Here is a 144179-nt window from a genome sequence, read left to right as displayed (position 1 = left end):
TGTTTTGAAATTTGAAAAAGTTGTATTATTTTTTGTATTTTGTTTTGAAATTTGGAAACGTTGTGATGGTTAGATAATAATTAGATGAAAAATTTAAAGACTTTAAATTGAAAAGTATTTTGTGTTTGATTAGTATTTGAGAATGAAATTATATACGAAAAGTTTTGACTATATTTAAGTGCCCAAACATAGCCTTAGATTCCTTAAATATATATATATATATATATATATATATATATATATATCTATAACTAGCTAGTAATGTGGAATTTATAGGATAAAAGACTCTAAATTGCAAGTAACAGAGTACTAGTCTGACAAGTAACTCAAGATCGCTAGATAAATTTATGGGTATATACTAATTCGAGATATTTAAGCCTTCTAACAAAGAAATTTAACAAGACCAATTTCCATATATAACATAAATTCCAACTTCCATAAATCTTCCTTTTATCAACTTAATTCTCGTAACAGTACTCCCATTTGATCAACTTCAAATTATGTCGACAGATCAACTCTTACTTCCTTTCTTAGTCGCACGATCGTTTGGATCAGTCCCCACATGATCATCAGTTTCTCCTTTATGATCTCATTAACCCCTTCATCCGTTTCTTCTAACTTCTTGAGTATTCTTCCCTTTCCACCTGTTTTTTTAGATCCAAACACTTCTCCCCCACTTTTTTCCCAATGCCATGGCCCAAGTGATGCACCATGCATGTTGTAGTTTCAAAAATATTTTCATTAAGACATTATATAAATTGAGCAAATCGTGCACCCTTAAGGCCGGTCCACGAGAAAGGCATGTATATCATGTTCAATATTACTAGGGAGTGTGTGTGTGTAGTATCCAGTCAAGCATGTAATATTTTCTAAGGCCACTCACAGGCACAGATTCTCTAAACAAAATCACGACATAGTTTGGTATGTACCTGATGTCGGACAGAATAGCGATTATTCTGCAAGTTAGTTTTAACAGATAATTCACAGGAAAAAAGACAAGAGAGTCGCCTAAAAACATAAAGAAAACAACTCTGATATTCAATTCAAAATTATCGATATTCAAGAATGATCCAAATCAACCCACAAGCCGGGTTGTAATAGCTGATAATCGGCTGTATTAGAATTTTACCAAAAATAGAAAAATTTCAATAATCATGCCAAAATTAAATGAGTAATAAAAGAAGTAATCTATCAAAAATCTACCCAAATCAAGTTCATAATCACTTCCAAAACAGTAAATGAAATATTACCATAAAAAGTAAAAAATAACTAAAAGTAGGAAATCAGAGGGAAAAACAGTAGAATTTGGCCTCGAAAATTATGCACATCGAGCATAGCTGGTTGCCCACGACATGCGCGCCAAAAAGAGCTTTCCGAATTGGGGTTATATGCGTGATTCTGATACCCGTAACCAAAGTTATGGCCAAAATACCGTAACGTGCCTAAAACTGCTCCAATCAATGAAAGATCACGATTTTCTGCGCTCTTTGTGCTTATCTACCACCTCAAAATATTTCAGCGTAATTAACGTTACAGTCTGACAACTCAGCATCATCTAACTCGAATCCTCCTGCAACCAGAAGGATCGATCTAAATTATATATAATAAGCTGTACGTTCATATATAGAGGCCACACTTGATCATCTCTAGATTTCTTGTCTGCTTGGCTTTTAGGGCACAATTCAAGGCACGCTGCACGCCTTCACTAATATGCCGATGTCACTTTGCTGCTGCATGCAGCAATATATATCATGTCAAGCTTTATCTCCGGGACCAGTTGCAGGGATCGAGCAGGGAGACCACATGCAATTTCATGACAAAGCGACACTGCTATATATCCTAGTCTAGCTAGGCCACGAGCTAGAGATAGCTAGAACAAGCTAGCTAGGGCTCCATGTACACTGCGTGCGTGCGTAATACTATTCCATGTCTTTCTTAATTTGGTTCAAAAGACCCTAAAGATTTTATTGAATGACGCAGTATTGCTACTCATGAAAGGGCCGAAATTGCCTTTCTAACATCGATCAGACAAGGATCGCACGCACAGGACTAGTACTCCACAAATGGCTCCAGACAGTGTGGCAAAGTGGAGCACCAGTAACCAAATGGGCATCTAATCACCCTCCAATCATTACAACTTTGTCGCTTCGTGCCAACCACAATTAATGCCAAAACAATTTTTCCTTTGAGCAACTAAGAAGAGAATGGTCTGATCAAATTTTCAGTACCCAAAAAAATGATTGAGATTTTTTTTTAGCCTGCTCAGATAAGTTATATGCAATTATAGCACTACAAACAAATTGTATAAGGAGGACGGACAAGTTGTGTTAATGGGGCTCTTTAGAGGGGTCTATATATAACAATTTGTTTTGAAAGTAATTAGATCACTAGCTGGAAAGAATGGAGTAGGAGAGAGTACTGCTAGGGCTCGCTAGCTACTCTCAATATGCAGCTAGCATGGGTCCTCTCAGGTTGTGAGTCATCATGTTGAAATCTTTTTGTGGTAATTCCGAGAGATATCATGATGAAACAATGATGATCTTTTGTTTTTCTTTTCATCTGTCTCCAACTCCACGGGGTTCAAGAGTACTAGGGTTCTTGCGTAAGATTCCACTTGAAAGCTAGGGTTCCAAGTTGCATGTTGGGGGTGATCATGGTAATGGAGACGAGGTTTCGCATGCAAATTGCCCTCACGAATTTTTTCACTTTACTCTGATATTTTGTCTTGCGTCTTTGTCGGTTTCTCTCTGAGGAAGTTGGGGATTGATTAATAAGGAGTGTTAAGGATGAATGAGAGGTAGCAAAGAAGATACACATTAAAGTCGTCCCTCCCAGCTTGATCTCCCGAGTGGTTGAAGACATGATGCAGCTCTATTAATATTCCCTATGATACAACTGATTACCGGCTGGCACTTAATTAGCTTTAATTAGAAATTAATGGTGTCATGATCTACCACACAATGTGTATATTATATTTCGAGTCACACGTAAACTTCAACATTATATTCATCCACGTACGGCATGTGATTTTAGAGCCTATTGATGGTCCGTCGATCGATGGTTTAATTAGTGAGTTAAGCATCATGACCAATCTGCGCCTCTACTACAAACTACTTACGTACCTATATACGGCGTTTTTATCAGTTTCAAACATTTAATTGATTTAAATATTAGAAGTTTTGACTTTCATTGGCCAAGTTGAAAAGAGATTAGATGATGAAAAAACTAAAACGAATTCGCGATAATGCACTAGCTGTTTATGTTTGCAAGGAATATTGTGATATATATAGGAATTTATTATGCATCATTCACTATATATTTACTCACACCTCACACGGCCTATAATTTTTTCATAAGGTGTTGAGGTATTTTTCATAGAATGTGGGATGTGAGATGTGGGTGGTGAATAGTAGTTGATGCAGATGAGAATAATTTTTCCTATATATAATGCCATTTTTCTTTCTATATGTGTTCTTCGAAACTATTTCATACAAAAGACTGATCTAGCTAGCTAGTAAATTAAAGGGTGGAAATTTCCCCGGCCTCCAAATTATAGTCGGCTTACACTTTGTTCTTATATATATATATATATATATATATATAATTTGGGTGTACAGTGCGTCTTTGTAATTAATTCCGGATTCAAGATATATATGCAAAATGTTAATTTGTTGAATAAAAAGTAGATCAATTTTTTCCATTCGTTAAAAAAAAAAAAAAAAAAAAATAAAAAAATTCATTCGTTAAATTATGAAATATTAAATACGTACGCTAATTTGCAATTATATATATATATATATAGATATATACCAACCATGCAGTACTTCTTGTTTTTTGAGCATCCAAACATGACTTCCAATAATCGATCGGTCTTTAAAAGACAAAAACAGGACCAGTAGTACTTACGATCGACCACTCCATCAACAAATTAAAGAAGCAATCTACTTTCTGAAATATGCCCACTTGCACTCGTGCATTCAAACAGTACTCAAACTTTGTACTCTTCTTCCCTTTTAGAAATTGTGAATTAAGCTAGCTCGGTGAGTTTCGTTCGTTCTTTCTATATATTCAGATTTATGTACTTAATTGGAAGCCGATCATCGAAGTCATGTTTTCTCAATTCTTTTTGGCAAACTTTGAAGTCCACGAATTTTGCACGTGATATATATATATATATATATATATATATATATATATATAATTTGTTAAAAACTCAATATCTATGCAGCATGCACTTTGTACGTTAATGTCTTGAAAGATAAAAATAAAAAAAAAAAATAATAAAAAAAAAAAAAAAAAAAAAAGAAATCTCTCCTTTTTATCTATCCAGGACTCTTTTTCCACCTGTACACGATCTTTAATTTACGACGTACGTCCTTGACTGAATGTCTCAATTTAATAGGAGAGATTCGACAAATGGTGTTAGCCATATGTACGTGTCGGTACCTAGCTTGAAGCAAACCTGTCCATCGGTCGGCAGAACATCGCGAACTTTCAACATGCAAAAAACACCTGTTAATTCTTTAACAAAAGGCCGTCTATCTGATCAATTATTGAAATCAAGTGAAACCAGACGTTGCTCCTGGAAGTGCAAGCTGGTCAAAAGTTCATTATTCCTCCAATTAATCTATACGATCGATGAACCAGCTTTGTCATGAACAATCAAAAACCAATCAAAGTCGTGCTTTAAGCCTTTTTTCTAGTCATCCTTGAGCTAATTAAATACGGAATCGGGCACTGCATGCTTACCCTTTAGAAAAAATGTATCTCGCACTGGCTTTTCTTCGAAAGCAACGAATCAACGTGAAAAGTTAATCAACCACGCACAGAATTAGAAGCTGATTGATCATAAATGTAGATCGAATATAGTCAATATTGTACATGCATATATATAAATATATATATATATATATGTTTGAGTGACGATCCAACCAAGAGCTATCAAGCTTTATCACTCAAAGAAGATCGAGTCGCACGGTCTACACTCATCAAAAAGCTATGATCAGGTCTTTTTGTTGATGTCGAAATCGTTAAGGAACGTACTTTATGTGGAGAACTGATTTATTAATGGTCTAGTACGCCACTACAAGAAAAGTGGTTAGTAACAAGATATTATTGATGATCACAATCAACTTTAATTTCTTACGTGCTACACCATACCAATCTCGTTCGTTAATTATATAAGATCTTTTTCCTGTAGATGAAGAGAGGCGAAAGTTTGATCACCAAAAATAGTATAATTTCTGAGGATTGCTAGGTCACTGTATCTTATCTGGATTTAATCTTGTAGATCGATCGTACGTACGTACGTATGCATGCTATATATAATTTGAGTCCTAATTAAGATAGCAATTTGATCCTCCTGCATGCATACATGCTGTACGTACAATTCCAATTCGAACTTCAGTTTTGCCTGAAAACCTCTGATCTGGCCAAAACATTTGGCTTGTAACAAATAACAAGCATGACACACTTGATAAATAAAGATAAAATTTTTACTATTTATAATATATAATGGTTTTGTTTAGTTAGAAGTTTTAACTTTGATATAAAATAGTACTTTTTTAGTGTGTATATATATATATATATATATATGTATGTATATAGGTCTAAGAAAGATCATAAGCTTTGACAGTTTCGACTTTGAGTACTGATCATGCAATATGATATAGTACTAGAAAAGGCATTCACGTCATTTTTGCTGATAAAGGTTTGATCATGACCACGCACGGATAAGGATGAGTCTTCTTTAAGTTTCTAACTCTAGTTAAGTTGTTCGTGTTGATCTGGAATATCATGACGTACTACGCCTGATTATGACCAATTAAGCCCATGCATGCATATAAGATCATCATGAGGTTTATTAGTTCTTTTCTTGATCGATCATCAACAATACTACTTTAACACGGATCAAACTTTGGTTTATCATTATGCATGGTACGTAATGCATGCGAAAATGCCAGCTGATCTATTTATGGACGTTGATTCGATCATGTTCATGCATGCACGCACAGCTAGCTGCTGCATACATCATGTCGATTGTAACGTCTTCTGATCTCTTTCTTAATTTGTTTTTTTTTTTCTTTTTCGTAATTATATATATGCTACATGATAGTCATAAAGTTTTCCAAAAAATTCACTCGAGGGTTCCAAAAAGGTGCATGGGGGAGGGAGGCTTAGATATTATATGCATATGCGCTCTAAGCTGTCTACCCTTGCAAAGAAAACTGTAAGAATCATATGTACATACGTAAGTCCTTAATTATAAATGTCCAATCTGGAAAATCAGGACTTGAATTCCTTGATTACTAAATCATGCATATTCAAGATGATCTTCAGCTAAAAATTATAGATTTGCTAATTCTAATTTGTTTCGTTGACTACGAGTACTCTAGTTGCATGCAACTTGCATTGCATTTTATAATATTAAATAAATGATTTAAATGTCAACTAGTTACAATCATTTCAGCCACCAAATTAACTACCATGCATGAGTACCATGGATGCAATTTGCAGTTTATATATATATATATATATATATATATATATATGATCATCACATGAACTTTTGGAATTAATGTTTGAAAGATTAATATTTAGACCAACATGCATTAATTAATTAATTATATATATATATAGTACATGGTAATGAAGTAGTAGTACGTATGATCGACAATTGAAGGAGATACCAAAGTGACAATATTTAATAATGCTAATTCTGTCACATTGCACTGATCATGACAAAGCATGCAGCTATCTCCCCCCCCCCCCCCCCCCCCCCCCCCCCCCCCCCCCCCCCCCCCCACATATATCCAATAAGACTCAGTTGCATCAATTTCATGATGCGTGCAGCATGCAGCTAGCTCATCATGTGTTGATGAACCGACAATTGTGCGCAGTTCCTTCCAACAAAGAAACAAGAACACGGCTACAACAAAAGCATAATATAGTGGAATCCACATAGTTATCGTGCACCATCCAAATCAAATATCGCTAGCTAGCTATTAGGTACGTCTTTAATTAGCTGCTTCCACGAGAGAGATTACAGAAATCAGATTGTGCTGGTGCGTACTGTTATTATAAGTCACAGCTACTAGTGCATGCATGCCGGCCAATTTGATTCACGATCAATTAATTATATATTCGTGATGCATGCATGGTCATTAATTACGTACGGCCACCTAGCTAGCCAGCCTGCTAATTATTTATATTCTTATAATTGACCCAATTCAATTCTGAATTATATTTAAACACATGATACATAATATGTTTTATAAACCATTGTAAACACAGATTGTTTTGACCTCATTCAATTCTGACCGTTCTTTATTTATATATTTATTTTATAATCAACCAAATCTTACGCAGTGATTAGTCATTTAACCCATGGCTGACATAGAGCTGGGCTTGGCCCAACTAACAGAATACCCAATAACCGCCGCTTCTACCTTTTGGGATTTGCGATCCACGACATTATTAGAGCTTCAATATCTAATTTAGGATTGGGCCTACACTAAGTACTAAACTCAATGGTTATCTTGACCGAGTTTAGCCCAATTCACCAGCACGCAAAATTGTGTGGGCTCAATGTAAGTGAGCTTTCATTTCAAAACTCAGTAATGGGCTGGTCACCAATCCCAGAGATAGATAATCCTTATAGATGCCATAGTATCTGGCCATGATGCCATCGTTCGGTATCTTTCTTCTTGAATGACTTCTTATATTTGCATACTGCGGTATACTTTTTTAATTATTCTTTTTCTAGCTGAAGAATCATTAAATGACCCTCTTTTCCAATTTTTCTTTTGGTTTGATATACGAAGCTTGCACTAAAAATTGGTGGGAAAATATGCAAGTTCGGTGTTATTTACGTTGTGATGAACGTGTTTTTCTTATAGTAGATTCCGCCCTCTAGATTTTAACAGACATTAGACTTTTTGACAGTCTATTTCTAATATACAACATCAATTTCCATTAATCTCTTTTCCAGTAGACACAAAAGAATATATTCGAACTCAATATAAAGTAACTAAGGCCTCGTTTATTTTTGTATAAGAGATATGATAATATAAGATTTTTTTAGATGTGTGAATAGTATTGAAATATGTGAGTTGAAATGAGATGAGATGATTTTGTTAAAATATATGTGTTTGTTTATCGAAATGAGATGAGAAGGTTTTGACTTTTTTTGTACTATTTGCTAAAGAAGAAAAATTGAGACCTACCACAGCTGTAAATGAAAAATTACATCTCAACATAGCAATTTATTCATAGGCTTCTGAATGGATAAGCAATATCTCTCAACTACATGGCCCCCACTGGCCGATGTACATCATCCATGGCCAGAAATCCTCGTTGAACTATGGGATCCAGGAAGCAGTCGAATTCACAGGATAAAATCTCGTTCGGCAATAGAGGCTGAAATGCCTATAACAATGTCACCCAGTGAGCGAACGGATCTCAACCGTCATCGTTGTCCATGGTGGGTCTCGATTCTCTGCTATGCTTTCTCCCTGATGCTTCAACTCTACCCTCATAGCACTTTCGGCGTGCCTTATAGGAACATGTGATCGCTGCGAGACAATGAGATATGTCCTCATCCACCTGGTTGCTTGCCCCCCCCTTTTGACTATCTACTCGATGGTCTCGATAAAGGTGTCCCCATGTCCATGGGGAACTGCGTCATGCCAAGTACATGAAAATCTGCACTGGCTCGTGTGCCCAGTGCTGGGCCCCGATGCCGCATCTTTGAATTAAGATGTTGCTCATCGTCCAACGTTGGTGGTGGTTCGGTGGACGCATGGTGGAGTGTACCAGTGGCGATTGAAGCGCCAAAAATCATGCAAAGCTCCGCATACTTTGGGCAACCCGAGGTACGGAACCTCTTCACTTGTAGTTTGGCCTAGTCCAAACATTTCAATATCTATATATTAGATAGTTGTTAAGACGACAATAAATATAAAAACACGTGGAACAGTAGCGCAATTATGGCATAATATTATAAAAACCATGGTTGCAGCTTCCTTACCCTAACGACATTTGCCCAATATTCGTCACTTCCTATAACCATTTTTGTATCGGAATCTCATCCCATACCAATTTGGCTCATTAGGTCGGTGTAAAACCGTTACATCATCTTTAGCCTATATATTATACCATTCACTTGGTTGGCATCATACGCCCTTATGCCTAGAGTCGTAACATGTTTAGCATACAAAGCTTGATCCCTACTTGTTATCTTCTCAACCTTTAGTGCACCAGTAAGGGCATCAGAGTACAACATCTCAATGAAAATTTCCTCCATCCCATCCACCCATAACTCACGATCAGTGTGTGAAATTTTCGAATCAGAATCCATGATCAAAAGCTAATATATGACAATCAAAGATGTATGCATTTGGCGTGTATAACATAAGTCAAAATTTCAACGCATTAGTGATAGGTGAGTGTACACGATCCATGGACTATATAGAAAATTCCAACAAGTAATATGCATGAACAATATGCAAAACATCAATGTAAATGAAATATAAACTACGAGGAAAGTGAGCCATACCTGCCAACGGTGAGATAGGCTAGAGGAGAGTAGGTAGTAACGCTAACAAAACAAAAGATTGTTAAAAATTTCAGAACACAGGAAGTGGCCATTTTTCAAATAAAATGGATGTACCATATATATTGCAAATTCAGAATATTTTACGCAACAATTAAATTGGTCCAAATAAAATCTGCATGCTAGCCTACCAAAAGAGTGTGACTATATAGCTGTAGCCAAAAGAATGTTCAGCGATGCTGATGGAAGAACTTTCAGTTCATCTTCGAGGTCCACAAGGACCTTAATGTCCAGTGGCCTCAATGGGAAAGGATCTTTGTGAGAATTTGTTTGGTTGTAGTCTCATCTTATACATATATATATATATATATATATATATATATATAATATATGAATACTAGTTCTGATATGTAGGATGGTCTTTTGAGAAGTGTAACCAGCAGAATTTATGTATATTAATTGTTGTTTCAGCCTTTAGAATCTAGGTATTTTTTTCCCATGTCACAAAGTGCTTTTTGATCTATTGATTATTAAATCCAAGTGCTCAGTTGGCAGTCATGGACGGATTATTAGTATTAATCAAAGTAGTGTTAAAGATCATGTGTGTAGCCTATGGCTTGGATGACTGCAGGATGTTGGCAAAAAGGGGAAGGGGGTTTGTTCTGTATATGTAATAGACATGCAACGAAAAATTGGGCCAAACCCTTTTCTGTTTTGCGAAAAAAATAGAAATCAATTCAGATGGAACTTTTAACCACCCAATATATAAATTCTAACCCATGTTTCGTAGTAATTGCAGATTATAGGTGGCCCATCTATTTGAGCAGAAGTTGTCTAAAGGATCTAGACCATCAAAATAAATGATGAATAATCAATGTTAGGTCAACCTACACGTCTATTAATTGACAGTTTAAAAAGGTAATAATGTTGAGATCAGTTGGCTAATATTGATAAGGAAGCTGTGTGTTCATAACAATCAGAAAAAAGTACCAAAAAAGGAGTTCTTGAAGCTTCTTGTAGTAAAAAACCATTCAAATGGTCAATTGATGCTAATAAAACACATACATGGTAATAGACCATGTGTCCCAATCCAAAAAGCCTCATGCCAAACCAACACGACCAGATATGCATGGCTAAACCAACTATAAAATAAAGAGAATTACTACAGACACAAAGAGATTACACAAAATTAAACTCACAAACTGACATGATTTTATGTGATCCGTCAGATCTACTTTACACTAAAAGTAATTTTACAATTTGACGCGCTGTATTAAGCCATTTCGGTTTGTAGATTTACTTTTATGTAATCCCTTTGTGGCTAAAGCATTTCTCCAAAATAAAAGAAAATTGGAAAATTTCATTCCCTTGGCTTTTTTCCATATACTTTCATTGTTTGGTTTAATTAAGGAGAGTCTGACATAGTAAAAAATGGGTTTTAAATTTTCTGAATATCAAGTCATCTAAAGTTTCTGTTTCTTGAAAACCCTTGCAGATTTTTTAAACATACGTATCTGATGAACATCAATTTGATGTTCGGTTGATATATTTTTTTCTCTAGCTCACTGTCAAATGAAAGCTATATACAACTCCAAACCTTCTTGTATTTATAGCAGGAGTGACATTCTGGTATATGTATTTGTCCTAGCTTTGAATAGGCTGACAAATATGGTTTTCGAAATAACCCCACAAAGTTCACCCCAAATATCCGTTGCTTCATCAACATTTCTATATCCGCTCTATTATCATTTGCTAGTTTTATTGGCATATTTCTATACCACAAGAGACATAGGGGCAGGTGGATGGGTGTATAAGGTGGGGTTTCCCCTTGAAACATGTGACTGTTCCAATATCATAGCATTTAATTGATGGTGATGCACATTTCTGCAGAAATAGTGGACACTCTTTTCTGCAGAAAGTGGTCCTGGCCAGGTATGACACAGAAAATGGGGAGCTAAGCAGCGGGATACTGTTACAGCTCCCAAAAAATAAAAATACAATTTCTATAGACAAAAGTCAAAGCAATAATCAACAAAAATTTAAAAAAATAATAATAATGTTTTATTATGTTGTTGTGTACCCATTGTGTCCCTATCAATTTTTTGACCGCTTAACCCTCCCCTGCCAAAAGCTAACTTGGTGGTGTCTGTTGAAGTGTCTTACATCCATAGTGCACCTACAGCAAAGAAAATTCTTCGTTCTCCACTTACTTATACCATTCCTAGGGCTAGCTTGAAGCTCTAAAACCGGCATCTTAATGAACTAGTAAATTTTTTTTTATTTAAAGTTGTTTACAACTTTGTTTTTTCTATTTCTTTTAAGGATTGAAAGAGTTCTCCTAAAAGCAGCAGTTAGCTAAACCAAAAGGTATCAGCACCGACTTGCTAATGGAGCCAAATCAAACACTCCAAACTTTAACATCCTGTACAGGGGGCGCCATGTCTGTGGTAGTAGGCACAAGAGCAGTGGTACAAGCTGCTTTAGGTTGTGTTTTCAAGCTCGTTGAGATAAATACGTACTGAACCACGCAATAAACTTTCTGAAGATGTTTCAAAGGTTTGATCATGCTGTCACGAAATCTCAACTATCTCATTTTCTATTCATCTCCTAGTGTTTTTCCTTTATTTCTAGGTCTCTATTCCATGTAAAAAACGGTGTTACATAACCATTCCAAAATCAGATCATAACTATTCCACCTCCACTCCTAATAAAAAGACACCAAATCATTCAACACGCATCATAGATAAACAAAGTCCAACCAAAAATTATCTAAAAGGACAAATATTGGAGAGTATTTTCGGGTTACTTGGTACGACCTAGTTCTCGGACCCGTGCTGCCCGTCGAATGTGTTGAATGCCGTTTATGGCACCACTTATAGAGAGAGGGTCGACGGTGACAGATCTTGTTTTTCTATGGTGGGGGTGCTTTTCCTGGATTTGGGCATGTTCTGAGGATTTTAAATTTGGTCTTAAACACAGTGGGAGCTGGAGATTGGGGAAAACATTCAAGCACCCATGTGAGAACACTGTTCTCGCAGAGGCCGGACAATGGTGCCTTGCAAAATCCCACAAGACGCAGCTGTTCTCTAGTGCAGGGGAGAAGACCATTGGTTGGTACAGTGTCTTCTTATTCTGCAGGGGAGTAATGGAGATTCGCACGGATGAGGTCTCTTAAATCGCACTTCACTTTCGCAGAGATGGGCACGCAGCTTTCTCAGAGATGGGAACGATGGTTTCTGCAGGGCACCAATGGAGATTCGCATTACGTATCGGCAGGCTTTGCTGCCGAAAGGGCAACGAGAGAGAGAGAGAGAACGGAGAGGGTCGGACCCAGATTTCCGTGTAGGGTACAGTAAACAGTGATAAAATAAAGAGAGAGGAATTGAGATTAAAAAATAAATAAAAAATGAGTGTTTATTTTTAAAAAGTATCTGACCGTACAAAATTTGAGAAAAATTTTTAAAATTTTGTATTTTATGAAAGTAAACAAAGTCTAAAATTCAAAAAAAAATAAAGATAAAATAAAGAAATAAGTGTTTCTCTTAATTTTTAGAGAATTTAGACTGTTTAAATTGTAAGTGTGTTTTCTAATTATAAAAAATGAAATGATATTCGTAAAATGTCACAATTTTTTAATTCACCATGAACGCATTTAACATATGTCAATTATAACCACAGGTGCCGAACCACAGAACATGACACCGTGCACATATTAATACTAAATATGGTTAAAAATATTTTAATCAACTAATTTAAAACCAACAAGAATGTGATATTCGGAATTGTTACGGGGGAAGTTATAGCCTTTGTTTTTAGAAAACATCTTATCTCATTTTATTGCAATTTTTTCAACTTTCAATATAAAATAAGATAAATAATTTAACTTTTTCAAATTTTAAAATAAAAATAATATTAAAAAATATATTCTAACAATATTTTATTCAACTTTTTAACTTCAATCTCAACTCATCTCATTTCATTTATAAAAACAAACGAGATATAAGTCTCATATTGAACGAAAATATTACAGTGATATTGTATGAAAACAAATGTTTTAGCTATTATAAGATTTTATAAAATGATATTGTATGAAGATAAATGTTTTAGCCATAATAAAATTTTATAAAATGATATTGTATGAAAGATAAATGTTTTAGTCACAATGAGATTTTATAAAATGAAACTTACAAATTGATATATCTTGATATGGTACATCATATTGTAAAATAAATCTAACATATTATATGAAGTCACATCAATTAATAAATTTACTTTTATAAGATTTATTTATAGTTGTAACAGCTCCCTTCCTTGTATGAATGTTAAGTCCCGCACAAACTATTGATCTATTAGGTGAATTGGCAATATAACATTGGCAAACCTCGATTGTAACTTTAATTAATCAGTTTGGAGGGTATCACAATATATATAAATATATATATATATATATGTGTGTGTGTGTGTGTGTGTGTGTGAGATCATTAGTGTGTCCAAAGATCATGACAGCAAACGTGGATTGAATTATAGATAATTGCATTACATATATTTTTGTCACAGTAAAATAAGAGAAGTGATATTTGCAATCGTAAAGTATATAAACGCTACGCAAATTTTTTAAAAAAATTGAGTAAATACGAATTTACATGAAATAATAATAATAATAATAATTTTTTAATAGTAGACTCTACTCTTTTTCAAAAAAATTATACAGCACTTAAACATTCTGCGATTATACGATGCATTACTTCAATAATAATTAATTGAGTTCCTATCGACATTAAAGCGATTCTCGTTATCACGATTCATACCGCCACATCATATATAGACGTTAAGCATTATAATTTTCAACTCTGGTTGATTAGAGACATACCCATAATTATATAATTGACCCAGATTCCCAAATATGTACAATTCATCCGATCATATCATAAATTTGTGTCTCTAGGTAAGGAAAAATAGCTAATTGCCAATAGGATTGTTCATCCGGACCAAATATTTTTTCACCCTGATCCGAAATTCGGGAAACCAAATTCTAGTTTCGAATGTCAGGCCGAAATCCCGATTGCAAAACTCAGATATATCTGGTACCCAATTTGTCTGTTTTCTGTTATTGTTGTTGGTTTTTTTTTTTTTTTTTTTTTTTTTCAACATGCTTGAGTGCTGCAAAATTAAAAACCCATTAAAATGGCTCCCAAATATATAAGGGCTAAGGGCCTTGGGTGCATTATCGATACGTTTGCCCATTGGCCTGCGTCTAGAGCGTCGTGTGTTTGCAAAATTCAAGCCACTTTCACCCAAAATTTGAGAACTTGCACACAAGGCAGATCACTCATACTATGTTATATTTTCATTATTTATTTTTACAGTATACACTGCAAGTTCAAAGTGAAGTTTGAAGCATGCTACACTCAAACATGCAAAAAAAAGGTTAAATCTGAAATTCAGGTTTTTAAAAAACCTTCCAGCCTAAGTTTAACTTGAGCTAACTCAGTCAAGATTTCAGTCCGAATTTGAAGCTCAGATTTCGATCCAAATATATTTGGATTCTTGAGTTAGAATCCGGATAAACAGTCTTAAAACTTGTCAATACCTCGTATACTTCACGTGTTGTGTTGAATGTGGGGGCCATGCAATACTTTTTTAAAAAATTAAAAAAAAAAATCTTTATATCTCATCTTTAATTATAAGGTGCCGCCCGGAACACGTGAAGAGTCTCGCGACCTCTTTCGGGACCAGTAAAGGACACTCGAATAAAAACAAATAGGTCTTCTTCATTACGTGATCAATTTGCTTTATTTGTATTTTTCTTTTTTTTAAAAAAAATTAAGGAAATATCGTCGAACTTTCGAGAGATTAATTAGGATTTTATTCTATCACACCGAGTACTAATAAAAAGAAAATAAAATATCGTGTAGGAACTCATCTAATTGGTGTTATGTTTCCTTTGTAACATAAATTCATCTCAACTCATCATTACAATTTTTTCAAATTCTAATACAAAATATAATAAATAATTCAATATTTTAAAATTTTAAAATAATAATAATATTAAAAAATAATATTTTAACAATATTTTATCATCTCAATTCAACTTAATTTAACATTCAAACGCAGTTGCAAAAGAAAAATTCTCCTAATCATTTTTATACCACACGCTATACATAATTTTTAAATTTATTTATTTATTTTTTTTTATCAAATATGTAGTATATAGATAATAAATAGAATAACTTAATTAGTTAAAAAGAATAAAATAATAAAATTTAAAATAATAAAAATAAATATGGTGTAGGGTTTGTGGAGACGATAATATTTTATTTCGCACGGTTTTTCAACAGTCTTTCTACGTAACACTATTTAATTAACAACTATATATACATATTTAACAGTCATCAACAATTTTTATTTAGTTTTTGGAATCTTCTTAAATTAAAATGAGTTTTCATTTAAAGTTCAAAGTTTTAAAGTTTAAAAATAAATTTTATTGATAATTTCCGTTTTTTCCCCGGAGGACAAGTTTGCAACGAGTACTTTTTTTTCTCTTTTATTTTCTTTATCTTAGATAAGCACGCATCTATTTATTGAATAATAATGAGTTAAGTAATGAAATAAATTATATAGAATCTATCTAAATTGAATTTAAAGTATGCTTAAATGTTAAGATAAATTTAATATTTTTTACGAAAAGTTAAAAAATATTGTAGATTTACGTATAAATATATGTTAAGTTGAAAAAAATTGTGGATCCCATAATTTTGAGTTGAGATGAATTTAATAATTTAAGATTTAAGTGTTTGAATATTAGACTTGACTTAAAATTAGACTGAACGCAACTGAGTGTTGCAACCAAACGAAGCCTTAGTCACGCCAATGGCTATAAATCTATTCATAGACTATTTTTGCATGATCCGAAAATAGTGTCAAGGATATAATATTTAACTTCCAAGGGTTGTAATTTGGTTTCCACTTAATGTAGTTTATAGATGTCATTACTATGCCGTCCAGCGTCTATCGTTGAGCTTGTTTTATTGTGCATTTACACTTATAAATTACCACTATTATGAACTTTGGAAAAAGCTATGTAATCAATTTGGAGCGTTATTACATCACAAAACATGACGAGTGACGAGTCATGTATCCCAAGATCCAAAGTATATATAATTACGTTTTACTCATGAATAAATATTAACAGGCTCTCTCATATGCGTTTTCTTTTTATTTCATTTCATCTAATTAATATAATTTTTTTAAATTTTTAAATAAAATATAATAAATAATTTAATTTTTTTAAATTTTAAAATAAAAATTATATTCTAATAATATTTTTTTTAATTTTTAATTTTTATCTCAACTTAACTCATTATGCAAACCAGGCCTAAAACGTTTCTTACCAAGACATCGTAGCCAAATTAATGAGTTGACCTGGATTATTAAACTCATCCAATCAAACCATTAAATTGTGTTTTAGGTAAGTAACCATAGCTTGCCACGTATACTTCATAATAATAATAATAATATTATTATTATTATTATTATTATGAGTAACTATATGTACTACAGATTTTATTATATAAGATTTTTTTTTTTTAAATAAACCTTATATAGTATCTTTAGCATTTTCTAATTATTATTTTATAAATGTTTCTTTCTTTTCCGAGGGAGTAGACGAAGAGTTTCGCGAAGAGAAAATGGGTTGCGAGTATTTCTCTCCACAGTTTTTTTTATTTATTTATTTAATGATTAAGAAAATATTTTTTAATAATATTATGATTTTTTAAAAAAAAAATATTTAAGAATACCAAAAACTTGAATGAAAAAAAAAATCAGAAAAAATATATTCTCGGGATGGGTCTCGTGCTCATGCTTGAAACTCTTACACCGGCCAGCAAATAAAGGACAATACTCAAAAGGGTGGAGCTACTATGCCGCCCTATCTTTATCGCCTGGCGTATCGTTCAGGAGTTTTTTTTTTTTTTACATTTTTAATATATTTAAATATTTTTAAAAAATAAAAAAATACATCAATACATTTAAAATCACTTCTTTAATTATTAAATAAATAAAAAAATTTGACCAATAGTCAAACTAAGTGGACAAAGTAGTGTTTTCCCATATACATATATGGGAGATTCTTCGATATTTGTTACGTGGTGATCAATTTTCTTTATTTCCTTCTTTCTTTTTTTAAATGAATTTTCTCTCTTTCTTAATATGTCTTTTCTTTCTTTGAAACAATAAAATTAAGGAAAGTATATTTGCATCATTATATAATGTGTAATTATTTACATCAGTTTGTAGTCGTAGCACACCTCATGTGCTGAGTTTAAAAAAAAAAAAATCAATGAGGTTTGCGAAGAGTGTGGCTGATGTAACTCTTATATAATACGGTGTACAAATTCATATCATTGGTACTGTTACTTTCGTGTTATGTATTTTATTCCTCACAACTTTGAAAAATTTTAATTTTAATAGCTATGAATATAAGTTTTATTCCATTTTTTCATACATTTTGATTTTTTTATTAAAGGACATTTCATATTTAAAAAATTGAATTTAAATATATGTATATTAATATATATATATACTATATTATAATAAGTGACTATCTAACTATGAATAATAATTTTTATTATTTTTTCCGTTAATTTTTCTTATTTTTCCGTTGAGTCCGTTAAGTCTTGTTTTACCAAAAGGCATTAAAAATCCTTAATTTTTTGACGTGTAGCTCCCTTATAGAATTTAATGAAGAATCCTATCTTATCAAAAGGTACTTAATAGTCTCGTGGCATACATGAATTGATGTCTTTTTTTCATGTCTTTTTTGTTTTGACAGTGATTTTCCTTTCTTTTTGTTTCAATTTTCTATATAAAAAATTAATAATATTTTATTATTATATAGAAAGTAAATAGATAATACAATATAGATGCAGACTAATACTCATATTTTGCTAAAGTTTTGAGTTTTTTTAATCTTATTTTTAACCTTATTTTATTCTTATATTTTCTTTTTTTAGATAAATAAGTTACTAATTTTTTATTCTTATTTTTATTTAAATTATTATGTGATCAGGTACATTCCGAGGCTAATGTACTTGAGATCGTTTTCTAGCGTGTGTATATATATATATCTGTTAATTAAATATGATTGATCTTTTCCCAAAAGTCGGACTCTCCCGACAAGATTGATGCGTGCCCAACCTCCTACTGCTTGTTGGTCCCATACATATTTCAATGAGAGCTCAAGCGCCTAGCTAGGTCAATAAGATATATTACAAAACTATATTTATATGTTGGGGTGGTTTAATAATATATAATTTCTATTTTATAATAAACAATATTTTAAGATCAAACTAGTTGTGTTTGGGTACTATTTAATATTTTATTATTATTTTTTACTTATTTTTTACTATTTTTTACTACTATTTACTAATATTCAATATTTTATTTTTATTTTTTACAATTTTTTTATTATTATTTACAAATTATCTGAAATAACCTTACTTAACTTTATTTCTCTATATATATATATATATATATATATATATATTTGTAGATTAAACATTTGTAGGTCGATCTGCTTCAACTTTCCATGCAAGGGCACAAGTGTTGCTACTATTATCGACTTTTAATATATGTACTTCTTGTGTTCCAAATCATAAATTGCCTAAAAAAGATTTTATTACTCGTCAAAATTTTAAGGTTTGAAATAAAAATATATACATATATATATATATATAAACACAATCTTATAATATCTACTATTATTTGTATGAATTTCTTAAATGATATTAAATATTTAATAAATATTATAAAGCAAGATTATATAATTATCTGTCCCATTTGAGATCTTAAACTCAGTAATTAACTGCCTTCACCCAGAAAACAAAAAAACAAAAAAACTTATATATATATATATCTTGTCCACTATAAAGCCATTATATATACATGGGAAGCCCTAGCTCACTGCGGACGTTTCCCCGTCATTTTCTTTGATCCTACCATTCCGTTCATCTCTCTCTCTCTCTCTCTTCCCCCCGACTATGGAGGTCTTCTCTGCCCAATCCTTCCTCCTCTTCTTCCTTCTTTCTCTTTACGTCTATCTCCTCTTTAACAGTACTTCCAAAAAGAAATCCATCAACAAAGGTTTTAAGTCGTACCCCATACTCGGAACGCTGCCTGAATTTTTGCAAAACCGACACCGTTTTCTTGATTGGACAACAGAAACTCTCAGTAGCTGCCCCACAAACACAGCTATATTTCGACGTCCCGGCAGGATTCACGGTGTCATCACCGCAAACCCATCCAACATTGAGCGCATGCTCAAGACCAACTTCGAGAACTATCCCAAAGGCGACCGCGTCATCACTCTTCTCCAAGACTTTCTTGGCCGAGGAATCTTCAACTCCGACGGAAAACTCTGGAAGGTCCAGAGAAAAACCGCTAGCTATGAATTCAACACCAAATCGCTGCGCAACTTTGTCATGGAAAACGTAACCGTGGAGACCAATACGAGACTTATTCCGATTCTGACAAGAGCCTCAGAAACAGCACGCGTCTTGGATTTGCAGGACATTTTGGAGCGCTTCGCATTCGACAACGTTTGCAAACTGGCGTTTAACGTCGACCCAGGCTGTCTTGGCGGTGATGGAACCTCCGGAGCGGGGTTCATGCGGGCTTTCGAGGACGCTGCATCGCTTAGCTCCGGAAGGTTCATGTATGTCATCCCAGTTATGGCAAAGATTAACAAGTTTCTCAACATAGGACCAGAGCGAAGGCTAAGAAACGCAATTAAGATTGTCCATGAATTTGCGGATGATATTATTCAGTCGAGAGCGGAACAGAAGGTTGAAAAAGAAGCAGACCTATTGTCCCGTTTCATGGCAAACGAAGAAAACTCGCCCGAATTTCTCCGGGATATCGTCATAAGCTTCATTCTTGCAGGACGGGACACGACCTCTTCGGCTTTGAGCTGGTTCTTTTGGCTCCTGTCGTCGAGACCCGAAGCGGAGCGAAACATATTGCAGGAGCTGGAAAAAATACGAGTTCAGAATGGAAAAGATATAGGCGATTCGTACAGCTTTGACGAGCTCCGGGAGATGCATTATCTGCATGCGGCAATCACTGAAGCCATGAGACTGTACCCCCCCGTACCGGTAGATAGCAAAGCTTGTCTAAACGACGATATCATGCCGGACGGCACGTTTGTGAAGAAGGGATGGTTTGTGACGTACCACACGTACGCGATGGGGAGGATGGAGAGCATATGGGGAGAAAATTGCCGTGAGTTTTTGCCGGAAAGATGGCTAGAAAATGGAGTGTGTCGGCAAGAGAGCCCGTTTAGGTTTCCAGTTTTCCATGCCGGACCGAGAATGTGTCTGGGAAAAGACATGGCGTATATTCAGATGAAATCGATTGCGGCATCAGTGATGGAGAGATTTGAGATCGAAGCGACGGATAAGGACAAAGATCTGGAGCCTTTGTTGTCATTGACTCTGAGGATCAAAGGTGGCTTACCCGTGAATGTGAGGAAGAGATCAGCCTGTGTGGATGCCGACAATTGATGATCATCTCCACATGAATTATATGGTCCAGATTATACAAAACTGATCAGATTTCCTCCCATTATCGATATGAATGCATGAACTATATATTTTCTATAATATTTTTGTTAGGAATCTTAGACCTAAAAGGCAGCGATAATAAATATACGTAGAGTCTTATAATATTTATTATAATTTATGCAAATGTTTTTAAATATATATATATATATATTCAATAAATACTATAACATTCCTTTTATATATATGTTTTTATCTATACCAAAAGACGTAGAATTTGTAATTAGGCTTGAGGAAATACAAATCCTTTACTTTAAAGAATTATATTATCATGTCGTTGGCGTTAGTTAATTTTGAACATGATCAGCTTAATGTAAACAGTGTTTTTTGTATTCAACTTGATCATGATTTACCACCTGCTCGATCGACGATGATCTCTTACATATATATATATATTGTTATTCATGACCTAACCCCAAAATGATTTGTCATGACCGGCCATATTCAGCTTCTTCAGTACTCTCACAAACATGACCACATGAGAATTTCCACGTCTCACTTTTGGATACTGGTCTTTTAATTAATGCATAAAATTAACCCATTTTAAAAATCATGCTACGGCGCTTCAGTGGATCCATGTCCATTAATCTTCATATATATCATAATGATCAAGTAGTACTTCGACCCGCAAAGTAATTCCAGTTCAACGGTATTAATTAATTTCTAACATTTCCATAAAGTTGATGACCATGGATCGGATTTGCAAATAAATAAAAATAAAGGGATATATCTCAATCTCACCTTCTAGTTTCCATGACCCAATTAACCGAGAGTATGTGTATGTATATATAGAGTATGAGACAGTGTGTGTGTGTATACAAACACATATATGATCCTGATTTAATCAATCAATCAGGACCATATATCTGGTGGTATACTAGAGGTTGGATCAGTATCTTCTGAAATAACTTACAATATTCTCCTGCTATGAAATAACTTACAAAATATATATAAACACATACACGATAAGGTATGTTATATACAAAGTAAACAGTATTTATAAGATTTGTATCCCGGAAATCAAAAGTACTACTGCAAACCTATTCTTCATCGAAGGAACAAAAAACTATTTATTTACAAATAATGCTGGATATAAGTCTTAAATAGACAAGTTTCATGCAGTTCTTTTATAAAAAAAGAATAGAATTTTTTGTACTTTTTAAGATGGGGTCTACTCTCTTACAAACAGGACTTGTCTATTTAAAATTTGTGCAAATCATTCCTTTTTTGTTTAGAGTTTAGACCATTCAAGACTGTTTTTTATTTATATATTTATTTTATAATCCACGACATTATTAGAGCTTCAATATCTAATTTAGAATTGGGCCTACCCTAAGTAGACTCAATGGTTATCTAGGCCGTGTTAAGCCCAATTCACCAGCACCCAAAACTCAATGGTGTGGGCTCAATGTAGGTGGGCTTTCGTGAAAATTCAATAATGGGCTGGTGGTCACCAAACCCAGAGATAAATGATCTGCCATTGTATCAGGCCATCGTTTCTTCTTGAATGATTTCTTATATTTGGCATTTTCCCAATTTTTGTTTTGGTATGAAATATGGAGCTTGCACTAAAAACGTGATACTTGGAGTTGTTATTAAGTCCCATATCGAATAAAAGTATTACGACGATATTGTATGAATGTTAATTAGTCCCCCACAAACTATTTTAACAAGTGAATTGGCTATATATATATATATATATATATATATATATATGTATGTATGCATGTATGTATGTATCATTGGTAAATTTCGATCGTAATTTTTTTTAAGTTGTCAGTTTGGCATACCGCATCACAAAAATATATATAAGCAGGCTTGTTTGAGAAGTGTTATGATCTCATCTTATCTCAAAATTTCTCTTAATTTCTTTTATGGTCATCACTTAAATATAAATACTTTCAATTTCAAGTATTTAACTTTTTTATCTAATCATTACATAACAATTACAATTTTTTTAAACTTCTAAACAAAACATGCACAAAAAACAAATACTAATTATTCAAATTTTAAAATAAAAAATATATTAACAAATTATATTTTAATAATACTTTAACTTTTATAATATTTTTATTCAATTTTTTCTCTCTCACTTTTCAAAATTTAATAAAATATCTTAATTTAAATTATTTTATTATTATTTATAGAATTCTTATCTCATTTTACTTTTTAAACGAGGGATCCACGTCAAATCAAACGTTCCTGGTTTGGGTTGTGTCACCCTTACCACCACAACATGGTCAAATGGATTGACCTAAATTATTAAACGTGTCCAATCAGACCAATGGTCATGTTAAGTAGTGTCCTTTATTTGTTGGCTGGGGCGAGAGATCGGGAAACTCTTCATGTGGTCCGTCGGGCAGCACCTCACGAACAATTGGCTGCCTCAAGTACTCACTCGGAAATTGACGAAAAAAACACTGAAATAATAATAATAATAAATAAATAATGTAAAGTATACGTGGCAAGCTATTAACGTTGCTTACTTAAATTAGTTACGTTAAAATATTGAGGTTATTTTAAATGATTTGTAAATAGTAAGGCTGTACAAAAATCGATAGCACTGGCTGCCACTGACGCGAACCGACCGGCCGCATCAGGAATCGGTAGAGAACCGGTCGGCATGCAGTAGAAATTTCAAGAAACTGACGTTCAGCAATTCGGTCACGGTTTGAAGCTGGACCGGACCGTTGAACCGACCGATATAATAAAATCTTTTTTTTAATATACCTTTATCGAAACGACGCCGTTCCACTTAAACTTAAGTGGAACGGCGTCGTTTTAGTTAATAAGTATTATAACAGATGCTAGAAACGACGCCGTTTGGCATTAAATCAAACGGTGTCGTATTATTAAGGACGTACAAAATAATAATAAGTCTGAAACGACGCCGTTTCACTTAAACTTAAGTGGAACGGCGTCGTTTCGATAAGAGTCTTCTTCTTCTTCCCGAATCTCTTTCTTCCCGAATTTGCTCCTGCAACTCTCTCTCTCTCCTCTGTAACTCTCTCTCTCTCTCTCCTATGCATCTCCTTCTCTCTCAGTCTCTCTCATTATTCTCTTAGTAGAACTGCCGAGAAACGACGCCGACCGAGAACCGTCAGAGAACCGCCTCGATCGGTGTCCTCCTCCCCATTGACCGGTTACGGTCGGTGCCTCTCCCATTTTTCCAAACGTCGGTCGGCGTCGCTTTTGCCCAAAAATAGCGCCGACGACGTCAGTTTTCACCCCTAGTAAATAGTAATAAAAAAATAATAAATAAAAAATAATCATAAAAAATAATAATAAATAATAATGAAAAAATAATAAATAGTAATAAACTGTTTGTAAATAGTAATAAAATAGTTTGAAATTACTTCACTTTCCAAACACATATTAGTTAGTGTGGTGATATGAGATCACCTCAGACTAAGATTACCTCAAGTGGTCCTCAACATTTAAATATAGCTTAAATGTCTTCTACGAAATTCGTTACGTGATGATCAATTTTCTTCCTTTCTTTCTTAAAATGTCTCTTCCTTCTTTGAAAAATAAAATTAGGAAAAGCATATTTGCATAAATATATATATATATATATATATATAATATGGTGTACGAATCATTGGTGTTACCTTCGTGTTATGGTATATATTATGTGTCCTGTTTAAGATCTTAAATTCAGTAATTAACTGCCAGCTTCTACTAGCCCAAAAAAGAAAGAAAAGAAACTTATTCTATCTTCTCCACTGTAAAGCCATGCATTATACATGGAAAAGCCCTCACCGCCGACGCCGCGTATGTATATGGTACTAGGACTACAATCCGACCAACCCGATCCATGTTTAGGTCCGATCCGACTTTAAAACAGGTCAAACCACTATGGGCCAACCCGACCCGACATTGGAAGCAGGAAATGGGAGCTCGAATCGTGTACAAACAAATCAAAAAAACCTTACAAATTCCTATACAATCCCTTTCTTGAATTTTCAAATTTAACCAACGCCCACTATTACAAACAACTTGAAAGCATTCTCACCCCATCACCTCAAATTTTCTACAGAAAATAAAGGAAAATCAAAGTTGGGAAAGCAAGCTAAAATTCTCAAAACAAGCAACGTGCAAGATCTGCACCTTCATACCAAAAAACCAAACCCATTAGCACCATAAATCAAAGAACTTACAAAGCAGTCGTCGTCAATTCTAAAAATATACTTCTTCTTAGACACCCAAAGCAGCGGCAAGCAGAGTCCTTGAAGGAAATGCAGGAGTCTTTGGGACTCAGAATCATGTTGATGTCGTTGCGGTTATAGAGCTCGTAATCGAAGCCATCAGGGACGTTGATGGTCTTCGAAGGATCACCATCTTGGACGATGATGAGGTTGTAAGGCTCAAAGCTCATCTTTCAGCAACGGCGTTGGGGCATGCGAAGAAGCTTCAACGGTAGCCATGGCAGAGAAACAGAGAGCGTGATGGAAGCCGTGTCTGGATTTGGAAGGTTTTGGGACTTTTTCAAAGGCTGCCGTTGTCTGAACTAAGCTGGGTTGCGATTTTACGTTGATGGAAGCTGCAGAGGCTGGAGATGGCAACGTCGTTCTTGATAGACGTTAGGGTTTCTGAACTTTTGTTTGAAGAGAGTGAACTTCAAGTGTCAACCCGCCCCTTTTTTTTTTCTTTATAGCGGTTTCAGCGGGTTCGACCCACACGTTACTTCAACCCGCTATTTTGGTCGAGTCGGGCCACACGGACGGGCCGGGTCCTAATGTTTTCTGCACACCCCTATCCAATATCCCTTCCCTGTCCTTTTTCCTTATATCCAGAAATTTCGTTCATCTCTCTCTTTCTCTCTCTCTCGACTATGGAGCTCTTCTCTGCCCAATCCTTCCTCTTCCTTCTTTCTCTAATTTACGTCTATCTCCTCTTTAACAGTATTTCAAAAAAGAAAGCCATCAACACAGGTTTTAAGTCGTACCCCATTCTCGGAACGCTGCCTGAATTTTTGCAAAACCGACACCGTTTTCTTGACTGGACAGCAGAAACTCTCAATAGCTGCCCCACAAACATAGTTATATTTCGACGTCCCGGCACGATCCACGGTATCTTCACCGCAAACCCATCCAACATTGAGCACATGCTCAAGACCAACTTCGACAACTATCCAAAAGCCGACCGCGACATAACTCTTCTCCAAGACTTTCTTGGCCAAGGAATCTTCAACTCCAACAGAGAACTCTGGAAGGTCCAGAGAAAAACCGCCTATGAATTCAACACCAAATCGATGCGCAACTTTGTCATGGAAAACGTCACCGTGGAGACCAACACCAGACTGATTCCGATTCTAACAAGAGCCCTCTGAAACAGCACGTGTCTTGGATTTGCAGGACATTTTGGAGCGCTTCGCATTCGACAACATATGCAAACTGGCGTTTAACGTTGACCCAGGCTGTCTCGACGGTGATGGAACCTCCGGAGCAGAGTTCATGCGGGCTTTCGAGGACGCTGCATCGCTTATCCCCGAAAGGTACATGTATTTCATCCCAGTTATGGCGAAGATTAATAAGTTTCTCAACATTGGACCAGAGCGAAGGCTAAGAAACGCAATCAGGATGGTCCATGACTTTGCGGATGATATTATTCGGTCGAAAGTGGAACAAAAGGTTGAAAAAGAAGCATACCTATTGTCCAGGTTCATGGCAAACGAAGAAAACTCGCCCGAATTTCTCCGGGATATCGTCATAAGCTTCATTCTTGCAGGACGGGACACGACCTCTTTGGCTTTGAGCTGGTTCTTTTGGCTCCTGTCTTCGAGACCCGAAGTGGAGCGAAACATATTGCAGGAGCTGGAAAAAATCCGAGATCAAAATGGAAAAAAATATAGGCGACTCGTACAGCTTTGACGAGCTCCGGGAGATGCATTATCTGCATGCGGCAATCACTGAAGCCATGAGACTGTACCCCCCCGTACCGATGGATACCAAAGCTTGTCTAAACGACGATATCATGCCGGACGGCACGTTCGTGAAGAAGGGATGGTTTGTCTCGTACCATACGTACGCGATGGGGAGGGTGGAGAGCATGTGGGGAGAAAATTGCCGTGAGTTTTTGCCGGAAAGATGGCTAGAAAATGGAGTGTGTCGGCAAGAGAGCCTGTTTAGGTTTCCAGTTTTCCATGCCGGACCGAGAATGTGTCTGGGAAAAGACATGGCGTATATTCAGATGAAATCGATTGCAGCATCAGTGATGGAGAGATTTGAGATCGAAGCGACGGATAAGGACAAAGATCTGGAGCCATTGTTGTCATTGACTATGAGGATCAAAGGTGGCTTACCCGTGAATGTGAGGAAGAGATCAGCATGTGTGGATGCCGTCATTTGATCATCTACACAATTATCATACAAAGCTGAGATTTCCTCCCATTATCGATATGAATGCATGAACTATTTACAAGAGAATTTTCTTGTAGGAATCTTAGACCTAAAAGATTATATGATCTAAATTATGAATAATTACTGAAAATGAGAAGCTTCTTCAAGTTAATTCGATGGTTGAAGATACTGCCGCGAATGCTAATTCTAAAAAGATAATTCTTTTCATTATATAAGGCTGGCACCACAAGCATCGAGACTGTGAAAGCAACAGAGTCTTAAAAGATGGAAGCAGCAATGCTTTTACATGACCTTAAATTGATTAGGCAAAGGGAATGGCGAGGGAATTTTATCATACCAACATAAATCAAAACGAAAATCAAAGAATCCTACTCATTCTGAACATCAACAAGAAAGATACAAAAGTATATGTTCAAAAGTGGGGAAAAAAGGAATTCTAATCTAGATGCAAATATATAACTCGAGCCTTTTTTCTGACATGAAACCTCGTCAAGGTAGGACTTTTCAAATCCACCCAAGAGTGAACTTCAGAAACACGAACCCACCAGCCACAACTGTGTATTAGGTAATCCATGGGAATTGCTAGTGCAAAATCTAACCTAGGATGTCTGAGTCTATAACTCATTCCAAACCTACCTTCTGAACTTTAGGTTGCACCCTAATGTATATTCCAAGCCTTATTAATTGAAGTCCTTCAGTCTTTTCTTCAGTATATCCATTGATTTCTTCCGTGCACTTTGCTTCGTATTCCTGCTTGAAAGGCTTCCAAAGATCCCATCTGGAGAATCCTTGAATTTCTCACAGATACTGGCCACCTTCTTCCAATCCAATGCATTATAGTTTTTCTCCCTTATAACTGGATTGATGAAGTTATCCGGCTGGCTGCTTAACAAAAGATTTATCAATTGTCGCGCTTGTATTAAAAAGCCTCTAAAACTGCCTTCCTTGTATATTTCACTCAGGCCAGTGCTATGGAACCTCTCATCTGCAAAAGACTCCAGCATCTTTAGATCATTATCGATACCCATAACAGCATTAGCATTGAACCGCTTGACGGTGTCACTAAGAAAAGCTGCCACCATTGAGTTGGATATATGATCAAGAGCTCCACTTCCAACCATGAAGAGAGCATCCAAAGGTAAAATTTGTTGTGCTGTTGACATAATAGTGCCAAGGTAAATGATCACTTCATTCATATTCTCATTCTCATTCCCATTCTGAGCTATTTCCTCTGAATTCCAGTTGATACTTTCTGTTAGTGTCATAAACTCATCTAACTTGGAGTTCACCAAACTCAGCAAAGAATTGTAGGCTACATCCCTTGAAGCTCTGAGAGTCACCTTGGCAGTTAAACTAGCTTGAGGCCTTTCAACTGGTCGAGCAGGCATCCCACAAAGTTGGGCCGCATGTTGAAGAAAAAAATCACAACTTCTTTCAAGAACAGATATGTTTGCAGCAATCTGCATGGCCTGAGACACGCCAATGGTGCCACTACTAATTGTATTTAGTATTGATTCATTTAAAACATCACTCAAAATTTTGTCCAGATACTTCTTCACAATATCATAAACATTAGAATGAACCCCATGAGACAAGTAATCAACAGACCCTTTAATGAATGATCTTATAATGCGGCAGGCATTAGGTACCATGGAGGAGAATGGCGCAATATAAGGGAAAGCTGGCATTATATCTGAGGTCTGGAGGTTAAATGCCAAAACATTATTCTCATAGTCAGTCTCTTTTTTCAACATCATCTGCTCATAGGTGTCACTGGCAATAATATTAACAATTTGTTGACGACACTCTTCCAAAAGAAGCTCATAGTATTTGTCTCGACTCCTATCAAGCACCTCCAGAAGTGGGCCAACCTCATACCCATATTGTCTAAGAGTAGATCCAAGAAGTGTGACATAATCCTTAACCAGGAGAAGGTGGGTAGCAGAATCAATACGAGAGAACTGTTCCTCCAACACCGATGTCATTTTAGAAATAGCAATTTCCCACATTGTCTCGACCTGATCAGCTGACAACAGCCCCCCAGCAGTCCTCAGGACCCTATCCTCCACTATGAAGTAACCAGCAATTTGAGCCAAAAATGTCTGATAGGATTCAACAAAAGGTTGTGCAGAAGAAATTTGCAAGTCTGAATTGAGCTGCAATACTCGGTTTTTATAGTAATATTCATGAAACTGCTCTTGGATTCCAAGACAAGTATGAATGTGATATGCCCGGTACAGAGGTGTCAGATCAAACTTCAATACAGAATCTTCATCAATTTCCTCAACATCTAACATATATGCAAAATCTCCTAAACCAAATACACTCTGTTCTTCGGCTTTCCTCTGGCATTCCAGCATTTCCTCATCCCTCTGGCGAGCTGACGCAGCATGGCCTATTGCTGTCTGTCCAATATTCTTTCCAGAACTCCGTATGTGAACTAACCATTCATTAAACTGACTACGCACTTTCTTTTCAATGTGCAGTCTAATCACTGGAATTGTTTTCTCTATCACCATTCTTAGTGCCTTGACAGGAATATTCTGCAAGTGATTCTTTTCAATCAAATCCAGAGTCTTCAATGCAGGGTAAAACTGGCCTTCAGATATATGATTGTTACATTTAACACAAAGATCCAACACCAGCACACAGACGTTAGACATTTTAATAGATTCAGTCATATTCTTCTTGATGGAATAAGATTCAAGAAGCTCCTCGAGTTTCATTAAAAGAGCACTGCCAACCTCTTGCAGTTTAAAATTATCACTTGAGAGTTCACCTTTCAACTCTTCAGCATCAACCAGCACACCGCGAAGTTCATCAACTGCTAAAATGAATTCCTCATAGTGGGTCTTGCAGAGCTCCTCTATTTCAACTTCCTTCTTCTTCACAACAGCTTTTAGCTGGTGAAGGAGCGCTTCAGGCCGCCCCATCTCAAATGCGTGCCGGACAATAGGACCCAGATCATCTCCATTCCCAATCAAAGTCGCAATGACCAATTCCTCTCCCGCATCCCCATTTTCTGCAACAGGTCTCCTCTTTGGTTTTGTATCCATCTTCTGATCAATCCCAGAATTCAAAACAGACGAATAAATAAAATTGTAAAATGAAAAATGCCCAAATGGAAAACCTCTTGTTACCTATAAAATATATCTCAGAGACCCACAACTTTTATGTCACCTGTACCAAATCCTAGCTTTTTCCATTACTCAAATGGATGTTGTAACCATTTACGTGCGCATATGTATAGGGTTTAGAAAGTTCATTCCCAAAAATGTTAAAACGGTTTTTTTTTTCTACGATATTGACCTTTATCGTACCCACAACATGTTGACAGTAATCCCACGGCGGGGGACTCGAAATCTCAAGATTTCCTACGATAAAGAATCTATAAAAATAATGCTCATCCTAAACCCAACCCCCCCCCCCCCCCTCCCTAAAAAAAGGTCCAAGACTCATAAAGAAAATGAAACGATATTCTCCAATTGGAAAACGAACAGGGAAAGAAAAAGAATAGTTAAAGAAATGGGAAGCATGCTTGGAATATGCATTTACAAATGGGCTCCAATCAAACAAATCAGTGAATAATAAGCAATCACTAGACGCATACTTAGAATTAGATATCAATAAGATGGAGATATGTGCTCCTTTTAACCAACCAAACCCACAATCAACGAAGATAACGAAAACAAGAAGCAATGCTCAAATCTGCTCCCACCGAAACGGGTTGAACAAGCAAAACAAGAAAGAAGAAGAAAACAGAAACCTCGAGAAGCCCAAATGCATTCAAGGAAAGGAGAGCTATAATCATGGCACGGACTTACTCAACGTTAGATACAGAAGCTGGTCGAAGTCCTCCTCAAACAAAACTAACAGGGTTTACGGAGAAATGAAAAACGCTCTGCGAAATCGTTCCCCCTTTCTCGTAATTCTCGGGGATCTTCTTCTCACCCTGTCTGCCGTCTAATTTGTCGGCTTTATTCCCCACTACTGTTTGCGTAGTACCGCAACATTTTTTAAGAAAGCGGGAATTGCTAATTCCACGCCTTGTTTTAGGTCTTCCAGGGTGCCAAAGCCCGGCCTGTCTCAGTGTGTGTGCTGGCCATTGTTTTGTTCATTCAACCTCGTTTTTAATGTGGCATTTTAAATTAAAACTCGATTCTTGTTATCTCCAAAATTTATAAGATTGTATTGAAAAAGCAAGGCACTGCATTAAAACCTAAGCTGTAAGCATTACATTCCATTAGAAGTTTAGAACGGTCATTTGCAAGCTTATTTATGAAAGCACACTATCGACTTTTTATAATAATATTTATTAAAAAATTATATTCTCAAACTGCTGTGTAAAACACACATAGTAATTTGATTTAAAAGATAAATTTAAAAATTTGAATATTATAAATCAAATCTTATCATTTAATTGATGTGTATGTTTTATTTTATGCACCAACTTTAGAATAGAATCAGCCCTACACCATAACCTGCTAACGTGGATTTGTATTTTATATTCTTTTTTCTCAAAAAATGTGTAGGATTGCTGAATATAATTTTTCTTCATCATTATATATCTCACCGTTCAATAATCTTTATATTTTTATGTTTTTTAAATAAATATAGAAACTTGAAATGATATTAAATAGACAAATATAAACGTAATTAAATAATTGTGTAGTTATTATTAACAAGATAAATCCAACCATTATATTCATATTCAATAGTTTAGTTTTTCTCGTAATATTATTTAGGAGATATATACTGTAAAATATAATAGATATAAAAGTGATAAATATGGTGTTAACATTAATGATAAATATCAGAAGGTTAAAATGTCTCATAATTTAATTTAAATAATATAAGTAATAGTGTTTGAGCAAATCATATAAAGAATTAAAAATTAAATGAGCATACATTTCATACAAAAGCAACGTGGCGTAGACTGATTGGAGATTCGAATTAAAATTAAATAGTATTATGACTAATGAAAATTTTTACTCATCATCCCACACACCACACACTATATATAATTGTTTAATTTTTAATTTTTTCTCTTATCAAATGTGTAGTATATGGATGATAACTAGAATAATTCAATTAGTTTAGAAAGAATAAAACCAAAAGAATTAAAAAAAAAAAAAAAAAAAAAACTAAAATAAGTATAGTGTGTAGTGTGATGAGTAGCAAAACTCGACTAATAGTTGTTTGTGCTGATTCAAATACCTTTTGTCCTAACTGCCAAGCAATATGGCTTGTTATGGCTCACACCATATCTCTCAGCATCAACTTGAACCGGGTAGCATATTTATGTTCTTTTGCAATTGTTTCAAGCAACCTCGGCACATCTTCAGCTTAGCCTATATCCTGTTCATTGTCTTATCGCCAAAGTAGGCGATAAGTAAACTATGATTCATATCACAAGAATCTTGGATATGCTGCAGCCTTGGCCTCCTTTCCCACCAAGATTTCATGTGTTGGATCAATGAATGGACTTCTAAGAAACTGCCGACCAAATTAAAGACGGATTAGCAAATATCTCTCTACTGATCCAATCCATCGTGTGCTTTTTGTTAGTCTATTCTTGTTGCAACTACAACACATCTCTGTTCTCCAGATACAGCATCTCTATCTTCACGGGTTAACTTTGCTAGAAATATTCTCTCCCCCCTTCCTGTATAGAAGATTATCCGCTCAACTACACCTTCCTTCAAGGTCTCATCCATGACTACAAGAAACCAGTTCCAACAAGTATAACTTATGCCTAATTCATGCCTCAACTTACTGCAATTGAAGTTCCAAGAGAGAAAAAGTTATTTGTTTTCCATAGAATGTTGCATGGCTTAACAGTTGGCAGATTGACTCCGGTACATTCTTAAATTCGATTCTGCCATATAAACAAAAGTGTGACCAGATACGACCTACAAATGATTCAATGAACTATGATTTGCTCCAGCTTCTCAATTAGAATTGCACCAAATAGCTTGTCCCATATATAAAGTCAAATAGCTGCAATCAGTAAATTGCCCGATTACAAGCTGTGTTGCATGCCAACTATCGATCATATCTACACCTATGAATGTTACCTCCGGGAACAAACTGGAGAGAGAGATAACTGCCACAAATTCTTATGAAAGAGACGAGCTAGCTTTTAAGGTACTGCATCTCAACTGAAGAACATTACAGTATAACTTAACACTATTAAGTTAGGAAAGTATTGGAAGTTCCGACTACATGCAGCGGCTAAAAATTCTATAGATGCTGCTAATTATTCTGTTATATACAAAAACGGATTAGTGTTCGATATCTCCAAAAACTAAAATCCACCTTCAAGTCATCACCAGATGAGGACCAGATCGTGGAAGCACACATGAGTAAGTCACATACTTCACGCTGTCCAAAAGCACGACAACAAAAATCCGAGAAAGGGACTTTGGTGTGATCATGCCATCAACTTCAATCTCTCCAGCCTCCCTGGGATCAACAAGCACCGAAACAATCATTGGTGAAGAAGATTTATTACCTTGAAAGCCTTTGCTCTGCGATGTTTTTCTAATGTGCTCTTCGGTGATGTTATAATTGGATCCAGCCAGTGAAGCTGGAAGACCATTGAGGATCCTTCTATTTCTCCCCTTGTTAAGACGAGTAGCATTCTGTTGATGTTCTGCAGGAACATTGGAAACTGAGGATGCTGGAACTATAGCTCCAGAAGCAGAAGCTGGAGAGACATCAAACTGGAACACTTCGGTGCACATGCCAGAACTCAACATTGGCCCTGTAAAAGGGAAAAGAACCATAAGTATTAAACAAGGTGATGAATGAGTGTCAATCATGACTGACTGCCAATTTCCAGAATCAGTTCAATAAAAAAAACATGCATGGACACCAGAAACATGAGATCAATGGTAACCCATCAATAAAACTCACAGCCCAGCACCGAAACACCAGAAATGAGAACCAAAATGATGAGGTAATTAATTTTTCAACAGTCAGGGTGGTTACAATTAATGATTTACCTGACAAACTAAATTTAGTTATAAAATGATGGGAAATGTTCTCTTAAACATCTTATATGAAAGTCAGAATGTCGGGAGCCCGAAGTCAGAAGTTGGTTTAACACATCAATGATAGAAGAGAAACTACAAGCATAATACCATGGTGTAAGTAGCTTCCCTTTAAGGCACATGGCAGCTGAAGAACATGCACCTCTTAAGAGTATCTCAATTCGCGTGAAAAGGTTGTTATCCAGTGCACTCACTAGATAAACATTTTGACCCTACATTAAGCTCCAGGTCTTCATTTGTTATAGTGACTAGGAATGCAAATATAAAACACCATTAATCCCTTCAAATGTACACATAACTATGTCCGCAGTTAAAACCTGAATCAAGAAACTTGAACATGGCAGTCGTATACATTTCCTCAATTACTGAAGCCAGACAGCAACCCAAATTCCAAAAATATATGGGCAATAGTAGAAAACAAAAGGTGACTTAAACCAAACCAACTGATCAGGTAAAAAGTTTGTGCCAATTCCTTAAAAATCCCAACTAGATGAATGGGCATAATAAAACAGTACCATAGAAAAATAAATAGGACAGTATCAAAAAATTGATACCGGGGAAAAAGCCTACCATTAACAAGTTAACTGCTGAAATAGCCCATAAAACCATCACTGAAAATGTTTATATTTTTGCTGATGGAAATAACTCACAGACCTGTCAATGAATGCATGAGTGTCTCTTGTGTAGTTGTATACGATGCATTAATGAAGTTCAAAATTTTTAACAAAGTCTGAATTCAAAATTTTATACTACAAATCTTGTCACTTTATGCAATCTAATATATATACACACACACGTGTGTGTATATATATATTTTTTCTTATAAGTATGTATATATATACATATTTATATATATATATATATATATTTATCATTAAAGAATAATTTTATTGATGAGAAATAGGCATGGCTCAAGTACAAACATACATACAAATATATATATATATATATTAACTTTGCAGTGAAATAAGAGGACACCCTACAGCATGTAACAGCACATAACTCCAGCCATGAAGCACGCAAGGGCTGATTTCGCATCTGACATAAAGACTGCATGATAGGTGCTTCATTTGCTTGTCGGTACTGGTAAAACTAATTTTATATAGTGAAAGATTAAATTCAATATAACCACTTTTAATGGCATGAACATTCATGATTTCCTTGTATTTGGGCTATGTCTACTTCTCATCAATAAAGTTCTTATTTAGTGATAATAAAAATATATATATCACCACAAGGAACAATGAAATCCATCGCACAACTACCTAAAAGAGTATATATATCTATTAGAGTATATATGCACTGTCAAAAGTAAGGAATCAAATGCTCCTCTCCAACATATCAGGCATGCGCCACTATCCTAAATGCATACATAAAGAATCTAGGAAAATAGACAAGTTGAGAGCACAATGAATTTATCTTATTTTTCGTATAAGTTAAGTTGATAGCACAATTATTACCCGCAAGGCCTTCGCGGAACCATTGTTGTAGTTTACCATCTACCGCAGTTGACTTCAAATGGTCTTTTAAAGTATCGGTAGAACCAGAGGCAAGAGCCTTCTGTCCCCAGTAGGATTTCTAAACACGTGAGAATGTCTCATTCTACTGCCTCCAACTTCAGGAATTGCCAGTGCTGGAGCTAAATCTCCAGGAATTGCCAAACCAGTTTCTCTATTAACCTCCTTTCCAGGAGTAGCTTGAGATGCCATAGCTTTCTCACTGGCCAGGACAGAATGAATAATCAAGTTACCATCAATCTTCACAAGCTTATCATTCCTTGGCACATACAAAGAAGCAACAAGAGGCTCGCTAGCATTTCCTAGATTAACAAATTCATCTGAACCCAGTAAAGGCTGTGTTGCTTGTCTTTTCCGTTCAAAATCCGACTCTTTCGCTCTAATGCGACCTCTCTCATAATTTACTCTGTGAGAAGTATCATATTCACCGCTAGAAAATCCAACTCTCACACCTTCTCCAGATCCATTACAATTTCTATCAACGTTCAAAACCCTGCCAAGGTGCTGACTGTAGAACTTATCATTGACATAATCCAATCCTCCAGGAACTTTGTCCCCTACTCCTCCATATCTAACATTCACAAAAGGAACTAACCCACCAAATAGCAAGAAGAAAAACAATAAACCCAGAAAACTAACACTCGCAACCTTCTTAGTTTTCCCCTCACTCTTCTTAGTCTCCGACTTCTTCGCCTTTGGCGCTGATACAGGCTGCTGAGGTTTCAATCTCGGTATCGGTACCAAAGGTACCTGAGACCCTTGCGGTTTCACCACATACGGCGGACATGGCACCCACGGATAACCCACGGGCGCCATCGCAGGATGGGGGAACATTCCCGGATGCGGTGCACACATGCCACCAGAGGCGCCACCACTCAGTTGCTGACGTAAACTGGCATTCTCGGCCACAATATAAGATATCTTAGTGTTCAATTCCCCAATAGTGGAATGCATGGTCCTCAGTTTATCCTCCAGCTCCTCCACGTAGTGTTTCTTCCTCTGCCTAGACAACTGAGCACTTTCGCGGTTCCTCATCAGCCTCGCCTTCCTCTTCTCTTCATCTTCGTCTGCCGGGGCATTGAAATTCGCATTCTCTGACGACTTCCTGTACTTAGTGGTCCTCGAATCCGTAGCGGTCCCTTCCCCCTGCTCTTTCTTCCTCTTCGACACGCAATTTTTGGACCCCATCCCCTCCTCCGCCTTAATCTTCTGATTGACGACTATCACATTTGACGAATCCGGTGAAGGAGGACGGTAACCTGAACCCTGCGATGACACAGACCCGCCCCCGCCCGAGAACTCGCGGTCGCAACGGCCAGAATCCGATGACGGAAAATTCAAAACTCCAGCGACAATCGGGTCCCCATTACCGGAATTATCAGAAGAAACCGGAGGAGAATACTCGCGGCCGTAGCTATCAGACTCGGACGCTGGGAAATTAAGAAATTCACCAACATCCGAGCCCCGATCGCTGGAGACGCCGGAAGCACTCGATTCCTGAGACAAAGAATTCAAGAGCTGATCAGGTTGATCCGGGGCGGGCAGTTGAAGCTCGTGGTGCACGTCGGAGGTGAGAAAGTCTTCAGTTTCGGAGGGAAGGTATAGATCTTGGAGATCGTCAAAATTGAGGTCGAAATCAACGTTCTCGTCGAACCCTAACCCCATGCCAAGATCCGACACGAATGTTTCGGAGTTCATACTGTTGGTACTGTTGTTGACCTCCTCGGAGAAGAATATAGAATCGAGAGGAGGAATTGGGAGCGAATCGAAATCCGTAGTGAAATTGTTAAGGTGTTGGTTAGGGTCCATTGGTGGTGGCTCGGCGACCGGTCCGTCAGCCATTGCTAGGGTTTTTCGAACAAAAAAGAGGGTTCCAGAAGTCAGAAACCCGTTTATAGTCTTTTCCCTCTTTACTCTCTCTCTATTTATTTTCCTTTATCTTTTTTCATGTTTTTGGGAGGCGGATTGAGATCATTTGCACCTGAAACCATCCGGGTCACGCAACGGAATAACTAGGGGTGACAAATGATGTTTAAAGAGAATGTTGCGTCATGTAATTAGTTTAAAAAAATAATAAGTATAAAATTTTTTAAAAATTATATTTTTTTAATAATATATATATTAATTTTTATAAAATAACTATAAAATAAAAAAATAATAAGTATAAAATTTTTTAAAAATTATATTTTTTTAATAATATATATATTAATTTTTATAAAATAACTATAAAATACAAACGTATTGTACGATTATATATAATATTATTTTTTTAGTAATCTTTGTCAACATTTAATTAAGAAAAAATTTATTTAACATCTCAACTATCATTATCCTCCTATCATTCCATAATATGGTATTAAATAATGAGTTCACAAGTAAAATATAATAAATAATTTATAATCACCTAATACCACATCATAGAATGATGAAAGAATGATGGAAGTTAAAATTATGAGTATCATTACTCTTTAATTATATAGATCAATCTTCAATCCAATCCGTTAAGTTAAATGTATTAAACTTACAAACTTTAATTTAATCTATTTAGATAACGAATTATGTTGTGTGATCCGTTTTGACCCGTTTATTAATTAATTAAAAATATATTAACATAACACGATTTATTTTAACCCATTTATTTCATGAAAATAGGTTGAACTAAAACGTATAACTCATTTGACCTGATTAACATAATTTTACATAAATTTTAAAATTTACACATATTAATAACCACAATATCTTAAAAAGTATATATCAATATTTTTCAAATTATAATATCTAATAAAATTAATATTACAAACTATATAATAATAAATATAAATACTTCGTTTGGTTCCTCAACCCATCTTGATTCATCTTAACTCATCATTACAATTTTTTCAAATTTCAATACAAAATATAATAAACAATTCAATTTTTTTAAATTCTAAAACAATAATAATATTAAATAATATTTTATCAATTCAGTTCAACTCAATTCAATATCCAAACGCCATAAAGTCTAAAATTACTATTTTAACAATAAAATAATAAAAAATATAGACATACTGAAAAATAACAGTATTACAACTTAACAATAATAAAATTTTAATTTTAAAATAAATTTTAAATAGATCAAAACAATTTAATTTTGTATTAAGAAAGTTAACCTATATATAAGACGTATCTTAACGAATCAATTTATTTTGATATAAATTCATTTACATCAAATTCAAACTCATTAATTTCACATCGTTTTTATATTGAATTTACGAATCGCGTTGCATATTATTACACCCAACGGAATTTGTAAACGAAATAATTTGGAAACGGAGCGGATCAACGTTCCCAAGCGCGTGCATTGAGCATGAAACAACGCGCCTAAAGTCAGGCTCCTTATCCTCCACGTGTCAAAAGCAATGCGAAAACTGGGACCACGAAATTCATTGGGAACTACCTGGAATCTTGACCACACTCGCGGCTCGCGACAGCATTACATTTAAGATTTTTTTTTTTTTTTCTAATATCCTAAATGTGGTGTGCAATATTCCTCGCCTCTAATTAACTATTTCCATATTTTTATAATTTTTATTTGAATTTTAGATTTAATTATATAAGAGACATAGGAAGATACAAGCCTTGTTTATTTATATTAGAAAATTATATAAGAGACATTTAAAGTTGTGTGAGTGTGTCATCCATCAAAGAAAACATAATTGCGTGAGTGAATCTATTGTTGCAAGTCTCTACTTCTCTACAGTTCTAAAGGTCATAGCAACACAATCTCTCTCAAAACCCTCTCAAAATCCTTCTCTCAAAACCCTCCCAGACCCAGAGTTAGCGAAAGGAGGTGGGAGCTTCGGCTCCTCCCCCCTCATCTATTTTCCTTCTACTCCCTTCTCTTATTGTCTGTGTAGTTTTTTTGGTTTAATTTTTATATTTTTCAGGCCTAATAAAGAGAGGATTGCCGTTCGGGTCTTTCCGGCCGTCGCTTTTTAACACACGCCCCACCGAGATGATGCCCCGCCGCCGATATTCAAGACCACTGAATCCGGCGTCTATCGGAGTGGAACGTAGCCCGCACGCGCGGGAGGAAGTTTTCGGATCTCATCTGCACGTGTCCATCACGCACCACCAGGGAGCCTTCTACCGACACCACGCTCGGCTTCTCCGGATTCCTCGACTTTGGGACTTCCAAGATTGATTGTCGACTTTCCTTCCACAGCGACCAGTGAACTGCACGCGCTACTGCCGAATCTATGTGCACTGTTCATTCGTTTTGTTGTTCAGTTTGTTCATTTTGACCCAAGTGGGGTGTTGAGTGTTTAGATCGGATGCAATCTGAGGCAAGAGCTGTTCGAGAGAGGCAGATGAAGTTACGGCAGGTGGTCGTACGGCCAGTGCTCGTGCGTAGGTGCTGCCTGCGCAGTGGATGCTATGTGTCCGTGCGTGAGTTGGGTGCTCATGTCGTCGGGGCTCGATTTGCAGATGCTTGCGGTAGGAGTGACGTCCGGGTTCACGCCAGTGCTTGTGGCTTTGTAGTTGGTTATGTGTTTTTATCTGTAGTTTTTTTGTTATTTTAGTTAGTAATATAATTAGAAATAGACTATTGGATTTAATGTCCATAGTAATGTCCCGTACTTTTTCTCCCTGTGAGGACAAAGGGGTCGTGAAGTTCTGTTTTTACAGAGCGCTTTCTCTGTTAGGAGAGAGTTTTTAGAAGTTAAGACAATTTCCGCCACAAAAGAATTTGTGTGTGGAAAAGTCCCAGAGCTGATGCGTAGTTTGGCTTATAGTCTGAATTTTTCATGTATAAGTCTTATTTGTAACTTCAGTTCATTAATGAAACGAGTCTGTTTCCTTAAAAAAAAAAAAAAAAAAAAAAGTGTCTACTTCTCTTTAAATATGTTTATTTATTTTTTCTATATTTTAAAATTCAAAGAAAAAACATCTAAATTTAATACATTTATCATGATCAATGTACTATATTCCTATTTTATTTTTATTTTTAACATTATTCATAAATAATGTTACGTTAATGCAGTAAAATAAGTATAAAATAATAATATAATATAACGTATTTTTTATTTTAGACTGATTATTTAAATAGAAGAATTACTTAAAATATGACAAAAAAATAAATTCAGAAAAAAATATTTATTGTTTTTAATCGATTGTATAAGTATGACTCCTCGTCCGAACGTGGCATTCACTTATTATTAATAAATAGTAACGAGTAAGTTACATTGTGATGCTCTTATAATTTTTTTTTTTTTTTTTTTAAGTATTTTTTGAGTGGTAACAGCTATAGCCTATGGGGGCAATGGGGATATGGGAACTTCGTTACGTGGCGTTGGTGAAGACTTACCGTTTCCGCCACGCATACTCAGTAGTGTAGCTTCAATTCCATGTCACTGCATGTGTTGTTGATGATACTCCTTTGGGAATACACAAACTTCCTCTCGTATTTTAATCATTTCTCCTATTATTAAATGAAAACCCTTTTCTATAATCTAATGGTTTTTAGCATTTGAAACTGTAGACAAGATAATTTGTCCTAACACGTTAATTATATATAGAGGAATGTTAGGTACAAGTTTTTAATTGACAAATTTCATGTTGACCTTTTAAAAAAATATGGACCTCACTAAAAAAAAGGTTTTTCTTATATTTTTTATGGTGGAGTCTACTTTTTTTTATAAAAAACATATGCAAAACTTGTCTATTAAGATTTGTACAAATAGTTTCTCTTACATACGTGGTCTATACTATCAAATCTTACAAATTTTATCTAATCGGCGTATAATTTGTTATTTTTATTATTTTATTTAAATATATACATATTTAAGCATTAAGATAAAATGATAAAAATGACAAATCAAATATTGATTAAATGAATGTGTGTAACGTAAGACTTTCATATAGAATTTCTCTTGAGACTTTTGCATGGCCAAGTCATCTAGTATAACACACTTTTTAAAAATATAGAATGAAAAATAAAAAATAAAAATAAAATTTGCTTGAAACTTCAAGTATACTCTAAGCATGACTCTTCCTTTCACGACGTCCACTTAACAAATTTCTTTCCTTTTGCTGCGTGTCTTTCTAAATGCCAAGTCATTAGAAGCTTAATAAACATTAAAAGCTCACAAATATGTGAGTGGAAAATAGGAAAGGGTAACATGCTGGGCCGTCTTCCTTGTATTTTATCCTTCAAGGCAATCAGCCTCTTTTTCCTCTACATCCAGGTAGTAGAGTCGACAACAGAACGTTCCCAACTCGCATACAAAGGTAAGGCAATGGGCCAGCTTGGCGAGCTTTCGGTTGTTAAGTACAGTCGGCCTCCCAATTCTCTTTCAGGGCGGAGCCCAGCTTGGCACGGCAAGGGCAACTTGTGGTCCATTGGGTTCGTTAAATGGAATTGGGCCTATATTTTAGACTATTTTTAATGTTATTTTAAGATATCTACACTACATATTATTCACGTGACATTTATAAATCTTAAATAATGAGATTTAATCTATAAGATTTAAATTTTAAAATTTATTTTTGTAAATCAAATTATATCATGCATCCAATGTGTGGTGGAGATGACTTTTTAATACCAACTTTAAATCATAATTTTTCTCAATTTTATCATAAACATATTGTTAATGTCTTAATTTGCACAATAGACCGAAAAAGAGGAAAGAGTTATCCCTAGCTCACGAGATGATTCAGGTTTCGATACAGTACTCATCACGTTCATCCATAACAAAGATAATAAATAAACGAATAAAAGTAAATAAATAGAGACACATAAATTTTGTTTTGTTGGGATCCCCTCATATATATAGAGGTCTAACTTGCCTTGTGAAACATTTTTTTATTAGAAGTCTGAGTCTCTTTCGTTTTAGGAATATGAATTCATTTCTTTTTAATAATTCGAGTCAACTTGTCTTATCTTTTATTAATTTTATCTCTTATATTGATTTGTGGTCTATGCTATTGATTTGACCCCTGCACATAAATTGCATCTTTATATCAATTTTAATTTTTAGTGTCGATGGGTCATTATTTTGTGGGAAAAATAATTTGTATAATTTTAAAATTTGAAAGTTTGGTACAGTCATTTGAAAAAAAAAAAAAAACCGCCACTGAAATCTATAAGAAAAAATATATTTATTTTGAGCAAACTTTTTAAAAGAATTTGCGGAATTTGTATACTTACTATTTATAATACTATTATATAATAAAAAGATAATAAGAATAGAGTAGAACCAACACCTCACATCTGTTCATGTGTATAATAAGGTTAGTTTTGGATATAAAAATCATTTAATTTAATTTTATTTCATTTCATTTAATCTTATATAATTATTATAATTTTTTTAAATTTATATATAAAATATAATAAATAATTTAATTTTTTTAAATTTTAAAATAATAATAATAATATTAAAAAAATAATATTTTATTAAATTCTGGAGAGAATATTGGGCAGACTTTTTTGTCCTAATCGGATTTCAACACAACTTTGACGAAGAAAAGATTTCGGGACCTATAAAAATCTCTTCGTATCCTCATAAGCTTCTCTTCGTTGGTAGGATAAGAAAGGAAGGGTTCCTTCCCCTCCCTGAATGCTTCAAAGGCAATAATCTTTCCTTCTTCTTCTTCGAAGAAGAGGAGTCTTCTAGGGGAGGTCATAGAGAGAGAAATTACAGAGGAACAGGGAGACTTCATGGCCATGGACGCCTCTGCTACCAATGATGGCGTTGCTGGGCTCAAAGATAAGGAGTCAATGGTGGACCCCTTCTTGGTTGAGGCTCTCCAGAACCCTCGTCACCGTCTCACCAGTTAGTACTTGTTTCCTTTAAAATTTTATTCATTCAGTCCCAAGTCTCATTTGCAATCCGAGATTTGATTTAATTTGATCTGGCGCTTATGGGTTCAATTGATGGCTGTTCTATAATCTCTGGTTTTGTGATTAAATTTTCTTTTGCTGTTTTTTTTGGTTTTAGGGTTTATGGGTTTTAATTGAATTGGATTGGGTTTAGGGTTTGGGTGGATAGTTGTGAACTTGTCAGATCTGGGTTTGATCTGGGGTTTACCTTTTGATTGGTTTGCTAGCTGGGAAAATTGATGCAAAGCGATGGAAAACGAGACTATGAATATGTATATGTATGCTGAATTGATTTGTGTATTTGTAAGTGCAAGCTCCATTAAGGAAGCAGGTGGTATATCAGGCTCATTCCAGTGGAGCTTTGTGTCCAAAATGATCAGAAACCTTATCTTTTATACATTTGTTGAGTACTTTGTCCCAGGCTTAATTCACTCATGATATGAATTCCTACTTCTTCCAAATATATGCTTGTACCACGTTTTGTGCTATTTTCACGATCAATGTAGTAAATGAAGGCTGCTAGTATCTTTTAGAAGGATTATGCTTTGTTAACCTGTTCTAATTAAAAGAAATTGCATGTCTGAAATTCATTTCTGCCATCATGAGTAGGATGTGAAACATTAGGTATTCTAGCCTGGTGACACCTAGTAGGAACGGCCTAGTCACTCATTGTTTTCTGAGTTATGATGGAAGTTGGTGGGCCTTTGGCCCATGAATCGCATTGCCTTGACCAAACCTTGTAGTGAAATGTCAAGCGAACCACTCATTGTCATGGTAACATTGCGTGGCTCAAGCCTCCCAAAGTGGCATTTTTTGTATGGACAGCAGCATTAGGTAAGATCTTGACGATAGATAATCTACGGAGACGTAAGGTGATCATAGTAGATTGATGTTGTATGTGTAGGAAAAATGGTAAAAATGTGGATCATTTACTGTTGCATTGTGAGGTGGCTGGAATGTTATGGAATGAAGTGTTTAATAGAATGGAGTTAGCTTGGGTTATGCCTGCCATAGTGTCAGAGCTCATGGCCAGCTGGATAAATATAAGAAGTTTCCCACAAATCTCAGCAGTGTGGAAAATGATCCCCATTTTTATCATGTGGTGCCTATGGAAGGAGCGAAATAACCGGACATTTGAAGAGAAGGAGCGCTCACTAGAAGAACTTAGATTATTTTTTGTTAGTACTCTTTTTCTTTGGGCCACAACTATAGATTGTCGTGGCCTCGATTTTTCATGATTTTCTTGTTTCTATTACTTCTCTCTAACTAGGTGTGACCTTTTGTATACCATCTCGTGTACTCGGGCTATGCCTATTCATATCAATATAATCGTTTACTTATATAAAAAAAACATTGTGTGGCTCAAAATCCATCTTCACCCCCAACCTGTTGATCTTTGACCATTGTCCAGGGAAAAAGAAAAAGAAAAAAAGAAAAAGGGTTGGAAAATGAAGTGTAGGATTATGCAGGCTTGAAAGAGAGAGAGATTTTACCATCTAAATTTTAAGTTGTGGAAATTATATATATTTCTCAACAAAATTAAGAAAATTATGGACAAATCAATTTTTTTAACCAAAAACTTATATTATATACTTGTTCCCATGTAACGTGTGTTTATTTGGTTGCGATGCACATGCCTTAAGTCCTAGTTATCAAAGAGATAAATTAGATCAAAAGTCCAAAAAAGGTATTTTTGTTGGTTGATTCTCTTTTTGATAGGTAATTAGGATATTTTATTAATAAGATAATAGCAATAGCCCAAGCTCACAGGATATATACTCGAGTAACACCTAATTAGGATTTACAACCAAAACAAGTAAAGCACAGGCACTTAGTGTGTTAAATATGAATGCTTAGGTACTCATGATAAAATTAATACATTGCTATTCATAATACATTACTTATCAAAAAATAATAATAATTGTATTTTGACTCCTATATTCACTCGATAAAGAACAATCATGGTCATTTGGTTAATAGATGGTGAGTTTTATTCCTTGGAAACATAGTCAAGGCCACCTATTAATTTTTTTAATATTATAGATAAGATCTAGGTAAAAAATCAATCTTCAGTATTTACGTTAGGCTGCAATTTCATGTGAATGTTGTATATTTCTTGAATATTTCCCTATAGTAAATATGTATTCATTAAAATTTACAAAAATCTAGTTATATTGTGTTAGAATCTTCTGGCCTCTGTGTCTAACATTTCTTTAGACACGTGTAAAAGGGATGCTCAACACAAATGAAGACATCTTGGATGAGGATTCTGTTTAAAAAATATACTTTTTGAGGATCTGCATATTCCATAGACATATATACTGACATGCATACGTGCATATATATATTTAACCCTTCTCATCTTTTCACTGATAGAGACCTGGTCTAAATTTACTCTTGCAAGGCACAACATACAGTAAAATTGACAATTTGACATTGAGAGGGTGTCTTCCCTTCCATTCCTCCCCTCTTCAACTAGACAACAAGAGAGGGGAGCTGGACTCTTCTTCTTTCCCTCTTCAATATCCACCTTTCCCCTTTCCATCTCTTCTACCAAACATAGGGTTAGTTGCAATGAGATGTTTTTTCACTGCTCTCATCTGCAATTGCTGCAGGGGGTGGTGTGTTATTGAATTCCCCAGTTAATATTCTCCTAAGAATGGGTGCAAACCATGTTATTCCTTTAGTGATGCTTCACATGCATGGTGACTGGAGGTTGAGTATTTGATTTCAGCTCTGATGTTCTCTGGATTAAACTTCAGCTAGAACAAAATAGGTTCCCGGTATATGTCTGATTGGGCTTCATTTCACTCGTAGAGTGATGAATCCATGTTGCTCTTGATTGGGTGGCCACATGTATCATAATTTTTGAGGTTCGAGTATATTTTCGACATTGACGGGATTTTTTAGTCGTAGCTGTGGGTAAGGTGGTGCACAGCTAGAGGTAGGTTGATTTGGGGAGTCTTCTTGTTTCCTCTGATTTTAAGTTGGAGATTGTATTCAAGTTAGCTGAATCTTCCGTTGCCTTTTTTTATCTACCAAGGGGGTTTGGTTGTTCTTTTGATAGATTTTTGTTGAGGGCAACTTAGAAGTTGCTTCCTTGATTTTATTTTTGTAGTAATTTTTCCTCTTCCTTTCTTTATTTCTTTTTCTTTAAATTAGTTGCTAATGTCTTTCATTCTGTTTCAGTTTTGAGAATGGAACTCGATATCCAGAAGTTTTTGAGCAGTCCTGATCAGCAGCAATTTGAGTTCCAACATTTTCCTACTTCCTACCTTCGACTCGCTGCACATCGTGTTGCTCAACACTATGGCCTTCAAACTATGGTTCAGGATATTGGCTTAGACGGTCAGGGAAATAGAATTTTGGTGAGGAAAACAGGAGAAAGCAGACACCCTGCTGTGTCTTTATCTGAAATACCTGCAAATCAGCCAGAAAATGATAAACCTGAGAAGATTAAAATTGTCATCAGGCCGAGGCCGAACAGAGGATCTGTAAATGGAGGTAATGATGTTGGTATCAGACGAAATCCTGTGAGAAGTGTAGAGGAGAGGAAGGAGGAGTATGACAGGGCACGGGCTCGCATCTTTTGTAGCCCTAGCAGTCCTGACTCAGATGATACATTTTCTCAGGTCCCAATGGAAAATATTTGTTTGAGCAGGGATGAGACCGAAGGTTTCAGGAATTCTATGATCAACCAAGAAAATAAAACTGAAATCAGGGATGCTGGCACTTCATCTCGAGTTGCCATTTTCAGAGATAGGGAAAAGGATCGTACCGACCCAGATTATGATCGTAGTTATGAGAGGTAGGACTGTTGTTTCTATTGAGTTTGGACTATGGAGTTATCAAGATTGTGGATGTTCATATTTGCATTCCACTTTATACTTCTACCTATCAAAAAAGATTGTGGATGGTTTTTTTTTTTTTTTATAAGTAAAAAAAAAAAGAAAAAGATTGTGGATGTTCGTAGCAAGGACACTTCTGTTTTGGCATTTGTGGCCTGATGAACATGCTTGCTGCAGACAATTCAGAGCACTGGCCTTGGTATCTGTTTTGAAATTTGATCAGTCTGCTTTTATAAGAATTTTATTTTAGAACTTTTTGCCCTTTCTGTCAAGTGATGTTGGTTCCCCCCTGCCCCCCAAAAAAATTTTATTTGGGGATTGATCAGATAAGGAATAAATCTGCTTACTAATTAAGGATTGGGATGTTTTGTCATGGCACCTGTTGTCTTCTTTGATCTAATCCTTACTTTCGTGACATCTATTTTGGTGCTTTCTTTAAGAATTTGTGGTCCAGCACACATTTCTCTATTGTGAAATAAACTCTGTTGTTGATCATATTGAATTACCATCTGCTGCAGGTATGTTAGGAACCTTCCATCCAATCAAAATTATAACTTGGTGCCTTTCAATATGCAAAAGGTACAACACCCATTTGTGCAGTACGATACTGGTTTTTCTCAGTTAGGTCAGATGCAGAGGACGCTCAGCTACAGGCCTCCAACGAGCCTGGCTATGGGCCCTTTTTCTGCCATGGGATTGAATCAGACATCTAGAGATGCTACATACATGCAGTGGCCAAGTGCTGCTATGATGTATGCACATTCGTATGAGCCATTTAGACATGCTGTTTTCCAGGTGGGCCACATTACTTGATGTTCTTATTGATTATGCTTTTGGGAATATAAAGATTTATTACAAATGATTGATTGCTATGGTATCTTATTGTCGTTATGCCAATATCCACTTATATCATGTCTTTGTCGTTAGGATCTCTTTGTTGTTGGGATCATCTGTTTTTAACTCAAAATGCTTTAGTAATTTTGTACAGAGTGCTGATGTGATTAGGAGTAGCAAGAAAGAATTTGTTAAAGAATAGTTGGCAAGAATGCAAACACTTATTTTGAGGTTTTCCCTTTTTTATAAAAAAAAAATAAAAAATCATAAGTGCACTTAGCAGCTAATTTGGCAGGGTACCTGAAGGGTTCTTGTGTCACACAAATGAAATTTCAGATAGTAGTCGAGGCTTTTGAACTTGATAATATTAATAGTGGGTTTGTTTAAAAAGGTAGATCTGTTCCTGATGTTAATCAACCATTGTATACACAAAGTTATGTTACCTGTCAATGTCTTGTTTATTTATACTGAGAATGCTGCAAGGTCCTTTTTTCTGCTGATTCACAACTTATATTTGGGAAAGTACATCTCAGATATGGCTGTGTTTGCGACGCTAGGTTTTAGGTTTGTTGATACCATTTTTTTTAATTCAGTACTGTGGATTTTCCATTATTTTGGAGACAGCTTCTAAGGGATTCTGATTATAGCCTTGCTCGCACTGCATTTTTCTCATTTACTTGCACCAATATTCTTAAAAGTTTTTCTGCTTCTGGATTGGGGAATCTGTGAAATATGCATGGTGTTATAAGTGACTGTGTCAATGTCTTTCACATCTCATTTACATTTTCCAACTTTGCAGGCTCCGCTCTGTCAGCAGCCACTGAGCTTTGATTATTCACAGAATCATTAAGTGCCAATTATGTGGGGATCTGGATTACACTACCGATTCATTTGTAGACCGTTATACTTTAGGCCGCTTTGCTATTAGGTTTTATTGTTTGAGACTGTTATGGACCTCTGTTACAGTTCTAGTTTGTTTCTTCTTCTTCTTCTTCTTCTTCTTTTTTTTTTTTTTTTTTTTTTTTTTTTTTTTTAATTTTTAAATTTGGATACTGACATTAGTAATGGAGTGTAATGCTTTTACTCTTCAAAAAACTTATCCTTTTGTCATGGAATCATGCATTTCATTTGCAGGTCGTGTGTCATTTGTTGGCTGTCTTGTCTTTCTTAGTTGTCGGAGAGGCATTGCTTAGGAAGTGCCAAATCTTGTCATCAGCTTATGTTCAAATAATCCGCCTAATAGGTTAAGAAAGTATCAGATATTATAATCAACTTATAATGCTTGGGTGCATGACCAAACAACTCAACTCGAGACTCCTGAAATGAAGGCAATCATCTCACATGGGGGAGCTTTGTATTTAAGTTTAAAACAAAAATTGGAACAACTCGATTACATCACTGCCAACTGAGTTCCATCGTGCGGATATTTAACAACTTAATCTTCTTCTTTAAATTATTCGAAAGTATTCTCTCTTTGGATGATACAGATTTTGTTTATCTGATCTCTGAGCTGTCAAAGCATTCAAACCTAATCTTTTTTATTTTATTTCAAGTTGGCAATGACGGGATTTGCAACGTCATATGGTTCCTAAGAACACATTGGAAAACACGAAGGATGCATATCAAAATTATTCTAAAATGCTGGGCCTATTTGTTGGAATAACGTGATGTCACAAACGGGATGCTGGAGACAAGGGACATAGGTTTCGTTCTGTCCTCACCCTAACTGCAACTGTTGAAAGAAAAAGAATATGAAAATCAAGGCTATGGAAATCGTTTCATCAGTTTGGAATTTGGGAGCTACTTTAATAAGCAAACACACATGTTTTATAAGGGAAACAGATTCTTGAGTATGATTAGAACTCTTCCTCTCGTGTGATAAGATTTTAGTATTCCTTCAGAGTACACAATTATTAGGTGAGATCCAGGTTGTCTTCCACCTGCTCGCAGCTTGAGGTGTTGGGAATCTTAAGTGTCATGTCGGCTCGAGGAGGCATCCGACTTTTCCTTTTCTTCGAGGGGGGATGAAAAGGCTCACTTAAAAATTCCACAACTTTGATGGGGCGCATGTGAGACCGACCCATCACCCAAGCTTAGAACCAGAGAGAGAGAGAGAGAGATACATCCCAAGAATCATTGCAATTTGCAAATGTAAAACCCCTGTTACTTGGTGCAAATATTATTTCCATTCGAGAAAGTGGAAAAACTTGCATGCATTTGGCACATTCTCATCTGCCTTCCATTCTGGTGAAAAAGACCAACAAAATCATTTACTCGCATTTTCAGAACCCAATGGAAACAGAAAACTATGACTGGCTGGGTCATTTTGGGACTATCCAATATTGCATCGGCTTCAAATATAGAAAACATAGTTTGGAATGACATGATTACTGACCCAAGAGTAAAACTTTAATGATCTTTCTAAAATGTCTTATGCTTTTCTTTGAGTTGGCACCACTTTTGTTACAAGTGGTACAAAATGGTCTTCCAAGTAAAACGATCATATGCTTAAAGAGTATGGAAAATGACTGCGAACTACCAGGTAGATTGCCTCCATCTAAGGCATGTAATAGTTAGGATGACATGGACCAGTGGAAGGTTGCAGTCAAGCCATGGTGAACAACTTACCATTATATGTAGAAATGCAATCACCCCTCTATGTGGTTGGATATTGTAGGAGGCACATCAACCAACTGCCAAAGGCTTGATTAAAAGGACATATTTAATTTATTAATCCAGGGGGGGTCAATGGCTGAGTGACCTTGCTTGACCAAAACATAACAGTGCGTTCTCTGATGACAAAATATAATCTCATTCCCAAATGTTCCAACTTAATGTGCACTATGCCTAGCAGAAGTAATACAAAAAGAAAGAGAAGACTGAAATGTACAATGATCACTCCAACTGCATGCAACCTACTATGAATGCTAGAAGTTGCCCACTAATTTCCTAGATTTACTTTGCAAACAAATAGAACATATTGCAATTCCAGGCCAAGTCTCTGTAGTATAAAGATGAAAAACTCAAGCATTTCATGCCGAGATGCAGAGCAAATTGATACCCAATAGATTAAGGTAGTGCAACAAACTTGTAAGAAGAAATTGTGGCATATTGGGTTTAACTAGAGAAGAAAAATGCAGATTCTCTCAAAGCATAATGGATGTTTCCACATGATCAACATGTTATGTGGGTAACCAAAATGACTAATTATATACATCACTAACTGACAATGGGTGCCAAATCTGAATTCTAACTGGGAAGCTAAGGCCCCATCTGAATAGTGAAAGTGTTTCATCTCATCTCATCTCATCACATCATTACAACTTTTTCAAATTTCCACACAAAATATAATAAAAAATTCAACTTTTTCAAATCCCAAAATAATATTAATATTAAAAATTAATATTCTAACAATATTTTATTCAACTTTCAACTTTCATCTAAAACCATCTCATCTCATCTACCTATCCAAACTGCACCTAAAACAATTTAGGTCAGAATTAAAATTTTGCAAGTGATGAAAAAATTCCAAAAATTTGAAAACACGAAGAAAATTACAATGAAGAACATAGCGCATGACATGGAAACATGCTTCTAAGAATTATAAACTACACTTATAAAAAAAAATTATAAACTAAATTTGTTAACCTATGTCAATAATTAAATAATTTCACAGACCAACTACAAGTAGAAAGTTTTAGTTTTTATGTTTCATTAAATTTACGAGAATTTTAAGGGAATTAAGTACTTTTTTAAAATCTTATGACATATTGGCCAATCCCTACAGGAAATAGTACTTCACTCAAAATTGAGTGTTTATGGTAAGGTATTCAGTTTCTTCATATCAAATTAAGTTCCCAATTCAAAAGGACCTATCCTCATTTTATCAATTAGAATTTCAGAACCAATATAGTGAAGAGAGTATCTATCTAACTAAGATCAATTAATTACTAACTCGATATAGAATTCTAAAATGACTATAAAAGTTTTAAAACCTCCCTATTTCTTTTGAAATTGATGCATTTTGGTGAAAGCAAGTATTAGCTCATATGCAAATGTATGCCTAAATGATGAACTGCTGGATGCCCAATTAGTAAGAAAATTTATTGATCCTCATAATTTTTTTTTTTTTATAAGTAAAAATATTATATATATAAAAAAGGAATACTGAAAGAATATATGCCACATGAAAGAATATATTGGCAATGCTAATTTATGCTAATTTGATTATGATAACTAAGAAGTATCAGAAACTTATGCTAATTAAAAATTCTTGGAGCATTAAAATAACTCCAACAATGTAATATAAATCAGATTTTTAAGAGGTCCGCTTGCAGTAAGCTTTTAAGTCTTCTATGGAGTCACACAATGTACAACAGGTACAGCTCAGCTCTAAATAAAATCAGACTAATAAACACGAGGTCTTACACATGCGAGATTCCAGGATATTGCTGAGAAATTCAGCACCCGACATGCCAACTATGGTACTGGCCACATTTTTAGATTTCTAGAGAAACATAATGGTATTTCCCAGCATTATTTATCCTCACCTCTCATCCCAATGGTTCATAAACTTGATGCTTCGGCCATGCACACTTTTAATGCCAATGAGTACCTTTCACCAGTGAGAAGACTGAGGTTTGGAAAACCAGCCGATTCCCAGACTACCATGGATAAATAAACTTCTAAGACATCCAGATTGACTCCTTCTCAAAACACTAGAGTAGTTGTTGAGGAGCTTAGAAACATAATTGCTGCCCGGAGTGACATCATGATCAATATCCGTCACCAGAAGCTCACAGAAGACACAGATCGCTAAAAACAATGTAATTATACAGGTAGAAGTCCACAGAACTAAAGGACGTGGTGAGGGACACTACCCACCAATTCTAACCTCATAAAGCATGGTGAAAGACATCCAATTGGCAACAGAAGCTTAATTGACCCAACTTGTTAGACCCAGAAATATGCCCATTTCAATGGAAGCCCAACACCACTTACTATGGCCAGGATAACTAAGGCAAACTAACACGACAATAAAAACAAAGAGTCTAAGCAAAACAAAAATCTAACAAATACCGCCAGATACCAGTATCACAAAGACCCAGAAACCGAATGAAACGAAAACTAAGACGTTAAAGGAGGCATTAACAATTACCAAAACTCAATCATCCCCAGTTGGAAATAGAGTGAGAACCTTCCTTCCTCCTGTTCCATTAGCCGATTCCAAGTCCTCCACATACCCCGGTACTGGATTGTGCACTGGTGCCCCATCCTATGCACCGACTGTGACTGCCTACTCAGAAATGGATGCTCAAATTGCCCATTCGGTGGCGACCCGAAATGCCCTACCTGCCTGTGATACTGCGGCTGTAGCTGCGGGTGGGCTGCGACCGCCGCAATCTGCTGCTGCTGGTGATGGTGGTGCTGCATTGCAGTCACCGGCACCTGCACAAACGGCAAGAAATGTTCCGAATTGGAGCGACCTGGATGCAGAAAATGCGGCGGCACCGGGGAGCTCGCGAACAAATGGTCAGTAGCAGGATCGACACTGGCTGTCAATCCACCGGCGCCACCACCTCCACCGGCACCGCCGCTACCGCCAAGTCCCTGCATTCGCTTGAGATAAAGGCGATACTTCTGCAAATGGCTGGCGACGTTCTCCCTAGTGAGCCCATCCACACTCATCAGTTGCATTATGGTCTTGGGGACAGCATTCTTGATCCCCAAGTGAGCCACAGCGTCCACAAAACGCTTGTGTAGCTGTGGCGTCCACACGAGGCGCGGCCGCTTGAGAGTACGGCAGGCTCCTCCCCACCGGCCCCGGAACCCAACTCGGCAGAATCGGCGGCGAATTCCGCGGAGTTTGGGTGGGGAGGAGTGGTGGCTGAAGCGGGCAAAGGATTCGAAGGAGGAGGTTGGGGCTGGGGTTGGGGGAGGCATGCTGTTGGATAGGGGAAATATTATTATTGCTGTTGTTGGGATTTCGTATGTCAAAAGCCAAAGCAAGATCAGGGGTAATTAGGGTTTGGGAGAGGGGCATCAGCTCTTCAGGCGATGGGAGCTCTTCTTCCCATCTTGAGAACCAATTAGAGTCCTCTTCCCTCATATTACCCCCTTCAAATCTGGCTCTTCCCACTCCCAATTCACTATTTCTCGTATCTGGGTTCTTCAGTTCTGAGCTGATTCTTTTCTGGCAGAAATATCAAGGTTTGAACAACAAAGAGAATACAACAACAGAAAGGAAAGTTAGTAAGAGTGGTAGCGGTGGTTTTCAAAGAGAGAGACAGAGACAGAAAACCGAGAGACCCACATAAACGCATACACAGAGATGGGTTTCTTCGAAAAAGCTCTCTCCTGCCTGCCTCCACCAATTGATTTAAGCATCTGGAGAAACGAAAGGGAGGGAGAGAGAGACAGAGGTGGTGTTGGTGACAGTGGAGGAATTGGGAGGAGGGAGGCAGGTAAGGGGGGATGTGTGTGGAGAGAGGTTCGAGGTGGATCGTGTTTTCTTGTTTTCAGCTTTTAAATTAGAAAGAATGACCGACTAGTGTAGTGTTCGCCTTAATAATGTGCTGTTCTTCTGATTTTTTTTTGTGTAAGTAGTGAAAGTGATTCATTTTTTATTATAATAATTTTTTAAAATTTTTATATAAAATATAATAAATAATTTAATTTTTTTAAATCTTAAAATAATAATAATATTAAAAAATAATATTTTAATAATATTTTATTAAATTTCAAACTTTTATTTAAAATCATCTCATCTTATATTACTATTCAAACCACACCTTATTTTATACATATATTTTTATCTTTAATTTCTATCCCCCACTGCTTTTGGCAGGGCTTGAGAGTCACGCTCCGCTGCTTACTCCACCGGGTTGGAGGTTATAGTCGGCTTGTGAGTTTTATAAATTTATGAAAAATTCTTTAGTCACAAAATAAATATATAAAAATAAATTTATAAATTAGTTTAATTTGATATATGTTACTGTGAACACAAATTCTAAGCAGCTAGCAGCTAGTAAAAGAAAACAGGATGCAAAAAAATACTCTAGAAATGAAGAGGTGGAGCGTGTGTGACACACTCTGGGGAGTGGTGTGGAGATTCGTTGGTCCCAAGATGGCCTGTACGGGAATTGGAGTTGGGGATTAGGAAAAGATTAGAGAGAGAGAAAGAGAGATGCAAAGTATGATGACTTTGTGGGATTTCTTTTTTAGGTTGTTGATGGGGGAATGGAATCAACTGAGTTTTGAGTTTAGTCGTGAAGATAAGCTTCTTTTGTTTTTTGGTGGTTTGGTTCTCTTTTTGGTAGAGGGGGAAAAAAAAAAAAAAAAAAAAAAAAGCATAATGTGAGTACCAAAATGTTTTGTTCCTCAAGTCTTAATGATATCTCTGTAATAATCGATCTGGGTTGACCCCAAATTAAGGATTCTTAACTTTCTATGTAAACCTGTTTTTGTTGTATTTTTTGGGGCTTGACCAGCATCATATAAAAAGGATAGAAATATAAATTCCAAACTCAAAAGGGAGCAGAGAGTATCTTGCAGAGGTTGATCAGAAGCCAGAGAGTGCCAAGAAGGGAAAACTGTCTGCATAATTTGCTTGTACTTGTTGGGTCCAAAAGTTACACTTGGCCCAATCAATTTTTGCATGTGCATGCATCGCTCATAGCTGTGTTCCTACTTTTAGCCATGGAATTGGTTGTGGTGGTTTACTGTCTTCAAGGGTGCATGCTAGTGAATAGAGTGTAAGGACCAATAAAATCAATGGAACATTGATAAGAGTTGATGGATCAGGTGAGGACCATGGTGCCTATAGAGCTTAACCCCTGTTGTATATTTCAGTACATTCAGATATTCCTCCAGTGTATTAAACTTAAGAAATTAGGTGTCTGAAAATCTGAGATGAGATAGATGTTGAGAGTTGAGACAACACGTTTAAAAAAATTGTGGGAACAGGAAAGCTCTTGGTGGGTGTCATGGTTGCTGATCCAGCACTAAAAGATGGATGAATTCTGAGAAATCTAATCATTCATATAGAACATCAGCAGTTATTTTTGACTTCTCTCTCTCTCTCTGGACTGCTTAATTTCAGGTTTTCAAAACCCCATTATAATGCTGTATGAAATCAATTCAAACAGATTAAATAAATAAAAAATTGGGGAGAGATTTTATTCATCCAACTAAGTTAATCATCCCGTTGAAAATGAAAGTCCTAGACTGAGGATGCCGAGTGCTTTCCGGCCGAACTTGCTGAAAGGCGTCAAAGCTATCGAACCTTCATTTTCTGCCATCACGGCTTCCACAGTAGCTCAAATCCATGGTGAAAATCTCAAGAGCTTAACACAAACACCCCCCCCCCCCCCCCCCCCCCAACCAAAAAAATATACACATATATATAAATAAAAAAAGATAAAAACTGCTTGTACAAAGGACTAAAGACGAGGACAAAAAATGGTAGTCCCTACATCTCACGGGCTGCCCCCTCTTGTCTAATAGCAAGGATATTTGCATGCTCAAGTGTGTAACCAAGAACTCTCCATTGCAAAATCATCACGCAATCTCTGGGTCCCACCAAAACGGGTTACTTGGCTTAGCTGCAATCGGAGCTTAGAGTACGAACCTATGATGGAAATGTCAGAACAAAAAACTCTCTCCTCAAGTTGCAATGCCAACCCTTTACAAGATCCCATCCTCATCAAAATAATACTGTGGTTGTACTTGAGTTCTTCAACATTTCTTCTTTTTGAAGCCCCAAGCACTCCTCAAGTATATACGCCTCATATCGAAATCAGCAGGTGACATCTTCTATACTTTTTTTCTGTGTGAGCTTATGTAAATGAAATCCCGTTATAGAAAGGCCACGAAGATCATATATGGTAAGCTGCAGAAAAGTTGGGCTACACACTTGAATCGGACTTTGGGTGAAAAAGGGCTACTGGGAATTGATAAAGGAAGAATGCAACAGATTTTACAAGGTTCCTGCTTCATCGGAAAAAAAAATGAAGAATGTTGTTGAATTAATTTATCTTCTTGAAGGATATAACAATAAAAATGTAACCACAGGTACAGCCACAAAATATTTATTCCAAGTGTAAGGAAATTTCTACATACAAGCAAAATACAGAAAGTACCTTTAACCAAGCAAAATCCTAATTCTACCAAATTCTGAATGTATGAGCCTTATAAGATAAATACGCATATTTTGGCAAGAGAAATGAGAGTTGCAATCGTGAGTGTGCAAACGCCGTGCAATCACTTTAAAAAAATGAATAAATACGGGACCCATATGAAAGGAAATTTTTTTAATAGTATATCTCACTCTTCTTCAAAACGACAGCATGTTGCTTGCACACTTTACGACTGTATATAGCATTTCTCTTTTGGCAATGCCGCGGATGTTATTATTATTCCCTAAAGGGTGAAACAAGCAAAAAATGTTGTTTTTATGCAAACAGTTAAAGAATTGCCTTTATAATAAGTTCAGCAGCAAAGCTGTGCTATTTTTATTGGACTATCATTTTCTTTATCCAACTTCTCTGGACGATTCTGAGACATCAGCCAATTTATGTGACCTACTCATCGATCCATATGGTCAAGGACTTCAGTCATTCAAAACATTTATCATGTTACTTTTGGCATTTAGTCTCTCATAACCTAGCCGGCTGATTTGACAAAAAGATCACTCATTCTCATGATAAAGCCATCTTTAAAAACAAGTGATAATATCAGGACCAGAACACCCTTTTTAAACTCAGAACATAAAAACATATTGCTGCCCATTGTCACTGTTATTATTGTGCAATATTTCTGATCTATATTTTTTAAGTAATATTGCTGTACTATTATTGGCCACTGCCACAACAGACTTGTTCCCTTGGGCAATTGGACCTCAGCACTGAGTTTTCAACGTGTGTGTGTGTGTGTGTGTGAGAGAGAGAGAGAGAGAGAGAGAGAGAGAGAAAATCTCAATTCAGCCGCATATTCAATTCTAGCTTACTGGCCAAAATAATTTTTTTTTATAGGTAATTCTAGCTTACTGACCAAAATAATAATATCATGTTAGAAAAAAATAAGTATGAGAAGATATGTTTTACCAGATAGGAAACCGGTTTGATTTACTAGAATACTGCTGAATTAATAGTTCTTTTTCTGTTGCAGCAGAATGAACAAGCCTTTGAAATTTTGCAGACAGCTCTTCATAAGAGTGAATTTCTGATGGCTGCACTTGTCTGATTGCAGTCCTTAAATGTTGCATTGATATTTCTGAAGCATCATGGCACTCCTGGTTGTGAATAAAATGAAAAATTAATCACGATTTCAAAGACAAAGCTATCTAATCATAAATGAACTTAAGATACCTCAATAGCAACAACAGCTGCCTCCCGGCAGGTCAATGATATATCAGCCCCAGTAAATCCTTCTGTGAGACTAGCCAGCACCTTTATGCTGATGTCAGAACTGCATGAAATTTTGCGCAAGTGGATGCGGAATATCTCTTCTCGGTCAGTGTGATTAGGGGGCCCCACATATAGCAGCCGGTCAAAGCGTCCTGTCCAAATCTTTTATCACTATTAGAAATCTTAACAAATTCCTGGGAGAGGGAATAGTAAGATACTACACCTCGCTCAGTATATGGGCATGGATCAGTGGATGGTGGAGGTGTGCATGTGTGCTTTTTTTTTGTTTTTGTTTTGGGGGGGGGGGGGGGGGGGGGGGGGGTGGTTGTGGAGGGCTGAGAGCGAACCTGGTCTTAAAAGGGCAGGATCAATCTTGTCTGGTCGATTTGTAGCAGCAATTACAGTAACATCAACTCTTTGATGCAAACCTAAATTCAACAAGATATTTGGGTGAGAGAGAAGCAATGCCAACGTCAATGTTAAAGATTAAATCTCCCAAATTTTACTTACTACTCTAGAAGCTTAAGAAATAGCAATGTGACTAAAACAGAAGCCATAGAAAAGAAAACTTCAATTGGTGGTATTTATTACCCAGAATTTATCACTAACCATCCATTTCAACAAGAAGTTGACTCATAACCCTATCAGAAACTGAAACTCCATCACTTTCCTTCCCACGGATGACGGCAAGACTATCAATTTCATCAAAAAATATAATTGATGGGGCATTGGCCCTTGCCTTCGCAAATAGTGATCTTACAGCCTTCTCGGATTCGCCAACCCATTTGCTGAAAAGTTCTGGACCCTTCACGGAAAGGAAATTCAGTCCCGCTTCTGAAGCTACCGCACGTGCCATGAGGGTTTTGCTGCAACCAGGAGGACCAAACATCAATATCCCTGTTGGGGGACGAGTCCCAATGCGCTTGAAAGCATCCTGGTGTTTTTGAGGCCACTCTATGGCTTCCATTAACTGAGTTTTAACCTCACTTTGGCCGCCAACATCTTCCCAATTGACCTTTGGAACCTCAAGTATTACCTAGGAATAAATAAACAAGAAGATAGTTGATTAAGGCTGATTATATATGAAGCACTTAAGGCTGCAATAAAGGGAGAAGCTAAGAGCAATGATGGAAGTTGGACTCCGACTGTAGCAACCACTTAGTCATCATTTTAATACATGCTTAATATATAGCATATATTGCTCACGCTTTTACTTTTAAGCATGCAGCAAAAAGCCACTCCCAGATCAATAGTCCACTAACTTTGTAGTCCCACAATCCATGCCTGCGTCTGGCTGCTCATCATTTGGGTACTAGTTTAAATACTCATGATAGATCTCTTTCTCACATGCCCATATTTTTTTCTTGTTCTCCCACTTTTGAGCTCATTGTATCTGAGAGATTTTTCCATCGTATTATTGGTTTATATAAAAGAATAATGAGCCAATAGTACTCCCATAAAATAGGTGTAAATTACAGATACCAGACCTCACTGCTGCAATATAGTTTAAACAATAATAATGCAACATATATGCATAAACCATACCTCCCGCATGGCACTGGGCCTCACTTTCATCCTGGCCTTTTCAAAATCTTCAAAAGCTACTCTTAACCTACTCTCATCTTCAATGCCATCCAAGATATTTTCTGCATGTTCCAGAACAGTAGCCGTCAAGTGTAAAGATGGTCGAATCTCTGAGGAAACGGAAAAATTTGGAGCAGAGGAAGTTGCTGAATTTGCATAATCCCTTGAAATATCTCTTTTCACTTCTAAGCAATCAGATCCGTCGATTATAACATCAGAGCAGCCTTCACATGCAATAGGTGTTGAACTGATGTCCAAATCATGATAAGAATTTCTAAACTTAACATAATGTCTAAGACAAACCAAAGCTGCCTCGTTGCAAAGGGCAGCTAGATCAGCACCCACAAATCCATGTGTGACCGTGGCAAGGTGTTGAACTTGCATATCAGAAAGCGAGTGCTCCATTTCACTGAGAAGGGTATGTAATATATCCAGCCGCTGCTTGGGAGATGGAACACCTATATTTGAATTTTTGACAGAAAAAAAATTAACAAGACATCCATCAAACAATGACAAACTCAACTGATTCCAACTCCCTGCTTAATTTTCCTTCCACATAGAATCATGCCCCAGTGCACTTATAACAAATGTACATCCCTGATTCCTTAGCACACCCATCTTGCAAACATAGTTATTACCCAATAATTATTTAACTAGCTCAAGCAAGTCAACTCATCATTTTCTTATTTTTCCCATTAACCATTAAGTAAATGACACATACACAGACAGTACAAATGCATGTACTTCCTTTCAATCCTTTCAGAATACCGACAGCAAATTGCTAAATTTTAAATGTCCATGAGTCATATAGAAATTCAAACCTACACCCTAAATTTCAGGGACAATGTGATGTTGATTCATGTTTCTATTTTTGAATAAGTTTGAAGGACTCACCAAATATATACTATGACTTTCCTAGGAGCACTATCGAAGTAGATCAATTTCATTCCCAGAAAAATCGAAGACAGAGAAGTTTAAATCACCTATTTTCTTTTGCAATTTCTGAGTTTTGGAGTCATTGAGATATTCCCATAAGGACTCCAATTTACAAAGGAGATATACAGCACAGATGAAGGCAGTCATGATACAGAACCACTACCATATTAGGCAATCATGTTGCTTTCAACATGTCAGATTTGGTGAATTACATCCTTGCTACACTTAATATAATATGAAAACAGTTATTTGATAGGCAGAGAAAGGCGAAAAAGAAATAAAACTGGTATACGGCATAAATAGTTTGGCAATGTCGTACAATGCGAATCACCTGAAAGCTTAAGCAGAATGTCTCATTCAGAAAGGTTCCTAATATGACAACATATTGTAATCACACAAAAACTCGGTAATACCTATTTCAATTTCCCTGTCAAGTCTTCCAGGTCGTCTCAGTGCAGGCTCAATACTATCAGGCCTATTTGTCGCAGCAATTACAATCGTTGCATCAGCTCTGTTAATACCATCCATCAAATTTAACAGCGTAGCAACCATTCTTTGAGAAAGCTCTTCACCTCCATCTTTCCGAGCAGGGGCAATGGCATCAAGTTCATCAATGAATATCTGTAATAATATGCAACCCTAAGTAGTCATCTAAAGGCAGAGTCAACAAAGCAAGCATATATCATGCCCAAAGGCAAAATCTTAATTTGTTTAATTGAATGACATGGAATTTGTATACTTGTTTTCTTTTTAGTTTAAGTTGAAAATTACAGTTAGAACGTGAAGGGAATATATTTTTATTTAGCTGTCCTACTTAATCATACCTCTATATAAGACAAAAAGTTACAAAATGTAAGTTATTCTTACAAAATTTCTCCAGTACCCAGAAGATTTTTATTTGTATAACAGCACAGAGATCTTCTCTTAATACAGTTTAGATGGTTTGTTTATTTTCGTATATCCATAAGATAGTCGTTATAGTTCACAAGATGAGTATACAGTTATCTAGAAATAGTAAAACCTTGGTGTTGGAGTTAAGTCTTTCGTTAAGACCCCTTAGCGCCCCGGGACGGGAGTGGGGGACGTTCTTAACATCTTGTATCATTGGACAACGACCCAAAAACTTCTGATTTTCTAGCACTTTTTCCTTTTGTTTGTTAAGTGGCTTTATGTATACTTCCTGTGTACAGGGACCACATTCCTTTCCATCATTAATAGAGTTTAATCTTAATCATAAATAAAAATCTTATTTTTCCTATCAGTAATGAATCCTTTATGATGAGAAGGAAAATCTTGATTGTAAGAACAGTAAAATTTAAAGTTCTAAAAAATAAAGAAAATTCGAAAGAGCTGTGCAGGGATACTTTCCATGTCAGTTATCTATTCCTACATTAATCTTAAGAATAAATATGTGGTTACCTACACCTCCTGTGGCTCGAGTTGATTCTAGTATCATTCGCTTAGTTTTCAACATTTCTAATCACATCCCCTGTTAATTGTGCTAATTCAGCACCTCCGTTCCCCTTCCGTAAAATTTACGAACGGAACTTCTGATACATGAGATAATGCGACTTTATGGACATATCAACAACTCCAAATGGAATGACAATACAAATGTTAGAGTGAAAACGGGGAGAAAAGAGGGGGGCAGAAACAAGGTTGTTAGGTAGAGAACGGCAAGCACTTTGGCGTATGGCCATTGCAATCATAACCAATTCTTGAGTTCACTGTAAATAAAATGCAAGCAATTAAAATGTATATTTTACACAATTTTCCTGACTTTTTTTTTTTTTTTTGCCTGTACAAATAAAAAACATGAAACTCTAATCCATGTGAAATTGACATGTTCTAAACATTGTTGTTTTTTGGTTTTGAAATCCAAGTATAACACCGAATCCATCAGTACTTCAAGCAGGGTGAAGGCCCAAGTTTGAAACATAAATCAATCAGGGTAAACAAATCTAACCACGGCTGGTGCTGCTTGGCTTGCTGACTCAAAGACTGCTTGCAAAGCTTTCTCACTTTCCCCATAAAAGTTACTGAAAACTTCAGGTCCATTCACAGAGAAAAGCTTGACACCAGCATCATGGGCACACAGTCGTGCCAAAGAAGTCTTTCCCGTGCCAGGAGGGCCATGAAGAAGCACACCCTTCGTAGTTCGTAAACCGAAACTAAAAATAGTTACATCAGTGATCAACATTTAATTTTGAATATGTGGATGACAAGAAAACCACATCAAGTATGCAATCAAAGGAAAACAAGAATCATCCCCAAAGAGATACGGAGCTCCAAAAGTCTAATATAGAATAGCATGACCTTAAAAAGGAATTCAATTGTACAAATCTGCACAAATAAGCAAGAAGCAATATCCTATATGACATACCTCAACAATGTGTCCACTGAGGAGGAGATTATTATATCTTTCAAAATTGCATATTCTTTTGAAAGACCACCCAATTTCAAAGTATTTTCTACCACGGTAGCTTTAACATCCTGATATTCAAGTTCAACACCTGGAAAACCCCCTTTTTGAGAAGTTTCAGATGTCACATTTGAAGAGGCACGCAGATGGATTTCCGTATCATGGTTTATCAAAAAAGCACGGATGACATGGTCCACCAGTTCAGGAGCTTCAGGAAGCAATTTATCACCTTTCTCATTTGTCAAATCATGACTGCTACTCTTTGCTGACAATTCCTTAGCACCTACCACGCGAAAAATGAAAAGCTCCGAAAGTATCGGGATGGAAACAAAATTTCCATAGAGCAGATAACGAGAAAACAGCCAAGTACTGGCACATGTTTGCAGAAGTTTCTTTGAACTTTTATCCGCTAATACCTCTCTAATGTCAAATGAATCAACAGATGAACTGTTTTGATTTGTCAAACAGGATACTGAATCATCACATATTGGCGAAATTGTGTGAAAACTATTAGAAGAGCTAAGTTTCGACTGATACAATGGAGTTTTAGGGGATGAAAGAATTCCACTTTCGAATGGATTTTGAGGCTTTTCTTCAGAGAAGTTCATGGAAGGCAACAAATTACTTCTCACAATTGGCCTATTCTCTGAAAGAGCCAGCTCGAGATACAATTCCTTGCAGTTGTATACAGAAAAACACTTAATTCTGGTGCCATTTGGTACTTCACGTCCATTTACAAGACCAGATGGAAATTGACTTTGTATGGGGTAAACAAACACAACACTGCCCGAAGTAGGACAACCCAGGGTGTAGGAAAGGTTGGAGGACAGTTGCACTTCATTCTTCATAATCTGGGAAAGGTAAAAACAAAACCGAAAAAAAAAAAGTCTCAGTAATAAAATAGACCCAAATCTCTGTTTTATATGATGTATTAGGATCCAATAAGTTTGTGCAAAATTAGGCACACCAGCAATTCCAAAATAAATATATATATATATATAAATAAATGCTGATACATAAAATCATAAATTGATGCATGGGGAGTATGGAATAACATGTTCTTTAAAACTCGTACACTGCATCTCTCTGTTTTAAAAGCTGCACTGGACCAGATATAGATAGTCAATTCTATTTCTAGAAGGTGCCAACCTCATAGGGCATAAAAAACGTACAGTCTATCCTTGACAAAGATTATAGTAACTTCCAACCTCCCAAAGGCTGAACACCTTCTTGCAATTAACCGAATCAAAGCAACCATAAATTATAAATGCAAAATGATTTGATAATTAGATTTTGCAAATTCCAATTGCAGGAATGGCAGTGAACTCATTTCAACCAGTACAACAATTGAAAACCTGAAACTTTTAGCGATGGCATCATGGAAGTGAAAAAAATAAATACCACGAAATTATTCTGCCAAATTCTACCTATCAATGCCAAATGTTGCCAACTTTATTCCCATCCATTTATTCATTAGCTTCCCTTTTTTCCTGAATCATTTTTTTCAGTTGTCAATCACTGGTTTAGTAATCAAATCAATCAAATTATCATTCAAACCTTACTAGAAGGAAAAACAGTTGCGAGAGCGAAGTAGTTCCCAACTTCATTGGCCATTTTCTCTCCATTATCAGTCCCAAAGTATGCTGCACATTCATCTGCTAATGAGCTAAGAGGGAAGCTAGATGAAACTTTCATCCTTGAAGAAGCAAGTGACACCTGTCAACAGTATTAAGATAAAGGATGAGCAGCCAAAAAATAGATAATTATGCAATCACGCATTCCTTTTTTACACTGTTAAAAGTTAAAAATATATGATTATAGAATGACAAATCTAACCAAACATATAAATTAATGTTTTCTATTTATAGAAGGATACAAATTTCTACAATCAAACTGTTATTACAGAAACAAAAAGACAAAGAAACTGAATGTGAATTAAAGTGGCAATGTAGCATATGGCCAATGGAGAAGTGAATTCTTGACAACCGGATAACACAAACGAAAAGGGAAACATTATTTTAAGCTAAGAGCTTCAAAATCAAAGTAACTCTTCATCAACCGTGTGCTTGATAATCCTTTTCTTTTTTAATGGTTCAATTTAGAAAAAATTCAATCCTTTTCCTTTTCTCTCCCTATTCCCTTTGCCCATTGGGGTGGCTTGTAGAATTGAAAGAGTCTTTCGTAGTTTTTTGTGGGGTGGTCATGGTGATGACAAGAAGCTCCATCTAGTAAGTTGGGATAAAGTTTGCTCATCAGTTACTTGGGGGGGTTTGGGGTTCCGTAATTTGAGGCTTTTTAATAAAGCTCTTCTTGGGAAGTGGCTTTGGAGATATCAATTAAAGAGGGATGTGTTATGGAAAAATATTATTGATGCTAAATATGGGAGGGCACGGGGGTGTTGGTGTTCTAATGAAGTTAGAAGTGTGTATGGTGTGGGCTTGTGGAAGTAAATACAGGATGGTTGGGGGGATTTTGATAAACATGTTTCCTTTAAGGTTGGAGGCGGCAATAGGATTAGCTTTTGGCATATCTTAGGTGTGGCGAATTGACTCTCAAGAATGCTTTTCCTTCCCTATTTAGAATGGCAAGAGACAAGGATGCCACTGTTGCTGATTCTGTATCTTTTTCCAATAATATTACTCAATGGAATGTGAGATTTTTTAGAGATGTTCATGATTGGGAAGTGCTGATTATTACTGATTTTTTCAGTAGACTGTATGACATTAAAATGGTGCAGGGAGGAGAGGACAGAATGTTTTGGAAATACGCTGGAAATTCAATTTTCTCTGTCAGCTCTTATTATAAAGTGCAGGCATGTCATTGTGTCAATCAATTTCCTTGGAAGTGTATTTGGAAATCTAAGGTTCCGACCAAAGTTGCTTTTTTCTGCTGGTTGGTGACACTCTGGAAGATTCTAACAACGGATAAATTGAGGAAGCGAGGTATAATGTGCAGGAAAGATGGGGGAGTCGGTTGATCATTTGTTTCTACATTGTGAGGTCACAAAGACTTTTTGGGATGAGATTCTCAGCAGGTCGAGTATTGCTTGGGTGATGCCCAAGAGAGTGGTGGATCTATTGGCTTGTTTTTTTTTATATAAGTAAAAAAAATTATTCATCAAATGTAATAGGCAAAGCCCATGTAGGAAGTATACAAAAGAAACACCTAATTACATACTAATACTAGAAAAACGAGGACAAAAACTCATTGACAGCCCCTCCATTAAGTACAATAGCTGAAAACCAACTAAACAAGGAACACGTATTTTACTTCCAGAGTTCTTCTACATTGCATTCCCTATTATTAAAACACCTCTCTATTATTAAAACACCGCTCATTCCTTTCCAACCAAATGCATCACATAATGCACAAATAAATCATCTTCCACGCAGCTACCACTTGAGAGCAAGTATGAAGTCCAGTCCAACATGTGAGTAAATCTATTGGCTTGTTGGAAAGGATCTATGGGCAGCCATCACATTGCTGATATTTGGAAGATGATACCTCTATGTCTATGTGTTGTTTGTGACTAGAAAGAAATGGACGCTGTTTTGATGACAGAGCTCACTCGTTGGGAGAATTTAGAGAATTTTTCTTTGAACTCTTTGTTTTTGGGCGACAACTCTTGTTTCCTTTTTAGACTTTGCTAGTTCCTAGTTTCATAGCTTGTATTTAGGTGTTTCCGCTTGTATACTTCGTGTGTAATTGAGCTATGCCTATCGACTTGCATTAATAAATTTCTTATTACTTATCAAAAAATAGAGGATTTTATTAATAGAAACGGCAAAATCCGAGTACACAGGAGAAAGAGAGAGAGAGAGAGACTCGATCACTAATATATGAGACACATATAAAACACCAACATGTCCAATTCCAACGGAAATAAAGTTACATATTATACGAATAATGTGAGTTACCGATACGATAGAACCAACGGCAATGGAAGAAGAAACCATGGAACTCTCGGAGAGCCAAACTTTACAGCCTTTGGGCTCACGCACAACACCGGCAACTTTACCAATGATAGCAGATTTACCGATGAGAGTAGGAAAGTTGGCCGAAGCCTGTTCAATAGAGCAGAAAAGGTCCTCCTGACTAGTTCCAAGATCTATAGAAGGCGTCGATGAGGGTGTCGAAGGAGATGCAGAGTGGTCATCAGCTTTTGACAGCCTCGACTGTGCCTTGGAATGCTTCTTCGTCTTAGGCGGCATCTTTTCCCGCTGTAGTCTCCAAATAGGCGTAATATTTGAAGAAGTGGAGCAACGAAACGCAAGAGTAAAGCGAGCGAACTAGGCGGAGAGTTTTTGGTTCAGAAATTAAACCCACCGTTAGGGTTTAAAGAAAGAAAAAGAAACATTGAGAAAAGCTTCTGCTTTGCCAAAAAGTATATTTGCACTGCCACTGATGATTGATGTACTTAATGGGCTGTTAGATCCAGAACTCTAACCAGACTTAGGTCCAGAATGTGTAGCCCAGAGCCCAATCTGCTGTTAAATGTGGGTTTCAGAATATTTATTATTTTTTGAGCAGTATATCAATACTACGAAATAAATAACATGTTAGAATATTTATTAAGATAAATTATTTTATGACTCGCGAAGCTAACACAGAACAAACATGTTAGAATTTAAGAATAGAAAGGAAAACGATGAAGTCTCGCATTTTTTTAAAAAAAAAAAATTGGATCAAAAATATGAAAATTTTACATTTTATACTGAGAAAGGATCCCCACCACGTTTTTACAAACAACCACCCATGGTTGGTGCATTTGGGGGGCTAATGAAATAGATTTGTTATGAGAATTGCCACGTACATACAACACAAAAATTATATAAAGTAAACTTATAAATTGATATTGTTTTCTAGAATCCGTTAAATCTATTTTATAATAAAAACAACTTGAATTTATTTTCGTGTAATTCAAATTAGAAAATAGAGATAAAGGAAATAGAGAAAAAGGAAAAATAAAAACATTGAAAGGGAAAAAAAATATGGAGATTTGAAATGTGTGCTCGTTTCGTTGCATTCATTCTATTTAAATTGCTCTTTAATTCAATCTTCCACATGAAATGTAAACGAATGAATGCAACATGAGAGAATACTTAAATGTTAACAATGTATGCTAATACTTAAAATGTCTTCTTCTCATTGGAGATATTCAAAAGCAACAGGAGACAAAAAGAATCAAAGAAGAGCAAACTTAAATCAATCCCAATGCACATAATATGTCCATTAAGCCTTGGATGCGCATACACCGCCAGACAAGAGAGCTTTTGCTGGCGAAAGCAGTGCCACGGCTCCCCTTTCAGATTTCGAGTACTTTCTGAACACAGCCTGAAGCTTACTTCTCGCAGCCATCGAGTGGAGGCTCGCCAGCAGTTTTGCACAATCCATGAGTTGTGGTTCGGAGAAGCCGGTATGAAGCTTAAGGGTGGCGTTCCAAGCGGGGATCTTCTTTAGAGTGCAACGAGCGGCATAGACTGCTGAGGCAGCAATCATTGATGGGCAATACATTATGGTTGCATAATGCATCATACCCAACTCACCAAGAAAATACACCAAGTTTTCCAGCTACACAATTTGAAACAAAACAACACAGCTTAGCTTCGGAAAAAATAACCATAAACAGCTATTTTCTGTATAACGCGCAGAGAAAGAATACCGACTTCTTGATCAGGAATCGATGCCTTGATGAAACGAACGAGGAAAACGTATGGTGTAGGCACTGTCAAGGTCCATTCCAGCTTGCCAAGTATGATTTTCTCCATTACTAGAATCTGTTCATTGGTGTAAGCTCTGTCTGAAAGGTGTACAAAGTCATTGACCTGCATACATCACAGTTCATCTTACACTCCTACACTCGAGCTGACTAAAGAACAGATTATGAGATCTGAAATTAGGTTCAGAATAGCATTGCTACATACCTGAGGGGGCCAGATTTCTTCATACTTAGAGGCCATGAGCATCGCACTGATGCCCACCAACTGCAATTCCCTCCTTGGCACTGTCTTAATTGCGAGGAACCGATCGATTATATTGACTGTCAGATAAAGAGTTTCTAGAGACAGTTCAAACTTCCTATGAACATCTATCAGCCAGTCCACCAGAATCCCTCTCATACTTTCATTGATATCCGGCTGAGAGTCTATATAATCATAAGGGCGACTCTCATTCTGTATCACGCACATAATTAATGGGTACTTCATCAGTCAGGGCACGGAAGGAGACTTAAATTGGAAAAGGAAATCTACCTCAAGAAATTGATGAAAAAATATACCTCAACTAGTTTATAGAACTTGTAGATGTCCTCAACGTATTCTACAGCAGCCAAGTCATTACAGGCGTCTGCAGCATCAATATCAACAATCTGCTCCTTTGGTTTGTCAGTTAAACCACAAGAAGCCTGCCAGATTAAGATCAGACTTTTCAGCGAAAGTGCCCCAGATTTCAAGAACAATCAACACTAATCTAGGAATAAAAAGGCCACCTTGCTACGAGCAGTTAGGACCGAAGTAAAGGCATGTGCTTTCTTCCTCAACATTTCTTCTCCATCCTTTTTCTTGTTGATAGGATTTTCTTGCTTAGCCTTAGCACCATCGTCCTCCGTATCCGGGCTTATGACAACGGCTTCTCCGGGCTTCGGCTTAACAGCAGCTTTCTTCTGAGGCTTTGGTGCAACGGCTCGTTTACCTGCCGCAACCCCATCAAGAAGAAGAGGAGCTCCATCAACATTCACACAGAACTGTTTCTGCAAAATTCAGACAGACCCGATACGCAAAATCAGGCATATTCCCAATCACAAACTCATAAATTCCAATTGAGAGACCAAAGAAATTAGACATATGACTGGAACCTTGTTATTTTCAGCAGCTGCTGCAGCTTGCGCATTTGCGAGCAGTTGAGCACAGAAACTCCTAAAAAGACCATAAGATAAAATTCAATGAGAGGGAAAACAAAATCGAAATCAATAAATAAGAGAGGGGGAGTGTAAGGAGACCTTGTGATGGGACGATTTGGTTTGCCCTCGATTCCTCGGATGGTTACCTGATTCCCAATATCACCGAGTGCTCTGCGGTTTCTTGCTTCGGCTGCATCATTCTTCTTCTGCTGCTTACCTCCTCCGACTACTGCCTCGCCTAAAAAAAAAAAATCAAAGGAAGTCAAATGATAAATATTATAGCGTTTGGTCTGAAATAAAGGATTCTAAGGCATATCAGACAAAAAAAGATATATGAACAGACGAACAAAACCCATTCCGGTTCGGTTCCTGGCAAGATTGAAGAAAATAAAATTACTTTTCCTCGAGTGAAAACACAAAATAACGTCAATCAATCATAAATAGGATTTTTGTGTTTTCCTGCCAGTTTTCTCGGCAGCCAAGAGAATAAAGAATATCGACCGATAAAAAAAAAATCAAAGAAACTGAACCCCTTGTCCTCAAGATCTACACTTTAGAGTAAAAAATCAGTGAAACCAGAGTAATCTGAATAAAAAGTAAAAGAAAAAACAAATGTAAAGTCATATATTACCAAAGATTAGCGAAGCCCAAACAAATTCAGAAATGAAAATCAGAATAAAAAAAGGAGAGTAATCAAATCCGTACTATCCCATTAGCGTTCTCACTATCAGGCAGTGTATCAAAAACCCAAACAGAATCTCATCTCCACAGATAAAAAGAATATTGATCCTCGAAAGAACACCTCAAGAGAGAGAGCGAACAAATACCTCTGGGCTGTGGCGGAACGATGGGTCTTGACGCCATTTCTAATTGCTCGAATGTGTCCAAGAACTACAGCTACAGGCGACCGATTTCCTTTACCTTATGAGTCTCTTAATCGCCCCCTCCCTATCTCTCTCGCTCTCTCGCTCTCTCGCATGTACAGAATAAGAACAAGGAAGACCGAATGAACCGGGTGGCCTTTTGAAGTGGAGGAGCCAACGGTCGAATTTTTTTAACTTTCCAACCGTTGGATCTGGGGAAATCCAACAGCGGAATATAGGTCTGGAGAAGTTGTAGCCGTTGGGGTTAAAGTAGGCGTGCCAGGACGGAAGGTCGTGACCTGGGGTGAGACTGAAATTCTATGCAATACGTGTCAATCTATGACACGTGCGCGAAGGGTGGAGCGCTTATATCCTTCCTAATTAGTCTCATGCGTGTCCCAAACATTTTTATTAAAATTTATTATTATAAGTTTTCCAATACATCACTTACTATTTTTTCACACACCTCATATCTAACAGCTTTTTTTTAATATCAGACTCATCACCTTCGACCTCTCTCTCTCTCCTCAAGCTCTCCTCGATCCCTCTCTCTCTCTCTCCTCTACCTCTCTCTCCTCAAGCAAGACCAAGATCGATGAGTTGGGATAAAAACCGATTCGCTTGTTAGTAAATCCGGTTTGTCACATAGGATATGAGATAATAAATAGTGACTGATAAGAAAGTTTATTATAAAAGAAAATGGCGCACTCATTTTATCATAAAATATTATGTTATTTTAGTTTTTTTATATAAATATTATTTTTAATAACATGACGTCTCACAATAAAATGTGAGTTTGTTGTCACTGATTCATTTATGATTAATTTTTTCATCGCTCACAATTTTTGTTACCGGATTGAAACAAATCAGGTTACATTTAATTCGAGTTAAAAAAAATAGAAAGTTTTTATTTATTAGCTGATATTGATAACACACCCAGTAAAATATTTATATAACATATTTGATATGAGAAATAAACTTTAAAATCATAATCTTACAAATCAAATCTTATCAGATCATTTAAATAATATAGATGATGTGTTTTATACATCGAATCTAGATAAATAGAAAATTCTGTACGAAATTAGTTTGTGTAATTTTGCATGATTTGTTCAAATATATCAATTGGTATTACAGTCAATAAGAGTGCTTATTGAATTTGGATCCCTTATAGGGGGGAGCAAGACAGAGAGTAGACTCTGAGGATCTCACCGTTTGAAAATCTCACAATGTGCCTTTTTTATTTTTCTTTAATTAGAACATCCATTTTAGGCAAAGAATTGAGGAGAAATTCGATTCGAAAGCATATAGGACGCCAGGGAAAATGGGCACGACTCTCCAAAGGTATTTTCTTTGTGTGTCGAAGCACTTCTCAAAACGATTTTTCTCATCAAATATATAGCATACGTCTCCAAACTGATACCGTACTGGAGAATGACCTCAAGCAAGCAGAGATGAAATCTTTGGTATTTTCATGTCTATGAGATGGCTTTCAAGCCTATTATTGGGCAGACAAGCACTGCCACAAGGGTATGTGCTCTTCTTTTACAGGCTTATGCTGCAAAACCCTCATAAATTGTCTATAGTTCTGTTCAAGTTTCCAAATATTTGGCACTTGAGTAGAATGCATTTGGTGACAAATTAATCGAGCCATCTGCACACTTGGAATTTTTTTTTTTTTTTTTTTTCTTCTTCCTGCTTAGCAAGATTTCAACATAAATAAAGCCAAACCCAACTCTACCCTTGTGTCAACTGATTATGTCATAAACTGCCATCCCTTGTTGCAAATGTACCAACATATAAAGTAGAGTAAATATTTGCAAATCAGCCAAACAGCACAAATGAACCCATTAATATAGAAGTGGTAACTTTGTTACAACAAATGATTAGGCAAACAAAAACCATGCCTAAAATGATTCAACCCTATTAGTGGAACCCCGATTACTATAACAAGCACCAATCTTTTTTGGACAACACAAACGCACACACATTACTCACACTATGAAAACCTGGTTTTACTTACATTTTGTGAAGATTCAGTCAGTAGGTTAACTTCTATACTTGATCATCTGGTCCAGCAAGCATAACCTGTTATTAAAGGTTTCCAATTTCAAAACTATGTAAATTGAAAACCAAAGCAAAAATGGTAGGATGCTGGCAAAACTAATTTCCATCAAACAACCCATGTAGCCTTTATAAATCAATTGGTGTATGCACGAAAATAAGCGCTGAGCATAAAGAAAATGTTTTTCAAAGCTATACCAGTGGGGCTTCAACCAGTATTCAAGATACAGAAGAAACAGAAGCCACGTAATCAGAGCCCAGAAAATGGAAAATTCCAGTAAGCACTTAATCATGGTGAGTAAGATCTTCAAATATTCTTTCTTTTTATTTATTTATTTATTTTTTTTTATGAATAAGATCTCCTAATATTCAAAATAAATGATAACATAAGCTAGATGCGGCAACAATTGCGTAGAACTTTTGGGGTAGAAGGGGGAGGGAGTGGGCTCCTGGGATTAAACTTTCATAGGTACTTACATTGCAGTCAAGAGCATATTTCCTGGCGAGCATAATTGCTGCATTCCTGTCTCGCTCCGATTCAAATGTTAAAACAAACGAAAGGCCCTTCCTTGCTTGCCAAAACAATGCCTTGGCTGCATTATTACCATCGCCTCTAACTCCACAAAGCTAGAGGTAGAGAAAAAGTTAGTTTAAGAAAATAATGTAGGTGAAAGTTCTTCAACCAACGGTACCAACTTTTAATGTAAAGGCTTAAGTCTCAAGGAAAGATAATTCAAGTACAGAAAGAATATGGGAGATATCAATGATCAGAGGCCATGACAAAAATAAGACTCCAGTTTCTGCATAACATGACTGATACATCGACAGAGGGAAGTACATATATTTCTGCCGAAAGTGCAAGTTTTTTCACTTTAAACATTGGTTCAAATCTGAGGCAAAGAATAATAGAAAACTTTTATCTGCCAGAAACCTGTGCCAAAGATTAATTCAAATTCAAATTAACAGTATGACATGCAATAAAAAATTTCACAAAGAGAATGATCGCACAGTTGGAAGGCTTTCCCCACAAAGAGGCTAAAAAGAAATGGAAAGATCAGAACATGGATCATGCAGTTCACAGCTCTTGAAGGCAACTAAATCTGTATCAGCAATGGAGCCATGGAAAATATGGAGCTTCAATGACAAACTACAATTAACAGGTAAAATGATGGGGTCTTTGTGAATCTCAACATGCAAAAATGAGCCTTCTTCCCATTACGGAGATAGTCATTATAAATGCTAAGAATAGTGAAAGGAGACCTGCATTGACGATGAATAATTTTCTCTAGCCTTTGTGATCCATCCTCTACAGAGCTTTATCCTCATCTTTCCCACATGAAATACATGAACTGAGTGTGACGCATGATCTTGTCCATTCATCTGGGAAATAACTACCTAAAAGAGACAAATGTCAAAACTTGATAAGAATTAGATGTGCAGACTAGTGTCCTAGCCCATAATACCCCAGTTTATTTTTGTCAACACTTGGAATTAATTAGAACCAGCACAAATAATGAATTCCAAAGCGCACAGTTCCAGATATATGCGCAGAATTTATAATATTATGTTTAAGTTCCTATATCCACAGGTTGTAATAGAACCACTTGGTTTCCTGATAAGAATGATATGGTAGTTATATTGATAGATCCTGGTTTAAGACAAGATCTACATAAAATCCGTTTGGACCTGAAGCAGAACTCAGTATCCTAAATGACTTTACTTGCTACTGATACTTGTTGCTAAATCTGACATTTATAGAATTTTGTTGTGTAGGTTGCAATGAAGATATTCTTTTTTTCTCGTAAGACCACTATTAAAACAAAAATGCCAGCCATTAGTTTTTTCATGTGTTTATAACTATTATCTGAGCATCACGCCAAGAGGCAACTACACATCCATAGTAAATGGGGACAACCCAGCCTGAAGGATTAGCCAAGAAATTTGCCAAATTTGACAACAAAACAAAATTTGTCTCTCATCTACTCGTCCTCTTCTTGTGTCTTAGTTTTTAGCAACTAAGAAAATAATGGAATAAGATATCGTTATTCTGCTTTTTATCATATTAGTTTTTGGTAGTTAAGAATAATTCTCACTATTACAGCTTAATAAGAATTACCAAAAGAATTGGGAAGTAAATGAAGAAAATACAATAACATACATTGAATTCGGTGTTAGACTTTCTTAAAAGCGTCTCTACATAGCTTCCGAGCCCTGCAGCTGTCAGAAGCAATTTAGTCAGCCTCTTTTTTTCTCCACATCTCTAAGCATCAATACCATGCATGAAGCTAAAAGCTATAACAGTCTTAACCTGGATCAATGGGACCAGTAGTTGTGACTGTAAGTTTTTGACCGTTTGAAACAATTTCAGCTTGTAAGGTTCGCCCAACATCAAAGGGCTCTGGAGCATAAATTGATTTGTTGGCCCCTGTTGAAGTGGAACTAGAATTAAGAAAGATGCAGTTGCATAATAATAACTCTTGAAGTTAGTAACAGCATGAAACATTGGTGAGTTTTAACTGTTTGAAGGTACAAGGAAATCCTAGATCTGTTTAACACTTTTAAGTATTTCTCAAAACTTCAAATGAAGTAGGAGCATATTCCTTTTTGTTCCTTTCCTAAATGCACAATTATAGACAACCTGATTATTCGTAAACCTTAAAAAAGTCAACATAAATGAATCACAGAAGAAATCGCATACAATTTTTTTGTGGGTGATTATACTAAAGCATACAGAGGACTGAAGCAGGAACAATAAACAGACAAACAAGGTAGAAAATAACAATATGTTCAAGGTGTTACAGTTTTAATCATATGAACTGATTCTACTGAGACCAATTGACATTGGAGCACAGGATGTCAATTACAAGTAACAAAAAACTTCTTGAACAAATTACCTGAAATAATTTCCTTCCAGCTGCCTTCAGATGACAAGCGGTACCACTGGATCAAGCTTTTTGAAAGCAGTGGAGCCTTGTCTGAGCAAGGCTGGATTCGTAGATAGGAACCTAGATTTTCAGAACCTTCCAAGGCATATATACGGTATTTGTTCTCCTCATCTCTCTTGCTCATTGCAAGCTGGAAAAGGATAAGGACATGAGATATTCCAATAAAACTATCAAGAACAAGCATTCTTGCATTGCTAGTAAATATGTAACAATTAACAAAACTGAAAAAAGATATCAGATGTCAAACCATAGTCATAATCACATTAAGATAGCAAAAAGAATTGAGATGTCAGAACATAGTCTGAAACCATACTCATAGAAACATACATAGCTAGGAAAAATTATTTATCCATAATCAAGGGGGAAAAAACAGGCTTAATAAACTTTAGGACATAGGACTCTCATATATTATTACTGCTTAACAATGCCCAAGAAATATGATCCTATATGTGATTAATTCCAAGGTGATAAAAGCTAGAAGGTAGGAACTGAGCCTATATGTTAGATATCAGTGACGTACTTGACATTAGCACTAAGCTTAGGTACTACTATTTCGTTTCATTTTCTATGTCATATTATCACCCTCCTTTTCATGTTGAATATGAGCACCGTTGCTGAGAGCTAATTATAGTCATTATTGAACCAAGTTCAGACTTCAGAGGTAGCCACTGAAATTGGGTCTGTCAACCATAAGTTGATAAAAAAAATAGTGACAAAATGTTAAAAGAGCACTAAAGAAACATGTCATGAAACAGGTGTTTGGGAATATACATGTTATATGATATGAAATGAACTGATGATATGCCCCTCGTTTTGGCTTAAGAAGAGAAAAGGTGTTTAAATTAAGGTAAGACCTCACTGACCAAGCCAGTGACAAAACCAAATATCAACCATTCAGCTAAGGTCAGCAAAACTTATTACATAACTTTTATAAGGCAAAAACAAGATATTAAACAAACCTCTTTCTGAAGCTTAATCGAAAACATAGATTTCTCCCGAATTTGATTCCTTAGCGCACGAAGCTCATGCTCCATATCCATCACCTGCAAAGACAATGCATATATCTTCATAGTTTGAAAAGGGGTAAATTTTAGATCAACTACCTACTTGAATTTATTTGTTTTTTACTTGGGCTATGCCTTTTACTTTGCTTTTACTTATCAAAAGAAATTATTAGTTTTTTGGACTGAACCCCATAATTTATTGATAGCCTTCACTTACATCAGAGGAATACCATGGCTACAAATCCATAAGCCTGATTGAATGTACAAACATCCCAGACAGATCGAAAACCAACAAAAAAGGAAAGCCAAAACTCTATACAAAGCAAAAGCCATTAAAAATAATTGAACTTCAAGCTACATATTTGAACTCCCAGCGCATACTAAAAAAGTTGGCGATTATGGAGAGCAAATCATGCCTTAATATGTGAATAATAATAAAATATGTAATCGTTTCAACTATTTATTAGACTAGTTATTTTTTTTATATGTAAGTATTTATTAGACTAGTTATAAAACTAAGTATTTAAATAAAATGTTGAGCCAATAATTTTTTACTGGAAAAACTAGGAATTAGCAACAAAAAAACCCTATCAAAGTTTTGTAATACATGTTTGTTATGAAACCAACGGCTAGCCTCAGTAAAATACTAGAGTATGTGTCAGGGATAGGGCAACTCACAAGTATCTTGATTATGGTTTATACTGAAATCTGAGAAAACCTACTGGAAAAAGCAAAGCTAAGGAGAAAATAATATTGTACCTTGCTTGGCTGATGCAACAATTTGATTCTTCTAGCCTCCTGAACCTCCTCTACCAGCTCCTCCACATCCTGATGGTATGGAACATTAAAGAAACAAAAACAAAAACTAGCCTCATGAAATCTGAACAACAATGTTTTTTTTTTTCTTTTTTCTTTTTTTTTTTTTTCTTTTTTTAATTATGTTTCTCATGTTCCATTAATATTTAGATTCCTAAAACGTAAGGTAAATGTATATAAAACATTAAAACAACCGATTGAAACCTGCTTTTTTGAAGCATGGGAATCGTTTTCTTGTTCTTCAAGCGCCTCTCCAATTCTCAACACTACAGCCCTTGCGCTCTCAATTTCAGCACAAGCAAAAGACTTCTCTTGGCTAACCAACTTTTTAGCATCTTCAGAAGCCTGTACATAAAATAATGCACTCAACTGAAAAACAAATACAAAATAACATTTTGCACCTACACAAAATAAAATCCCCAACATATGGAAGATAAACTGTATGTCAGCCACATGGCAATATATGTCCCCGTTAAATCAGAAAAAGGGGGCAAGGCAATATATTCCATCGCACAAACCGAATTACCATCACTAAAGCACCATCACCCATAAGAATACAAACCAACAAATAAATTGACATATCCTTCCCAATTTATCTTAAATATGGAATCAAATCGTCAATAAACTTTTGTATACTCATAATAGAATTAGAGGATTAACATGAAAATCTATTGGGCATGCAAGTCAAGTATCAGACAGAAGACATAGTCAACTGAACATCCTACTTTTTTATCAGCTATTTTTTAGCATCCTCTTTATAACCACGAAATAAATGTAACAGTGTAAGATATACTTTCACGATAAATATAGGTATTAAAATCAAATAAAACTAACATTGTGACTATAAAATGTGTTTGTTGAAGAGGTTCGGGATATGAATGCAAGATATGGCAGGGAGGAAATTATGGGTTTGTCCTTGGTGCCTTGTCAGGAGAAATGTCTAGGGTCGGGAGTGTAGTTGGGAATTGTGTCTAGGGATAATGTTGTTCCCCTGGTTTCTCTTCCTCCGATAAACAATATAGCCAGTTCACCATCGGATTGGGTTCGGCATAAGATTAACGAGATTCAGCATATGGAGGATGTGAAGACCAATTTAAAGCACTACTCACTACGATTGAGGCGGGGCCACTCGCTTGAAACCAAATCAAGTTTTAAGAAAAGCAGGAAGTTAAAGCGTCTTTCTTCGACAATCAACTATGACACTAAGAGAGGTAGCTCAAGTCGAGGGAAGACAAAAGGGAGGGCATTCTGAAGACGTCCTCGTCGAGGGAGTTTCGGGTGGAGTATTAGTCTTACGGGAAACAAGGGGTTGGGGCTGGGGAGGTGTGTTCTATTCCAATTCAGGCTTGGTGTATTTTGGATAGATTCTGATTTTCACAGACTTTTTTGGGTCATTGGAGCTCTCTAGTATGGGTTAGGTGTTTTCTTGTATACGTCCAGTATACTTGATTACTCCTAGTGATATATATATAATATTTTTACTTATAAAAAAAATGTTTGTTACTTGCATCTAAGCTCATCCTTTCAACCAGTAACATATAGCATCTGAACTCTTCATCACTAGCTACTTCTCGTTTAAGCAAAAGAATACATTCGTAGTTCAGTCACTTTGAATGCAGAAATTTGAAACTTCCATGCTCATTTCTTTTATAGGCAATTACTTTTACCCATTTGTCAATTTGTATCCTATTGAAGATTTAGTTAATCTTAGCCTTCATGACAATGACGCTGAAATATTATTCTTCTCAATGGAGACCATGACCCCAGAAGAGCAAAATGGCACAAATTTCACATATAACAAAGAATCTAGTATAGTTAATTGAGCCAATTAGATATTTTTTATGATCAATTTCAACTTCAAAGAAGAATACTTTAGGGATGTTTGGAAATAATTTTTATCTCATCTCATCTCATCTCATTCCCAAACATCATTCAAACATAAACACTTTCAAATTAATCATTATAACTTTTTCAAACTTATCATTACAACTTTTACAAAATTTCAAACAAAAACAAAAAAATCAACTTTTTTAAATTCCAAAACAAAAATTATATTCTAACAATATTTTAACTTTATAATATTTTTTATTCAACTTTTTCTCTCTCATTTCCAAAAACCCAATAAATACTTAACTCAAACTATCTCACTATTGGGTTTGAAGGGCCTTACCTTGGAGAGGTTCCTTGATATCAAAAAAAAAAAATTATCTTACTATTCACAAACCATCTTATGACTATTCACAAAATTCTCATCCCATCTCATTTCCCAAGCATCCCCTTAGTCATCATAAGTAAGATAAGTAGCCAGTGAGCTAAGTTGAAAACATTGTATAGTATCAAGGTCTAGTTTGGACCGAGAGCAAACTTGGTTTGCTTGGACCATTGGGCCATGGATTGACAATCGACCCAAAGCACTCAAGTAGGACCTATTGTCCAAATTCAACAAACCAGCATGTCTGAGTGTAAAGCATATGCATAAATGATAAAACACAAGCCAGGGAGTCAAATGTTATCCGTAGACATGTTAAAACTGATGAGTAGAATCATGAGAGAGATAGAGCATATGAAAAACAATGGGCTAAAAGATGTATGATTGTATATGCAAATTTAGAATGCCACTAAATGACCTGCTTGAGGAAGTTCGCTAGCTTTTTCACTTCAAACTTCTCTTGAATCAATTCTCCTTCTTTCTGAGTCAACTTAACAGCTAAAGCTTCCACCTGCAAGATGAGATCGCAGTCAAAGAAATTATTATATTTCAACTATGGCATAGACAATAATAAAGGAATCATGTCTTTGCATTCCAAATGCACTCAGGAGTATGTTCCTAGAAAAAGTGAAGGAAAAGGGAAAGGAAAGGAAAACGTAAGTGCATGTTTGGGTAATGAGATGAGATGAGAGTTTTGTGAATAGTAGAGAAATTGTTTATGAATAGTAGTGAAATGGTTTGAATTAAGATGTTCTATTGGGTTTTGGGAAAAGAAAGAGAAAATGTTGAATAAAAATATTATAAAGTTAAAAAAATGTTTGAATGTTATTTTTTAATATTATTTTTGTTTTGAAATTTGAAAAAGTTGTATTGTTTTTGTGTTTTGTTTGGAAGTTTGGGAAAGTTGTAATGATTAGATAAAAAAGTTGAAGATTTGAAATTTAAAAGTATTTTGTGTTTGAGTGATGTTTGGGAATGAAATTATGGGAAGTTTTGAGATGAGATGAGATGTTCTTAACTCATCTCACTTCCCAAACATGTCTTTTTTTCTGCTAATGAGGTACCTGGCTATTTGAGAACTCAACTAATCCCCAAACACATGCAGTGCCCTCATTCCACAACAATTAGACAATTACAATAGTCCATAGTAGATATTTTTTAAAGATGGCAACTTTTTTGTGGAGTATTTTCTTTTCAGTTGGGCTGGTCTGGCTTGGACTGTGGCTAGAAGATGGTAGACCTTTTTCTAATGTCAAGGAATCTCAAAGACTGTGCAAACGTAACATGTATTTTACCCAGTTAAACACCAGACCTGTGTAACACGTCCCAATCACATGGATCGGGTAAATCATCAGCTTTTTCACCAATGGGACGTGACCCCCATAAATTATTTGCACCAAGGAGTAAAAATGATAGGTGCAAACGTAACATGTATTTTACCCAGTTAAACACCAGACCTGTGTAACACGTCCCAATCACATGGATCAGGTAAATCATCAGTTTTTTCACCAATGGGACGTGACCCCCATAAATTATTTGCACTCAAGGAGTAAAAATGATAGGTGGCAGACCACGAATTACAGAAGTGTGTAAAATGATTCCAATTTGTCTCATTTAGTGTATTGGAGAGAAAAAAATAATAAAAAAAAAAATTTTGGACAGCTTCTATTACCTTTAATGGGCTGGATTTTTCCCGATAAAAAAATGGGCTGGATTTACATGATTTTCTCATATTTTGTTTCTCTTTCCAGATACACGTGTTTCTTGTATATTTTTTGTGTACTTGGGTTTCGCCTTTTGTGCCTTTCATTGAAATTTTTTACTTGTAAAAAAAATAATCGCTAGGGAAAGTGATTAACAGGTGAATTTAAATTTGGGTGATGCTTCCTAAAGTGCAACGACCCTGTGTCGAAGAGACACAGTGCTAACCACTTCAGTATTTCAACGAGAAAAGGAGTAAAAAATAATGATAGTCAAGACAGAAGCTATAAGTTAAAAATCTATCAACAAAATCCAAAAAACAAACTCAAATAAAACTAAATAAAGAAAAAGTATGCAAAACTAACCATAGAGATAGCTTTCTCCACATCCTCCTTGTTTCTTCCTGCCAAACGGCCTTTCAGAAATTCCAATGCATCTCTAAGTTTCTTCAAAAGAACATGTCCCTCCAAAGAAGCCACTTCTCTAAGCTTTGCCTGAATCAAGAAAAATCAGAGCAATTCATTCGGTGATGTCAGAACTTCATACCCTTCCCACATCAAGGGAAAGGAGAGCCAAATGGAATAAAGAAAAGAACTGGCTGGAGTTGGGGAGTTAGAAAGGAAAGAAAATCAAAACAAAACAGAAAACAGTTCAAGAAAATAATTAATATTAATTACTCATCCAGCATTATCAGAAACCATACTGCACACAAGGGGGAAAGAAAGCCAAATGGACAAAGACATAATCTAGAGTTGACTTTGCAACTTAAGAAAAAAGAGGCGCTTTGTTTCAACTAAGGTAAGGCCCAACATATAGCTCAGATGAGAAAGTTCACAGTCTCAGACTGACATTACTTATGTGTCCACACCTGTGAGGAATAAATTAAAAATAAAATAAAATGAGAAGTGGAAAATTATGTGAACCTCATCAGACAACTTAGCAGCAGCAGTCAAGTTCTTGTCAAATTTACTAGCAAGATCTCGAACTGAGAGACGCTTGTGCTGCTCTGAAAGATTGGCAGATTCCTGTTCAACAACCTCCTTCAAGGATGGGCCTTGGTTGTCCTCCTTTGGCTCTTCCAAAATTTGATTGTCAGCTCCTAACTTATACTTTGGAAACCGATTAGAAGAAAAGCTCACATCAGCTGAAACCTCAAGAACGTCTTCTTCCTCCATCTTCACTTCAAATTCAGGGCTTATCTTCGTCATTGCTTCAGATCAGAATATCTGTTCACCAGAAGCAAATATAACATGCTCAAATATGGCCTTTAATTAGATAACAAGGCATCGAATCTTCTCCCTGTCGGGACACAAATCCATGATCTGAAGTAGCAATACACACACGTATGTCAAACTTTCTATGACACCGTTGCATTCGCACCCAAATTTAACCTGAAAATTTGTGCAAATTGCATTTTCTTTTTATTCTTTTGGGCATAGCACAGAGGCATAGGGGCAAACAAAATCCCACCATCCATGGTAGGTTGATTTTGAGTGACCAAGGCTTTCATACCGTTAAAAGGTATAGTTGCCTTTCCATCTCATAGAGATTTAACCTGGAATTGCTCTCAATCCCATGATCTATAGATAAGTAGCAATTCTATGATCCTATGATAATAGAAATTCAAACAGAGAAGAAAAAATAGGAACGTCGTGAAGCAGTGAACTGATTGGTATTCAATAGTGCGGTTACCCCCCAAAAAAAAGAGGAATTCCATTAAAATGTTGTCTGCAATATGGCCAACTAAATTCCATAATTTCAAACAACAATATTAACCGATTCTAAAACAAGAATGTTCATCAGGCATCAGTTTTAACACATTCATATAAAAATCACGCATTTTGATAGGAAAAAAATACAAAAAACGAGGAAAAAAAACTGACATTTGAGATTGACAATAGATAAAAATTCCAATTATAAAAATCAAGCATTTTGATAAGGAAACAAAATACAGAAAAAATTTAAAAAAAAAAAAAAAAAACTCTGACCTTAGAGATTGACAATAGACAAAAATTCCAATGACTACCCAAAAACTATTTATCAGAATCCATTTACTTGTAGACCCAACAAATAAACAACAAACCAAGGTTAAAAGTACAAAAGAAGCAGTATAGTTTTCATGATGAAATTCCAAAAAGAAATGAAAAAGACCCTATTTATAAATGAAGAAATCAAACTCCAACTTTCCAAATACATTTCAAGGAAACAACCCGAACTAAAAATTTCACCACGCAAAATTATCAAACCATCTATAAAAAAAAAAAAAAATCCAACGAAACAAAATAAAAATGCAGTCAGGAATCTCTGACAAGGCATTTCTACATGTATTTACAACGACAAGAAGCCAGAAATTAAAACAGCCGAAGTACATGAAAAATCACAAACTGACCCCAAAAGGTTCAAGCTTTCCTGTACTAAACAAATTCAGAAAACCCGTATGAACAAGCATAAAAAATAATAATAATAATGCGGCTAGAGAAAACGTAAAAACACTTACAAGATCGAGAAACAATGCGTCACCGGAACAGATAAACAAGCTAATGCTGGTCCATTGGAAACAGAGATTCCTTCAAGGAGTCGTCCGGCAAGTGTGTGTATGAGAGAAGAAGGAAGAATGGACAAGGAGACGAATAAGAAGAAGAATCTAGGGGGGGGGGGGGGGGGGGGGGGGGGGGGGGGGGGGGGGGGGACTGGTTTTATGCTTTGCTTTATGAAAGGATAAAAAAGAAAAAGAAAAGCAAACGAAGGCCTTCTTCGTTTGTCGCTCTGACCTCTGTCTCCTCTCCCAACAACTCGAATGAAATGTTCCTCCTCCTCCTCTTTCCTCCTTTTAATTTTACCTTCAACCTCATCGAACAGCTCTATTTCTTCCTCACTCTGTAAGAAAAAAAAAAAAAAAAAAAAAAAAAAAAAAAAAAAAAAAAAAACATTTAAAAAAAAAGTATCTGACGAAACAGTAAAAAGAAAAAGCCTGCCGTTCCCACGCGCTGGCCCCACCCCTAAAGCCGGTCCCACCTCATGGTTTCGCGGAATGAACACTTTTTCGTTCCATGAGTGGAGCGTGGAGGGGTGCGCGTGGCCTAGCCATTTCATTACAGGTTAAAAGCGATTCTGTATATCACAAACCTTAGGAATACGCGTATTTACGAAAATGGGACTGCATGGAAGCGGTATCCTATGAACGATTCCTGTGAAAATGTCTGTTCTATACTGTACTGGAACATTACGTTATCATAAATAAAATTTTCGGTGCACACGAAGGAGAAAGCTACTCTTTCCGCTGGCTACCGCTTGTCGCTTTCGCTAGAATTTTTTATTTTTATTACTTATTTCTTAAAAATATTTAAAAAATACATATAAAAAAATACTAATATAACTAAGGAAATAGTTTTTTTCTCTTTTTCTTTTAATATTTTTTAAATAATTTTAATAAAAAAATGTATAACATTATTAACAATCATTTCCTTAATTATTAAAAAATTTAAAATATAAGAGTAGACATATTTAATAGATAATTTAAAAGTTATATTAACATTTTTCTTTGCAGTCATAATCATATAGAGTATACATTATTTTTTAAAATATGGAATAAATATGATATTTATATAAAAATATTAATTTTTTAATTATAAAACCCAATCTTTTTTAGAGTATATTTGTATAACCCATGACCGTGTAGTATTATTATATATTATATAGGAATGTAAAACGTTAGGGGCTTTGGTTGAACATATGCCGTACAGAGAGACGGGGATTGGAATTTTCTTGGTTACCAAACAAGGCATACAATGAAAACATTGAATTTTGGGGCATGTGCCATGTGGGTGGAATAGTCCCCGTCACTGTCAGAAGGAGTCTGGTTTCTCGATTTCTTGGAGTGTCTGAGAATTGACTGTCAAAGAGTTGAGACACTAATCATGGGAATTTTATCTCTGCGTATTTGGATGATGGCAATTTGACATAATTGTCAACAGTTATGGTTTGGGGATATTTCGGGTAGGGTGCTGCGTGCTGGAGTTTTACATGTAAATAATATTCATTTTCTTAATTATTAAGTAAAAAATAAATTAAAAAAAAATTATCGGTCAAACATCGGTTCAATAAGCATTTCCCTTTTAACATCCGAAACTCATCGTTCCCTGCCCATTTTTAATACTTCTGTACAACCTAACGGTCGGTAGAGAATTACAGTAACAGAATAGATCATGTCAATCTAAAAAGTCTCGGCTGTTTATATATGAAATAAGATGATTTAAAATTAAAGTTAAAAAATTAAATAAAATATTATTAAAATATTTTTTTATATATTTTTTTTTAGATTTAAAAATTTTAAATTATTTATTTTATGTTATGTAAAGATTTGAAGAAATTATAATAATGAGGTGAGATAAGGTGAAATATTTTTTAAAAACAAACAAGACCTTAAAAATAATAATTAACTTGTATTATATATGTCGCAAATCAAAATTATAATATCTTATTATGAATGAATAGAATTCGTTCTATCTTAAAAATATATATATATATTTTTATACATAGAGGATAATTATGCATTATAATTTATTTCTATAAATAAAATAATTTATATAGGTTTAATGCATATAAATTTGGCATCATTTTTTTTTAAATATTTGGATAAATTTATAACTACATGAAAAACTCACTTGTTAATTATGGACTCCTCATTTTTATAGAGGAAGTATACATTACTTGTATATTTTAAGACTATATCTAAGATTTCTTTTTTATAATTAACTAATGTAAATTATCATTTTATTAAAAATAATTTTAATTTTAAATAACTGTATTTTCACTTAAAATTGAGTTATAGAATACTTATAAAGCTATTATAAATTTATAATTTTTCATATGGAACTGCAAATGTCTGAGGAACTAATTGGGACAAATAATATCTCATATCCTCATTAGAAAGATAAATTAATAAAAACTATGTGTTGGTAGAATAAAATACGGCCTCGTTTGCATTCAAAACTCATCTCAACTCATCGCATCTCATTATTACAACTTTTTAAAATTATCACACAAAATAAAATAAACAATTCAACTTTTTTTAAATTTCAAAATAACTTTTCCAAATTTCCACATAAAATATAATAAATAATTCAACTTTTATTCTACTATCTACAAACCATCTCAACACATCTCAATTAATTGTTGAATCCAAATCACTCTTAAATAATTAAGTATTGACAAGTATGGGAATGACAATTTACCATTTCTCAAACCAAAACAACTCTAAACTTTTAGAAGAAAAATGAATATTTATCTATGAATATTTCTTACATTAATTTCAATTAGGAAGGAAAAAAAAAACAAAAAAAAAGTAGTTCAAACTAACCAAGAACAAAACTTCCATATATATTTTTTATTTTATCGATGAAATATTTAATATCTCACTTGAGACGAACATGCATGCATGCTAGATCAAAATATAACATTTAGGAAACTATTATCCTTGAGTACTTTGACTATATTTTCTCCTTGTACATGCTATGAAACATGAATGTTTATTTTTGTTGATATAAATAGCCGGGGTGACATATATAATGCAATTAGGAGGTTAGAGAAGTGTTATTTTCGCAGCATTCATTCATCGCCCACCGTTTTAGAAACGAAGTTTGGCCACCCAACTTATATGACATTTAAATACTAGGTTCGTACTATTTCAAACTCATATATAGCCTATAGGGTATATGCAATGGGGTCATAATAAATACAATACATTGATCACAAAAAATAATAATAATAATAATAATAATAATTAATAAAAGATGAGCCTTTTTTCCATAAAACATGATAAATGCTTTAATTAAAAAAAATTATATAAAAAAAATTTAAAACAGACGTATCTTAATATAATTCGTAAAATGTATATATTTAATTTTATTAATAAATTTATTGAACATAACACTTCACCTAAAACATATTAATAATACCAAAAGATTCAAAGAATAAGAGTATTAGCAATGGACTAGTCAAATGTCAATGCAAGTCTAAACTTTAGTTAGATGTGAGAAAAAGCCTCCACATTGGACTAGCCAATGGTCAAAAGCTTAAGACTTGAGGAATAGTAAATCTTAAGTCCTCTCCAAATATGGTTACCTACTATTCACAATGGAAAGTAATATTTAATTATTTCATCACTTCCCTCTCTTTTTGAATGGTAAAACATGCATGGCATGCACATTATTTCTACTAATTGATAGAGTAGACATATTATTTCTGAAGATCTAAGAAATATATAAATTGTATTTGTAAAAAAATAAAAATAAAAAATATAAAAAATATAATATAATATTATTATTTTAACTTTATAATGACTAGTTTAATATGGACTTACCTAATCAAAAGTTAATATTATAGCTAAAAATTAAGATTATAGCTAAATTTTAGACTTGGTCATTGCCAATGCTCAAAGCGGTTGTCTTCTATAACAAGTACAACTGACATGATAGACAAAGAAGAGAATTTGCCTAAGCATGGCCTGTTTGCCTTTCCCAGGATCCCCGGATATATAGGCTTAACATCATGCAGTACTATCCGGATTATGATTTATACAAAAGCTAATAAAAATAAAACAAGGCCACGAAAAAAACACAAAAAAGAGAGATTTCTACGATCTTTCGTTTTTCCTTTCATGCTAATGTACTCTTTTAATTCAAGAAGTGGGAAATATCGCAAGGAGGTTGATTTTCTAATTGAAAATAATTACCAATGCATGCAAGAAAAAAGAATCGATCCATTCCATAATCACGGACTAAAAAATGACCTTTCATAAGTGGTACTCCAGCTAGCTCTTCCATTATTTTCCTTAATTTTTTTTTTCCCCTAAAATCCATTGCAGACTTCAACAGGCATGCAGATCAACAGATCACTACTGACCCAGATCTATAAATACGTGATTTTGAAGCATATATAATTCAGATAGCAGAAGTGGTGTTTCAGTAATTTCGATAAACAAATTAAGTATAATAATAATAATCATCATCATTTGGTTGGAGCACAACCACCTCGTAACTTAAGGATTCAATCAAGTGTACATACATATATAGCCAAGTTACATGAATGAGGAAACACCGCAGTAATGAGACATTCATGAATGCCTCGTGCATGCGTGAGATTCATCCTTCAATTCTAGGAGGACAAGGAAGGTTAATTTTTAAAACGATTTACTTTATTTCCCAATAGTTGGGTGTGTATATATATATATATAATAAATTATTATTCTAATTTCATACGAAAAATTTGTATGAAATAAATATATATTTTACATTCTCCTATCAACGTGGTTTTTTTTTTTTTTAAAGAAACTGAATTAATTCTTAAACAGTAAATATTAATAGTCTAAGGTGGATGGATTCAAAATTAGAATTTAGTAATTTCCAAACAACTAAAAAGTAACCTAATAGCCGCTTAACAACAACTACTCAATAGAAAATTATATATACTATACTACCATTTCATTTTCATCTCACTAAGTAAGATATGACATATTTATCATTATTAAATGATCATTTATTACATATTTCTTTATTATTTAATGATGATAAATATATTATATACTACTTTGTATGATTAAAATAAGATAAGAATATAGTGTATATCATTACTCGATACTATTACTTTTAAATACAGATATAGACATATAGAACTTATTAATTCCAGTCATATCCAAAACGTAAACTCGAGATTAGGAAGCGCGTGGGAGTTGGAAATAAGGCATCTTAACGAAATGATGGTTCCCATTAAAGTAAACAAGCGAAAAGTGAAATTATAAGATGCTTTAGAGCTAAGATATTTTAATAAATAAAGTCCTTAACATATAATAGATATATATATATATATATATATATATATGAGTAGTAGTTGTGGTGGCATGGGGGGAACATTTGTTAGGTGACTCTTATTGTTCCTAATGATTGTTTAGCACTAGCAGTGCTTTGTCACCATATTTAACGCCTACCACCTACAACATCTGGTCCAGGAATCCGATGGCCTGGAAATGAGATTGAGATGCCACCCAAGGCCAAAACCCCCAAAATTTCTTCTCACGGCGCGCGGCACGCTAGCTGCACGGGTGGGTTTCTAACGTTAAATCAACCTACAGTAAAAAATAAAAATAAAAACGTTAAATCAACCCGTGTGCCAGTGCAACCACCTTGTTAATTGTTGCCAATAAACATCGTGTCATTGTTTGATGAACCCTTTGAATTTCAAGTCATCTTGGGATGGATTTGGTATATATATTAGAGCTGAACACGTTACTTAAACGGGTCCCATATCGTTCGCATTTTCTTGGTCTACAATTATATATGGGTATGGATTTGACAAATTGGGAATGCATTAAGGACATCGACTTTAAGAACCGACCCAAAATCCATTGCCAGCTCAAGTCCACGGCAATCTGCAAGTCCTAATCTTCTTTGTTGTTTTTTTCCCCTTTTTATAACGTCCTAAAAAGCAATGATGGGGGTTAGAAGTCAGTTGGGCTGTAACCTTTTTATTTTATTTTATTTTTTATTTTTTTCTGCCTTAACGGGGGGAATGCTTTATCTATCTTATGATAAAGCTGGGCATTAGGATGTTTGTACGGTTCAAACAGAGGCACATGGTAGGGCCCATGGGACTCTAACCCCAAAGCTGGCATTGTTTGAGGTCTTCATCGTAATGCATGTAAACTGTAACGTTGTAACGCAGGCCCCACTTGTTCTCGTCGTGCTTCTTGGTCTGAAAAACAGTGAAATTCCTGGTTGTTCTCTCTCTCACTCTCTCTCTCTCTCTCATGGGGGCAATTTCATTGAGCAAAGCTGCTGTAACCTTTTTCAAGGAAAGTGTCATGTCACATTCACGTACCTGTATGGTTGCAGACTATTTAAATACTTGACGTTTACAGTGTGACCGAATCTTAACCCAAAATGCATTGAAGTGGAGCAATTTTAGCTAAGCAATTAAATGCTCGATCGAGAACCCTATGTGTTGAGCTTTAGTGACTTTGAAAAAAAAAAAACAAACCAAAAGTCATTTAAATACTATTAATGCCTACAAATGGCGCAACTCAAAAGAAAAGAAAGATTCATTCCTAAATACTTAAAAAAATTCTCATAATAATAAATATTATAAAATATTTTTTTATTTCCAAATAATGTGGGCAGAAAGTTGTGACAAACAATGTTATGTTATTTCATAATCCATCAATCTCGCGAGCAAAGTTGGACTAATTTGTGTACCAAGTATTGAGTAAAGAGCAAGGTGCTAGCCGTGACCTAGTGACAATGATTTGCTATGGTGAAATCAACAGTATCACGAGTAAGCATGGTATTGAGGTAAAAAAAAAAAAAAATGTTCATAAAATTGATTTTCAATGAAATCTTATCAGTAACGAGACTCAATTCTCCGTTGATTGAGGAACAAATTCAGCCCATATAATTGACTAAAATGATTTGGATTAGTTGGCTTCAAGCTAATCTCTAATAATAATAATAATTATTAATATTACATTACTTCTGATTGGGTTAAGAAGATCGCAAACTTCTCCAATCTATATCCGAGGGCGGTTGGAAGGTCTCTAAAGTTTCGGAACGCTGTAGTTTTACTATAATTGATATGGTGTCGTTTGGATTCGAAGATGAGTTAAGATGAATTAAAATTGGTTGTGAATAATAGTGAAATTTGTAAGTTAAAGTTAATGAATAATAATGAATAATAGTGAGATGAGTTGAGATGGATTGCGAATACAAATCGGACTTTTTCTCCTTTTGCTATTGTAATTATTACCTTACCAACGTCCTCATTTCAAGGCCCAGAAGCTTTCCACGTGACTTGGGCCTAAGAAATAAAGAACGTCATTCGACAATATTTATTGGGTACAAGCCAATGTTTTTCTTTAGAATCTATCAGCCCAGTTTCATTTCATTACCCAACATGAGCATGCATATATCAAAATAATTATTATAATTATTAACGCGAATAATAGTGCTACTTATATTTATATTTTTACTTATAAGTTGATTTATAAGACATATTCTGTTATTATTTTTTAAAAAATTCAAAATTTTTAATATAATTTAATAATTTTTATTATATCAATAACTGACGACACGTGAAGAATTAGATTTTTTATAAATATATTTAACGTTTTCGTTATCAACGCCTGGATTCGTACACCCGTACTCCAACCTTCCCTATTAAAAAAAATGAGTAATGCTATACAAGGTTTTTAACCTTCACTTACTATATTTTTTTAATTTTTTTAATTATTTTTGAGTTTATTTTTTTTAAATTAATTCAATTCTTCTATTCATTATTTATATATTAAATATTTAATAAAAAATAAATAAAAAAATATAGTGTATGAAAATTGTGTGAATAGTAAGAATTTCAAAAAAACATATATTCATCAACCCTGCCATTTTGTAATAGCGGAGTGGTTGAAGCAAATGAAGATGCTTAAACCCAAAGCCAAGCAAGCATAAGTGCCCGTGGTAGATCTGATCAGCAAGACAGCAACATTAACCACTCACTCTGGTTCAATCCTAACCAGGGATTATATATATATATATATTTATGTTTTAAAAGAAAATTTCCTTCCTTGATATTGGCTGGCAGAGTGGCAGGTCACATGTCAACGAACCTTATCTCATGTGATCTTCTGCAAATATTTCTTATACCTGTTTTGTCCCTTTACTCTCTCCCGGAAACACTACCCCCCACGCGCCCTTACAAAACAACATTACTCTTGGAGTTCCCTGATCAGTAATACTTTGCCACGTTGACGAATTCTAGGTCCGATTGGGTTATCAAGTTATCAGCTCCTTCACGCGCTGTACGATTTGTTGTTTGTCCCCACTTTAGTGACCGGAAAAGAAAATTTAAAAATAATTGAATACGCTGACATATGTCTTTCGGACTACCTGCAATAAAATAGAGGACCCCATTTTTGCCCTCCATCTCAGTGACCAATTTAACCGAAACTATGGGGGACCAAAGAAATTAAAATTTCTTGGATTGACCTATATACCCTTCTCACTCCTGAATGAACCCTTAAATTTCCACATTGGTCAGCTACGATATGCAAACACGACATTTTAGATATATATATATTTTTTTTAGATACTTGAAAGTTGATGATGATATACTATTCTTTCGTACTCATTATTTTAGAACCATTTATATGGAAAATTCTATATATTATACTCTATCTAATTTTTATTTTATTACATAAAATATGACAGATTTATTAGGCATTGCTATAAGCCACCATATTGGATTATGCATTGCTATAAAATTTTAGACTTTAACTATAATGATTCTCCAAATTTGTAGATTAACAATAGGTTAGTCAAACATTAAAATATTTAATTATCACTCCTCTTATAAAATATGTAGGTATTTTTTGTAATTAATAAATTTGGTTCGATTTATTATTATTAAATATAAAATAAGATAAAAATAAATTAATTAGTTAATATTAATTATAATATTAATTATTAAGTTAATTATAATATAATAATTATTAATATTTAATATTTAATAAATGTGATAAATATTAATATTATTTTAATTAGAATATAATTATTAATATTAAATTAACAGAATTATAAAATATGATACATATAAATTAAATAAAAAAATTATTAAATTAATAATATTTTATTATTATATAGAGAGTAAATGGTTAATCCAATGTAAATATTAAATTTAAATGAAATAGATAAATATAAAAAAAGTGTGATATTGATTAAATTTTGAAGATAAATTTGATAAAGCGCAAGAAGATGCTATAAGGACGTTCCGGTCATTTCACTTAAGGGCATATTAGTCCTACTGTTTCAACCGTAATGAATTTCTTAAAAAACCGCAACCCCTGCTTAATCGCTCCAAATAAACTTCATCCTCACCGTCCATACCCATCATCCAACGGGATCCAATGTACTTACAAATAATGGAGGGAAGCACAATAAACAGTTGGATCTCCTCTCTCTCTCTCTCTCTCTCTCTCTCGCATATATAAACCTCCGGAGCACTCATTGCCTCCCAAATCTCTAATCGCTTACTCCCCATCTTCTTTCAGTTTTCATTTCTCACTCCGTGATTATCCTGATTTCAGATTTCTCGTCTACCACAGGTAAATTTCTCTTGCCAGGTCTGGATTTTTCGATCGCATTGTTTTCATTCTCCTCATGCTGTACGAATTTCTTATTCTGTTGGTGCCGATTGCTGTTTTATTTGCTTGAAGATATTCTGGTTTCGATTCGCATAAGATTTCTGTGTTGCAAGTTTGGGAACTACTTTAGTTCATTTTTAGAGCTTTTTACTCCAATGTTCAGTATTTATTTTTTAATTCTATTTTTTTCGGTTATCTTCCATTCTTTTTTTTTTAAGCTTTATCTTCAAGTGTTCCGAAATTTCACTGCGTTACTTGTATCTTTTTTATTTAATGCTGCGATTGCTTGAAATACACGGATTTTGATCGTCTATGTTGGAATTTTTTCATTTATCTTATTTATTCTGCTCGTATAGTATTTTTAGAAGGAACACTGTCTTACCACATGGAGAACTTTTACGGATCTACTGATTGCCGATAGTGCTTAACTCTATTCACTTTCAGTTAAATTTATTTTTTTAATGCAGTTTGTAAGATAATCAATTTAATTTTTTTGCTAGAGATTTCTTTGAAATTGCTGAATTCTCATCGTATTTGCTGCGTTGCAAGTTTGATTACTTTACTCTACATTTTACTTGATTTTTCGATTTTATTTTGGCGAATCTTGTTCCATCATTATCTTTTAGCACGTTCAAACTTATGCCATCGCTAGATGCCTAGATCGCTCAAAGATCATTGGATTTAGCGTCTCATTTAATAGTATTCTATGATTTGATTTCTGAACTGATAAATGGCTACTATGTTGATAAATTGTTGGGTTGTGATGAGTATGAATTACATGTTGCATTTGAATTCAGGAAAATTGATGGTCCTTGAGGAGTTTTAATTTATGTATTGAATTAACTGTATTTCTCTGATTGTGATTTCGGTATGTCTGTTGAGTCAAGTAAATCCTTGGATTTGATTTTCGCCTTTGAATTCAGGAAAAATGAGAGAGATCCTTCATGTTCAGGGTGGACAGTGCGGGAACCAGATTGGTTCCAAGTTCTGGGAAGTTGTTTGTGATGAGCATGGGATTGATCCAACAGGAAGGTACGTTGGGACCTCAGATCTGCAGCTGGAGCGTGTCAATGTCTACTATAATGAAGCTTCTTGTGGCCGATTTGTTCCCCGAGCTGTGCTCATGGATTTGGAGCCTGGCACTATGGACAGTGTTCGCACTGGTCCATATGGCCAGATCTTCCGTCCTGATAACTTTGTTTTTGGACAATCTGGTGCTGGAAACAATTGGGCCAAGGGGCACTATACTGAGGGTGCGGAGCTTATTGATGCTGTTCTTGATGTTGTGAGAAAGGAAGCCGAGAACTGTGACTGTCTTCAAGGTACAGCTTCATCTTATCTTATTATTTGTGTCAATGTATCTTTACAAGATTTAGTACGTTGATGCTACAATAATTGTGCTATTCTTGCTCTTAATTTGGATTCCTGGAACAAGTGTCGCAGATTGATGCTTTAATTCTTTTGCTGCAAAAAGCTTCAAAATGCACAGAATGCACTGTAAAGGGGAATTACACAATGTTTAAGTAATTGAGTAGTGCAATAAAGTAGGGAATATGGGATTTAATTTATGCTTCTTTGTTATGGAAAGTTGAATTATTTTAGCAGCTAAGCTGAATTATCTGAATATGATGTATGGTTCTGATCATATGGACTGCAATGTGGTGTTCTTGAATAAACTCTCTTAGAGATTATTTAAGAGCTCCAAATTCTTACTGATAGTGTAGATTCTGTTAGGTTGCTGATGATATTTTTTTGGCAGGTTTTCAAGTGTGCCATTCCTTGGGAGGAGGAACCGGTTCTGGAATGGGTACCTTGCTTATCTCAAAAGTTCGGGAGGAGTACCCTGACAGGATGATGCTTACATTCTCTGTGTTCCCATCACCAAAGGTTTCAGATACAGTAGTTGAGCCATACAATGCTACACTTTCTGTTCATCAGCTTGTTGAGAATGCAGATGAATGTATGGTGCTGGATAATGAGGCTTTATATGATATCTGCTTCCGGACTCTTAAATTGACTACTCCTAGCTGTAAGTAAACGATAAACGCTCTTGCTATGCTGTATTATGTGAATGGTTTGCTTTATCGAGATGGAAAGATTATTTGACTTACTAGGTTGTGAAGGTTCTTATTGGACTTGATTAAGTAGAGAAAGAAACGTCTGAGTTTGGGAGCAATGTGTAGTTCTTATATCATTTATGTTGCGATGCTTTGTGTTTTGGTTATTCCAATGTTGTTTTAGGGACACCACTAGTTGAATATTTTGCTTTTTTGAACACAAGTGTTTTTTGCTTTTTAGGGACCCTCTGTTTCTTCTTTGATCATTGCCATGGTTACTTCAATATTTAATTTTGGTAGTTTAATCAATCCAAGTGCAAAACTGTTTTTTTCTCTGGGTGGATAATTCATGCTCCAACCTTAGCCAAGTAATGCGCTATTACCATGATAATTTTGTATCATTTCGGTCGATTAGATGTTACATCATGAAGATATCTGCACGTTGGAGACAAATGCTAATTTTGATATCGATATCCTAAGTAATGTTTATCCAATCAATTATTGTTTTAAATATATAACTTAGTCGTTGTACTTCCTGGTTGCAGTTGGTGACCTGAACCACTTGATCTCTGCAACCATGAGTGGGGTTACTTGCTGCCTCAGGTTCCCTGGTCAACTAAACTCTGACCTCCGAAAACTTGCTGTAAATCTGATTCCCTTCCCTCGTCTCCACTTTTTCATGGTTGGGTTTGCTCCTTTGACCTCCCGTGGGTCCCAGCAGTATCGTGCCCTAACTGTACCAGAACTGACCCAACAAATGTGGGATGCCAAGAATATGATGTGCGCAGCTGACCCAAGGCATGGGCGCTACCTGACCGCCTCTGCCATGTTTAGGGGCAAGATGAGCACCAAGGAAGTGGATGAGCAAATGATTAATGTTCAGAATAAGAACTCTTCCTACTTTGTGGAGTGGATTCCAAACAATGTGAAATCAAGCGTGTGTGACATTCCACCCAGGGGACTTTCCATGGCATCCACCTTCATTGGCAATTCAACTTCCATCCAAGAAATGTTCAGGAGAGTCAGTGAACAGTTTACTGCCATGTTCAGGAGGAAGGCTTTCTTGCACTGGTATACTGGTGAAGGAATGGATGAAATGGAATTCACTGAAGCTGAGAGCAATATGAATGATCTTGTGTCGGAGTATCAGCAGTACCAGGATGCCACTGCTGATGAGGAAGGGGAGTATGAGGAGGAGGAGGAAGAAGGAATAGAGCAGATGTGAAGTTGAATGGTATGGTAAATATAAGGCCAATTTTCCTTGCCACAGCACTATGGTATATGAAGCGTCGCTATGTTTTACCCCGTTTCTCTGTGAAGATTAATTTTTTTTTTTTTTTTTTTATATGGGGGATGTTGTTACTTAGTTTTGTGTGGAGAAAGATGGGTCAATGAACATCACTTGGAGAGTGTAAAATGTCTAATCTTATCTCTCCAAGTTATATAGTCTGAATGGTGGTATATGAAGCAGAAAAGGTCTGCCCGATCTTTGCCAGCAGTCGCGCTTTACTAATCTGTTTGTTCCATATTTGTTTATTTTCTTCACCGTATCCATTATTGTTTTTGCCATATTAGTTGGTTTTTATGATATCATGTAGCTTTGCGGGTTCTCGTTTATATTCTCTTTTCTGATTTGTCGTGTTCAGAGCTGATTTGTTTTCTTGAAAGTTCGTTTCGGGTTATATACTCTTTTAGAATAAACAGTGACCAATAAACGCATGAACGTGCTCTACTCTCTTTGAGATTGGTTCCTTTTTTCGTTTCCTTCTAGCTAGCCGATTATTTGTTAGCATTGCTCGGAGAAAAGGAATTTAACTTAAACCTTGTCATATAATAAGAAGTAGCTTATTTAAAAAGTAAACGTACCAAACCGTGAATTAATGTTAAATATAAAACATTATTTTATTTATTTTTATAATAAAAAAAATTATATAAATATTAGTATGTGATTTGATACGTCAAACCATTTGTACTTAATATTTAAAAAAGTGTTTTTTTGGCTGCTCTATTTTTTGGTTGCTCAAAACCTTGTTCGACAGTCTAGTATCTTTCGGCAAAATCAACACGAAACACAAGGCATGTGAGACGCGACAAGGACAACCCTGGTCTTGAAATCACATCTTCTCTGGATCTGGTATACTAATATTCTAATACTAGGTTGCAAACTTACTCAGCTCCTTCCTTCTTTCTATATAACCTAAGACTCTTAAATAAGATTGTTAATTAGCTTGTCTTAGGATTCGTATCTCTAAATCAAATATAGTGTTCGTAGTTGTTCCGTTGGAGCTGCCAAGAGCATAGACACTCGATCGATGTAATTTTACTCGAAAATTAACGTCGAAATTGGTTTTTACTTCTTCTTCTTCTTCTTCTTCTTTCTTCTTCTTCATTTTTTTTTTTTAATTTTTTTAAAGTCAACTAATGTACGAGTAAAGGTCCACCCGTTCGCTTATAACTAACCTTTTCCTTAAATTCCGTTGTCGTTTCTAATTCCCAACATTAGAAACAGTCCATTTAGGTTCCGTTTCCATTATCAGATGAGATGATTTTAAATTAAGTTAAAAGTTAAATAAAATCTTATTAGAATATTATTTTTTAAGATTATTATTATTTTGAAATTTGAAAAAATTAGATTATTTATTATATTTTATGTAGAAATTTAAAAAAGTTATAATGATGAAATGAGATGAAACCGTTTCTGTATCTAAATAAGGCTTATTCTCATAGAATATATTAGGCTGTATTTGGATGTTAAGCTAAGTTGAGTTGAGATGATAAAATATTATTAGATTATTATTTTTTAATATTATTATTATTTTAAGATTTAAAAAAGTTAAATTATTTATTATATTTTATATTAAAATTTAAAAAAATTATAATAATCAATTGAGATAAGTTTAAATATACTCTCTGTCGTGACAATTATTATGCCGTGCCCATAACCACCTAGTAACAATGTAAATACGTATACGTATGTGCGCAAAGAAGGCCAAAAAAAAAAGAAGAAGAGAGGAAATAATTAATTTGATCTAAGTTGGAGCCTCTTTTTTTAGTTATTTTTCTTGGTCTATTTTGTAAAAAGAAAAAAACAAAATATTAAGGTTGCTGAAATTTGGGCGAAGCTGACAAAAGAGTGTGATGCACGAACAAACCCTACTAAAATACTGTGGGCTTTGGCCCTTCAAAATGAGGGACCCATTTGTGTCTGCAGAACTTAACCCACCGGCACCCACTTCACAAAAGTCGGCACCTAATATTATATTGTATAAAAAAAGAAAATTATAAATTTCCAAAATTAATGTGATTGGGTCAAACTCTTTTTATTATAAGATAACTCTTAACTCTGATATATTATTAGTAACAAAGAAGTCAATAATTCTCACAAGTAAGATTTGGTTGGTATTTATTTATTTATTTATTTTTCCTTTTAATTTATTTACAAGTCATAAAAACCAGTCGTTAATAAAGTGATCACGAGTACCTAATTTATTGAAATAGGTATACAATGTCTTGAAAAATATACAACAATTCAGAACAGTCAAAAAGACTAGATACAATTCATTTTTGCTTTTGGTTTCAGCAACATTTTTACCTTAAATTTGTTTATTATAATATCTTTTATTTTATTTTATTTTATTTTTATTTTTTAAAAAAATGACGCTAGGGAAAGAAAATGAGCACCTTATATCTTTAGAAGCCACTGAGACAAATGGAAAGGAAGAAGTTAGAGTCAAATATACTGTTGTCCACTACTGAAAAAGATGGATTGGAAAGGGAGGACCTTTTGCCTTTCCACTAAATACAGGGTTAGAGATTACCTTGACTTTGACAGCCAACAAATTCATGAGAGAAAAAAAAAAAAAGTGAGAGAGAAGGAGAAAACCAACCAAAGCAGAAACCTTTTTCTCGGTAATTTAAAACTCTATTTTTTTTTCTTCTATGGATAAACACGTAATATTGGAACTTTTTAAAATAAAAAAATAAAAAATTGATTTTTACTTCTAAATAGAAAGAATTAAATTGCAAATTAATGTAATTTTCAAACTTCTTGTTCTCTTGCTCCCATGCTGAATGGAAAAATGTTATATATGATTAATGAAAAATGATTTATTTTCCACATTTTCACACTTAGATCTGTGATAGACCAACAAAATAATTTAAGTTTAGATTTAGAGATGAGTTAAAATAATTTATAAATAATAATAATATTTATGAGTTAAAACTCATGAATAATAATAAATAGTAATGAGACAACTCATCTACCAATCCAAACTAGATCTTAATTCTCTAAGGCTAGACTAAGTTTTGAGTTTAATTGTTTAGGTTATTTGCACTAAAATGTTGATTGGATGTACACTTTAGGTGACATTTTGCCTCAATAAAAAGCAATTAAAAATAAAAGCTGTCTAGTCATAATGATGATTCCCCATTTCCCATCCCAATTTTTAGGTGCCCGAAGGGGCATGAACAAGACCTCTTTTTTTTTTTTCTTTTCTTTCTTTCTTTCTTGATAACTACGCATATTTCCTGGTTCCTTATTCCTCATTCCCTTGCCTAATTTCTGAGATGAGTGGCAAGGTGGCATTACTTGCCCAACTCAAAGTACAACAAATATATGTGGACATCATGGGTGAGGAGGAGGCATAGGATAAGAACAGAACATATCAATGCCTTTGCCCTTCCCAATTTTAGTTTTAAGATCAAAGCAAGCAAACAATGCAAAGCACCTGATCTCTTTGCCGCCACCCCCACTACCAAACAAGTTTTCAAAAAGACTATATATATTCGCTTTTTTCCTTTGAGAGATGAGGAATGGTATATATTTATAGCCCCATCTTTTGACTGTTTTAAAAGTAGGAAAGGAAATCAAAAGGGTGGCAGAAATAGAATACTATATGTGTTATGTGGCTTGCGCACAGACAAAGAGGAGAGAAATCTTTTGGATTTTTTGTCACTTTTCCAAAGATTCCAATATTAAAAAGCAATTTGATGATATCATTCATTGCTCAAGCTGAGTTTCCTCATCTCTTCAATCTAAATTCTTCCAAAACTAAAGACTCGCCCACACAACTTTCGTCACAGTTACGAAATCAACTACAACAACAGGGCAATATCTCAGCAAGTTGAGCAGGAAAGACTAGGGCAGAAAGATTCACTTCTTGTGTTTTCCTCCTTCACTTTCGTAAAATTTCTCATCTTATCATTATAATTTTTTTAAATTTATATACAAAATAAAATACATAATTTAATCTTTTCAAATTTCAAAATAAAAATAATATTAAGAGAAATATATTTTAACAAAATTTTATTTAATTTTTTAATTTTTATCTCAACTCATCTGTAAAAACAAATGAGACCTTAATTGCTTCCATTTTTAAGCAAAATCTATTCATTTCTTTCCAAGTTCTCTTGCATTTGTGTAATTATGGGTCTTTCATGCTTGCTTAAACCATATGGTTTTTCTAGTAATACATGGACAACAGATAAGACAAACAACACGTACATATATAAGACACCAAAATGTTGCTTTCCCACTTGTTTTTTCTTCCTTTTCGTGTCCTCCTTTGTGCTTTCTTGATAGATATAAATGCAGCTGTAAATAAAAGGACAGAACAAAACACACACACACACATTGTTCACAGCCTTTTCTTTTGGTGCAAGATAGAAAGTAGTTGTCGGCTTTGATGCTGAAAGCATATTCAACGCAGCTATTTAAAAATGATTAGAACTTACATGAATCTCATTTGGACTGTTCTTGGTGGTTCATGCCCTCTTTAAGTTTTAAAAAAATATAAATCACTGAACAACCTTTTAATTACTATAGTAAAAGGCAAGCTTCCATCAAATAAAAAAAATATTTGATGCTAACTATTTTGACACATAAAAAATATTAGGATCTTTATAGATTTCTTAAGACAAATTTTATATGCGAAACTCATGAGATTATTATATTTTCAAATCAAATGGTCTACATTTTTCTCATTATATCCTTTATCAAAACCTGCTTGTGCTTCCACATGCACTGACTAAAATAACAAGGGTAAGAAGTAAAAAAAGGGCGTTTAGACTATAGAATTGAATGTGTGTTGAACAGTCAAGAAGGGCAGGTGACAAAGACTCGTTCATCAGCTACAGACAGTCGAGACTCAAGACTCGAGACTTTAGGATGGGAGAGTAGTCAAAACGGTGCGTGTGGAACGACGCCATGGCTGAGGTCAGCTAAGGTTCCTAAAAGTAAAAGCCCACGGAATTAGCCGGAAAATAAAGTTGGTGTAGTAGGCCCCATTATAAAAAAACACCCTTCTTGACCAACATTATCAATATTATTATTAGGGCTACTACTATACCTCCCAAATCTTATATTTTTCCATGTTTTCACATCATTGCATGTGCAATATCATCTTCTTCTTTCTTTATCCAAAGTATGCAAATTGGTTTCAAAACGTTGACTTCTAGGGTTATCATTATACTGTAGCAGACCCTTTTTTTTTTTTCTGAAATAAATGTTTTTTTGTCGTCCACTGTCCACATTTTCTCTATATATATGTATATGAACAGAGGTAATGTTATGCTAGCACCGAATCTGCAGAAGGTAAAATCAGGTGCTTGAAGTTCCACATCTAATTAACACAGCTTTATTTCCTCTCATTAACAGTATAAGAAAAAATAAAAATAAAAAACAAGCTTGCTCAAGAAAATCACTTGATCCAAGACTGAAAAAGGAATTTAGTACATGTGCATTTATTATAAAAGTTAGTGCAGTCTGCATGAACATACAGCCTAATCAATTCCCAAAAATTTACATACGGGAGTTGGTGAAAATGCACTTATTCTGTGCAAACTAACTACTACTACGATCCCATGGCGCTAAAGTCTTGATTGGAGGAAATTTTTTTTGACAGGTATGTCAATCAAATAAGCAGATGCAGATAAGGTGGTTCTCTACAAACATTTATCTCAGGACTCAGTTCAGACTTCATAAGCTATAACCCTCCTCGTTAGACAGAAAAGTCTCTATACCTTAATGTATTCAATTTAGCAAAAAAGTATTCAAAAGTTGGTTTCCCTCTCAATCAGAATTGTCTTCTCCAGCGGAAATGGGGAATGAATTTGTTATTGTCGATGCTCAGATATGTCAAACCAGAGTAAGAGGGAGTTGTTTCTGTTCTTCCACCAACTTTATCATAGAAGAACTTGAATAGCTGAGTTTCGCTCACGATAAAACAACCTAGTGCCGTCCATGTGCCCAATGCCGATTATGGTTCCCGGGTTTTACATGAGGATTTCTATGGCCAAGCCCCTGCTTGGGGAGATCATGCAACTCCATAACCTGTATCGTGCGCTGCCTCTTAGCTGTAGAGGAAAAAAAAAATTGAATTACAGCCTTTACAGGTTTTTTCAAGAATCTAAATTCAAAGCTGGTGAATAGGAAAGGAGGACTCCATCTTCGAATTATATTGTTTCCTAAGCTATTCAAAGTTTCCAAAACTCCCACTTTACACATTTTTTGACGATTTCACTAATTTCAGGAAAGACATTTGGATCCAACTAAAATGACAGTGAATGTTAGGTTTTAAATACTAAATGCTTGAAACTCTAGGGGAAGAGACATACCATTCTCAGCTTGTTGGTAACGCTCCTGAAGTTTCCTCTTTGTAGCTTCAAGTTTCACTTGGACTGCAACCTCGTCTGAACACTTGAATTTCTAGTTTAACAAGAAAAAACTGATCAGGAATAGCTTAAAAGCTACAAATTTAATTCCACAAGAGATTCCTACGTACATCTTGCTGATCACCCGCTGGCCTCTTCTGTATAGCAACCTTGTCAGATTTTTGCTTGTATTTTGTCTCATTATTGACCATTTGTTCTGTACTTGGTTTGAGAGGTCTTCCAGGCCCATAATCAGTGTTTGATGGCTTACTTGGCTTCAGGAAGACTTCCTGTTTCTTCACTTGATGACTTTTGTTGTCCTTTGCCAGCACATTCACCACATTGGGCACCTGCAGTTTCTGCTTTGTACTATTTTGACACTCTTGTGCTGGTTTTCTTCCATTATCACGGTTCTTGCTGAATTCCCCACTGTCTCGAGGATCTGAAACAACATTCCCCGTTCATAATCATGAATTTAAGAAGTGGGGAATTCAATTTAAGAACCGAGTAGCGAAAGCTATTTAAGATAAGCATAAGAGATTGCAGATTAAACTCACTTCCATCATCATCCATGCCATCAAAGAACTTTTGAGTAGCGCAGTTATCAGACACGAAAAGAAGCAAACTCCAGTCAGTTCCATAAACACTACAACCAGAAGATGACATGTGTTCCAACAAACTTAAACAAATGCGGAAAAGGTTCTGTACCTGAGAGAGCTCCATTGAAGTGGGTTGAGTAGCAAAGAAAACTCCTTCATCCAGTGGAGGAGATGGAAGCCCCTCTTCTTCATCAACTACAGATGGATTTACAGAATCTGAGGTACCTTCTGCACCTACAAAATCATGGATAAAATAAGTCCCTGAAACTAGTTTTATAAATAAGGTAATAACAGCAGGTCCATCTCAAGGTATAGTAGAGTATTAGTAAACAAGTTCTTACCTGCAATAGTCGTCGTAGCACTGACCCACTCATCAACCATGTCTTTCCAACCGCTGAAAGCAACAAAATCAAGATTCGATATATTGTTAGGATTCATTATAAATAAACCAAGACAATTAAAGAACCAAAAGAACGTAATAGTGGGTTAAGAACTGTCCCATAGATTTGCAGACAAACAAACGGAGACAATGGTCAGTAATTCATTCCAACAAAAAAGGATGTTTGCCATAGGGTGGGTATTCACGCGCTTGTGAGAAGGAAAGAAGGAATGCATAAACACGACAAAAGCGGATGACGGCAATCAGCAACTGGGCATGGATCTCATTTGTCATACTTAATTAATGATGAATATTCGAATGGTAAAAGGCTTGCCTAAATCGGTGTCGGTAAGCTTAATTAAGGATACAATGTGATTTCATTACCAAATCAATACCTGGCCCTTAATGCACCCCGAAGAAAATTTGACAATAAACATTGCTTAATGCTAGAAAGTGCAAAAGCAGATATGACAATTAAGAGGAAGTACGCATAAAAACCATAGCAATGCCAAATGCAGGTTCGATGCCAAAAATCAATGATTAAACTCAATCATGCCAAATAAGCATAAAGGGCTGAAGAAGTGCACTTGGCCAGGGAAAATAGTTTCATACACAATAAGAGTCCGTGCAATGTGACGAATCTGCTTTGATGCATGCTTCCTAAGCCTATTGACAGCCTTTCCAATCTCAGTTGCCTGGCAAAGAAAAACTGTGTCAACCCAATACTGATCAAAACCTTTTGTAAAAACAAAAGCAACCAAACAACAGCTGCTGCCGAGACAAATGGCAAACTAATCCAATGGCTACAGGAAAGATTCAAATCAAACCTTCAGAATATCCACAGTCAGAACCATCAACTGAAGCTTCCTCAACGACTCAAACAATACTGAATCAGGCTGCCGCAACATCAACCAAAGTACCACAAATAAGAAACCAGAAAAATCAACCACGTAAAGGATTCTCAGGGGACCAGTCAAACAAACAATAATTCTTCAAAAATATTCAAAACCCATCTCAAAAACCCTCAGGGCTGCATAATAAAGTACTCTAATTCGTCATCAAGAGCATTTACAAGACCTCCAGCTTCTTTGCCATGCAAGTATCAAAGAACTGAACCAGAAAACATGAATGCTAAGCAGACAATTTCAATTGAATTGCCGAAGACACATACCTCTTCTTCACTGTTATAAAGAATCTCTTTGATCCTCAACACCTCTTCAACAATCTGAGACTCTTCCTCGATCTCATCAGTCAATGCCTCAGCATCTCCATAGCTGTAAGTGCCAACCGGTTTCATGTTCATCTCTCCCTGATCATCTCTACTGCTATTCACCTTGCTCTCCTTGCTACCCCCAGCCTCAAACTCACACCTACCTCTATCAAACCCACTGCTCTTACAACCTCCACCATCATCATCTTCCTCTTCTTCTTCACCACCAGGCACCGCCAACTCGACCCGGTCGCAACCCGAACATCGGGTCAATCTGCACGAGAAGAGCCTCTCGGCGATTCGATCCCTCCGCAACCTGAACTCCTTGGGGCAATCCGAAGCCGCTACCATGATCGCATGGTCGATTATGTCGAAAATGTCCGAATTTGCAGTCCGGAAGTAATTCCTCCAGTATTCCAATGACCCTGGTTTCTTCGCCATGATTTAACTCCGGGAACTCAAGATCGGAAAACCGGATTTCGGCGAATACTCACAAATCAGATCAGATATTCATGTGGTTCTAATCTATCCAGAAAAGAAACTCGATTTTTAGAAATCACCTAGCTAGATATCGGACAGTACCTTCCGGTTGGTTTTTGAGAACTATCCAGACTTTTTCCCGTGAAAAAAAAGGATTACTTTGGAGATTTGATAGCTCTCCTGGATTCAGAAACTTCTTTTTTTCTATTTTTAGAATTTACCTTATAGTTTGTGAATTTTAATCAATGTCAACGAGAGAGAACGTTGATGAAAACCGAAGGTGCATGTATGATTGGTAAATGGATTGGGTAAAGGATGGGTTTTGAGAGATGATCAGGCACACGGAGATTAAAAAAAAAATCAACAAAAATAGCCAATATTCCACAGAAACAAAGAACACGGTTTTTCTTTGAATTATTGAGAGAGTGTGTTTAGCCCGAACTTTCCCGGGAAATCTCCAAAATTTTCTCGAGGGCAAAAAAGCGACGCTATTCAAGAAAGAAAACAAAGAACATCGGTCAGCTACCAAAGAAATGAAAATAACAGACTCTCTCAATTACCGTCTCAGCTTGCTTTTACAAACAAAGTACAAGGTGTTGCAAAATAAAAAGTCCAATTCCCCGCGAAAGGATGAAAAAAACCAAAACAAAACCAAAACCACCATCCTTAAATCAAGCGAAAACAAATAATTTCCACTGTTTGGTTGGCTCAGTTTTTATATATTTTTTTAAAAATATTTAGCTCTTTTCCGAGTCCTTATCGGTCATAAAGTCACGACACAATGGCTTAAGATTTAATTTAAATAATAAGATGAGATGGGATGAAATAATTTTATTTTAAATGTATAGAATAAAATAATATTAGAATAATATTTTTTAATATTATTATTGTTTTAAAATTTGAAAAAAATTAAATTATTTATTATATTTTGTATAAAAATTTTAAAAAATTATAATAATAAGATAAATTGAGATGAAACTAAATCCATACCTGGCTTTGAATCATAGACGGACTCATTTTTTTGTTTGATTTTTAAATATTGGATCTATTGGCTGAATGTGAGTAGATAGGGATAATGTGGTATTTTTAATTATCATAAAATGTATTATTTCTAAAATTATTTAGAAGACAATATTTTTAATAATATGATATTCCATAATCAAGTAAGTATTTGGCTTCATTTGGTTAGGCGGGTAAGATAAGATGATATGAGATATTTTGTTGAAATTTAAATAAAATATTATTATAATATAATTTTTGTCTTGAGATTTGAAAAAATCGGATTGTTTATTATATTTTGTATAGAAGTTTAAAAAAGTTATAATGATGAGATGAGATGAGATAGTTTAATTTTGTGTAACCAAACCACCTTATACTTTTTTACTATAACTGATAATTATTTAAAAGAGAATATGAAAATGTATTGCATATGGAAGAGATTGAACTCTAAATAATATATATTATTTGATAATTTTGCGCGAAAACATCAGACTATATTTGAGAATTATTAACAAAAAGTATTTGATATTATAAATTCAAAACTTAAGTGATGAGAGTAATTTAGAGCTCCTTCAATTTAATTAGTTGTTTCTATTTTCCAAAGTCCCAATCCATTCATTAGAGTAGTGGAAAACAAATTCATAGAGAACACTTGATATCTCATGTGCCATGTGAATCCATGAAAGGATGAGAGAAATAGAAAAATGATGCTTTTATGTGAATAGTAAAAGATTTGACATAATAATTGAAGAGTAATATTATATACGGTTATGAAATGTATAAGTATTGTAAATTGTGTAAGTGTCGTGTAATCGCTTTAAAAAAGAATACGATTTATTATTAATTTTTTTTTTATACGAGTCTCATATTTATTTATTTATTTTTAAATAATTACATAACACTTATACACTCACGATTACAATAATTATTTTTAATAATTCAATCACCATCTTTTGCATATATGAATAGTATATTTAAAACTAGCTTACATTGATATGACGTGGCATCCACTTTAACTTTCTTTTTTAAAAAGAAAATTGCAAAATAATCGAATGGTGATCTTGCCACCTCATAAATCAGGAAGGAAAGGCAACATAAAAAGTGTGCAAATCAGAGAATCCTAAAAAATCTATCTAGTTGCTTCGTGAGATTTCGAGGGAATGTTTTTTTTTAATTCTCCATATATCCCAAACGAATCGTTACTCTTTTAAATGACCAAATAATAATAAATTCATTGCCCAAAAAAAAAAGCAAATCTCTAACTACAAATAAATTATATAAAAATAAATTCATATAATTTGATATAATTTTTTTAATTTATAAAATTATTTTTATTATAAAATAAATTTAATAGATCACACGAAATTACATTAATTTATAAAATTATTTTTTATAATCTATTTATGACTGTAGCAATCCACAATTAATTAAATGATCTTACTCTCAACATGATTTTTCCTATTAAAAAAGGATATACTCCATGTTATTTGTGGGTCCATATAAATACAAACATAAATACAAGATAATGTATTCGTGAAATTGGCTGGATTTTTTTTTAAATATTAAATGTTTAATAAATATTATAAGGTCTATTTAATGTTTCTAGCTGATTTCTATGAATTATATGGAACACTGGTCCTAGAAAATGCTGAATGCATATTTGTGTATGAATTTGGTTTATATTCAGAGAAAAAAATACCGGACTTGTCCACTTATACAAGTGACCATAGAAGATTAAATGTACTGACTAGACGAATAAGAATAATAATACATGCCACGTTTTTTACAATCATATTTAAAAAATGAACGTATTTATGTAAAACGATATTAATTTTTATAAAGTATTTTATACAAATGTATAATTATATCAATGGTAAAAAAACCCTGAATGTCTATAAATTTCCATCAACAGAACGAGATAACATATTACTCCGTTGATTATGCCAATTTTGGCGGCGCCGTTGACATTTTGGCTAACACCATCGAATTGCTGCATTAAGAAATGAAAAATGTTAGTTGAATTTATAAAAGTGATCAATTGATTTTTTTTATTTTTTTATTTAATAGTTAAGAAAGTGAATACTAATAAATAAGTATTTTTTTTATTTTTTAAAAATATATAAAGAATGATTAAAGAAAAAAATAAAAAAATACATTTACATTTATAGTTGAAATCTTAGATTGTTGTATCGGTTCCTAACACCATATCTACAAGTTTTCTTATTATTTGTTAATTGTTTCACGATCGAGATAATTTTATTAACATATATATAATAATAATAAAAATAATAATAGTTATTACAGCGAGCATGTTTGGTTTATATATTTTTTTTCAAGCTAAGTGTTTGTGATTAACTGACTAAAATTTTATTTTTTTAGCTTATGAAGAACACGTTAAGATTATTAATTAATCATGTTAATAAAAATATAAATCAAATTAGCCAAATAGATTTGACTATATTATATGTTTAGAATTGAAAGCCAAGTTATTATATGAGACTCTCTTTTGCTTTTTCTTCAAGAAAAAAAAACAAAAATGGAAAAATAGTGTGATACTAATCTGTTGAATTGGATGGACGAGGAAGACTGCCGACATTGTTGTAAACCCACGCGTGGAATGTATCGACAAAAACACTTTTCCCGATATGATAAATAGATTATGGGACCCTCATCTCTTCTTTGAGGATAGGATAGGTGCCAATTTCTGTAATATACACGAGACGTGTGCAATGATGGTTGCTACTCTCGTCACTTATCAACTCTCATGCCCATCCATTTTTTTTTTTTTTTTCACTTGTGAATTTTATTTTATTTTTTTTTCTCTTTTATTTTTTACGATTAAATTAGTGTTTATTAGACCTTTTTCTCTCTCTCTCTCTCTCTCTCTCTCTCTTTTTAAAAAAAAAAAAAAAAAATACACAACAACATCTTTTACAGGGAAAAACACCATCACGAGTCATCTATTCATAATAATTAAATTGTAAAATACACTTGACATCGTTGACATTGTTACGAGTAGGATTACTTTGTCATGTCTATCGCATTAATCATAAAAAGATAATTAATTTGATTGTTTGTCACGTCAAATAATATTATACAGTCTACAGATGTTAAATTTATGATCATGTTACGATACTAATTCAGATAAATTTATTTATATACGAGTAATGTTATAATATTATTAAAATAATAAATTTATATATTGACAGATATTATATATTACACATTTAATATATAATATTTTTGTTATAAATCACTCTACAGTATTTATGATAATAAGTAATATTTATAATTATAGAGTGTGTGAACGTTATGTACTTTTTTTGAATAAAATAATTTAATATAAAATATACTTAAGAATTTAATTTTTAATTATTATTCAATTTTTGAAAAATGAGAGTATGACACTTATATCATTTATAATTGTATTTAATATGAGAAATGATATTTATAATTATAAATTATGTAAAAGTGAGTACATACAAAATTTATATAAAAAAAACATTTATTTTTAAATAATTATACGACACTTACCTTACACAATTATAATAGCGTTACTCATTTAATATTCCTCACAAGTGGCTCAGGTCACGTGTATCACTCTCACTGTACAAGAATAATATTCTCAACAATCTGCCCCCAACGAGCCGTGAAGATTTGTTTTTATCTGCCGTTCCTAATGTGAAACGTGTCCGTCAGTATAGATCCCAATTCGACACGTGGTCCACATTCAGTTACGTTACTGTTTAGGATCCGGTGGTGGTTGGCTCGTATTGTACGTAGTTAATCCTATCTTTATCGAGCCTGAACTTGTGTGACTTCTGTTTCTCTCACCGCTTGAAGACGTGACGGACATCCTTTCTGAAAATTTCAGGTTTAATCTGGCCACGTGTACGGTTGATGCCTCTTAACTTCGTTTGATCAACACATGATAGGACGTGGTGGGTTGCCATTTGTCTTGGGAATGACAGCTGTTCCAAGGCACTGTTATTGTTGGATGTGCAATTTGAGAAAAGCAATTTTACCAACTCAAGTGCACCGCTAGGATAATTTTTATTAAGTGATTAAAAAAATAATTTTAAGTATATTGATATATTTTTTTTAATTTTTTTAAATATTAAAAAAATATAAATAAAAAAAACTTAAAAACTAATTAGGAGTCAATTTGAGCAATACTACTCAGACGATAAGGTAGCACCGCTCTAAGAAATAATGGCGAAACATACAAAAATAAATTTCTTTCTTTCGTTTGGTACCTTAAATAGTAAACAGATTATGGTCATTAAGGTCTCAAATACGATACACCTAATTCTTAAATGATTTTATAATTATTTTATGATTTATTTTTAATTGACTAATACAATTATATTATCCTATTAAAAATAAATTTTAATATTATAAAACTATCATCTATTTCATATGAAGTTATAAAATAATTAGAAGTATATCATTTTCCTTCTTTTTTAAATATTTATTAAAATTAACATTTTCAAAAAATTTAGTCATAATATTTATAAATGTTTTGAGCCATACATCATATATCAATTCCTCTTCTACTATAAGTTTTAAACTATGAATATTAATTTTAAAGAGTTCAAATTCCGGTTAAATAGATGATGGTATATATAGAATGGGAGGAGTAGAGGAATCCCTCTCATAATATAATTTAAAAAATATATATTATTTATGTTTTTTAATCATTATCGTTTTTATATATAATATCAAGCAATTCAAATCAAAGAATTAGCTCATGTTTAGCATTCCTTTTGGAGGAGAGGTGAAAGAAAAGGTTCCGAATGGATTTAGGTGTCTTTGTACGGCGAGAGGTGGGAGATGCATAATACATATATAGAAATAGGGGTGCTACGGTGCTACCTGCCCATGGGGGCGGGGTTGACCTGGGTAGAGGGTGGAGTTTTCACTGTCATACCAGTGCAGGGGCAGGGGTAGGGGGCGGATCCCTCATCCGTTGCACTCTGTCCCATTCTAATAGTGTCCACGGTCCATTTGGGCCTAGAAACTATTTATGAGTTTAAAAGTGATAAAAAAACACATTTAAACTCAAATTGTAAATTTAAATTTATAAATATAACTATAATTTAAAAACTAATAATATAATTTGTAAATTTATTAGTGCATATTATGTACAAGTTAATGTCGCCTAATATAACGTTTACAATTAGTGTATAATTATTTTACATCTCTACTTAAAAAGAAGAGTAGTTATGTAAAAGTGAAATTAATTTTTAATGAAGTGACATAATTATATTAATTGATTTAAAATAAGTCGTAAAAAAATTGTAAGTGTATCATTATTCATATTTTAAATGCTAAAACTATAACTGAGCATAAGATTTCATATACTTAAAAAAGACTGATTTTTTTTACTATTTTTTACATGTAATTAATTTTATAATTACGAGTAATGCCATAAACTAAAGAAAAGTGCTATAAATACAAAGATATTTTATAAAAATAAATTTACAAAATAGTGTGACTTCGTGTAATCCATTAGAAATGCTATATAATAAAAATAGAGAAATGATATTTATAGTCATAGAGTGCGCAAGTGTCGTACACTTATTTTGAAAAAATTTAGTAAATATGAAATCCATATGAAAAGACTAATTTTTTAATAGTGGGCGCCTTACTATTTTTTAAAATAAGTACGTGATACTTTTACAGTCTATGAATTTATCTAACATTACTCATAAAAGTAATTTTAAAATCTGACATACGACATTTAGCCACGTTATTTTATTTATAGAGAAATGATATTTGCAATCATAAAGTGTGCCAATGTTGAGTACTTATTTTGAAGAAAAAGAGTAAATATAAAATACACATAAAAAAAATATTTTTTAATAATAAATTCTACATTTTTTAAAAAAGAATACGTGATACTTACCTAACTTATAACTATATTTAATATTACTCATCCAATTAAAAAAAGGAGAATCCAACGGGACCACTTACAAAATCTAAATTGATTAGTAACTTAAATTTCAGTAATGTTGAAATTTATTTTGTCAGTGAAACTTAAGATTTGTAACGGCTGAAATTGTTCTTTGAACTCCCAAGCGCTGCGAAGAGACACAATTAGGAAGTTGACATTAATTAAAAAGGTCCTCTTCCGTCATTGACAATGTTGCTTTGCTTGCAAGGCAGTTGGCAGCTTCGTTGGACTTCGTTTATGGCGTCCTTAAACGCGTTCCCAAGGAGCCAAATCGCCAAAAATGCTTAAATTTGACTCACTCTTCTATCTCCTCTCTCTCTCTATTTAGAAAAATTTTATATACCATACTATCATCTCATTATATAAGATGTGACATATTTATCATCGTTAGAAGATAAATAATTATCTAATAAAGATCAATTAATAGTGATAAATGTGATACATCTTACATAATAGGAAGAGAGTAAGATGATAGTGTGTTGTATATAACTTTTCATATATAATATAAGAGCTTACGTGCAAGGCACACATTTCTTGTTGAAAGTGTTACTGCATTTTTTATATGGTATATATTAATTTTAAGTTGCATATCAATTAGAACAACAAGGTATGATAATATGTAAAAATAATCATAAATCTATGCAACAAATTTTACTAATGATTATAATTATATTCGAAGAAAGTTAATGAAGGAAACAAAAAATATAAAATTATTGAATACATAATAAATCAAATGTTTAGAATTACCTCATTATATTGAAATCATAATAAGACATGCATTGCTCCACTTATTATAAGACCAATTAGACATGTATATAATAAAATTAATGCAACAACAACAATAATAATAATAATAATAATAATAATGTTCTTATATATGAAAATAAGATTATTTTAAAAAGTGTTATTCAGTATGCAGATTCATTATTATGATAAATGAGACAATTATTATTTTTTTGAAACGATATCCTGTAGTATTAAAATATAATTCTTTAAATTTAAAGACAATATTTTCATTTTTGAACTTAAATATAGTCATAATATTATTTTCAAATTTGGAATTGCAATATCCATTTAAAAAATTAAAAGCACGTTCTTACCCAAAAAAAAAAAAAGGTTAACAAATTACAATGGTACTAATCTATATGTTAGGAAAATGCCACTCGCATCGAGAGTAGCAAGTATTTTTAAATAAGTTTGTGAACTTTTATTTTTAAATATTTAAAGGGATTTAAAAAATATTTAAAATAAAACGGGAAAAGGAAATTGTACTCCCCCGTACAAATTCGGTAGGGCTTTCGATAGTCCTAACATCACCATTTTTGTTGTAGATATTGCAAGTGATCAACGCGAGAAAATCAAAGATACTATAAACGGAATCTACAATCATAAGAGTTATATATCTACTCTATTATAATAAGTGCTTATCTAATTACTACAGTAAATTTCCTTTTTTTTTTGTTAATTTTTTTTTTTTTTTGGTTAACCTTCGTTGTTTTTCCATTTACTTTTGAAGCAATACAACAGTTCTTCACTTTCAACCCTCCCAAAAGCTTATTTTGATTATCTGTCCTTGTAGGCCTCCAACACCACCAACTTCTTGAAAATGGGGGCCGCATCATCACACACGACACAATGAAGGTGAAGAAAACCAATGATCTCCTCTCATTTTCCCTGTTCATCAATGCCTTGTTCAGGCAACTCTTATACCTCTCATTGGATAATGCCTACATACGTACATTTATCAAAACAAACAAAAATCAAATCATCGTAATATCTTTTATTAGCTTGCTTGGCAATGACATTGGTCGCAACGATGACGGATTCGACAATGACGGTCTTAGAATCGGCGAAGATTTTGAAAGGGGTGGTGGAGAAATCGACCTTGTTGACAGTCTTGATCATAATCTAGGTACCGAAACGGTGGGACTGACTGTCGCCGAGGGCGATGCCGTTGGCCATCCAATCCTCGAGGAGGATGGGCTTCAGCTCTGCCCGTAACGCGTATATGGCGGCGGTGTGGGCCACTTCCAATGATGCAAACCTTCGTTTTCATAGTTTGTAGATCATACATGGCAGAGACCGTAGTTGAGGCCAAAGTCAAAGAAGATGAGGATCGGGATTTTAGAAGAAAGATGAAATTGAAAAAGAAAGGGAGGACTGGGCTGCAAGCTCCGGGCTTGGCTTCAAATCTGAATGGGTTGGGCCCAAAAAAGAATAAAACACACTAAAACAAGCCCGGTCCGAAAAAGAAGGGTCCAATAAAAAAAAAGCACATTAAAATAAGAAAATAAAGTTCACAACTTAGTAATCATAAGTACTAGAATTTTATAAACAGAACCACAACAGTGAATATCCTCAAAGAGGTTATATAGTTATCCAACAAAATATAATACAAAGCCAAAATTCATAGACAAAAGGGCAAATAAATCCCATTTGACCTAAAACATGCCATTAAATATCAATCATCTTGTTAAAGTACTGATCGTAACAGTTAATTTGTTTGTTAAAGTTCATTTGTAATATTCTATTAATTATATTACTTGTATAAAAGTTTCTTCTAAGCTATATATGCCATCAACTATTTTTATAAGTTTTATAAAAAATTATATTATTTTTGTAAAACAATTGTTTGATCTAACTAGGCCAACGTGACTTTACACGTTGCTTTGACCTAGTGTGTGTAAATAAATATATATTTATATATAAACTCTAATTTATTTTTCCCAGCGCCAACGTCGTACCTACTATAATTTCTTTTAATAGTAATAATTAATAAAAAAGAGGTTGGCGGTTGAAGTCAAGAATGATTTGGGGTTTTTAATAGAAGCTAAACTATTATTTTCTCTATAATATCACATGGAGGTTTCGTCAAAAAAGTCAAAGTTTGAAGCAAATTCATTGTTCTAGAAAGAAAATTTCAAAGTCTTACTCATTGAATGCAGATTGTCGTGCATAGTAGTTGCTTTTATCTCCCAAAAATGACCCCCATGCATTTTGATAGTCAATTCATGATTGTCGTCACCAAGTCTTTTGATATATTATTTATAGATGCTGTGAGTTTGAGAATTGCTCAGTGGTATATATATAGATCAATCACATGTGCATGCATTCAATACAATGGTACTAATCTATATGTTTATGCCTGATGGAAAAAATAAAAAAAGTTTAACAAATTACAGTCTCAAGTGGTGGCGTAGCGGTCATGGGATCAGCTGTATATATAGATACACTTGCGAAAAACTCATTGCTGATATCTATGTATTCCCAAGATTAGTCTGACTATGTTCTATAATACTTGATGCCAAGGAGTTTTGATTAGGCTGACTGTGTTTTGCTTTAGCATCTGAAAGCACTCTGAAAGAATTTCTAGCATTGGAACTCCAATGAGATGCCACATTATACCTTTTCGTGGCAATGGAGTTTTCTTTTTTCTCCCATCAGGGAAAAAAGTATACAAAAAGCACTGTCTGAAAGCATTTCTTGCATTGAAACTCTAATCATGAGATGATACATTTTATACTCAATGGCTTGTCCAAAATTTCAGTAAAGAGTAAGGACTGTTAAAATGTGCAAGGGGTTCAGCTTCATTTTTCATGAAGAATTTTACTTCCTTTTGAAAACTACTTTTGTGCAAATGAAGGTTCATTTGGATTAAGAGGGTTTCTAGTGATCGTGACCTGAAGTTGGTGAAGACATTGCTTCTACGTAATCCAGATTTAGTAGCTGGTTCCTCTGTAAAAGTTCCAACAACCAAGTTAAAAACTAGTTTACAACCAGAGATATAGGGTCATTCAAAGAACTCCTCCCATCACATAGAGACCGGACACTGACAGCAGGTGAGCCTGCATGGTGAACAGCAAAACTGCAAAACATTTATCCCGCAAAGTTGATTCAACTGAAAAAAAAAACTATGAAAATGTTGTAACAAAGATGAGTAGCAATGGTATGAATATCTGCTCTTTTAACACGGGTCATTACCCGAGTCTTATATGTCTGCATGAAGTGAAACCAGACAAAGGGTTTCTTATCTACTTGAAATAATCAAGCAATGCAATCAGGTTCTAACAGGGTAGCTTCTCAGCTACCTCCTGGTACAGGTCAAGTGTTTGCTCTTATTGACTTACACAAGATGATGAAAATAAACATATAGAAACCCAATATGAGGAGACCAAGAAGTTAGTGCCTTCCATTAGAGACATGCCGGAAATTATTCTTGCGTTTCAGAAGGCAGTTTCTAGGACCAGGCTCCTGTTTAGGAAGTTCAGTGAAATCCATGAATTGCGTTTTTCGTTGGTTTCTAGCTGTTGAAGAAGAGGAAAATATAAAAGAAAAATCGAAGCTTATAGTCAAGTTCAGGAATCAAACTTTTATCCAGAAAGGCTGTAACCAAAAGGAAATGAAACTATATAATTGCAAACAAACCCTTCTCAGCTTGTTGGTACCCGTCTTGAATTTTCCTCTTTGTAGCTTTAAGTTTTGCTTGGATTTCCACATCATCTAAAGGCTTATGCTGCATGATGAAAAAGTAAAACAGATAATATAGAGATTGACACGTGAAGTTGAAATCTGCAAAAACTTAATAATCAAATTACTTACATCATGTTGACTGGCTGGTGATTCAGTTTTACTGGGTTCAGTTAAATTATTGACTGATTCTCGCAGTATCAGCTGGTACTTCTTCTCATTGCTAGGTGCCATGGTCTTATTGGGAAGCAGTGGCTTCTGCTTGGTATAGTTTTTACTTCCTGGCTGGGGCTTGCTTCCACTTTCTTGATTCTTACCATACTCCATGCTATTTTTAGGATCTTTACAATTTTCATGACTGAAGATTTTAGTCTAAGAGAATAACAGAACAAATATATAAATGATAAAACAAATATCTAATAATTTACTTACTTCCATCATCATCAATGCCGTCAAAGAACTTCGCATCAGGCCAATCAAAGAACACAAAGAAGCAGCTTACAATAAGAACATAACAAAAAAAACCCACAACTGTACTACCCTTGTTTGGTAAGTACCACAGCCATTATGCCAACCTCAAAAACCTAGCAAAGATCTATACCTGTGAGAGCTCTATTGGAGTTTGAGTGGCAAATAAAACCCCTACATCCAATGGAGGAGAAGGGAGACCTTTGCGAACAACAGTGGAAGGGTTAGGGTCTGCAGAACCTTCTGCACAAAAACAATGAGCAAACAAAGGTATCGTATTTCAGTCTGTATAAAGGATAGCTAAATGAAAATGAAAAGCTTTTACAAGGTCCTAGATTTATTACCTGCAACAGTTGCTGCTGCAGCAGCAAGCCAATCCTTGACCATTATCTTCCAACCACTGCAAGAAACAAAAACAGTTAATTTTAAGAGATGTTTCTGTAGTACACTTCTCTAGGGTTTGAACACATTGTACCCTCAATAATTAAGCACCACCATCCGAGGTAGAAGCTGGAGAGTATCTGACAAATTCATGTTAATGTAACTCGTGTCTGAAGGTGAGGGAAGCTTTTTTTTTCCCTTTATCTTTTAAGTTTTAATCCATATCATTTCATCCATTCCCATTCTAATATTTATACAATCTTTGCAACTAAATAGCCCTGTATTGGAAGCTCATTAGAGCTTTATTTAATGTAAAAGCCTTACTATTATTGACTGGTTAGTCCATTCATAAGAAAGATTTGTTCAATGGAGTTCTAGTAGTAGTAGTAGAGGCATTATTGTCCCAGAGTAGAAATGCTGTTTACTGTGAAGTTTCGAATTTCGTAACTAAAATTTCCAAAATGAATTTAATTCATCACTTGCACCCAACACCCACCCATCACCAGGTAACAGGGGGAAAATTTTTATTTTCCAAACTCAAGTATAAAGGTCAGGTACAGTGGATGTCTGGGATTTAGACCGTAAGGCCCTGTTTGGAACTTAGACTGAACTCAGTATAATTTTAAGTCGAGTCTAACATCCAAACACCCAACTCTCAAATCACTAAACTCATATCAACTCAAAACTTCTTTATACGTGGGACCCACAACATTTTTCAACTCAACATATCTTTACACGTGGGACTCACAACTTTTTTCAACTTCCCATAAATATATCTGAACTCATCTTAACATCTAAACACATCTGAACTCATCTTAGGTAGGCCCCACAAAACTCACTCCATCTCGACTCACTACTATTCATAAATAACTCAACTCATCTCAACTCAGCTCAATATCCAAACGGAGCCTAAATCTTAGGAAAGAATGACATGATTAGGTGCCTCACTTTTCTAGTTTCCTCATGTCTTTATGATAAATGTATATATGAAGCTTTACAATCTGACTTGGCACTTCACCATCCCTCTAAGATAAATGTATCAGAATAAAACGTTACAAAAGGAAGAATCTTTTCTCACCTTCTTTCCTTTTTCTACAAGGGACATAATTTTTGGCATATGTTTAACCAGTTTAGACTGCCCTTACAATCTTTTTCTAACTACTTTGGTGTTTGTGCATTGGTAACTGAAACTAGATATCCATTCAGGAAACCGCACTAATGAAAGCCTTCATTGATTAGGAGAAGATCTTGCTTCTAATAAGAGTGGATAATGATGGTAGAATGCATTCCAAAAGCTTGAGTCTTCTAATTACTGCCAAATTAGGAAAATGAGTTCCTTTTCCTCTTCTTTTGATCATCTAACAATAAAATACAGTCATATGCTGATGTTGAGAAGTGGAAAAAAATCGCCATCAGGTTGAAAAGATTTAAGTACTTAAATCAAAGGTAACCTGTGTAAAGTAGCTTAATTTTGTAATCCATAATGTGTCTTGATTGACCTTATATATTTGCTTCATTACACCTCAAATTGTCTAGCATTAGCTTAAGCACACCGTTGAGTTTGCAGAGTTATTTGGCTATGGCACAAACCTGCTAAATTCTTTGATTTCCAATGCTAGATTTAAAATCAATGCAATGCACTTCAAGAGTAAATCATATATGCTGTATCTATTAAAGGAACAGGAAGCCTATCATCAGCCAATAGGCCAGGAGCAAAGGCTCCGGTGCTTAAACGCCTCTCGAGTCCTCTGGAAGGATACGGCTAATAAATGTTATGCACCTAATATCAAAAACTCCGTGGACACGTCATAAAGATCGGTAGGCCATTAAGAGCTCAAAAAAAAAAAAATGGGGCACCTGATGATGTCTGCTGCTAATTTCGGGTCAGTAAATTACCAAAGAGATGGCAGACATAATTCAAAATCCATTCATAAATTACAAAACCAAATTGAGATGTGTATTAACATCAAACAAAGAAGTTGAGTCATAATTAACCTCAATACGCAATTAATACGGAAAATATCACTATCAGATACGACGAGGTAAAAACGATAAAAACAGAACCTTAATTATTGGTATTTTCAGAAAGAAATAAAACAAGAGCATTAAATTATAATCAGTTCAAGTCCATGTATGGGAGGATAACTACTGATGTAAAGAGTAAATAGCTGAAGGCACCAGAAGATACATACCTAATAAGTATCTGTGCAAGCTGACCAATCTGCTTTGACCTGTGAGCTCGAAGAGCATTAACTGCCCTACCTATCATTGTTGTCTGAAGGGAAAAAACTCAAACACACGTGGCATCATAGAAAACTTAATTAAGTTGAAAATACCATGGCGGGGGATAAAATGCTCCATGGAAATGGGATAGTTTCCCAGTGAATCATTACAGGAAAGATCATATGTATTCTAACGTATGGTCTTATCAATCTGAGTTGACGTCATTTTTGACGTCATTTCACTATGTTCGTAAATCGTCATGCACGTGAAGCATTAACCAATTTAAGTGCTATAAGAGACAAAAAAGAGACAAAACAGTTGATCAGAAAAGAATGCAACATATAAGGAATGTTTCCTTTTGAAGTGATAACAAACAGGATTCATAACAAAAGAAACTTAATGGCTTACGTTCATGTATACATAGAAAAATGTCAACAAAAAAGTTGTTATAAATTCAGTTTCAAGAACAGATTAACTCCTTGAGAAACCCAAAGAATTCTTTTGTCCAAGCCGAACTAAAGCAGAAATAACTATGTTTAATATCAATGTGTACATTGTTATAGAGGATGGTAAGACATTGAGACACTGAGTTTTCAAGAAACTCGGAAACTAACCGGACACCACTAAAATTACTCATATCAAGAGTTGTAAACTGCAATTTCAGAATAGACTACTTTTAAGTTCTATAGAAGAAATGAACAGGGAAAAAAACAGTACTTTAAATAAAGACTATATTGAGAGTAATGGTGTTTGGTTTGTTTCTATACAAAGAATAAGCGCGCCATTAGAGGTTTGAATTGTTTAAAAACAGCAAGCTAAGTTAACAACGAAAGATCTAGACGATGAATGATACTCCTTGTACGTGGAGAAAAATCAACATTGATAACCTGAAATGGAGTCCATTTTTACCTGCAGAACCTCAACAGAAAGAACCATCAATTGCAGCCTTCTTAAGGACTCAAATAGCACTGTTTCAGACTGCACCGCAATGAAACAAAGAACAAGCAATTGTAACAAAACAATGAAACAAACTAACAAAGGCACATCTCAAATGTCTTATCTAAGTATACCCTAGAACTGAATTATGCCTTTAAAGCAACAAATCAAACAAACCTCCTCTTGACTATTATCAAGAATCTCCTTGATTCTTCTAACCTCGCCAATAATCTCATTCTCTTCATCAATCTCATCTGTTAAGGCCTCAGCTTCGCTGTAAGTATATTTTCTCACTTGGCTCGTTTTCATCTCTGCATGATCATCCCTACTGCTATCTACCTTAGACTGCCTACCTCCAACAATTTCCAGATCACCAGCACTGCCAGTCAACCCGCTCTTAGCCCTCCCACATGCACATTCACAATTGAGATTTTCATTGTTGGTCTTTTTGGGCACTGCTACCACACTGTGTTCATGGCTGCAACATTGAGTCCACTGGCATGAGTAGAGTTTCTCGGCGATCTGCCCCCTTTGGAGCATGAACTCCTTTGGGTGATCTGTAGCTGCTACCATGATTGCATGGTCAATAATCTCAAAGATACCAGAATCCACTCCTTGAAAGTAGCTTTTCCAGTATTCCAGATTGTTATCTTTCATGGTGATAACCTGAAACAAAATCTATCATCAAATGGGGAATTCTAGCAGAATAGTTTCAATCAAAACTCAAACATCTCACTGTTCTTGTAAAGAAAGTTTTTTGTTAGAAGTCATGAAATACAGATGGGTATTCAGAACTCTCGAAACTTTTCAAACACAGCATCAGTTGATATTGTTTCTTTTATCAAAATCTCACGGTTTAAACCAAAAATGAAAGAGGGTAGTGTGAATTTTCATACCAAAGCCCGTCACATGAAAATCAAGACTGGAAACGGTGGTTTCAAGATTAAAACTTGAAGTAGCTATATAGGACAAGGTACATTGAATGTACATTGTTTTCTCTTCTTCATTTTTTACATGCAGTTGGGCACAGAAGACGTGGCAATTCTCAGATCAACATGAGAAACCAGACGTGACCAAAAATGTGTTACTCTTAACAGATGGAGAAAAAGAGGGTGAAGGAAACGATGGAAATATCTCTTCAGTTTCGGGAGTGACTCGGGAAAAAGACGAAGGTTTGGTGCAAATGAAAAAAAAAAAACTGCCGAAGAAGTTAAAGAAAAATCCAGAGAGATGTCAGAACTTTAAGCAGTTTTGAAAAAAAAAAACCCTATAGAGGAATGCAAGCAATGGTTCTTTGCTGTTATCCTTTTAAGTACTTCCACATATAATCTCTTACTTGCCCAGTTATGGAGAAAATACAAGGAAAGTGAAGTTCGTAAAAGGGATATTGAAGGGAAACGTCTCCATTTTGGACCTCAGTTCCCCACCTAGTAAATGCATTTCCATTAAATGCTACGGCCATTTATGGACTTACTTTTAGTACTAGCATCAAAGATGATGCTGGCCCAATTTTGTGTAAGACGGTACAGCTGAGAACTCCAGGTATTTGACAATACCATCCATAAATAGCTTAGAACTCCAGATATTTGACAATACCATCCATAAATGTAGGGGCCTGGCCAGAGAGGGACTTACTACAGTTCTCTTCTCCTTGCTGTTCCAATGTTTCATTAAAAAGTCTTCTCTGAGTGAAACATTTTGACCTCTCCGTTGCCTGCAATTATAAATGTAGCAGGAGCCAATTTCATGGAAAGAAATACTGTTTTCTGCCCATTAGTTAGTAACAGGGGAACTAATTTAATGTGGTAAAAGATGAATCTCTTCAAATATATAGAGGTAGATTCGATTTTGTATTGTATTCACTATTCAATATATGGATTAAAGATCATTGATGTATGTACAGAAACTTAGATAAAACGGTGACGTACAAAGTACGCTAATTGAAAGAAGCCCATGATACATTTAGTATTGAAATGTTGTGAAATAAGGTTTGCTAAAATAAAAACAAGAAAGAAAGAAAAACACTTCCCTTAATTAAGATTTACACACCCACCACCTGGCTCAAATATCAATAATAAAGTCTCTTTTTTTCATATTATTGCTAAACCCTTATTAATAAACCAATCAGCATTGGACTTGGCTTCCCCCTCCAAATCCAGGCTCCTTAGATTCAACTCGAAAACTTCTGATAAAATGTTCGCTCCAGTACATCCTACAAGGTTGATGAACCGAGCTTGAAAAGCTGCCGCCTTGAAGATAACCCAACTCTTTTCCAAACAATTGTTTCTCAAGAGAATACTGAAATTCTTGTTCCTGTCATGGTCAGTGTCCTGCCAAAACTCTGCCTATTCAAAGCCATTTGAACAATAGTTCTTCACACTGTCTGTTATCTTCAATCTCTAAAGATAGTTTCAACAAGAGTAGTGCTAAATGTATGATAACCTCCATCATAATTTTGTCACAAACTGACCTGATTCTTTATAGGCCAAATTCAAGGAGAATTCTGTCCAAAAATCAAACTTCAATCAAATCCAAAATCCAGGCCAAACTTGTATGCAAACACAGGGTACCCAAACTTCCCAATACATTCAATACATTTCTGTTTATTCTTTCTTTGTATAACTTATATTAGCGGGATAATGAGAAACAAACATAGTCACGTTCCGAAGTTCCCTGTTAGTGCACTTTATCATCTGACCTTTTCCTTATTTACGTTCTTCCTAATATTTCAATCAATGCTGATCTGATCTATGACTTTAGCAGCACTAATATGAAATCCTGGGGCTGCCAAATTAAACTTGGAATGCTTCCCTACTTCAGTTTACCGTTTGCCCCAAGAAGTGCACAACCCAAGGTTAGGACTAGCCCAGAAAATTACACATTCTTACCATAAAAGGAAAAAGAAAACAAACACTCTTCGATTAAATCAGACAGAGATGAGGTTACCATCGACTACCATGCGAACCCATGCATCAGCCCTCTTGATTTTATTTTTTTACAAGTATCAATCAGCCCTCTTGATGAGAATTATTTTCCTGGGATGGGGCATAAGATCCAGGTAACCCATGACGACAAGCTCACAAGGTATTCGAGGCTTGCATGCCGTCAGATGGATACTTCATGAGCGCTGCTCCATGTCTGCACATACCAAACTGCAGAGCAGCTATAGAAACTGTAATGGAATTTCGTCTTGCTTTGATAGAATGGATGGATTTCTCACAGGGATCAGAAAAGCTAATAAGTTCTTCTACATTTCCTGCAATTGGATTCGTTAATGAAGTAATATTGCCATTATTTCCAGTTAAAGTAACGACTGAGGGCTTTGAACCCGATTCAGCTTTTCACAATTTTTCCCACTATAGAGCATTTATCACTACCCCAAAATGATCTGGTAGGAAAAGAGACAGCAGTGATGGAATCTCCAGGCCATGAACAGAAGCCTCAAAGCCATCAACGGCATATTCTAACAACTCGTAATCGCCAGCCTTTCATTAATTTTGAAGAGGAACCTTCCGCTGTCCACGAGAACGACTTCGCTTGAGTCAAGATGCATGCTCAATAACATGAAGGGAAACCATCCTGTAGAGTCCTCAGCGCTACAAAACGTGATAAATAAGAGGAATCGGCCATTGGTTTCCAAGACTTTGCGTGTTTGGGGTCATCGAGATCACTATCAAAATACAGTGAGGCACTTTTCATTAATTTTGAAGAGGAACCTTCATCTTGCTCGCCAGCTTCATGCTCAGAGCATTCACATTACTGGTTGCATTGGATTCGAGGGTATGCGAATTTCAAAACTGAATTATTTAAACTCCTCGCCACCACTTCAAAGCACAAATTACCACTCCCCCCTTCGCCAGAAGGAATGTCTTTATAATCATCATCATCACCATGCACAACAATGTCGGATGCACCTTTCTACTCCAGATTGCCATTTCTCAAAAATTCTTTCCCACTTCTCTTCTCCAAATCACACCACCGTAACGATGCCAATTACCAAGTCCGGCAATGTTCTCATACAGTTAAACGACAGGTTCAAAATACTCCAACAAGGTCAGGCACTCAATCTCCTCCAAATACGAGAACTAGCCGAGAGAGATATTGGTTCAAGGACCTGCGAACCAGCGTCGTAAACGCCATGTCGTTGAATTTGGGCGGGGAGTTATATAATTCAAGCTCCATCAACTTGGAAAACCGCAAGTCCGTTTAACCCGCGCGACGACAATAATTTCGCCTGCAACAGCAAGCAATCCAACCCTTAAGTAAATCAACAATGTCGTTCTCGTCCCCAAAAGGAAACTTCGAAGGGAATAGAGTCTCGTTGCCGAAGAACTTCAAGGCTTACGCTGCAAACCGATCGGTTTTGGGATCAAGTTGAGAAAAATTCTGGTTTAGGGTTCACTGTAGAGATGATGTTAATATCATTTTATTTTTTTTAAAAATGAAATGTTACTATGCCGCTTTTTTATTTTGCTATATTGACGTGACATTACTATAAAAATAATAAAAAAATTTAAAACACAATTTTTTTTTTAAAAAAAAAAAAGAGGAAACGTAAGATTCATTTTTTTTTAGTATAAAATAAATTTAACCTATCAAATTTAATCACATCAATTTTAAAATTTTATTTTTGTAAATTTTTTTTATGAAATACAACTCGATAGGATTTATTTGAAGAGTGAGATGATATGATAATTTTATGAATAGTAATAAATAGTTTGTGAATATTAATAAAATAATTTGAGTTGAATATTTTTTAAGTTATGGAAATGTATAAAGAAAAAGTTAAATAAATAATATTATAAAATTAAAATATTACAATAATATAGTTTTATAATATTATTTTATTTAAGAATTTGAAAAAATTAAAATTATTTTTTATTTAAAAGTTTGAAAATTTTGTAATAATTAGTTTAAAAATTTTAAATTTAAATTTTATTTAAAAATAAAATAAGATGGAATGAAATGATATCAAATTAAAATTTTATATCTCATTTAAAGCCCCAGACCTACCTTAGTCTTTATATGTTAGGACTAACGTGTTTTCTATTCAACATAAACACATGTATTATACATATTCATGTATTATACATATTGAAAGATAAAATGGACCCACACGAAAATCCTAATTCTACCCTTGCAATTGACATCAATAAATAAATAAGGCTAGATATATAAGTTTCGAACGTTCAAATCTCAGCATGCCTCCCTATGTCGGGTTATATTTGAATATTAAGTTGAGTTAAATTGAGTTGGATTAAATTTTTTATAAATAGTAATAATTTGAAAAGATAGAGTGAGCTTTATGAGATTTATTTAAGATAAATTTAAATATGTTTAGATGTTAAGATCAATTTAAATGTATTTATAAGAATTTGAAAAAAGTTACGGTCTCGTACATAAATAAGCGTTGAATTGAAAAAAATTATGTGTCCTATGTGTAAAGAGATTTTGAATTGAAATGAGTTTAATAATTTGAGAGTTAAATGTTTAGATGTTAAACTTAACTTAAAATTAGACTGAACTAAGTTGATTAAGTTGTCTTACTATTTCAAGTTTATTTACATTTTTCATTTGCAAGCGTGTTTGTCACCAACGGCAACTCCGTAAAAAATCTTTCCCATATATTAAATATGAGTAATCCAAACTAGATTTTTTTTTTTTTTTGTTGAGAAAATCCAAACTAGATTTTGTTCTGTATAAAAGCGAAAATGTAAATTAATATATTCCTTACTGCACATACATTGTATGTACATGCATGCTCACGGCAACATGAGTCAAACTGAGATCATTTAAAACCAATCTCCCTTCAATTCTTCAAGGCCCCCCAACTTTAAAAAGCGTAGCATAATCCCAACTTCAACAAGCCTCCGAGTCTGAACTCAACTAGAATAGCCCAGGTTCTGCGGAGAGGCACCCAAAAGTTGGGGTTTTCTGGTTGATGTCAACTCCAAACAAATCATACCACTTTCGCAACCCTTTCAGAGTTCCCTCTAGTCCCAGAACTTTAACCTACAGAACATATCAACAACAAAAACAACGCCTCTATTGCAAGAAGTAGACAACAGAATACCACGGCCTGAAGGGATGATGTTATATAGGATGGAGAGAATAAGCAACTGTCGAACTTGTAGAAGTAGTCTAAGCACAGCTGAGTTGTTGTAGCTTCGCCTACCAGCAGCAATATGACTCTGGAAAACAATCTTCAACCTTATCAGTCCCATCTCTCTTGTTCTCAGCAACAAAATGGTTGCCATTGGAACCTTGATTTTAAATTAACTAAATCTTTCCCTGGAAACCTATATAAAGATGAATCAGAAATCATATGAACCTTGCTTATGTGATAGTTACCATGGTTGGATTAGGATATTTATCTTGTTCCTTCAATCCCAGTCCTAAGATTTTTTAGTTTCCTAATATTGTTTATTGTCCATGCATCATGAGACTATAGCATGTTCCCCTCTCCCATGAGCTGGAAAGAGCATCATTCGTCAGCAATCAATATTGTTTAAATCATATTTTTCGGCAATGTCGAGAATTTGGAGAGAGAACCAAACGAAAGAAATGTTCAGAGCTGAAAAGAAAGAATGTTGGGTAAAGGGAGAAACATAGATGTTTGGAGCAAACCAAGTTTAATAGTGGGCTGCAATACTATAAGAGCACCGTGGACTCAACATAGTTATATTTTAGCTAAAGTTTAATTAGATGGCATAAAAACTCATTGTAGTAGACTCAACAAAGCTACGATATTTTTAACTTTGATCATTTTCACTGGTCAAATTTGTTGAGTCCAAGTTGCTGGCCAAATATTATTTTGGCATAAGAAATTCCCTCTATCGCGTGCTATTCATTTTGGCCGAGCTCACAACTCTAGAAAATTTTTCTTCGTCTCAAAAGCACGAAATGCCCAAATCTTGAACTCATCCACAGAAGGCGGCCAGTCTCTATCAGTCATCATTTCAATGACATGGCATTATTTTGCTGGAGTGCTTCAAGTTCTAGTTCTGCAATATTATGATTAGTTGATGCTAATTTTTTCTTTTAAAATAACGTTAGAAAATTCATGTGTACTCTTTTAATAACGAATAAATATTTAAATTACAATTAGAATTAAAATAAATTAAAATGTCAAAATCAATATTTTAATAAAATAATGATAGATTTGGAAAGTCTGTTATTTGATGTTGTTGAAAATTGACTAGTTAAATTTATAAAAATAAATTCTCTAATCAAATTTTGGTTAAACTTTGTTGAACTCAGTGCTTAGCTCTAACTAATTAGAAAAACTGAAACAACCCAAGAATTCACAATCTTCAAACAGAATGAAAAGACTCCAACATTTCCCTCTTTAATCCAAGAAAAAGTGTGACGAGTTTCCCAAAATATCTGTAACATTGAAAGTACAAAAGAAACTCATTATAATCTATGCAACTACATCCAACGAGCAACTGTGGTGGGAAAGAGGATCCATAATCAATCATTTAGCCATGCAAAGAAACAAAGAATCAGGCGACAAATATGTTCAGGAATAATTAAAAGCCTTTAGCCATAAAGAACCAAAAATTTTCCAATCTAAAAGCATGCCTAATTCAATAACGTTGTAACGTTAACGTTCCTTTCACCCATTAGTATAAGAACAAGACCTGCAACATGATATTACCTGCAGACGTGAAAGGTCCTTTGGGTTTCTCTGATTAGGCGGACGGTGCACCAAGCTTTGCAAATAAGTCTTAACTGAAAATGGCTCAGAGAGCAGGAATGCCCATTAAAATGGGCATTCCTATAACAACCCACTTCCGCTTGGCCATTAAACCAGCGATGGCTTCACTTTGTTGAGCATCCACGTTCAGTATATTTTGTGCCTCATCCACAATGACTCACCAACACTCAATCTTCTTCATAGGGTACTCCTCCGCCCAATAATGTTCGGAAACTAGTGTACTATGGGATGTTAATACAATGTCCTATCTTCGGAGCAGCTCCACATCTCTTTATCCAATTGCCTTCATATAGGTATGCTTTTAAATTTCTGGGATTAACGGGTTCCTTGAGTTGTCTTTCCCTGGTCGAAAGCCCAAAAGATGGACAAACGACCAAACTTGTCCTCCCAAAATTTGTATCAATACCACTAATTTTACCTTTTTTCTGCAGCCCTGAACATTCATCTTGCTGGTTCTTCCCCTCTTACACTTTCTACCACCTCTACCTTCCTCACCCATTTCATCTAAAATTTCCACATATACTATTAGAGATGCATGCACAACATGGCATCACCACTCTCAAATCACCAAATCATCAAGGATCAGAAGGTGCTCGTGACAACATCACAGGAGCTGATTTACAGACACTGTCATCATCAAGTGCACCACCTGCTTGTAATAGTGTTGCTATTAGTTTACTAGAAAGTCCTTCTTATAGCTGAGTTGTAATGTACATTTATGTAATTGTAGAGTTTGTTATGCAGCAGTACAGATTTGCTGTATATTATTCCCTAGTTGGTTAAAGTTGGTTTTCCTTTATCTGTATATAAGGAGCTGCGCATTGTAATAGCAAATTGTCCTTTATGGAATAAAGTTGTCATTCACAGCAAATTCTCTCTCTGCTCTTCTCCTTCTTCCCACTTTCTTCTCTGGTTTTACATTTTAGTTTCTAAATCTTACATATACACTAGCATCGGCGGAAGCAAGAGCACTACCACATTTATCATGAGCATTCAAAGAGAGGAAAGTTAAGAGTCTTGCCCAATTCAATATCATCCGCAAACAACCCACCGCACAGAGGTTCTGGCCGCACATTCGTATGGTATCGGTCAAAAACTCTACATAAGACCCTTTTTCTCCTGATCCCTAAAGGGTGGCAATTCGTCCGAATTCTCCTTATGAACCAACCACCCCAACCCCTACTTCTCTTGCACAAAGAGCTCCGATTTGATCACATCTTCAAGCAAAACCCAACACTTCCAGCAGACCCCTTCATGCTCCCAGTCGAAAACATAATCTTCTGTGTTGACTTGATTCCCATCTCTAATCAAGTTCAACCCACCTCGTGCATAGTGGGCTGGGTCTTGTCCAAGAGGCAAAGCCCCTCAACTAGTCGGTTACCTCGAGCCAGTTCTAGGACAAGACCCAGCATTTCGTGATCACTGACGGTGTCGAAGCAGAGTTCGATTTCCTTTTCCATAATATTGGCCATTAAAATAGCGAGGGAGTTGGGGTATAGTGGATGCTGAGTCTTGGAGGTTCTGTGAGAATTCTTCGTTGCGACTTTCGGGTTCTTGCCAATTGTCAAGGTAGAGCGCTACTGGGTCTTCGTCTTCCTCCATTTTTTTGCAAAGCGGATATTGAGAGAGTGAATCAAAGAGAAAATATCAGAGAAATGTATGAAGAACAAGATGAAGAGTCGATCTTGCTATAAAGAAATAATCTTTCAGTGTGAAAAACATAAAGAGACTTCCATGAGGCGGGAAAACGTAACAGATTGTTAACTGTTTGCAAATCCCACTGGCAATCTCTTTTCCGAATTGAATAATTTTTGTTTTTTTTTGGATTTTCCTAATACAAAGAAATGACTTATCTAACTTAGTTTTTTTCCCAAAAAAATCAAAATAAAATAAATGAAACAAAAAAATATAAATTAGAGTGCTTCGGTCAAAATGGGTTGTCAAGTGTATGCCTACTTAAGTGCCCAAAATTCTATTGTTAAAGAATAGCACAAGTTGTGGCTGGACAACGCCAATAAACATCCCCAACAAATTCATATAAAACACGAAATAAAAAGTAACGATTGAGAAATAGTTATAAAAAATCAGTTCCATATGAGTATTTGGCACAAATAAACAATCCAACGATGTATTGCTATTAATTGCGCTTTATAAGATATCGGTTGAAACAACTGCCGTAGAATATCAGACCAGGTTGTCAGACGGAAGAGCGTGAAGCTCCTCGAAAAACAAGACACAAAATATAGCAGAGCTACGACGGAGCTCGATGGGTGGTGAAGCGTGGCAACAATAGTCTCCAGAGGGCACGTAGGCGGCGCTAGGCAACTTTCTGGTGTAGATCTAAGCTCCAAATTTTATGAACAAAAGTAAAAACATCAACAAAAACAAAAGAGCTAACAAAAAGTGAAGCTGATAGAGATGATAACAGCGAGGAGAGGTGGCGTTGGAGCAGAAATGGCTCTAATTGGGCCACGGGTGGTGGCAAATGGGGCCCACACGACCTCATGTGAGTTGGTGATGCGTGAATGGTGATAGATCTAGCAAAACTTTATTATAATCAATGAGGTCATGGAGATAGGTGGAGAAAAATATGAGGTTGTAGGAGAGAGAAAAAGTAATGGAGAAGGAAGGATGACCCCTCCCAGGCAATGTAGAAGACGATGTGCTCTCAGTTTTGATTGAATTCATTTCACCAACTTCTCATTGACCCAAAAATTGTTCCAAGGATCTGGACATAGAGCAACGATTCCCGCACGGGGAAAAATACACGGGGAGAAAAAAGGAGGCATGCACTTCAAAGCATCCTCATAATTGCACAATTAAGATATAGGACCAAATGGCAATATTTTGTAACAGCAACTTAAAGCAAAAAATGCTGATTTATTTTCATGGATATCATTTCTAAGATAACGGCAAAGTACATGTTACTTTCATCCGATGAAAAAGCCAAAAACAGAATGGACCTGCTCAATTGCAGCACAAGGCAGAACCGTCGAACTACATTTTTTTTGAGTTGTTGGTAGAACTACTACTTGCAAGCAAATGACTGGGATCTACGATGTCTCCTGAACTATTTCAAAGTATCACAGTCCATGTTACCCCTCAATCATGCAGCGTTCCCAATATATCATCATCCCGATACAGATGATACCTGAAATCCATTCAAAAAAGGTATTTAACCACAGAAACCCTGGGTGTCAACATTAGATATTTCGAAATGGATGACATTTGAAATAAAGCATAAACAGCAGTCATTAGCCAAGGCTTCTTGCCAAGCATTGGTTGGAGATAAAGTTTTTCTCTTGACAATGTTCCACTAAGAAAAGGTATTCCTATCAGGAATGTTAAGAGCAGCATTCATACTTAAGATCAACATGCAAGTCAGCTGATTTGAACTTCTTTAGCACGGACAGAATAATAAAATAAGTGCTTAGATGCTTTAAACAAACTTCAAGTAGCTTTAAGTGTGCATATATTCTCAATACTTTGTGTCATGTAAAGGGAACGGGTTGAATTGCAGCCAACCAACGACTAAACCTTAAGGAGGATAAAATCAAAATAGGAAGCTCAGGAAGGTTCAGGGAGGATTCTATCTAATATACAAATCTAGAGATGCAAAGTCATCGGACACTTGAGAGAGCAGAGCCTAAAATCTGCTTCCCAACGTGAAAGCTGATGACAACACGAAGAAAAGCTACAGGTACTAATGTGACAGATCACAACACTAGCCACGACAACTTTTCCCAACTTGGCAGTTCCATATTGACTTGCACTCTTACGACAAGAAATCAAGCTGAAGACATTAAAGATTTCCTCATCATATATGCATTGAAATACTTACAAAATTTCTTCTTAGGATATGTTTTTTTAATGTTTCTTTTATAGTTATCTCATCTTAGGATGTGCACAATCATGCATTTGAAGACTAAATGAACAAAAATAAAGCGAATAAATTTTGATGACCCCGTAAAGTGCTAAAGTGAAACAAAACACAAAACTAGGACGATCATCCATATCTAAGGTGCATTGAAAAAAAAAAACATATCAACAACGAGTTCTAAAATTATGAGGCACAACAGCTGAAAGAAGGGAAAACCCATACTCTTTGTCACCAAGCTTCACTTGAGTTCCTCCATATTCAGGCAAGAGGACAGTATCTCCTTCTTTTACACTGACAGGTATCAATTTCCCCTCTTTATCATGAGTCCCAGCACCCACAGCCACAACTTTTCCAGAGTTAAGCTAGAGTATCAAACGTTATAATGTGACGAAATCACTGATAAAGCATTTCAATTTCTTGTACCAATCAGTAATAAAGGACAAAAGGAAAAACAGAGAAAATGTTTTACAAGACTAACCACTGAACAAAGTAAATCAAATAGAAAAAACACGTTGACTATATTACAAATTTTGTGTCGCTTTACGTATAATGAAAATTCCCTCATAATTTATCCACACCCAGAAACAAGAAACCTGTAGTTATCGTTGGGTGCTGAGAAAATGGGTGAAAAGAAAGAAAAGCAACAAACTTGCGACTCTCATCACTCAATACAGCCTATTACACTTAATTTTCCGTGTGGGTATTGGGTTCGTTCAGTTTTCTTCAGATTCCAAAATAAACAAACGCATTGACCGCGAGAAGCAGAGAAATAAAGAAAAAAGTGAGTGTAGAGTAAGTAAGGGAATTGACCTTGGTAGCTTTCTCGGGAAGCAAAATGCCGGCATGGGTCTTGGACGGGGGGACGATTTTCTCGACCAAAACGCGATTCAGTAGTGGGATCAAACGCTTCGCCATCGAAAGTAAAAAGGAAACCAAAAAACGATAGAGAGGGAGAGTCGGAGAGACTCGAGAGCCAGGCCTCTTCTCTGAGGTCTGCGGTCTTTTTGGCTTTTGCTTAAAATCTAGGGTTTAGGAAGGGTTTATCACTCAACACATGAAAGTACTTGGAAACCCTATCCGCGAGAAATTCTGCATCTTTTCTTCAGGGGTCGTTTTGTAAAAGCTTCCTCTCGTTCATCCGGAAAGTCGAAAAAAAAAAAATGGCGAAACTCAAAATTGACGTGTATGAGAAGACCACTAGAAATCCAGAAATTTGAAGAAATTTATAAAACAAGTAGTGTGTTATTTGCACGCATGCTAAATTTTCCTTTCATTATTTTTTTGGGGCCAACATACATATGAATTCTTATTCGATACTCTTATCATGAGTAAACATTTCTTAATATTGCAGTGCCTTCCATGTGCCTCCAGCGAGGGGAGGGCAACGGGCCCCGCCCTGCCCCTCCCCTCGCCACCTAGCCCAATCCTGTCCTGCCCCTACACTATATATATATATATATATATATATATATATATATATATATAGTATTAATAACAAAAACCTATACTTATAGTAAATGTCGTTTTAGAGATATTTCAAAACAACATCGTTTTATTATAAGACTAAAATCCCTTTCGGCGATTCTAACCCTAAAACTATTATGAGTCTCCTCTCCTCTTTTCTTTCTCTATTTCTCTCCCTCCATGATTTATTCTATATTTCTTCCTCCTCCTTTTCTTGATTTTAGTTTTTTACTTTTTTTTTCTCAACATCTTGAAGAGTGGTCGTGGAACCACAGCCACAAATGGTTGTAGTTTCTTTGCTCAAACCATGGTCTTGCCATGTGCTATCACAACCGTGGCAGTGATTTTAATTTTTTTTCCATGTGTCACTGTATGTACTTTGTAATTTGTTGGATTTGTTGTTAAATGATATATCTGTTAATTTTATGGATGAATCTATAGATTTGATGTTGTTTTTCAATTATTTTGGATTTTTTCGATTGTTTTCCACCTTGGGTGGATAGTGGACGGAGAGGGACGGATGGACCAAAGAGGCCAATTCGCCTCCCAACATGTGGATGGGACACCTCGTTTACGAACTATGAAGCCGAATTCCAAAAGAACAAACCCCAACCTCAGCCCATGAAAAGGGTGTGGTAAGCATCCCTACCTCCCGCTTCTAGTAAAAGTCTCTCATGAATATTAAAAAGCATGGACATGATCATCATACTCTCCAACAACATATAAAAAGAATGCCAAATTTTGGGCAAGTTTCTTGCTCTACATTTGGTCCAACCCTTTTACAACTTAGACTTGCTACCTCTTACCTTGACTGAGCTCTCTAGACCGAAGAAAAGTGTGAAAACTACATAAAAAAAATATGTTCGAGTATATACCAAAAGACAAATAAGTTCTTGTTTGAAAGTACAGTAAGAAATAAAGTTTTTCATAATAGAGCTTAACCACGTGGACTCTATTATAAATTTGGCATAGGGACAAAGTTGAGGATCATTCCTCATATTTGTATTATGAGTTTGTGTATATAAGATATATGAGAAGTGCTACAGACAAAAAAAAAAAAAATTATACAAAGTAAACCTACAAACTGATGTGGCTTCATAGAATCTACTAAATATACTTTATAATAAAAATAACTTTACAATCTAACGTATTATATAAAGCCATATCAGTTTATGAGTTTACTTTTATATAATTACTTTGTAGTTAAAGTATTTTTCAAGATATATAGATTGTGTTGTCTATTTAATATTTTGAATAAATTAGATCATTTAATTTTAAAATAAGATAAAAATATTGCATAGATTTTTCAATATTAAGAGTGATCATAGCCTCATATAATTTAAACATAACATGAGTTTCACATAAATATTTAATATTATGTACTTCTCTCATCCATAATTAGAGAAGGATGACACTACAGTCATCGAGGATGAATCCTCCCAATACGTGTATTCTTTTTTTTTAATGTATTTTTTTAATTCTTTAAATATTTTTTGAAAAAAAATTATAATATTATTTAAAAACACTTCTTTAATCATTAAATAAATTAAAAAAAACTATAATACCCATTATATATCGAGATGGCTAGCATTTTTCATTAGAGAATAGGTTAATGGAATATAATCCTGGTTGGTGCCGGTGGATTTTGTCATTATGACGCAATTAAGACGTAGAAAACGTGAATGGGAATAGTTTTATGATAAATTAAGTATATAAACGTTGAAGCCGGTGATGATGAAGTCCTCGTGTCTTTTTTAGGGTGGGCGTACTGCCGATCGAGTGACACGAGAACTGTACGTTGCTAAAAATTAGTCATAGTCAGAGTCATAGACAGCTAGCTAGGTAAGCTTGCATGTAATTATGGCACATTTGACCACCTTAATTAAACCTAACTACCTAAATCCGACGTACACAAATATTTATAATATGATTATGACCACTGATTATCTCATATATATATATATATATATATATAAAAGAGTATTGCTAGGTGGCAGTCATTGTAATTGTGCATATATTGTACATATTATTTGGTTGCTTATAATCCATTTATTTATTTATTTTTTATAAAATGCACATACGGCGACCCCTCTCTCATCATCTCTCTAGCGTCTCTCTCGTAATCTCTCTCATCAACGACTCTCTCATCCCTCATGCCCTCTCTCTCATCTAATCTCTGCTCTCTGTCTCTCTAATCTCGATTCTCTCTCTCATTTCCGCTCTCTTTCTCACTGTCACACACACTCTCTCTCATCATCTATCTCTCTCATCGTTACTCTCTCACATCTCGATTTCTCTTTCTCATCAGTTCTCTTTCAGCTTATAGTAATTTTAAATTTAAAAAATAAATGTTGTATAGTATTTTTCATCATTTTATTTATACCACATAGGATGTGCAGCGGCTACTCTCACTATAATGACTTCTCTGCAAATTTTTCCATATATATAATCTATGACCTCTTAGTACTATATAACTATCTATTTTAATTATATACAAATAAACTAGTAGCAGTTGTTGGGTGTTCATAAAAAAATAATAAATAAATAAATAAAGCTGTTAATTGTAATGATATTAAGGAATGGGTAATGATACATATGTAACTATTTTTATAATTTTTTTATATAATCATATTTTTAAAAGAAGATATTTATATAAAGTAATGTTAATTTTATAAATTATTTCATAAAAATAACACTAATTTAAAAGATAATTATATAAAAAATTATAAAAATAATTGTATGGCTATTATCTTCCTCACATCTTGAGATGTGACCAATATTGTATTTAATTAATGCTTGTCCGTCACGTGGGAAGAAATGTCCCAAGCTAGCTGTTCGATGGTCAAAATAATATAGCTAGCAGCTGGAACCAATTAAGTTGTTAACGCCAAATTAATTACCAATATTGTACACATAATCAGAGTCTCAAGCAAACCATTAATAATAGTAAGATAAATTGAAATGGTGAAGTGAGACGATTAATAGGTTTTTGTGCTGAAGACGATCAACTATTAATATTAATAATAAGATGAGTTGAGACGGTAGAGTGAGATGAGTTTTATACAATTCCACAATCAGCAGATTTTTGCGCTGATCAAGGGGCTACATACACACACGAATTGTCTGAAGCCAAAGACCAATTAAACAAGAAAAAATAATAATAACAGATGAGAAATTAGAGTTTGAAAGATGCAGATGAGTGAAGAAAGACGACAGATGGGTACTCACAACATGATTTAAGTCGTAACACATTTGTAGCCCACGATAATGAAAGGTTTCGTGGAGTTGTGATGTCCAAATGATGATAGGACCAGGGACTTTGACTGAGAAAATAGAAAAAGCAAGCGAGAGAAAGGGGAACATATAATAAAAAGTAAAACCCTAATTGCTTGAAGACCTAAGAATTCTTTGCCATAATCATGCCGCCTGTACTCATAACGACACATTATTGCCCATCTAAGAGGGTTTCATCTTTGCAGCGACAGCTAATTGTTGCAATCCAATGCTGATCATGATCTCTGTATCTATATATATATATATATATATATGTGTGTGTGTGTGTGTGCGTGTGTGTGTATATATTGTGTTTGATTGCTAATTGGCAAGTAACTTAAGTATACTTGAGAATTTCACACATTTACCTTTTCTCTTTCTCGAAGTAGTGTGTATCATACGGAACCCATGCAAGCTTTGTCTAAGTTTTTTAAAGAAAAACCATAAGATCTAGCAACTTGTATATGAAGACATGACTTATAGAAAAAAAAAAAAAAAAAAAAAAAAAAAAAAGTAAATCAAACCCAAATGTAATCATGATCTCGAGTTTTTCATTGAATTAAATGCATAAGTGTGTGCACATGTGTATATATAAGTAGAAGTGGTAATTCGACTATATGACTTAACTCGAACCCGATTTGTTAAACTAAATGCGTCAGGTCTTTAAACCTTATCATACAATCTATTTAAATAACAGGTCGTATCACCCATTTTAATCCGTTTAATAATTAATTAAAAATTGATCAACATGACATGACTCATTTCAATTTGTTTCATGTAAATAGATACTTGAACTAATATGTATGAATTCATTTGAATTGATTAACATAATTTCACATAAAATTTAAAATCTAAATTTATTAGTAGTCACAATATAAAAAATAATAATTTGACTACGCACTAATAAAAAATATCATAAGAAAATCAATATTAGATTCCTAAATTAACAAATATAAGTATAGGTTTAGAATTACAATCACAATAACAAAAATATAAGTATATTGAGAAATATCTAACAATAATAAAATTGTGATTGTGAGAAAATCTAAACGGGTCGTAATAAGTTAGTATCGTGTTAAGCGGGTTGACTTGTTTATAGACCGTGTCTTAACCGGTCAACTTGTTTTTATTCGGACCCATTAACATCAAACTCAAATCTATTAATTTTATATCATATTCGTGTTGAATTTATAAATTGTGTCACATATTGTCACCCTTATCACGACAGCAAAAACTAAAATGCAAGATCTAGTCTTACCGTACGTAAGAATGTTATTTCCCATTCTCCTGGCAATGTTTTTTTATTTTTTTAATCTTTTTTATGGGAAATCTCTTTTATACGTAATCACTCACACATATAGGATGGCTAAGTGCTGCTACAAGGCCGACTGCATACAAATCTGGGAGTAGAAGATATCTGATGATCACTAGATCCAATTGGACAACTTTATTGATCATCACGTATGTATGTCTCTAGGGTGAAATTTAGAAACGAATCGTTAAATAGGCGCGCAGTGGGAGAGGCTTAGGCCTCGTTTGTTTTTATAGATGAGATGAGATGAGATAAGTTAGGATTAAAATTAAAAGTTGAATAAAATATAATATTAATATTATATCTATATACATGTTGAAATTATATATAAAGCACTACTTACATGAGTACTTTAGTAGCTAGCTAGGTATGAGGATTTTTGGGTTGCTTTATGTTTTTCTTTTTTGGGTGCTAAATTCATCAAGTGACCAATATGACTTTCATGACCTGATGATAATCTTTCTTCTAAAATAATTAATAAATAAAGGAAAAAAAACGACAAAAAACATAATCATTTCTTCTAAGAAAGAAAGAGACCACTACATATACGTTCTGATATATATTCACCACCCCCCACCTCTTTACGGCCCACCCTCTTCTGCCTCCAGTTTAATTTCTAATTAATTTCCATTACAAAGCTCTCTAATTAATTTTTCATCGATTAAACATTTTGTTGATAGCTTTCTTTTATTCCGTTTGTTTGATGAGAAGTTGGTGTGAACATGTATATTGATCATCTGCAACGTCCTGCTTTCTCACTTTAAGTACGATGAGTCTGTATCATCTATTCTTGGACGGAAACAGCATTATGCTTGAAATATTGTAGTCGTGAATTGTGCGACCATAATGTAATCGTTTTGAAAAAAGTAAATAAAATATAGGACGTATGAAAAAAATTAATTTTTTAATAATAGATCCCGCTCTTTTTCAAATTGATTATACGGCGTCTACGCACTTCACGATTATATGTAAATTGAGTCTTAAGGAAAAAGGTTAAGGTATATCATCATGTGGCCTGACAATTGGCGATTAATACTAGCTAATTATTATGGGCGCTACAAAACTAGAAATAATAATTAATTGAGAAAATATATTTACAATTGTAAATTATGCAACCGCTGTGTAATTGTTTTGAAAAAAATGAATAAAACATAAGATCTATATGAAAAAAAATTAATTTTTTAATAGTAGATCCCACTCTTTTTCAAAGCCATTACACGATATTTACACACTTCACGATTGTATGTAAAATTATTCATAACCCTTATAGCTATCTAGCTCCATCCCGCATGCATGCATGCTTATTTCTAAACAAATGACATAATCTAATTTCCCTCTTATTACAAAGTCGTACGTAGATCTATGCATGAGATATTGGATGATCGATCCTGTATATTCTTCAGAACCTCTAAAGTTTTTCAATTCCCCGGCCATGTTTACTTCTGAAATTCATGACATTATATTATTACTCAATAAAATCACAATTCCTTCCAACTTCATGTAAATATTTCTCGAGCATGGATTCTTTCTTTCGTTAGACTTTTTTTGTTTCTTTTGTAAGGCTTTGCCTCGTTGTGATCCATTTTTATAATGATCCCATATACAGTATTAATGATACCATTTTTGTCCCTATTGGTCAGTAAATGTTATCGAGGATCAGTGATGAAAGCTTATATTATGTACATTGTGATTGAGGATTTTTCCTAAAAGATTATAGCTTTTTTTGTCCAGATTCAGGAGGAGTTTGCTTTTGACAAATAATTTCCATTTTTGAATTCCAAAATCTTTTGATTCAACGTACTACTGCTATATCCACATGATCTAATATAGTCTCATAACTTGAAATTATCTACCCTATTCCCATGATTTTGAAATAGAACTATTTCCGTAAATTTCTCGCTTAGGGTTACATTTGGATGCTAAAATGATTTTAAATGATCTGTGAATAATAATAAAAAAGTAATGAATAGTTTATAAATAGTAATAATCTTTTGTAAATAATAATGGAATAGTCTACACTTACCAAACACAACCTAAGAGTCCACACTAATAAAGCATTAATTCCCACATAAATGCAGAGCCGAACACCACTTTTTCAGGATTCAAAAGTCCTTTTATCTGCCCCTGGACAACTTTTGAGGGAAAGGTAAGTGCCTGCCTTTGTGTATATAACAGAGAAGACAGTATTGTCATTAGGAATAGGCAAGATATGCATATGGCAAAACCCAAGTAAAAGCAACTAAAAATGATTCTATCTCGGATGACTCAAAATCGATGTAGAGCGAGAACTTAGCTTAGCTAGTGTTCAAGCAGAGCTTTTCTTAGGGAAACTGAGAAACCACTCCCTTTTTCTCTCCCTCTCTCTTTCTGTCCGACTCGGGTGGAAGGGCTTTCCCAACAGAAATTAGGCTCTGAAATCAGTAGTAAAAGTTGTTTCCAATAACACCCTCTGCACCATATTTTTATTTTATTTATAGAACCAGGCAGCAGGCCCTAAGCATTTTGACTCTTACCCTCTCATTTTGACTTGGCTCTTCTCTTCAAACTCCAAGGTCCCTAAACAAAACAAAAAACCAAAAAGGTTCTTTCATAATATAATCCTCAGCCATCTGAAAGTACAGCCCCACCTCAAAAAATCACCCATCTTCAGTCAGTCTTCTAAGAGAAAGGAAGAGAAAGACAAAGAGAGCACTACTCCATGCCATGATTTGGGTTCTGCGCAAGAAACGGATGGGTCTGAGAACAAAGTTAGCATGCTTGTCTCTGCTTCTGCTGATGCTATTACAGTTTGACGCTCCATGTTTTGCCGATGGGGCCGAAAGATTCTACAGATCATTCAAAGGTGGGTCTGGTTCTGAGCACAATTCTGTTAAACCCCATGGCACTGGCTTTAGAGGAAATGCAGACAAAGATGCTGATGAGGTTTTTGGTGCTGATAAGAGAAAAGTCTACACAGGCCCGAATCCTCTGCACAATAGATGAGTAATTTAATAGAGAAACCTGCCATCTTCATATTTTCAAGCTATGAAAACTTTTTCGCGCTTACTCTCCATATTCTTCTCCTTCCTTATCTTTCTTTCTTTCTTCATTTTTATTTTGATTTTTGAGAGCATCTTCATGCTTGAGGCCTTTGAATATTTCAAGCAGTCTTACAGATGTATATGAAAGTTTAGGTTTGAGATTTTTGGTGAGGAAATATTCTTATTTGTTAATAGTATAAGGGAAGAAGTATTTCTTATATAATATTTCGAGAACATTAATGCCATTAATAGGGTTGTTGGTGTGAATGAATATTGTTGTGCTTTTGCTCTAGCTGGTTGGTGATCTTATTCTCTGCTGTTGCTCTCCCACTCTTGTATAAAAAAAGGGATCTTTCTCAGTGTAAACTCTTTTCTTGTTATTGTAATCTCAGATCCTTAGGTTTTCCAAATCTAGCAATGCTTAGAGAGGAATTTCTATATGGCTTATAAGCATGTTCATTATGGTCATGTATCTATATACATTTTGTATGTATTTATGTATGTATGCATGCATGGATATTGCATGTATGTATAAGATGCTTTATGTCTGCAGCCTCATATAAGAAGACGGATTTCATTTCCTTTTATTGGCTAAGCTGCTATCATAGATTTAAATGCCCATCAACATGCATTTGCTGATCTATGCACCAGACGGCCATTTTTGTATACACATGAGATCTCATCACTTCTACATCAAGGTAGGATGACTTTCGGCCATAGATTGCAAATTTGTCGACAGTTTTTTTATTTATTATTTTTTAAAAAATAACAAAAATGAAGTAAGCTTGAGTAACATTTGAACTGTCAATAGACAGCCATTTTAATTTTTCTGTCTTGAATGATTATGAAGCGGTCCCACTGTAAGTTTGATTGATACTTTGCCAGCCCCACATGTCCAACACTATTGCATAACGAGTTTTCTACCCCAAAAAAAAAAAAAAAAAAAAAAATCTAATAATCTCCATATATACTTTCCACTATCATTTATGTAACTGGCTCTTTTCCTCTCCTCCTTCTTCTTCCTT

The 144179-nt window shown here is 34.8% G+C and overlaps 12 protein-coding genes and 1 pseudogene across 19 annotated transcripts; 4 read left to right on the top strand and 9 right to left on the bottom strand.

Annotated features, from left to right (window-relative positions):
• The first annotated feature begins 19485 nt into the window (after positions 1–19485).
• Positions 19486–21156, top strand: LOC121266155 (cytochrome P450 94A1). The gene has a single exon (XM_041169891.1). The coding sequence runs from the start codon at positions 19594–19596 to the stop codon at positions 21112–21114; it is 1521 nt and encodes a 506-aa protein (XP_041025825.1). The 5' UTR covers positions 19486–19593; the 3' UTR covers positions 21115–21156.
• A 4809-nt stretch (positions 21157–25965) lies between these two features.
• On the top strand, positions 25966–27704 carry LOC121265234 (annotated as a pseudogene).
• Positions 27705–27830: 126 nt separating this feature from the next.
• Positions 27831–31551, bottom strand: LOC121265233 (exocyst complex component SEC15A-like). Of its 2 annotated transcripts, none has more exons than XM_041168779.1 (2): positions 31362–31551; positions 27831–30592 (listed from the first exon to the last, which is right to left on the bottom strand). In XM_041168779.1, the coding sequence occupies exon 2, from the start codon at positions 30587–30589 to the stop codon at positions 28214–28216; it is 2376 nt and encodes a 791-aa protein (XP_041024713.1). In that variant the 5' UTR covers positions 30590–30592; positions 31362–31551; the 3' UTR covers positions 27831–28213. The 2 variants fall into 2 exon arrangements, with proteins under 2 accessions (XP_041024713.1, XP_041024715.1); XM_041168781.1 differs by having other exon boundaries at positions 27831–30589.
• Positions 31552–33669: 2118 nt separating this feature from the next.
• Positions 33670–38077, bottom strand: LOC121264786 (bZIP transcription factor 17-like). The gene is given in 3 exon segments (XM_041168086.1): positions 33670–34299; positions 36049–36153; positions 36156–38077. Coding segments are annotated over 3 exon segments (2343 nt in total). The 5' UTR covers positions 37948–38077; the 3' UTR covers positions 33670–33853.
• A 5556-nt stretch (positions 38078–43633) lies between these two features.
• Positions 43634–49636, top strand: LOC121265197 (R3H domain-containing protein 1-like). The gene is made up of 4 exons (XM_041168712.1): positions 43634–43919; positions 47156–47774; positions 48333–48609; positions 49448–49636. Exons 1-4 carry the CDS (start codon positions 43805–43807, stop codon positions 49496–49498), a joined length of 1062 nt encoding a protein of 353 aa, XP_041024646.1. The 5' UTR covers positions 43634–43804; the 3' UTR covers positions 49499–49636.
• Positions 49637–53034: 3398 nt separating this feature from the next.
• Positions 53035–55208, bottom strand: LOC121265196 (transcription factor MYBC1-like). The gene is given in 4 exon segments (XM_041168711.1): positions 53035–53916; positions 53919–54452; positions 54455–54583; positions 54586–55208. Coding segments are annotated over 4 exon segments (939 nt in total). The 5' UTR covers positions 54758–55208; the 3' UTR covers positions 53035–53812.
• A 1595-nt stretch (positions 55209–56803) lies between these two features.
• Positions 56804–68387, bottom strand: LOC121265195 (calmodulin-interacting protein 111). Of its 6 annotated transcripts, none has more exons than XM_041168709.1 (11): positions 67914–68385; positions 65554–65712; positions 63958–64847; positions 63541–63745; positions 61988–62195; positions 60600–61096; positions 59664–60090; positions 59402–59482; positions 59016–59206; positions 58752–58939; positions 56804–57538 (listed from the first exon to the last, which is right to left on the bottom strand). In XM_041168709.1, the coding sequence occupies exons 1-11, from the start codon at positions 68205–68207 to the stop codon at positions 57505–57507; spliced, it is 3174 nt and encodes a 1057-aa protein (XP_041024643.1). In that variant the 5' UTR covers positions 68208–68385; the 3' UTR covers positions 56804–57504. The 6 variants fall into 6 exon arrangements, 3 of the variants coding, with proteins under 3 accessions (XP_041024643.1, XP_041024642.1, XP_041024644.1); XM_041168708.1 differs by having other exon boundaries at positions 56804–57636; positions 67914–68383; XR_005940631.1 differs by lacking the exon at positions 56804–57538 and adding an exon at positions 58045–58656 and having other exon boundaries at positions 58697–58939.
• A 603-nt stretch (positions 68388–68990) lies between these two features.
• Positions 68991–71896, bottom strand: LOC121265194 (G2/mitotic-specific cyclin S13-7). Its single transcript, XM_041168706.1, has 8 exons — positions 71722–71896; positions 70994–71132; positions 70850–70910; positions 70484–70744; positions 70274–70399; positions 69921–70169; positions 69663–69821; positions 68991–69567 (listed from the first exon to the last, which is right to left on the bottom strand). Exons 1-8 carry the CDS (start codon positions 71756–71758, stop codon positions 69229–69231), a joined length of 1371 nt encoding a protein of 456 aa, XP_041024640.1. The 5' UTR covers positions 71759–71896; the 3' UTR covers positions 68991–69228.
• Positions 71897–73588: 1692 nt separating this feature from the next.
• Positions 73589–85148, bottom strand: LOC121265193 (stomatal closure-related actin-binding protein 3-like). 2 transcript variants are annotated; one of them, XM_041168705.1, is made up of 13 exons: positions 84994–85148; positions 83420–83887; positions 82862–82990; positions 81214–81306; positions 78791–78931; positions 78530–78598; positions 77726–77809; positions 76716–76896; positions 76130–76246; positions 75980–76038; positions 75082–75216; positions 74299–74448; positions 73589–73845 (listed from the first exon to the last, which is right to left on the bottom strand). In XM_041168705.1, exons 2-13 carry the CDS (start codon positions 83702–83704, stop codon positions 73813–73815), a joined length of 1476 nt encoding a protein of 491 aa, XP_041024639.1. In that variant the 5' UTR covers positions 83705–83887; positions 84994–85148; the 3' UTR covers positions 73589–73812. The 2 variants fall into 2 exon arrangements, with proteins under 2 accessions (XP_041024639.1, XP_041024638.1); XM_041168704.1 differs by having other exon boundaries at positions 83420–83722.
• Positions 85149–94480: 9332 nt separating this feature from the next.
• On the top strand, positions 94481–98351 carry LOC121265191 (tubulin beta-5 chain). The gene is made up of 4 exons (XM_041168703.1): positions 94481–94641; positions 95604–96002; positions 96440–96709; positions 97283–98351. The coding sequence occupies exons 2-4, from the start codon at positions 95609–95611 to the stop codon at positions 97960–97962; spliced, it is 1344 nt and encodes a 447-aa protein (XP_041024637.1). The 5' UTR covers positions 94481–94641; positions 95604–95608; the 3' UTR covers positions 97963–98351.
• Positions 98352–103451: 5100 nt separating this feature from the next.
• Positions 103452–107720, bottom strand: LOC121265190 (probable mediator of RNA polymerase II transcription subunit 26b). Its single transcript, XM_041168702.1, has 9 exons — positions 106537–107720; positions 106193–106261; positions 105978–106060; positions 105328–105380; positions 105096–105220; positions 104945–104972; positions 104519–104829; positions 104352–104442; positions 103452–104090 (listed from the first exon to the last, which is right to left on the bottom strand). The coding sequence occupies exons 1-9, from the start codon at positions 107014–107016 to the stop codon at positions 103966–103968; spliced, it is 1365 nt and encodes a 454-aa protein (XP_041024636.1). The 5' UTR covers positions 107017–107720; the 3' UTR covers positions 103452–103965.
• A 10389-nt stretch (positions 107721–118109) lies between these two features.
• On the bottom strand, positions 118110–126931 carry LOC121265189 (probable mediator of RNA polymerase II transcription subunit 26b). The gene is made up of 10 exons (XM_041168701.1): positions 123960–126931; positions 122663–123151; positions 122459–122527; positions 121519–121601; positions 119290–119345; positions 119079–119188; positions 118910–118937; positions 118610–118818; positions 118436–118523; positions 118110–118314 (listed from the first exon to the last, which is right to left on the bottom strand). Exons 1-10 carry the CDS (start codon positions 123972–123974, stop codon positions 118190–118192), a joined length of 1272 nt encoding a protein of 423 aa, XP_041024635.1. The 5' UTR covers positions 123975–126931; the 3' UTR covers positions 118110–118189.
• Positions 126932–132979: 6048 nt separating this feature from the next.
• LOC121265188 (10 kDa chaperonin-like) lies at positions 132980–135183 on the bottom strand. The gene is made up of 3 exons (XM_041168700.1): positions 134896–135183; positions 134308–134447; positions 132980–133356 (listed from the first exon to the last, which is right to left on the bottom strand). Exons 1-3 carry the CDS (start codon positions 134998–135000, stop codon positions 133308–133310), a joined length of 294 nt encoding a protein of 97 aa, XP_041024634.1. The 5' UTR covers positions 135001–135183; the 3' UTR covers positions 132980–133307.
• Positions 135184–144179: the final 8996 nt, after the last annotated feature.

Source organism: Juglans microcarpa x Juglans regia, chromosome 5D (genome assembly GCF_004785595.1).
Source record: "Juglans microcarpa x Juglans regia isolate MS1-56 chromosome 5D, Jm3101_v1.0, whole genome shotgun sequence".
Lineage (NCBI taxonomy): Eukaryota > Viridiplantae > Streptophyta > Magnoliopsida > Fagales > Juglandaceae > Juglans > Juglans microcarpa x Juglans regia.
Note: the sequence above shows the minus strand (reverse complement) of the source record. Positions and strands in the feature narration are given on the sequence as shown.

Coding starts and splice junctions, on each gene's coding strand:
- LOC121266155 (XM_041169891.1), top strand. CDS start 19,594: ATGGAGGTCTTCTCTGCCCAATCCTTCCTCCTCTTCTTCCTTCTTTCT.
- LOC121265233 (XM_041168779.1), bottom strand. CDS start 30,589: ATGGATACAAAACCAAAGAGGAGACCTGTTGCAGAAAATGGGGATGCG.
- LOC121265197 (XM_041168712.1), top strand. CDS start 43,805: ATGGCCATGGACGCCTCTGCTACCAATGATGGCGTTGCTGGGCTCAAA. Junction 43,920..47,155: donor CCCTCGTCACCGTCTCACCA/GTTAGTACTTGT, acceptor ATTCTGTTTCAG/TTTTGAGAATGGAACTCGAT. Junction 48,610..49,447: donor TTAGACATGCTGTTTTCCAG/GTGGGCCACATT, acceptor CCAACTTTGCAG/GCTCCGCTCTGTCAGCAGCC.
- LOC121265195 (XM_041168708.1), bottom strand. CDS start 68,207: ATGCCGCCTAAGACGAAGAAGCATTCCAAGGCACAGTCGAGGCTGTCA. Junction 63,746..63,957: donor TCAGTGGACACATTGTTGAG/GTATGTCATATA, acceptor AACTATTTTTAG/TTTCGGTTTACGAACTACGA. Junction 58,940..59,015: donor CAGCTGTTGTTGCTATTGAG/GTATCTTAAGTT, acceptor ATTCACAACCAG/GAGTGCCATGATGCTTCAGA.
- LOC121265194 (XM_041168706.1), bottom strand. CDS start 71,758: ATGGCGTCAAGACCCATCGTTCCGCCACAGCCCAGAG. Junction 70,911..70,993: donor CCAAATCGTCCCATCACAAG/GTCTCCTTACAC, acceptor TGGTCTTTTTAG/GAGTTTCTGTGCTCAACTGC. Junction 70,745..70,849: donor CAGCTGCTGAAAATAACAAG/GTTCCAGTCATA, acceptor TGAATTTTGCAG/AAACAGTTCTGTGTGAATGT.
- LOC121265193 (XM_041168705.1), bottom strand. CDS start 83,704: ATGACGAAGATAAGCCCTGAATTTGAAGTGAAGATGGAGGAAGAAGAC. Junction 81,307..82,861: donor TGGAGAAAGCTATCTCTATG/GTTAGTTTTGCA, acceptor CTCATCTTGCAG/GTGGAAGCTTTAGCTGTTAA. Junction 73,846..74,298: donor AATATGCTCTTGACTGCAAT/GTAAGTACCTAT, acceptor CTTTAATAACAG/GTTATGCTTGCTGGACCAGA.
- LOC121265191 (XM_041168703.1), top strand. CDS start 95,609: ATGAGAGAGATCCTTCATGTTCAGGGTGGACAGTGCGGGAACCAGATT. Junction 96,003..96,439: donor GAACTGTGACTGTCTTCAAG/GTACAGCTTCAT, acceptor TTTTTTTGGCAG/GTTTTCAAGTGTGCCATTCC. Junction 96,710..97,282: donor TAAATTGACTACTCCTAGCT/GTAAGTAAACGA, acceptor TCCTGGTTGCAG/TTGGTGACCTGAACCACTTG.
- LOC121265190 (XM_041168702.1), bottom strand. CDS start 107,016: ATGGCGAAGAAACCAGGGTCATTGGAATACTGGAGGAATTACTTCCGG. Junction 105,381..105,977: donor ATTGCACGGACTCTTATTGT/GTATGAAACTAT, acceptor TGTTGCTTTCAG/CGGTTGGAAAGACATGGTTG. Junction 105,221..105,327: donor TGCTACGACGACTATTGCAG/GTAAGAACTTGT, acceptor ATGATTTTGTAG/GTGCAGAAGGTACCTCAGAT.
- LOC121265189 (XM_041168701.1), bottom strand. Junction 122,528..122,662: donor TTGATAATAGTCAAGAGGAG/GTTTGTTTGATT, acceptor ATTGCGGTGCAG/TCTGAAACAGTGCTATTTGA. Junction 118,524..118,609: donor CACCAGCCAGTCAACATGAT/GTAAGTAATTTG, acceptor TTCATCATGCAG/CATAAGCCTTTAGATGATGT.
- LOC121265188 (XM_041168700.1), bottom strand. CDS start 135,000: ATGGCGAAGCGTTTGATCCCACTACTGAATCGCGTTTTGGTCGAGAAA. Junction 134,448..134,895: donor TTCCCGAGAAAGCTACCAAG/GTCAATTCCCTT, acceptor TTGATACTCTAG/CTTAACTCTGGAAAAGTTGT. Junction 133,357..134,307: donor GTGAAGCTTGGTGACAAAGA/GTATGGGTTTTC, acceptor AATGGATTTCAG/GTATCATCTGTATCGGGATG.